The 114,466-nt window shown below is 44.3% G+C and overlaps 2 protein-coding genes across 5 annotated transcripts; one reads left to right on the forward strand and one right to left on the reverse strand.

Annotated features, from left to right (window-relative positions):
- Window positions 1-460: 460 nt before the first annotated feature.
- Window positions 461-4,985, reverse strand: RPL35 (ribosomal protein L35). The gene is made up of 4 exons (XM_074973918.1): window positions 4,829-4,985; window positions 4,095-4,231; window positions 3,387-3,468; window positions 461-2,561 (listed from the first exon to the last, which is right to left on the reverse strand). Exons 1-4 carry the CDS (start codon window positions 4,829-4,831, stop codon window positions 2,412-2,414), a joined length of 372 nt encoding a protein of 123 aa, XP_074830019.1. The 5' UTR covers window positions 4,832-4,985; the 3' UTR covers window positions 461-2,411.
- Window positions 4,986-9,986: 5,001 nt separating this feature from the next.
- Window positions 9,987-113,830, forward strand: SCAI (suppressor of cancer cell invasion). Of its 4 annotated transcripts, none has more exons than XM_074974024.1 (18): window positions 9,987-10,127; window positions 11,136-11,186; window positions 55,996-56,127; window positions 76,461-76,556; window positions 77,232-77,318; window positions 78,611-78,709; window positions 80,351-80,447; window positions 82,153-82,251; window positions 83,473-83,625; window positions 88,984-89,085; window positions 89,934-90,035; window positions 91,244-91,322; window positions 93,561-93,660; window positions 95,383-95,464; window positions 101,364-101,436; window positions 103,159-103,332; window positions 103,553-103,653; window positions 105,230-113,830. In XM_074974024.1, exons 1-18 carry the CDS (start codon window positions 10,081-10,083, stop codon window positions 105,377-105,379), a joined length of 1,824 nt encoding a protein of 607 aa, XP_074830125.1. In that variant the 5' UTR covers window positions 9,987-10,080; the 3' UTR covers window positions 105,380-113,830. The 4 variants fall into 4 exon arrangements, with proteins under 4 accessions (XP_074830125.1, XP_074830126.1, XP_074830127.1 ...); XM_074974025.1 differs by having other exon boundaries at window positions 91,244-91,304; XM_074974026.1 differs by lacking the exons at window positions 9,987-10,127; window positions 11,136-11,186 and adding an exon at window positions 34,738-34,852.
- The last annotated feature ends 636 nt before the right edge of the window (window positions 113,831-114,466 follow it).

Here is a 114,466-nt window from a genome sequence, read left to right on the forward strand (position 1 = left end):
CTTATCCACCTTTCAATTTTCATATTGATTCCCCCAACTTTTCCAATTTAACTAATTCCCCATGTGGCACTGTATCAAATGCCTTACTGAAATCTAGGTAACTTAGATCCACTGCGTTTCCTTTGTCTAAAAAATCCGTTACTGTCTCAAAGAAGGAGTTTGGCATGATCTACCTTTTTTAAAACCATGTTGTATTTCGTCCCATTTACCACTGACCTCAATGTCCTTAACTACTTTCTCCTTCAAATTCTTTTCCAAGACCTTGCATACTACAGATGTAACTACAGCCCTGTTAGTTTGACCCGGATCACCTTTTTTCCTTTCTTAAAAATAGGAACTATGTTAACAATTCTCCAGTTATACAACCCCTGAGTTTACAGATTCATTAAAAATTCTTGCTAATGGGCTTGCAATTGTGTGTGCCAAGTCCTTTAATATTCTTGGATGAAGATTATCCAGGCCCCCTGATTTAGTTTCATTAAGCTGTCTGAGTTTTGCTTCTACCTCCGATATGGTAATATCTACCTCCATAGCCTCATTCCCATCCGTCATGCTACCATTATCCCTAAGATCCTCATTAAAGTCTGAGGCAAAGTATTTGTTTAGATATTGGGCCATGCCTAGATTATCCTTAACCTCCACTCCATCCTCAGTGTTTAGCGGTCCCACTTCTTTTTTTGTTTTCTTCTTATTTATATGGCTATAGAACCTTTTACTATTGGTTTTAATTCCCTTTGCAAGGTCCAACTCTACTTGACTTTTAGCCTGTCTCACTTTATCCCTACATGTTCTGACCTCAATAAGGTAGCTTTCCTTGCTGATCCCTCCCATCTTCCACTCCCTGTATGCTTTCTGCTTTTTCTTAATCACCTCTCTGAGATGCTTGCTCATCCAGCTTGGTCTACAACTCTTGCCTATGAATTTTTTCCCCTTTCTTGGGATGCAGGCTTCCAATAGCTTCTGCAGCTTTGATTTAAAGTAATCCCAGGCTTCCTCTGCCTTTAGATCCATAAATTTTTCAGTCCAATCCACTTCCCTAACTAATTTCCTTAATTTTTGAAAGTCAGCCCTTTTGAAATCAAAAACCCTAGTCGCAGATTTATTTTTGTTTATCCTTCCGTTCAGTTTGAACTGAATTAGCTCATGATCACTTGAACCAAGGTTGTCCCCTACAACCATTTCTTCTATGAGGTCCTCACTACTCACCAAAACCAAATCTAAAATGGCATTCCCGCTTGTTGGTTCAGCAACTACTTGATTCAGCTATCGCATCTAGGAAAATCTGAGCCCTATTGTTATTATTAGCACTTGTCCTCCAGCCTATATCTGGGAAGTTAAAGTCTCCCATGATCACACAGTTTCCATTAGTATTTACTTCATTAAAAACATTAAAGAGGCCTCTATCCATATCCAAATTAGAGCCCGGAGGTCTATAGCACACCCCAAGCACTATCACAGGAAAGGCTCTAGTAGTTTTCTTCCCCAACGTGATTTCTGCCCAGACAGACTCTGTCTTATCCATTCCATCGCTTATTTCTTTACATTCTACCTCATCATTGATATACAATACTACTCCCCAACCTTTACAGTTGTCTTTCCTAAACAGCACATACCCTTCAATACCTGTAGTTCAGTCATGACTACTATTCAGAAGGAGGCCAATCCTCTGAAATCAAGATTAAGATTGCAATGAGCTTTCAAGCCACACTTGAACACCTGTTGAAAGTGAGGTGAATCTCCACATAATAGCCTAAGCATTACTATCAATGCTAGTAATTTTTAAGCATGAATTGTATGCCAGATGGTTTAGAATGACATAACCCCATCAATGGCTGTATAGACATTTTTACTGGATATACTAGGGTTCATCTGACCAACAGCAGTAAGGAGTTCCAGCTGTAGAGTCACTGCTCAAAAAGAGGCAGAGAGAGGGAACCTCACTATGCTAATTTACCTGTACAGTGATCAGATCCTGCAGTGACTGACACTAGAGAAAAGCTTAAAATAGAAAAAGCCTCTCGAACTAGTAGACACACACTAATTCACTTTAAGAAGTCAGAAGTTAAATGCTTCTGCCCCCAAACTTAAAAGCTTAGTGGATTCAGATATTTGCAAAGACTCATGTTTGCCTAAAACATTAGCATGTTCTTTATACAGGACACTACAGAAAACTATACAGTTTTATAATGCAAATGGTGACAGAAATTAACTTTAGCATCTTCCAAGCTAAACTAGGATAAGGCTCCCATGATCTCTAACAGAATCATTTCTCTCCATAAAGTGTTATCATGAGTTCTGAACCAAATCCATACTATGAAACATGTATCTAGGCCTGTCAGTTTCCAAACAACTTGATGTTTAATGAGAAAAGCTAGCCATTATAATTGACAGATCCACAGTATGCAAAGGGTTTATGCCTTAACAGCAAACTTCCGGACAGGGTACAGGCGCTCTTTCCGCTGCTGTTTTTTGGTCTTCAAACTTTCTTCGTACTTATTTAATCTGCGGCGCATGGCGCGAGTCTTCTTCGGCCGTAGGTCAAGAGGCTTGTACTTTTTGCCCTGTTTGCAGAAAAATAATAAATGAACTTCAAAAGCAGTTTTTTTTTTTTTTTAAGCAGACTTTACTGAGCAGTGTGGATGCAGTGGCAAGGGTAATCTGCAAAGTACATAAAGCTGTCCTGCCTGTTGGTACTGCTCGGAGAGCAGGAGCTAAAATTTCCCTATGCTGTTCATGTGTAGGACATATACTTTGTCCACTAGGAAATGGCTTTACGCTACTCAACACCTGTGAGGGTACCAACCATCATTCACTACCAGCCATTTTACCAGACAGGACTGCAGCCTAAAGTTGGGTGATGCCTGATTTTATTAATCCCAGGAGTCTGCCGGACCTCTGGAAGTATTCACTTGGTCACCTGCTCTAGATAATCCTGGTGTACAGCAAAGAATGTGGCCCATGAGAAATAACACCCTGCCTGAGGGGAAAAAGCGTTCCAATGTTCTCAGTGACTTGATCCTTCAAGACTGCCAATCTTTACGAATGTATTTTCCAACAAAGCACTTACGCCTGTGCCTACTGGAAAGCACACAAAGCCAGATAACAGAGTTACATGCTGTCCAGTAGAAGAATCCTTTAGCAAGAACAGATTCACACTGCATCTACTCAATTCAGAGCAGTGCTGGGTGTTAGTCTTGCAACAAACAGTATTTTGAAAAGGGACCATTATAATATGAGATTAATGTTACACTTTTCCCAGGATCTCATTTGAAGAATTATTCTTGCAGCTAGTTGGGTCTCTTGCCTCACAACTCTATCCACATATCTGAAAATGGCCAGAAAGGAATGTAGGGTAGGGCCTAACGAAGTACAAAGTTCGGACTTACTTTGTAAAATTTCCTCAGGTTCTCTTTCTGGGTCTGGTTGATGACAGTCAGCACTCTGGCAATGGATTTGCGGACAACCCGGCTGCAGAGAGTAAAGAAACAAGTCTCAAAACACAGGCTTAAAACTAGCAAGTACTTTGCAAAATATGTAAGAGGAACTATAGAATCTGGATAATGGAGGCACTACTTGAGAATTATTTCTTACTATATTCTAGGCACAGTAATCATTTTACTCTTTAACAATTAGACTCTTACCACTCTGGAGCTTCCCCTCTACCCAAACACTTAACTCCCCTTCTCCTGTCTAGTCCACATTTGTTTCCTCCTCTTCAATGCTACCTACTCTCAGGACAAGGATGGTATTGCTACATCATATATCTCGAATGTGCCACATCACCGAGAAGCAGCCTGTTAGGTGAAGAAACTGCTACAGCAATATCAGTTGAAAGAAGTAATGCTCCCTTCGCCCTGCAACAGGCTAGCGTGTGCCCACACAGGATAGCCTACGGCTGAGGTTGGATGAGGGCTGAAGCACCTGTAGCCTAATGTAACCCTGGGCCAGGGGCCCTGGAGATTCCCCACCTTGAGGCACAGCACTGCGAGATCCGATAGGCCCAATGCAGTTACAGCACTGCAGCTTCACAGCCCCCACTGCCCCCCAGAGGCTCACGGCCAGGCCCCTAAGCAGGAGGCAGAGCTCGGACTTACATCTTGGACAGCTTGGAGGCGGCTCCGCCCGTCACCTTGGCCACCCGCAGCTGGGACAGCTCCACCTTCAGGTCATCCAGTTGCTTCAGCAGCTCCTCCTTCTTCTTCCCTCGCAGGTCACGGGCCTTGATCTTAGCCTGCCAAGGAGAGCGAGAGCGCCCCGCTCAGACCCCAGCCGGACCGCCTCCCAGAGCCTCACCCGGGCCCAGCCGGCTGCCCCCTCAAAGCCGGGCCCGGGCCCGTCCCCCGCACCTTTCCCCGGGCCCAGCCGGCTGCCCCCTCAAAGCCGGGCCCGGGCCCGTCCCCCGCACCTTTCCCCGGGCCCAGCCGGCTGCCCCCTCAAAGCCGGGCCCGGGCCCGTCCCCCGCACCTTTCCCCGGGCCCAGCCGGCTGCCCCCTCAAAGCCGGGCCCGGGCCCGTCCCCCGCACCTTTCCCCGGGCCCAGCCGGCTGTCCCGCCTCCCCCCAGGCCCAGTCCAGCCCGCCCCTCTCCCGCGCTTACCGCCCCTCAGAGCCCGGACCCAGCGGGGCCCCAGGCACCCGGCGCGGCCTAGCCCCGGCGTCGGCCTCGCGGAGTCTCGGCGCCCCCGTTCCCGGCCCGCGCGAGGGAACAGCGGTGCTTCGCAGGGAGCGGCCGGGCCTCCTGACCCACCCGCCCGCCCGCCGGGGCCGCCTCTCCCCGCGGATGGCTCCGGATTAGAGCTGCGAGGGGTCCCGGCCACAGAATCCACTCACCATGTCGCCAGCGGCTCAAGCGAAAGGACGGAAGCCGAAAGAGGCCAGAAGTTAGAACGCGAAAGAGCCTGGCTGGGCGGGATCAACCAATCCGGTCTCACAGTGCAGGGGTGATGGGAGGAGCCGGCTCACCGCAACTCGCCCCCCGCAGACTCGCAGCGCAATGGTACAGCCCGCCCACAGAGAGCCCCGCCTCCCCGACTGAGAGGGGCGGGGCCAGGTGTCCTGGGGCTGCTGGCCCTGGGGGTCCAGAATCGGTAGAATCTGTGCACTGGTGCTAATGTTTAGCAATCCTAGCAATTGCTGCCCTTCTGATAAAATCAACCGATACAATAATGACAGTAACTATTGCAAGTAATCAATGATGAGCTGCCAAAATCTTAACAACAGGTTCCCTCCTCACCCCATGAGGGGTCGCTGCCCACCCCCTGGGACTCCTGCCCCATCCAACCCCCCGAGTTCCTTGATGCCCCCCCCCAGGACCGCTGCCCCATCCACCCCCCTCCCCTGTCCCCTGACTGCCCCCAGAACCGGGCAGGAGGGTCTCGTGGGCCACCATAGTAGGTGCCCATCCCACCCCTAAGAGCCAGAGGGACATGCCGGGGGGCAAGGTGGGGAGTCCCGGCGGTGCTTATCTGGGGCAGCTCACAGAAAGCATCCAGCAGGTCTCTCTGGCTCCTAGGGGCGGGGGAGCATAGCTGGGGGGGAGCAGCCGCTCCCCCCACTGATCACATCAAAAGTGGCCCCTTAGGCACCGACTCCATGGGTGCTCTGGGGCTGGAGCACCCATGGGGAATATTTGGTGGGTGCAGAGCACCCACCGGCAGCTCCCCGCCCCGCGCCCGACTCCAGTTCATCTCACCTCTGTCTCCACCCCTGAACGCACTGGTCTGCTTCTCCGCCCCCCCCCCGCCCCGGCTTACCACGAATCAGCTGTTTGGCGGGAAGCCTGGGAGGGCTGAGAAGCAGGTGTCGGCTTCCCGCTCAGGCCCAGGGTGGCGGAGGTGAGCTGGGGCAGGGAGCGGTTCCCCTGCGAGCCCCCCGCAGGTTACCTGCTGCGGTGCAGGTGGCCCTCCTTGCGCCCCCCCGCCCCAGCTCACCTCCACCTCCCTGGGCCTGAGTGCAAAGCCACCGCCTGCTTCTCAGCCCGTCCAGGCTTCCCGCGTGAACAGCTGATTCGCGGGAAGCCTGGGGGGGTGGAGAAGCAGAGCGGGGTGGTGCGTTCAGGGGAGGAGGTGGAGGCAGAGCGGAGGTGAACTGGGGCCGGGGGTGGGTGGGGAGCTGCCGGTGGGTGCTCTGCACCTACCAAATTTTTCCCTTGGGTGCTCCAGGGCTGGAGCACCCATGGACTCGGCACCTAAGGTGCCACTTTTGGCCAGTTAAATTTAGAAGCCCTTTTAGAACCAGTTGTCCCTCGTGGAACAACCGGTTCTAAAAGGGCTTCTAAATTTAACAACCGGTTCTAGCGACCTGGTGCAAACTGGCTCCAGCTCACCACTGCAAGTAATTATATTGCATGAGGCCGGAATTCTGCCATGCCTCTGTATATGGGCATGCCCAGGGCTTCCATGAGGCTTTGCATGGATTCCTTGCATGATCAGGTCCTGTGTCTCTTAGCGCATGTCTACACTAGCTGCCGGAGCAATGGGCAGTGGTCGATCCAGCGAGGGTCAATTTATCGTGTTTAGTCTAGACGCGATAAATGGACCAGCGATCACTCTAGCGTGGACTCCACTTCAACGGGAAGCGCAAGGGGAATTGATGGGAGAGCGTCTCCCGTTGACACAGCGCAGTGAAGACACCGTGGTAAGTAGATCTAAGTACGTTGACTTAAGCTACATTATTCACATTGCTGAAGTTGCGTAACTTAGATTGATCTCCCCCCGTAGTGTAGACCAGCCCTTATACTGGGATTTATCTGTGAGTATCTAATGTAACAGGTAACAGTAGCTGTCAAGATACAGAATGATAACGTGTACCATAACTATTGCTCTGTAACATTCCATCTTATAACGGCTGGCTGATAATCAGACCTGATCACTGCGGCCTTAGAAATTAAGAGGTTAATGCTGTCTGAGGATACTGTGCAAGGCACTGACTTGACCCGCTGCAAAGACAATTAAAATGCTAAAATCCATGAATGTTATTGCTATGGTAATGCTGCTCCATCTTAACTGGGTAGTGTCAACTTGAAAATCATGCTTCTGTCTGAAAATGGTGTTCCTGCTAATATTAATGGGATACCTGAGGCCCTGAACCTGCAGTTGTTTCCAGATGGGTAGACCAAGGGTCTCCTCATGGGTACAGGATCTACTTGCAAGGATCCAATTGCGAGACTGGAGCTTTAGGTTGATGTAACAGAGATCAGAGAAAAATCTATTTTCTCAGGTTGTATTTGTGCATTTGACAATGTCACTGTTTTCCCTAAATAGGGCTCCAAACCACACAAGCAGGGACCACTCTGACTTTAACCCCTTTGATTTTAACAGGCCTTTGTAGGAATGCAGGGTCAGTGAACACAGATCCCAATGTAGGCTTGGGGCCTTAGTTGGTCCTTTCTCCAGCTCTGCGATACGCGGTTCAGCATCCATATGGGGGAGCAGACGAGTGCTTGGAGGAGATGACAGAGCAGTGGGTTACTCCAGGGCTCTGTGCTTTCTCCAACTGTGTTCAACCTTTACATCAGTGACTTGCCAACAACAGAGTCACGAAAGTTCATTTATGCAGACGACATCTGCTGCGGTACCCAGGCCCAGTCATTCCACAAGCTTGATGCCATCTTAAACCAGGACATGATAAAGTTAGCTGACTACTGTAAGACTTGGCGCCTCCAGCCAAGCATCACAAAAACAGTCTCCAGTTTGTTCCATCTTCATCACGCCAGAGCAACCTGAGAACTGAATGTTTAAAATTATCTGAATGGTCAGAAGGTGAAGCATGAAGTAGAACCGGTCTATCTAGGTGTGACCTTAGACCGCACACTGACTTACCAGGCCCACCTGAAGAAGACAGCAGCTAAAGTTAAGACGCAAAACAATCTTCTTAGCAAATTGGCAGGTTAGTCATGGGGTGCTCGTGCTCCAACTTTGCGGACGTCAGCTCTTGGAACCTTGTATTCGGTGGTGGAGTACTGCGCACCAGTTTGGAGTAGATAATCACACACCAAACTGGTGGATACGCAGTTACATGCTGCCATGCATATCATCTCTGGCACCCTGCATCCGACTCCACTCCCATGACTTCCAGTTCTGAGCAATATTGCTCCTCCTCGTATTAGACGAGAGGTTGCCTCTGGCAAGTTACTAGAGAAAATATGCACCAACCCAAGCCTGCCGTTGCTCAATGACCTTTTAAAACCACCAGCTGCATGTTTGCTGTCATGTCGCCCATTATGGTCTCATCCACAACGCCAGCATGTTAGGGTAGAAACACTCTGGCAAGAGGAATGAACATCTGTTATAATTAAGCGCCTCCCAGAGCCTCCCCTGAGCCCAGCCCTTAGACCCTAGCTGGCTGCCCCCTCAACCCCAGGCCTGGTCCCCACCAAGCCTTTCCCAGGCCCACTCCGGCCCACCCCTCTCCCGAGCTTACCACCCCTCAGAGCCCAACCAGTCCCTCGTTGCCAATCCCACAATCTGCCCGCCTGGTTTTGACATGCCCCGTTGCCAATGGTCTCTGTTGAACAGGTTCTGGATTGGACAAGGTCGTTGTGCAGCCAGCCAGTATTGCTGGGGCCTTCATGACAGCCCTTTGTGCAGCTGCGGTGCAACACAGATGATGACACACATTGTCGATGAATGCCTGCTGACTAGGTTCAGCGTTGGCCTAGAACAGGGGTGGCCAACCTGAGCCTGAGAAGGAGCCAGAATTTACCAATGTACATTGCCAAAGAGCCACAGTAATACATCATGAGCTCCCCATCATCTCCCCTCCCCCGCCCTGTGCCTCCCCCCCACCGGCAGCCCCGCTGATCAGCGCCTCCCCCTCCCTCCCCGCACCTCCTGATCAGCTGTTTAATGGTGTGCAGGAGGCTGGGGGGGATGGGGGAGGAGCGAGGGCATGGCAGGCTCAGGGGAAGGGGTAGGAAGGGGTGGAGTGGGGAGCAGGGCCTGTGGCAGAGCCAGGAGTTGAGCAGTGAGCACCCCCTGGCATTTGGGAAAGTTGGCGCCTGTAGCTCCAGCCCCAGAGTCAGTGCCTATACAAGGAGCCGCATGTTGCTCCAGAGCCACAGGTTGGCCACCCCTGGCCCAGAAGAACTGCATCACGCCACTGGAGATGCCATCACTTGGCTAGATGACTATACACATGCTAAATAAAATTCTCCAGCTGTTTGTGTGAGTCTTTCTTGTGCAGCAGGGATCAAGCAGTCCCCTGGTGCAGGCAGCCCCTTGGTGCAGAAGGGATCAGGCAGCCGTTGGTGCAGGCAGACTCCAGGTGCAGTGGGGATCAAGCAGCCCACTGGTGCAGTAGGGATCAGGCAGCTCCTTTGTGCAGTAGGAATCAGGCAATCTGCTGGTGCAGGCAGTCCCTTGGTGCAGGCAGACTCCAGGTGCAGTGGGGATCAGGCAGTCCCCTGGTGCAGGCAGACTCCAGGTGCAGGGGGGATCAGGCAGTCCCCTGGTGCAGTGGGGATCAGGCAGTCCCCTGGTGCCTGCAGCCCCTTGGTGCAGTGGGGATCAGGCAGCCCCTTGGTGCAGGCAGACTCCAGGTGCAGTGGGGATCAGGCAGTCCCCTGGTGCAGTGGGGATCAGGCAGTCCCCTGGTGCAGGCAGACTCCAGGTGCAGGGGGGATCAGGCAGTCCCCTGGTGCAGTGGGGATCAGGCAGTCCCCTGGTGCAGGCAGACTCCAGGTGCAGTGGGGATCAGGCAGTCCCCTGGTGCCCGCAGCCCCTTGGTGCAGTGGGGATCAGGCAGTCCCCTGGTGCAGGCAGACTCCAGGTGCAGTTCTGCCTCTCCCCGCACGGTGGCGCCCCTGCCTCCTGCACAGCAGCTCCTGTCCGTAGCTAAGCAGCAAGAGCCATACTCGCTGTTTCAACCTACCCTGCTAGGGAAATGGTAAGAGAGTGACGGGAGCTGCAGCCAGTCAGAGAGCGGAGTCTCCTCCTCGCCGAGCGATGAGCCAATTAGAACCTGGAAAGGGCGGGGCAAGTCCGCCCAGACTAGTGTGAGGCGGCATCCGCCCGCCCCCGGCACCGAGCGGCAGCGCTAGCGGCAAGAGCAGCTTCGCCGCGGAGCTGGCGGAGGCGGCGCGGATGGTGAGAGGAGCCGCCCGGCAGCGCCTGCCCCGCACTGGCCCGGCCTCCAGGTGAGGGGCCGCGAGTGCGCGCGCACGGGGGGGCTGGGCAGGAGCTCGGGGGCTCCGGCCCGGCCGCAGGAAAAGCGCGTAAAGCCCCCCCCGGCCTGGCCCCCTTCTCGTGCCCCCCTCCCCCCGTAACGGCCGGGACCCCGCCTGTCCCCCCTCCCCCCCGACTCGCCTTACTCCCCCCTTCCCTGTAACCCCCGCCCCTCCTTCTTCCCTCGCCCCGTAACGGCCGCGACCCCCGCCCGCCCCCTCCCCCCGTAACCGCCGCGACCCCGCCTGCCCCCCTCCCCCGCCCCCCTGACTCGCTTTACTCCCCCCTTCCCTGTAACCCCCGCCCCTCCTTCTTCCCTCGCCCCGTAACGGCCGCGACCCCCGCCCGCCCCCTCCCCCCGTAACCGCCGCGACCCCGCCTGCCCCCCTCCCCCGCCCCCCTGACTCGCTTTACTCCCCCCTTCCCTGTAATCCCCGCCCCTCCTTCTTCCCTCCCCCCTCCCCCCGTAACGGCCGGGACCCCGCCTGCCCCCCGCCCCCCCCGACTCGCCTTACTCCCCCCTTCCCTGTAACCCCCGCCCCTCCTTCCCTCCCCCCCTCCCCCCGTAACGGCCGGGACCCCGCCTGCCCCCCCTCCCACTCCCCTGCTGTGCTGCCCTCTTACCCCCTCCCTGCTGGAGCACCCCCGCCCTTCTTACCCCCTGCTCTGCCTTGAGCCCCCCACTGCTGCTCTGTTCCCCTGTGCAATGGCCCCTGTTGTGCCCTGTGCCTTGCCATGTCCCCCTCCCCCTGACCTGCCCCACTGGATCCCCTCACCTGTAAGTTCCTGGGGACAGGGCCCCATGCTCAGAGCTGAGCATGCTGTTGGTGCCTAACCAGGGCTGAATGATGCCAGTGAGGTCAGGGTGGCAGGGAGGAACCTGGGGTGTGTTGGCTGGAGCCTGTTACCCCTCTGCCCTTCCTGGTGCTCGTACACCTGGCCCTCCAGGTCACTTCCTTCTCTTTCTTTCCCACCTCCAGAACAACAGGCCTGGTGGAGAAGCCTTCTCGCAAACGGAAATCCAGGTAAGATGGTGATTTCCCATTCCCCCCCCCCCCCCCCTTTATTTTGGTGATGGCTGACTCTGTGGATAGGCAAAATAGACCTCCTTCCACCCTCATGCCTTGTTGCCCTCACAGGCACTTTTACAGAGCCTCCAGCTACAAGATCAGGCTCAGCCTTGGTGTAAGCAGGAGTGAAGCACATTCAAATCAAAGGGAGTTGTGTCCACAGTGTGTGCAGTCAAAAAATGAACTGCTCTCTTAGCCCAGGAGACCCTGGCTTCCCCTAGCCAAGTGACATGTCTGTGAATGCTCTAGGAGAGGGTGGGGGGATTGTAAAATGGTGTTAAAGTTGCAGACCAAGGCAAATAGTGCATTGTAGTGTATGTACCTAATGCAGGTGATAGAAAAACACACACAGGAGAAAATCAGTTCTCTGCTTGGGAAGATCTTGAGTATCTAAGAATCATGGAAGTGATTCTAAAGGCAAGAGGGGATTTCTTTCCTACTCTGGAGGTGCCCATAGGGAGATGCTTTTGCTTGCATTTAGCATGCAGGTTTCTGTGTCTGTTCACCCAGAAGAGAAATGTCTGCAAATCCTTGCTGCTGCCTTGTTCTGTGTACCTAGCCTCCTTTTTGGAGGCTGGTTTTCCCTTGCTCTCAGTACTTAATTTCTGAGGCGAGGGAATGGGATTTTGTTGTTAGTCTCTGGAATATTCTCCAGATTCTGTCTTGTTCAGTGTGGATTTCATGGCTCCTTTCACTTGATGGTTTCTGCTTCGTTACAGCCTCTGACAGCAGGAGTCTAAAAGTGTTAGTGATTTGTAGTGCGGGAGGTTTGACAATGGGAAACATACACAACAGTACGAATACCGACATGCATGAGATCTTTGTGTGTAAATATTTTATTCCTGCAGTCTCCAGACTGGTCAGTATAGAGTGAGTGGAGCTGGCACTTTTCCGTTTCCATCTGCAAAATTGCATTAAAAGAGGCCACAAATAATTTCCTAACTTATTATATGCAAGCAGCTGCTGTGGATCTCACCCGAATGTTATGTGAAGGCAAGTATCAGAGAAGATAGTTTGTGCCACAGTGAATTGGATGGGTGGTTGTCTTAGAGACTCTTTCTCTACTAAGGTGTGGTCCACCCTAGTGATGAGCTGCCAAAATCTTAACCACCGGTTCCCTATAAAAAATTCTGATTCAAGGCATGTGCCCCAGTATGTAGTTTTTTGTACCAACAGGGTTACCACACGTTCGTATTTTCCCAGGAGGAATTTTTAAAATTTTAAAAATTAAAGAATTTTTAAAATTTTAAAAATTCCTCCCGGATGGCGATTTAAGAACCCAAAAGTCTGACCTGTCCGGGAAAATACGGATGTATGTTAACCCTGTCTAAAGTTCTTTTTTAAAAAGATGGGCCTGAACTAGAAATGAGGTCTGTTTCACATGTGTGGGTCCCTGGGGGTGTGCTAGGGTGACCAGATGTCCCGATTTTGGGGTCTTTTTCCTATATAGGCTCCTATTACCCCCCACCCCCTGTCCTGATTTTTCACACTTGCTGTCTGGTCACCCTAGGGTGTGCACATGTGTGGGTCCCAGCTGCTCCCTGCCCCCCTCGTTGAAGCAGGTGTGCAGGGTTACTGCCCTGGGAACTGCAGGGCACCAGTGGACGTGGGGCCAGCTGCAGACAGGGGCGTGGCGTAGGGCTAGCTGGAGGCAGGGGGCGCAGGGCTGGCTGTGGGCAGGGCAAGGGGGTGCGGGGCTGGCTGGAGGCAAGGGGGTGTGGGGCTGGCTGTGGGCAGGGCAGGGGGTGCGTGCGGCAGGGGCTGGCTGGGGGCAGGGCAGGGGGTGTGGGGGTGGCTGGAGACGGGCTGGCGGCAGGGCAGGGGGTGCGGCAGGGGCTGGCTGCCGGCAGGGTGGTGGGTACTCACGGGGAGAGCAGCAGGACGCAGCCCTGGCCCAGCAGAGCAGCCGGGGACCCACCAGGCAGCATCGGGAGCCCCAGGGCCAGGGGAGCAGCAGCAGCAACAGGGCTTGTGCCCAGGGCCAGGCGGCAGCCCACATGGCTCCCACAGTGCAGTGCCCCCAGCGGCCGGAGGAGGAATTAGATCACTTCCTGGCTGGAGCCCATCAAAGCCTCAGCGCCCCCTCAGGGAAGTGGGTTAACAACCGGTACTAAAACTGCTTCAAAATTTAACAACCAGTTCACGCGAAGCCGGTGCGAACCGGCTCCAGTTCACCACTGGTCCACCCTATGGAAAAAGTTTAGGGTCCCCTTACTTTCTTCCTCCTGTGTCTGCTGTTCATGCTTTGAACTCCTTCAGTAGTTCTGTGCCTTAAGGGCTATTAAAACAAATTCCATTTTCATCAGTTGATAGGATGCTCAATGGGTTTTGGGGCTAGGCAGTACAGACTGACAAAGTCTGTTCAGTGAGAGAGATTTGGGTGGGGAAGGGAGATAGAAAAGCTGCATGTGTGTGTTGAGAATTTTATTCACAAACAAACTGAAATATTTATAAATAAGCTTGTTAATAGTTTTGTGTTGTGAATTGTTGTTGCTTCTCTCTCTCTCTCTCTCTCTCTCCCCCCCTGTTACTTACGGTAAGAATTGTGGTGACGCACGGCTTGATCTGAACCCTTGACTCGGTCCAAACTCCACTGATCCAAGGGTCTGACTCTGATCTCCTGACATTGAGAATAGGATGTTACTCCACTAAAGTCTGTTGAGTTGCAGTTGTAAAAAGCTTTGTGGGCTAGTTCTTTCTTGAGTCTTGTAGTTAGGACTTGTCTCCACTAAGGAATTGTAGTAAAAATTTTCTAATGTAGTTAATGTAATTTCAGTTCAACTGGTGGGAGCCCTCATATAGATGGGGGGCAGACAGCTGCTGGCATTCTCAATGCCTCGCCATGTAGGCCTGCTCTGTCCTGGGTTAAACAATATAGCAATTAAAACCTCAGTGTACCCAGGAACCCTGTCTGTGCTATTTCTCCCACCAGTGCTACCAGCAACAAAGCTGAAATGGTAATGGCAGTTGTGGGGAATTTTAGCAAAAATATCCTAGTGTAGAGACAGCCACAGTGGTTTACAGAAACAGCTACTCTTGAGTGCATTTACTGAACTTACGTGAACACAGTTGCATAAGAGTTGTAACTTTCATTGCTCAGTCCATTGAATGCGTAAGCGATTAGGAACCTTAGCATCACACCTGACTGTAGATTAGACTTGTGGAAAAAGACATTTAATTTTTATCTGAGATTAATTGCCTGCCCGTTCCTGGCCTGCTCCCACTCTTTAAATGGTTTGGGGAATCTTTGTAAGCCAAGCAGTATTTTATTTTAATTGAAACAAACATTGAGTCACTTAGTGACAAGCAAGAGCATCATTCTCCATCAGTCAGGGCTGCCAGAATAATGCAGATAGGATACACAACTACAGCAGCCAGCTACTACGCTACAGAAAATGAGGATCTCTTTACAGAAACCATTTGTGAGGAAAGGAGAGTCTGAAAGTCTTGTCACTCAAATTGTGTTACAGAGAAAACCAGCTATTGTAATGTTAGTCTTTGCAGCTGAAGAAATAAACGGTAAACTGCTGGAATTCTACTGAAAACCAATTTCCCAACTAAATATGGGAAGCATTCCTCCCTTCCCTCACCTAGACAACTAACTTGGTTAAGCTGTAACTGTAGAGGCATGTGAAGACAATTGGCACCATGTTAATGTTCCCAACACCTCACGTGAAAGGTCAGATCTATATTGTAACAATGATATAAGCCTATAACAGTTGGAGGGAGAAATGGGTACCTTATTTGAATTATGTTCTGTTTCTATATTGCTATTATTTATAAAGCATCCAAAGTTTGCCAAGTGCTTTACAGACAAATAGGGAGACAGAGTCCCTGTGCTGAGGAGCTTGAAACCTGTCCCAGTTCTAAAAACACTTGGTCTGAAAAACAGCACTGGAAAAATAACTCTTTGCCAGAGGGCTGTGCTATATAAATGTACTTAAGTTAGACACTTAAGAATGATGATCTCCATGCATACCAAACTGCAAATTTTTGTCTTGCTAAGGTTTTGACTGCATTTGAAGAGTTGCTGCTTGAAAAATATCATGGTCATAGAAGTAAGCAAATAAACATAGGGCACAGCAGGTGTAACTTGACTAGTACATAGTGGAGAAGCAGGCCTGGTAATCGGTGTCTACAGGAAGAACACTGTGCCCAGATGCTCGCAGGGTGGGAGAGTAAATCCCTCCCATATTTCCCTGCAGGATGCAGCTCTTGTTCTACTGAGTAACAGGACAGACATTGGTGTTCTGTTCTTTTTACCATGTTCAGGATACTTGTGTGTCATTTAGATGCCACAAAAATATCTGCCTTATTCTGTTATGCATTTGTACAGTGTCTAGCACAGTGGGGCTCTGGTCTGTGATTGGGGGCCACTGCTGCACAACTTCTGCTCTTGCTGTACATCATTTTTACACTGATTTAGCTTCACTGATTTCAATGGAGTTCTGACTTTCAGTAGAGTGAAAGAGGAGAATCGTACTCTGTGTGTAGATATGAATTTGATAATCTGGATTTGTCATTTTGCTGGCTCATCTGTTATGCCTGGGGACATGAGGCAGTGGGAGAGGAATTCCAATATGAAAGAGTCTGAAATCTCCTGAGATGAGGCTAGTTTGCAAATGTTTAAAATTAACCACTGTCTAATGTTGTATTTTAAAATGAAAAGTGAAGTAAAATCAAAAGCCTGTATTATGGACGTGTGTGGATGTGGTGTGGCACTCTTCACAGTGCCCCAGAGAACACTGATTGAAGGAAATCAGAGCTGTGCAGGCAAAACTCTCCCTATTAATTTCTCTGGAAATCATGACCGTTGCAGACTCAGGTCTTGGGTCTGTAACATAGGTTACTTGTATCAGAGTGGTAGCCATGTTAGTCTGTATCCACAGAAACAAGGAGGAGTCCTGTGGCACCTTAAAGACTAACCGATTTATTTGGGCATAAGTTTTCATGGGTAAAAAACCCATGCCCAAATAAATCTGTTAGTCTTTAAGGTGCCACCAGACTCCTCACGGGTTCCTTGCCACAAGTATGCAAACTCCACTCTCGGGGTGTGACTTCAAGCAACCTGCTCTACTCCTCTGTTCTTAGCCTACTTGTTCTGGCAGGAGGGGGCAGCATAAAGGAATGGTCTGAGTGTGTGGGAGCAGCACAGAGGGTCAAGCAGAGGTCTGCTTCCATAAAGTATGCTAATTAGCTGCTACATAAACATTACCTTGCTATTTACATGTGGCAAGGGAGCCCAGTAGGGTCCTGTAATTGGACTCATTCTGGTTCCCTCAGGATTTTGGGCAGAAAGGGAAGAATGTGATCCCCAAAAGCCTCGGTGGGGAGACTTACTCTTTTGAAGTCTTGTTAATTATTATTGTTGTAATAGAACAAAGACCAGACACTGAATTTCGTGATATAGTTAAACCTTTCTTATGATTGCAGAAACTGGAGCACAGTGATTTCCCTGCTTGGTCGTAAAGAATTGGTCTAGAAATGATTTCTGATCTGGAGAGTGAATCTCCAGGACACTGATATACTCTGCACATGATTCTCATACATTACTTTCTCCCCTCTCAGACCTGGAGGGAGGGCAGCAAACCAGTCTGACAGCTCTCCTTGAGCGTGTACTATCTTCTCCCATCTTAATGGAGCACAGTTCCAGTTGGAAGGCAGCCACCAATGCCCTTGCTGAGAATACTAACAAGATGTAGGATGATATGATTACTGCCCTCTAGTTCAGGAGCTGGCCTGACGTGCCACTTGGGCTATCTAGGCAATAATCCAACTTGCTGTGGGTACATCTCTTCATGATCTACACAGCATTCGCACCATATTATGTGGTATTATAGCAGCGTCTCTGGATTGAACTAGTCTGTATATCAAAGGGTTAAACCATCAGTAGCTTTCTGAGGAAGCAAAAAAACCTATCCTGTAACTCAGATGCTTTCCAGGAACTTGGCTCATGTGAGAGGCATGTGTTTTTCCACACTGCTTTAGGTGATGGCTTAGTTCAAGGGGCCCAGAATTGGCTCATCCAACAGTTGTTGGCAACTTGCCACCTAATGTGCATAAAATAGAACTGACTGTGACCCCTCCCCCTCAACTCTAATGCAGAGGGGGAGCTCTGAGATCGAATTTGCCTTGCTCTAGCTCTGCTATGTGGGTTGAACTGGGCATGCTGCTTAGGCTGTAGAGATCGTGAGAGAGCCCCATGGACTGTATTGAGCTCTAGGGCTGCATTTTGGTGGTTTGTCGTTTTAACGTACTCAACTCTTGTTGTACTTCAGCCACCTATCTGTCTGCCTTCTAGCCTGTTTCCCCCTTCACCCCCTGGTTTCATGGAGTGCTCCCAACCTGTGCAGAGTAGTGGTTTATTTAACACTGCTACTGTGATCTTGTGGCTTGTGTTTTCTTGAGCATGTGGCAAGATACACTACTGACACTTCGCTGCAAAGAAACCACAGAATAGTTCAGTTTGTGAAATGTAAATACCTTGGCACATCAACCTTCAGCAGAGGATGGTGTTTGTTTTTCACAGACTAGATTGCTCAGACATTCTTTTCTGTCTTTCACTTAGCAGCATCCTAAGTTAGCATTTATGATTATTGGTATTACAGTAGAGCCTAAGAGCACCAGTCATGGGTTGGTACCTTGTTGCATTAGATCAGGGGTGGGCAAATTGTTTGGCCTGAGGGCCGCATCAGGTTTCAGAAGTTGTATGGAAGGCCTCCCCAAACAGCCAGGCGTGGCGTGGCCCCCACCCCCCCCTTGCTTCTCATCCCCTGACAGCCCCCCTGGGACTCCTGCCCCATCCACCTGCCCCCTGCTCTCTGTCCCCTGACCACCCCTGGACCCCCTGCCCCTGACTGCCCCCCCCCGGGACCCCTGTCCCATCCAACCACTCCTTCTCCCTGTTTCCCACCCTCTGACTGCCTCGACCTCTGTCCAACCCCGCGTGCTGCCTGGGGCGCTGGTGGCTGGCGGCACGGCTGCACCAGGACAGGCAGCCACGCCGCCCGGCTGGAGCCAACCGTGTACCATGCAGCACAGAGCACCGGGTCAGGCTGGGCTCTGCAGCTGCGCTGCCCCAGGAGCTCACAGCCCCGCTGCCCAGAGCTTTGCACCGCCGGTGTGGTGAGCTGAGGCTGCAGGGGAAGTGGAACAGTGGGAGAAGGGGGCGGGGGCTAGCCTCCTGGGCCAGGAGCTCAGGGGCCAGGCAGAACGGTCCCGCAGGCCGTAGTTTGCGCACCTCTGCATTAGATGCTGCATGAACACATGAGATGGTTCCTGTCCTAAAGACATGAGGATGTAACTTAAATTTCTAATGTAGTGCAGCTTTGGATGTGGTGTGACACTTAAAATGCTTTTTTGTGTTCAAATTGCTGGTGACAGGGCAGAGCACTCCTTTCCAACCATTTTCAGTAAGAACATCCTAAATCAATGTGTTTTAAAACCCCAGATCTCCTTTGAACCATCCACTGGGGCGTCCTAGGCCTCTGATCCAGAAGCTGGCTGCTTCAGTGACTGATTTATTTTTAAACATGCTGGTTAAGTTGGTATGAGGGAAGAGCAGGGGACCTGCTGTGGGGACTTTGGCTCTTTTTATTCACGATATAAAAGGGATCATGAGTTCCAGTGAATGGGAGAGCATGGAGTGCACAGACTGGACTAATGTGGAACAAATTGCCAGAGGCAGCAATGTAAGGAAGAGAAAGTGTATGGGAGGGAGCTGGCTAAATCCTTGCATGGGAAGTGAGAGGATGTAGCCACGTATAGGGGATGTGGTGGTGTGTAGGCAATTTCATTTCATTCTAGGGGAAAACCAATCCAGAAAGGGCCTTTTTTCCAGCAGGCCAGGGTGGGGAGACTTGGTTGAGGCTGAAATTCCAGAGCTGACTCCCCGTTCTTGAAATTAAATTAATTAAAATATGAAAACACATAAGAGGCAAGTTAGGCCCAGCCACAACTTGTCTTGGGACAAATAAGGTAAGGTGAGCTGTGGGGATGCTGGATCTTGGCTAGAATCAGCTCTGAGGTGGGAATGTGATGCAAAGCGTAGCGTTGGAGGGGGCGCTGCAAGTCCTTTGACAGCCCTCTTCAGGGGGTGAGAAAGGGAAGAAATTTAGAAAGGAGCCATTCTTTTGCAGTTTTTGGCAGGTTTTGAGTTATAGCTAAATAAACAAACCAGCATGTGCTGCACAGGTGAGAGTCTCCACCTGCTAAGGGTGAGTCTCACATTCTGCAAGACACTGTCTCTTGGGTGTTTGTCTGGAAACTTGAGCTCATGTTGACTTGTGAAGCAGGAGAGCTCTGATGCTTATGTGTTGATTTAAATGGAACACTTGAGGTGAAATAGCCCTGGCAGGCGGCAGTTGTTCAGAATGACCTGGCCAATAAGAGTTTTTCTCTTTCTGAAATAGAGAAGCCAAGTTCTCATTTGGAGCTTCTTGCAGAATGCCTTTTTAGAAATAGGTAAATGTGAATGTACTATTAATAATCTAAAATACAGCATAATGGGCTCAGAATGATTAAAGCTGCTTGGACAGCTTCATGCTTGTACTAGCTTCTCAGTGACTGTTTCAGATTTATCCATGTGTGCTGTTCTCTGCAGTCTAGGTACAGTTCTATAACTAGCACTCTGATCTATTAAACAGTTAACTTGGCATTTCTGATTATAGTAACAAAGGGAATCAGCATATCAAGCATCTTGTTAGCCATGGCTGATATAAGTTGTTTGATGTTGCGTTCCTTGGATGCAACATTACAGAAGTGCACTGAGCCTTACATACACTGATGTATTAGCCTTGCTACCTTTTTGTGAGGTAGGCCATTACTATCACTGTCTTATGGACAGGGAAAATGAAATGGAGAAATGACCCCTGGTCACGCAGTTAGTTGGGGCAGAGGTGGGGATATTGAACTTTTCTAAAATCTAGAAGGACATGGTGACCAGGAAGAATCAGTTCAATTCACTACAGATAATACTTCCCTTTTGTTTATTATATCAGGTAATTTTAAATACAAAGCTTGTTTTGATAAACCTTTTCTAGGTTTATTTAAATAATTAAAAGTTTTTGTGTATTTTCATTGAGTTCTAATTACCATCCAAAGAGAGCTTGACATACATCACAAGTAAAAATTAATTTAGAAAATAAATCCATCATTTACTATTTTCTAACATCATAAAAATGTGAAAACTAAGAACTTACATTTATTCAGATTAAGCTACATAATTGCTTAAATAATATATACCTTATCTGTAGTACAAACTTAGTTTAAAGGCTGTATTTAGTTGTAAATCAACATGTTTTTAATGAGAATGCCCTTTGTTTGGGAAAACAACAGTACAAATGTAAAACATGATTAAAATTGATTTAAATCAAGGTTTCCTGCTTGCTGATTTAAATCTGTGACTTACATTGCTTTGAGTTAAATCAGTCCTCACTGTACTGAACCGTGTTAGCTGTATCTTCTAATCATTAGACATACACTCCCTTTTTGCCAGTGTCTCTAGTCTACCACCAAATATATTTCCTGGGTTGGAAGGGAGGCAAAGTCTTTACACCAGGTCTCTCGTGGAGGATTCCATGTTCAATAGAAGAGTGTTCCTCTCAGAAGAGGGTGCACCTGAGGGAGGGCAGGGGAATGGACTTCGGTGGAGTGAAAAGTTCCTGGAAGCAACAATAATTGAGACACCTTTCCTATAATGTGTTGGCAGGTGTCTGTGCATCTCATCCTCGTCTCTTCAAACCAGAGGAGGAAGGAGCAGGCCTGTAGAGAGAAATTTGAGGCTCCAGTACATCATGTTCACTGGGGCCTCACCCCTCCCATTTCACTTCACTTACACAGTTGTTACAGATGTTTGAGGGAACCCTGGAGCTTGGGGTCCTAGTTTAATTGTGTTCTCCCCTCCCCTCCCGCCTGGAAAGTGACTTTAAAACCAACCAGGACAAAAAGCAGAGTTCCTCTTTCTGCTCCCTTCATGGCAGATCTTACCATTTTGCATTGCACATGGAAATTGTAGCTAATTTGAAATGTATCCTCTTGTAAGATCACACATACAATTTTCCATGTGGGTGAATAAAGCAAAATAATGATTACAATGCTAGATAGCAGTAATTATAACAACAACCTCTCCAGTAACCACTTCGGTGGCAGTCTTGTCCCCAAAAAAGGTAAGAGGAAAGAAAATCGTACAGTGTCTGCAATGGGTAAAACCAGCCCTATGAGGTTCTGAGCTTTTCTCAGTTATGTCACGTGGGAGAGATGTATTGCTGGGGAAATGGATTTCCCCTAAGTCTAGCAGCTTAAAATATGAGACACTAAGACTTTGGTAGCCCAGGTTTAAGTGTATCTTCCTGTTGCAGGGAGTCGGGACTGGAGTCTGACTTGAATATAGCATTCTTGGGGCCCCAAAAAATTTCAGTGCCACTTAAACTTCCAGCTTAAAAATAATATTCTTCCTGCCAAGATGGGGTATGAACGGAAAGCTTTGGGGGTGACTTCAGAAAGATTCAGCTGCCCACAAATAGATTTATTCACAATGAACTTTAATACCAAAGTATGCAAAAGATTTCTCAAATGCAATGACCCAACACCATTGGGAAATGGCTGTCTCCTACTCTGGTTAGGATTCTCTTGTTTACCTTCCCACAAGTCCTATTTCTAAACAGTACAAATTAAAATAGTCCATGAGGTTGCCAGTGCTTCAGAGAGTCTGTAAAGACCTTATTTTCTGATTTTGTAGCAATGACTTTCCTGCAACCTTTCTTTCCGCTAGTGTCACCCAGACATTCTTCGCAGAGGGACCTCTTTCATACCAGGATCTCTACATCTAGCATGGCTCTTTGAATGAACCATCTTGTAGAATGAGGGCTATTACAACCAGGTTATCCATACCTTACTTTCCTCCAGGAGGCGCTCCACTTCCCCATCCCATGGAAGGGCCTTTTTACAATTTAAGCATTGGTGTTTTGACAAGGGGTGTGATCCCTGGAAAGGAGGAACTAGCGACATCCTTGCATTTGTGCACAGTTGTTGTTCGATAGGCCTTGCCATAAGTCCACTACAGCAGTGGTGCTACAGTAGTGGTTCTCCACCAGCGGTACGTAGAGGTCTTCCAGGGGGGTACATCAACTCATCTAGATATTTACCTAGTTTTCAATAGGCTACATAAAAAGCACTAGCAAAGTCAGTACAAACTAAAATTTCATACTGACAATGATTTCTTTATACTACTCTATACAATACCTATTGTCTTGCCTGTGGACTACATCACCCACCTAAAGGAACTTTTCATAAATTATTTTGTTATTCATTTGCCATTTTGCTCTGTTTTCTGATGGTTTTTTTCCTTTTGCAGACTTTTGTGCATATCTTTCTCTGCTGTATTCTTCCCAATCAGATTTGATCTGCTTACTTTTACTTGTTCTTTACTTTGTGTCAACTACTGTAAATGATCCACTCCACAGATTCCTGCTCAGTGCCTTAGTCCATTAGGTTTAAACAGGACAGAGTGATAGAGCAGTCTACGAGTCTATTCTTGTCCATTTGGCTCAGAGGCAGTATCACCTGAGCTCGCAAAATACTCCGTGCTCTACTACCCTAGTACCAATACTGAAATTAGTCGTAAATAACAAAGCACTTGAGTTAAGTGGAGGTTGTCGAAAGTCAATTTCTTTAGTGAAAAGACTAGGAGAAATTCTTGGTCTAATCATGTAAAGATTAAAAAACAAAAAGTGATCCAGTGCCCGTGCAACTATCATTCTGAATGGTAGAGAACAATACACAGGAAGTGAGAACATATGTATCCAGAAGAAATAGACCAAGTGCGTCCCATCAAGCTGATTTCCTGATACTGTCTTTGTTTTAAAAGTCAAATCATAAACTTAGGGACTGTAAATCTCACTTGCTTGATCTTTCCCCCATGTTGTGTAAATATCATTGGTTTTATGAACTGTGATAAGAAACCTTATGGGATTAGTAGAAACACAGATTTGTAATCTATTATGTCTTAGTCTCTAATTCTCTAGTTTTGTACGTGGGTCGAAATGTTACCAACCACTAAAGTAATTCATGAGTTGAAAATTATTTGAAAGCAGATTATATAATGTATATAAATGAATGGTGTCTGTAATTTTATCTTTTTTGGCCAATTGTCTGATAGGAGTGAAAAGCTGATGCTGTCAAATAAAATAAATATTCTTGTCTTCCTATTCGTCTCTTACATTGGATAAATGTAGTGAAACTGAGGCTCTCAAATCTCCAGATAACCAACTTTTTTTGTTACGATTTCGTTCAGGTGACGAGAACTAAAATACATTTGAAAGAGCATGGATGTAGGTTTCTGTTCCAGGGGAGAGCAGGTGGGAGGGGGCAGGATGTAGTCCAGGAGTGGCCAATCTGTGGCTCCTTGTATAAGCACCGACTCTGGGGCTGGAGCTACAGATGCCAGCTTTCCAATGGGCCAGGGGTGCTCACCGCTTAACCTCTGGCTCTGCCACAGCCCCTGTCCACACTCAACCCCTTCTCGCCCCCTCCCAGTAGCCTGCCATGTCCTCTTTCCTTCCCTTCCCCCCAAGAGTCTTCTGCATGCCACAAAATAGCTGATCAGGAAGTGTGGGGAAGGAGGGGGAGGCGCTGATCGGCGGGGCTGCTGATGTATTACTGTGGCTCTTTGGCAATGTACATATTTAAATTCTGGCTCCTTCTCAAGCTTAGGTTGGCTACCCCGATGTAGTCAAATGTTTAAGATCCAAAGGCAGAAATTTTATTTATGTACTTTTTTTTTTTTTAAAGAATGGCTTGGATATCTGTTAGGTAGTGAGAGGCCATTACTGTATTGTTAAAAGAAAAGGAGTACTTGGGGCACCTTAGAGACTAACAAATTTATTTGAGCATAAGCTTTCGTGAGCTACACTTATGCTCAAATAAATTTGTTAGTCTCTAAGGTGTCACAAGTACTCCTTTTCTTTTTGCGAATACAGACTAACACGGCTGCTACTCTGAATACTGTATTGTTAGTATATGAATAGGGATTTAGATGTCCAATGTCTCATTTGTTTTCCCAAAAACTATAAATCAGTGTGATGTCACTATTTGTGATGGAGTCAAGCTGCGGCTAAGGAGAGATGAATGCCTGCTGCATGGCAGTGCTTTTTTAAATCTCTTGGAATGGCTTAAAGCTACATATCAAAACTTTGGCATAATCAGACCACCGATCATGCGTGTTTTTAGTGACTGGAAAATGAGGGTTGGTAGGGATGTAGTAAAGAGAGAGAACCGGAAGAGGTGGAGTTTTTGTGGCTATTTTTAAACATATACTTCCTTGCCTTTTAAAATTCCAGTGTGCTGAGCTTCTAAACAACCTCGTGGTTAGTATAGAGTTCTGAAAGAATACTGTAATATTTTGAAGCATCTGACTATGTGGGGAATCAAATTAGCTACTGTAAAAAGGAATATGAGTGTCCGATTATGCTTCCTTCCCTCTTGCTCAAATTCTGAGGGCAATGCTGAATTACAGAGGTGTCTGACTCATAGTTAAGACTGTACCTTGAGGTGTGTTAACTTGTTTTAGACCTTTCTTACCTTTATTTTTTTACTTGGAATTAAGTCATTCCTGTAAACTAATTTGTGATCCCTGTAGGATGGGCTATTCCTCCTCCCCAAGTCTTTCTAGAGTCTATAATGGTGTGAATTGAGGAATTACAAAGTGCCTCTTATTAAGAATGGCCAGTGAGCATATAAATATTCCAGTAACCTTAGAGCACATACATTCAATTAACAGCAATATTTATATGTAAAAGTGTTCTTTATGTATTTCACAACCATACTTTGGACCTACAACACACATACTTATGTAGCATAGAACTCATCTGTGTGTGTAAAGTGGAGGCTGCCATTATATTGGCTTCTTTTCTACCAGAAGTCTTGAGCTGTTCCTGCTCGGAGATCAAAGGGAGTGCAGAGATGGCAATTGGTGTAAATTTTTTTCGACTTAAAACAATACGAATTTACTGTTAAGTCTTCAAGTTATTCTGGTATAGGACAGAAGGAAATAAGCAGTTGTATCTAGTTATTAAAACTTTGTTTTGTCTGTAGTACTTGCTTTTGGTTTAATTGCTCTTTCACATGCTGGAACTTCATAGATCTGGAAGGTCTTAACTTCATGCCCTCAAGCTAAGATTATTCTTCCTTTATCTTATAGCCCTTTACTGTCTCCCACCCCCTCTCCCTTTAAACACCTACTAGATCTTTTTACTTTGGCCAAAGGTACCTGTTACTGCCCGTTACTCTTTAGAGTAAATCATTTGGCTATAAATTACCTCTTTAATTGCTTCCTTGGCAAGCTGGCGGTATTTTTTAAGCCAAATTGGAATGTATCCACAGATAACTCTGGTACAACCACGATCCTGTTCTCTTTCCACTCCACCCCTGAACCCCTCTTTTAATACCTGTTTGAAAGCTCAAAAAGCAAGTCATAGAGGAAATGACAAGCAGAACGAATGTGCTTTCAACATCATAAAGCAAATAGAGCGGACGAGCTGTTAATTCTTTCTTCTAAAAATCATACTCCAAGTTATTTGTACACTGCATAAACAAAGAAATACCTCTGAAGCCTGGGTCTGGCTAGGTTATTTCATTTTTATGTTCAAAGGCGAGCAGTGGTTTTGGGATAAGATATGCTTATTAATGCTTGGTGCTGACTGCTATTAAACACCCTGAAATAATAAATAAAGAAAGTTCATGAATCTCTTTGTAACTGTCCCCATACTTGATGTGCTTTATTTGTTGGCTTGTCTCTTAATGTCTGGAATAAAATTATTCCATGCTGATTTTTTTTTTTAAGTATTGGCACAAACCATCTGCAAAGCGTGTTTTTTTGGGAGGTGGGGGGATTTTTTTTTTTGAGGTTTCCGTATGTTTCTTGAGCCTGATCTACACTGTGCCTTAAGAATTTCCGAGTAGTGGCTCTTAATGAAGCGGTATGAGCTCTCATGCAGAAGGGTGAATTTGGGATTTACCTTTATTTGTATTGCAGTAGCACCGATGGCATTACTTGGGATCAGCGCCACGTTGTGCTAGGTACTATTAAAAATTCAAAGGTAGACACAGTCCCTGTCTCCCCCCCCCCCCCCCAAAGTAATAAGATTCCTAAATTCCAAGCTTCAGTTACTCTGAAGCCTAAAATGTCTGAGTTAGTGTGAAGTGATGGAAGCAGCTACAAGCCTGGGTGAGAGCTTTTTGTTTGGAATCAGTGGCGGATGTAGCCTTCCAATTCAATGGGTGCATGCTGATGCCACCTCCTTGCCCCGACGTAGGGGCATAGACAACCTGCAGCAGCATGCTCCACTTTGTCACCGCAGATCTAATACTGACCTGGAGCAGGTGTGAGGCCTGGGGCAGGGTGGGGGCTGGAGAATGAGCCTGCCCCACATTCATCCTGTAGTAGTGGCTCTGGCCCGCTGGGGCTGGCTCCCCAATGTGGGTATTGCAACCTGGTGCACTTGATTGGAAGGGTGGCTGGGTGAAACTTGAGTAGTGCTGTGACCCCATGCACAAGGTCACAGCACCCATTGTGAGGAAGCTGGGTCCAGCCCTGTGAGATAGGAGCCACCACTGAGGGTTGAGTGTGGGGGAGGACTTGATCTCCAGCTGCCTACCCTCTGCACTGGGCCAGAATTAGAGTTGTAGTGTGTGGGTGGAGGGTGCCGCTGTGGGTGGTGGTGCCTCCAAGTTGAAGCACCGAGAGTGGGGAGCTGGGTGTGGCCCCATGGGAGTTTCTGTAGGTGCAGTTGTACCTGTGAACCCCCACTAAAGCTGCCCCTGTACAAAACATCACCAAGTTGCATCATCACTGGATTACATGGTCTGTTACCATCCAGCTTTTAAGTTCTCCGCCATTTTGAGTTCCTGAATTACACAAGTGTGGCATACAGCTATAGTAAAGCATGTATCTGTGCAGGAGTCTTAGCATGCTGTGATATCAGAGGTAACTCTGCTAATCACCACCCTTACTCTACAGCTAATTAGAATGCAACACTTAATTGGTTGTATGAGACTGCATATATGGTGAATTACTTTGTCCAACTGCCACATCTCTGCGCCCAACTGCCATCCACACAAATCTCTCCATGCGTCCCCTCCAGACACAAATAACCATAACTAGTGTACACAATAAACCCAGCACATACAGCTTCTCAGTGCAGCACGCACCCATAGTTTGCCACTCACAAATTAATACAAGTCTCCCAGCATAACACACACACTTGCCTACCCCCGTTCAAGCTTACCATAAAACTCTTGTCCTAGATCATCACCAGTTTCAGTTGTCACGGGGATTCATGGTCTGTTAGCATCCAGTTTTTAAATTCTCAGCCATTTTCAGCTCTTTTACACAGATGAATTAATGAATTACACCCATGTAGCAGTATGGGCTTTCAGCTACTAGTTTGCAATATAGTTTGTCACACTAGCTTGTATGTTTCTAAAAACTATAGAAGGAGAGTGGGAGTTCAAGAGTATTGTTACACATGTAGCAGATGCACAGTTTCATGGAGCCAAACAATCAGAACTTAATAAATAAACAACTATCTCTGATGCTTCATGCAGCTCTTATGGGTTAACTGATTTATTGTAGGTGACATGATGGAAGTGGGTCTAGAGAGGAAGAGGATAGCGGCCCTATGGGCTGGTACAGAAAGGGCATTCCCTACTTAATGAGCACAGTGAAAGAAAGCACTGATGTTTGTGGGGGAAGCAAATGGACATTCATGTCGTCTATTGATGCAGTGGAGTGACTTGGGGTAGTGCCATGACACAACTGAAAATGTAAGGAGGGGGCAGAGTGGTGGAGAATCTTGAGGGAGCACAGGGTAATCTTAAATTTGATTGAAGGGAGAGGCAGTGAAGGGATTTATAGGGAGGAAAACAGAACAATGGGGAAGGAAGATTGTTTTAGCAGCTGTGTTTGTAATTGGCTCTTGGAGAGTTGATGTGGGTTGAAAGTCAGAAAGTGGGAGGTTGCAGTGATTGAGGTGGGAGTTGTTGAGAACCTGTATTAGTTTTAGCTGTGAATTTTAGAAATTTTCTGGAGGCAGCACTTGGACCTGGCCTAGATGCGAAGGGCAGTGAGTAAAGATGATCCCCAGATTATTGGGGGCCTGAGGGGTGAGGAGGATGGATTATGGTGTGTTCAGCTGGGACAGGGATGGGTAATCAGGAGCTGACTTTTTTTTTTTCTGTACGTTTTTAAGTTGCTAATGAGATTTCAAAGGTGGGGTCAGACTCTCCAATGGTATCTGAGATCTCTCTTTTTCCTGCCAGTGCTGGCTGTGAAAGACAGATGTTTTGGAATGAAAGTAGTGAGAAGAAGAAAACCACAGTGGTACTATAAGCTGTTTCTGGTTCATGTGTGTGACTCAAGGTTAAGACTCTGAGAGAGGTTCCCAAAAAACCTAGCAATGATGTTTGTATCCTTCCTGTTTATATCCTTCTCCTTCCATGGAGAGCAATTTAACTTTGTTTTTTCCCCCCTTCTTGTGAGTCCAAGCAAGGAAACTTGTACCAGCAGGATGGTCTCAAATATTTTGGTTGCTGGGAAGCAGAGCAGTTTTTCTCCTCCCTTCTCTCCCCCCACCCCCCGACCTCCCTGTTTCTTAAAAATAAATAAAGGTGTCATCTTTCTGATCTGGGCTTGTGCATGCATATAGGGATAAGAACTGAATGAGATGTTAGAGAGTAACTGTTAAACTTCTGTGCAATGGTCTGCTGGGGCACAGATGGGCATGACTCAGGCAAGGTGGTACAGCAAATTTATGGCAGAGCTGTTCCTAGAACTGGGAGTCAAGACTCCAGTCTTGCACTCTGAACACTGGATCACATTTCTTCCGACAGGGTTATTTTTCCAGCTCAATATGTAGAATTTTAATATTAATCAGATAAGAGTTTCTCTTAGGTTTGTTGCAACTATGAACTTTAAAATTCCTGAGAGCCAGGACATCTGATAAATAAGGTGATGACTGCTGTATGTTGAATCCTGTGTCACAGCAAAGCAAACACTGCTATCCTTATGTTAAAGACTAATCAATACAGCCAAACTTGTGTGGTTCACTGCTTGGTTTTGCTTATTTTATGCCAGTTTGCTAACCTTTTGGGGTGAAGTGCAACAGGAAAAGCCCTCTTTCCATGTGGAGCACACACACAGGAGACTAGATTTGCATCCACAGTTGGCTCTAAAGGTTGCCTACAGGTTATCAAGGGACAATACCAAAAGTTCAGTAATCGAAACTGCTGGAGCCTGAAATAAAATACAGATACTTTTTCTAATTTTAGCCAGAGAAGCTTCCAGAGGTCACATTGATCAGTTCCCTTTGTCATAGTAAGTTTCATGTTCATGACTAGGCTGATATTCAGTATTTCATCTTCTAATTAAAGTGGCCTTTAAAATGTGCGAAGTTGAATAAGTGGCATATGAAGTACCACCCCAAGTCAGGCAGCTGCAAAAGATGAACCATTCTGACATCATAAACCCAAGGCTAGGGGAAAAAGCACTGAGGCTGTACTACCCACAAAATAGCAAGCACTGCAGAAGAGTGTCTTACCTTGTGACTTCCCCTTTAGTTTTTTTGAGGCTTGCAAAGTGTTTTCTCTGTTGGGGAAAAACTTGAACAATTCATACACTGTAGAGGACTCTCATAACCAGTCTGAGGAGAAGATCCTGGGCATTGTTGTGGATGGCTTAATGAAAACTAAAGTTCATTGTGCAGCTGTGGCCAAAAAAAAGCAAATGATGCCCAGTTCCATATGGAATGGGATGGAGAACAATATGGAGAATATCAAATGCCCCTCCAGTACTGGTCACCCCCTCTCAAAAAGGATGCTGCAGAATTGGAGGAGGTTCAGAGAAGGGCAATAAGAGTGATCCAGGGGCTGGAAAAAATCTTGAGGATTTTTACTTTATAAAGAAGATTAAAATGGGATCTAATAAGTATACAAAAATGAGTGGCCTAGAGAAGGGAGATCAGAAACTTTTTGTGTTCTAAGACAGGACAGAGAGCAAGGGAAAACTCAATGAAATTGAAAGGCAGCACCTTCAGAACTTGATCAAATGAAATACACTTTCACACAGTGCACAATTAGGCATTAATTGCTACTGTGTACTGAGGGCAAGAATATAGTAAAATTCAAAGAAAGATTGGACATTTGTATGGATAACAATATCCTGAGCTAGAGTAACTATAAAGAGTTATGTTAGTGTGGTAAAACCTCCTGCTTCAGGTTTTAAACCAATCTCTGTCTAGTAGGGATTTGGACAAGGTTTCTGGAGATGGATTATCCTACTTCTGCCTACTACAGGGTATCCTCTTCCTGTGAAGCATCTGGTACAGGCCACTGCTGGAGACAGGATACTGGACAAGATGGACCTTGGGACTGAACTGGGCTGGCAATTCCAATGTTACTATGAGGTCATCTTTAGTTGGTTCTGAGTGGTGTTTATCCAGGTGTTAAATGTTTGTGAATTACTGAACACTGTTTTATTGATACAGAAGTTGCTAAGCCAAAGATTAAAACAAGAAATGCTGATGAAATGCAGAGTACCATTTTTATTCAGTATCTTATTTTTTCAAATCTTTAGACTGCTTCTTACAGAAATCGACTTTACTCTTATTTGGGAAGATACGCCAGCCTAGAGGATGACCCAGTTAAGAGGGATCTGCTGTAATATCTTATACCTGTCACCTGAGGATCTCAAAGCACTTGATATGATACAAGTCTTCCAAAATAGTTTGTTCTATAGATAGGAAAGGGAAAATGCCCAGGAATATTCCTTGGCAAGGTCTCTAAGGGGTTTATTCCTGAGTGTTTCCATTTTGCAGCATTTTGGGTCTTTCACTGGTGTTGCTGTAGTCTACTGTATACTTCTGCTCCTACATAAACTTCCCATTTTTTTTAGCCTTTTGGCTCTACCCCATGCTGTAGTTTTTTACCAATTGCCTGTTGTAAATAAGAAAGTTATTGAAATTAATCTGTTTTAAACTCACAGTGATCTCTTCCCTTCAGAGCATCTTTTGACAAACCCTGTTATCAGTGGAACATTGTTGGACAGAAACTTGCTTGACTTTGAAGGTTAAATTGCATTTTCAAAGCATACTGCAAGTACATGTGAGAGAGGAGAAAATAGCAACATGATTTAGCAACATTCACCAGAAGGATTGCATTTGACGTGGACAATATTCTAGCTATCTAGTAATCTGCTCTTAATCATTAGTAGAGCCAGGCCTGCTGCCCATTATCCTCTGCATACAGAGTCTTCACCAACCTATGTCTACAGCTCTCATGACAACTGGACTTCATCCTAACCTGCTAGGTATGTGTGTCCACACCTAAGTGTGGTACATGAACTACATGGACAGCCTCATCTCCCAAACACTTCGGAGGCAAATGAATCCCTCTGATTTCTCTGTTCCATGAGAGGAAGTAAAATACTGAATGAATGAGAGATGGGTAGAGTTCTCTCTGTACCTATTTATTGTGAAGACTGAGAATTGCTGCTCTTTATTTCTTCTGTTCCCTTCTGCCCTTCCCCACTCCGATACCTGCCAGAGTGCTGTCCTCCCCTGAGTACCTGCTGCTGCTCCTTGTCTCCCTGGTGATCCTGCCATATGCCGTGAAGTGGAGAATTGTGTTGCTGCTTATGAGGATTTACAGCTTTACTAGCAGCCTGTAGATGGTACAGTGTGAGATGGGCTTGGTTTTCAGAGAATACACTTACGACCCTACCCCAATTAGCAAACTAGATCCTTTTGACAGCACTATGCGTTTCATGCTGACAGTCTAGCATATTCTGTTCAAGTACTGAGGAGAGGAGGAATTCATTGTGGAATACTTGTGACTATGGTGAGACATGATTGTTTTCCCTTCTGTTAGTCCACAAAGTTTGGGTCTCGAATAGCACTTATGCCACTTTACAATCTTTAGCTAAATTAATCCTCAACCCAGCTGTCAGGTTGATAAAGTACACAGCTTTATAATCGGTGGTATACCCTACCAGGTAGCTGGCTAGACAGAATTTGCAGATATTGTGGTTGTCACTCGAGACCCAGTGTCTTTGTGCTAATCTTGGTTACCCCCCAACCTTTGTGGAGACATAGCTCCCCTGGGAGCTGTGGTCCTGTAAATTTCCTATCCCTCTGATATAAAATTAATTATAATAGAAACTGCATTCATGTAGTTGGAATGTTTGTGGGTTTTACACTATATGTTTTCAAGATATGCTCTTAAGAGGCTGTTGAAGACAAGTGGTTACTTGAGGCTGCATTTCATGAAAAATGCATTTTAAAAAAATCTGAGTTTAAGGCTGTTGAGCATTATGTATCTTATTTTGATGGAAGTTTGTAACTTTTAGAATAAATACATTAAATGAAAGGCATGTGCCTCAAATGACAGGGCATGAGCAATAATTTCTGGAAGACTTTCTAGTGGTTTTTTTTTTTTTTAAATGAATGCAAGCATTAAGGATTTCTGAAGAGAATGTTTTCAGACCTGGAAGCTTCGATGCTTAGTGTATGTATTGTGTACTTTGTAGAAGGAAGAAAGTGTGTATATACCTGGCATATGATGTGGCCACACTTTGTGCTGCTCAAAATCTGCATTTACACATCTAAATCACTCTTGCCTTGGGTCTTTTCATTAGAACGTGAGCTGGAACAAATATGCAATTAAATTGTTAGAGGCAGGGAATTCCAGTTACTGACAATAAAAGGCCAAAGTATCAAACCTGACTGCTGATGATATGCTAAGAACAGCACATTCTCAGTTGGCCATTTGGAGACCCAGAAAAAGCACTGCTAAAAGAGAAAATTCTTACGTTCATACTTAAAGTATTGAAACTGCCCAAGCAATGAGGGTCTGGGAAGGCAGGAGACTGCTGACTTTCTGTGCAGCACACTTCAGAAAAAACAACTCTGTTCTGTGTTAAGTCATCACTTCTCTGCAGCTTCAGAATCTGCATGTCACTGACATCCCTGCAATTATTTCCAGTCCCTCACCTTATATAGCCCTGGGAAAGTGTCTTCTTCTCTCTGCCCTTCTCAGTCACTAGAGACTTTTCCCAGCTTCCCTCTGTGAAATACACTGTTCAGCTCTAGAACAGCATTAACTCCGTATGGAGTGAGGCTTATTCCTCACATAAGTATTAAATGTCAGATAATGACCACTTGATTCCAGGACGCTACTGGGTAACTGGATGCCATATTTTTGGCTGGATAACACATCTGTGGCTAAAAAAAAAAAAATGTATTTAGCCCATTTGTGCATGTGTGTTCTGTCTTTCTGTTAGCCAGCCTGATTCTCTGTGGTCAGAGCAGTCCCTGCTACCATGTGCAAAGCAGCCTTTGCATTGCAAGCTTGAGTATCAGCCCCCAGGCAAACAGAGAGCAGTGTTTGTTTAATCAATCTCTCCCCCTTTCAACTTAACCTGCAAAACATCAGCCAAATACAGCAAACCACTAGAAGTGGAATTGTGTGTGGTATAAATGCCATAGAGCCTTTGAAAATATCAGCCGGCATCATGAAGCTATCCCTCATCAAGCTGAACTGCTTTGATGAAATTGATCACCTTCAGGATGCTTGTAAAATCCTTCTGCCCTGGGAATTGCAATGAGATGGAATCCTGCAACCCACCAAGCAAATGGAGTGAACTAGAGAAATCTAAAGTACTGTATGTTTGAGACTATCTTGGAAAGGACCTGGCATGTCCTTGACAAGCCTGATTCTTCTGTCTCATGTAGCCTGAGGAGTTAGTGAAGTCTTTGAGAGAAAGTAATAAAACTGTGTTGAAAGTATCCATTTGCTGGCTTTTTTGGTCAGTGTTTTAAGCTAATGTTTCAATAAGTGTGTCTGGGGGGCTGCAGGGAGACCAGAGCCAGCAGTGTAGAAACCATTCCTCTAAGGAACGACTCGTGCTGTGTTTTAGAAAATAATCTTTGCTGGCTCCTGACTCCTATCTTTCATTCTTGTACTTCATGAATTTGTTTTTGTTTTTTCCTTCATACAAATTAACCAGAGGTTCTTTTATATCTCAAATCTTTCTAAAGTGGCTGGTCTCTTAAAACCAGCACGCTGGGCTATAGGCACCTGCACGGCACAGATCTCTGGGGTTGCAGATGGAGTCAAGAAATGAGAGGTTTATACTATGGCTATCTTTTTTATTTTTCGTTTAATTTTGTAGCTCTAAATATTCCTGAGGGAATTGTAGTGTCCTAGCAAAGGGAGAAGGAGGCAGAATTTGGGAATGGGTGACTGGATGAATCATTTGATTACTTGTTCTGTTCGTTCCCTCTGAAGCACCTGGCACTAGCCACTGTCGTAAGACAGGATACTGGGGTAGATGAACGTTTGGTCTGACCCAGTATGGCCGTTCTTAGGAAGTGAGTATAGCTACACTTCTCATATTTCTCATGAGAATTCTTCCTCCTGTCTGGCAATGGCATTACAACATGCTGTGCCTTTAGTAGGGAGAATAATTCCTTCCTCTCCTCTGAGCAATTTATGATAGTAGTTCTGTCTCTGCACAGTACCAAAATGCTGTGTTGCCTTTTGCTGTGAATGAGAAGCCAATGCAGAATGAGGTAGGTGGAGCTGGCTTTTGTATTCTGATTAACTCTGTCATTATTTTCCTCCCTCTTTCTCATTTAACTGCTTTCATTCTTTTCTTGCCCCCCTTTTTTTAGTCCCCCCCGCCCCCCCCCCCCGCTCCACCCCTCCTTTGCTTTGTATTCAGGTTTATGTCATGGCTGAGTGAAACCAGGGCTGACAGCAGCAGCACACCCATTTTATGTCTGTATTAACTCAACCATAGTCTTGAATTTGGAATCCATGAAATAATTCGCTTCTGGCAGCTCTGTTCAGAAATATTTTGCAGATGGAACTTGTCATGCTTGTTACAACCCAGCTTTGCCTCTTTGTCTCCTCATTTGTTGCTTTTTTTGGTTTTAAATCCTCATTTGTTTTCCTGATTGTATCTTTTTTTGCTCAGTTTTGGAAGCAAGATTCTGATTCCCTGTGTATTTGTTGCTCTACCTGATCATTATACAGATGCCACAGCATTAAATTATTTTATATTTTTATCATATAAATAGGCTTGGCTCTCAGCTGGGAAGAAAGCAGGCCAAACCATGCAGAATTCATGGTAACATTTTAAAACATATTTTTGCTCATGTTTGGTAGGGTTTTATACTGCTCCCTGTAGGCCAATACCTATATTGCTCAATTCAGAGGTAAGTAATGTGGTAAATAGGGCCTTACCAAATTCACGGTCATAAGATTCTAAAAATAATAAATTTCATGATTTCAGCTATTTTAAAACTGAAATTTCATGGTGTGTTAATTTGTGAGGGTCCTGACTCAAAAAGTTGTGGGGGAGTTGCAAGGTTATTATAGGGGGGGTTTGCAGTACTGCTACCCTTACTTCTTCCCTCCTGCTGTTGGCAGAGCTGCTGCCAGCAGCAGCACAGAAGTAAGGATGGCATGGTACGGTGTTGCTGCCTGCAGAGCTGGGCCCTCAGTCAGCAGCTGCTGTTCTTCGGCCACCCAGCTCTGAAGGCAGCGTAGAAGTAAGGGTGGGAATACTACAACCCCCCTAAAATCTTGACCCCCTGCAACTCCCTTTTGGGTCCGGACCCCGATTTGAGAAATGCTGGTCTCCCCTGTGAAATCTCTATAGTATAGAGTAAAAGCGCACACAACACCAGATTTCATGGAGGGGAGGCCAGATTTCATGGTCCATGACATGTTTTTCATGGCCGAGAATTTGATAGGGCCCTAGCGATAAATGATGAGGCAAAAACTTGCTACTAATCATCATAGGTACTAGCATGTAAGTAGACATTTTCCAATGCCACCAATCCCTGCTGCTGGAGGAACTGGTTTTGGTGACTTGGTGTGTGCTGTTCAATCTTGTCTTCCTGTCCCAAGCTGTTGTATGGTTAGAAAGCTGCCCTGTTCCACTCCAGGGGTGGCTGTGGTTCAGCAGTGAGTGACGGGATCCACATAAATTGTAAAGTGCTTTAGGGTTCTTGGATTATGGAAGGCACCATGTTCAATAAATGTAAGATTTTAAATTCGGATCATTCTGGCAAAGAAAAAATTAAGCTCCTTTTAAAGTTACTGAGAAGTCAGTGATACGATTGCTCTAAGTTTGTAATATGCTTTAAATATACAAAACATTTAAGAGTTGTATGCTTGTTTCAGTGAAATTACTACCTTTTGGCAAATTGGTTAATGCAGTGTTACGGTTGCTTGGTGGTGTGCCCTCCTCTTGCAGAACACTGTGTTGAACAAAACATGAACTTCGGAAAACCAGGAAATGCACAATTGAGGGTATAAATGCAACCTTCACGCTGTCCTCTTTCAGCAATGCTACAATACACACATACCTTTGCTCTGCCAACCTTACAGTTGCTGAAATGTACAAGCTCTTCATCTCCTTTTACAGCCTATTCTCACCCACATGATTCCATCTAACACTAATAAAGGACAAAAAAGTAGGGAAAAAAGTAGCCTACACCATCTTTCCTCTGATCTCCTGGAGCTGGCAGTAGTGAATAGGGACTATTTGCATGCACTCCAGGTGCAGTCAATGTGTTAGGTGCTAGGTGTACCTGTGCTGAATGGTGGAGGCAGTCGCCTGCTTGGCAGAGGTGTGTTTTGTGATGTGAGGGCATGGGTAGATTACTTTGAGGGGGTCTGACAGAGCTGTGATTATCCTATGAGGGGGCCTATGTTTTGTGCCCTTCGATGTGTGTGAGTAAAGGGAAGAGCTTCAGATGTACCTTCGGGATCCGGTAGGCATAATTTCAATCCAGAATTGTGCAGGTTATGTCAGTAGCACGGTATAGGGCTTTTATTACAAAGAATAATAATCAGCAGCAGTGAGGTGGAATTTGAGAGGATTATAATGCTTTAATCATGGTTAAATGAAAGTAGATGGAGGTGTCCTGTGAGTAAGTGTAAGGCAGTTGTAAAAGGATGTGAAGTGGTTCTTAAATTGTACATGTGGTATTCTTTCTGGGGACTTGGGTAAGTATGTGAGTTTATGCTAGGATCTGGAACCTCCTGAATCTTAATCTCACTGACCCTTGATACTCTCTGTCTGTTGAGGAATTTCTTGAAGAGGGTAGAGGGAAGATGGCATGATAAAAAGGAGGCAAGGGTTATCCTTTAATAGTCTTTAGATGGAATACCATGGATGAGAGTAAATGCGTTTTAAAAGGAGGTGAAGAGCATGTACATTTAGAAACTTTGGGGTTGGCAGAGTAAAGGTAGATGAGTTAATGAGACATATTACAGCATTCCAGAAAACGGGCAATGTTAAGGTTGCATAGGCAATACAAGGCTTGCCTATCCACAGAAAATAACATGTTATAATGTAACAGGGACAAGCAATTGTAGCAAGCAATGTGAGTTATTAAATCTTTATTGCTCAGGTGTACTAAGGTCCAGACTAGAAACATCAGTGGCAGAGTATTCACTGGGGTAATGGCATCAGCAGATTCCCTGGAACTATCTAGGCAAGCATAAAGTGGCAGCATAGAAACCCTCTTGCATCTTTTCTTTATTGTTGCAATTGAGTTCCCCAAAGACTTAGTGAGTAAGTAAAGACTAACATGGGTAAAAACTGACTGACAGACCAATTTGACCTGTGTCACAGCAATAGTTTAATCTCTATCTCTGCACAAAAAAACCCCACAAAAACCCATACCTAAAACCTTTTTGAAAAACGGTTATTGTTGAGGGCTTATCTACTGCAACCCCTAGCTCAAGTGACCCCAAATTTGGATCACTTACCTTATCCTGCACCCTCTTGAGGCACACCAAATTTCGAAGAAATCTGACCAAGCATGTCAATGTTAGAGGACTTTAAAAGGTTGACCTTTAAACAGAAATCTGATGCAACCTTAACTATAGTGGCACTGCTGTGCCACTGTAATATATAGTGTTCGCTTGCCCACATCTCTGACACAGACATGGTGTATACAATACAAGCAAAAGATGCATATAGTGGACAACACTTTGCAAATGTGTGGGTAAGAGACTTGTTGAGAGAGCTTGGTTTTAACCATGCCTAGAAAGGCTGTTTGTTTGGAAGGTACACTGGCAGTCAGATCAGATTTTAAAAAACAAAAAAAACAACCCTGGTTTACACAAATGTGGGACGTTTCTCCCATTATGGGCCATACAACAGGATAATATGACAATGATTTGGCATTTATTACAGCTCTGGGTCTCTCTCATTTTTTGGACTTATGCCTCTCTCTATAAAACAATAACACTGCTGTGGGTGCAAATCCCCTTTGTGTGCGTGGCTTAATTGGGAGGTAGATACATAAGAACCTCATTCTGAAGAAGCTGAGCACCTCCTGGGTGGTGCTTATGGGATTATCAGTGTGTTCAGAAATCAGGCCCAAGCAGAGAACATAGTGCGGAACAAGGATTACTACAGGAAACAGAGCAGGGTGAATGCAGAGTTCGAACTTAGATGACTTGACTGTGCTGCAGTCTGTTACATCAACTCTCCACAGGAAAGGGAATTAGTAACCAGCAGCAATACTTAAGTCAGGCTCCTTGCAAAGAGAATTTAGTGGTATTGCAGTGTCACAGTCCTTAACGGGATAGTGTCCATTTTCATGGACACATGTTGACCACTTTTTATTTTATTTTCATTTAGTTTGCACAATTTGTAACTGGTATACTAGAGGTGGTACCTGGCCAAAGAACAGGTATATTGAGAACACTTGGACTATCATGATGTCATACATGTTAGTAAAATCCAAGATCTTTCTGAAGATCGATGGAAAATCACTCCAAGAATGGCATAGCACATTTCATTTCTAAAATTCTTAGGACTTTTAAATTGACAAATTTATTTCAAGTAGGCAACAGGAGAATTCTAGGAGAGGGATGACTTTTGGTCACTATGGTCCATATCCATGACCTAGAAATGAGAGAGGCTCTGAATCCAATTCCTTAACATCTAGGACAGGTCTGTGATCTCTGAGATGTACTGAGGAAGAAGTAGGGCAGCTAGGGACTTGGGGAGGAATTATTTTTAATCATGGTACTATATACCCTTTTGATCTTCAGAACCTTAACAGAAATTGAGTGGTTTCACAGCATACAACAATGATCCAATAATAATCAGTTGAATGCAAGACTGACAGGTAGGTCAGTAAATGCAAGATGAAGTGAGTTCAGCTATGGGTCCTACAATTGTTCAGAAGGGTGCAGGTGATCTATACAGAGTTATAGTAATAGATAACAGCCTGACCTTATTGTTAAGTAAGTAGAAAATCTGTCTTGTATCTGAAGTGATAGCTTTTCTCATTTCCTAAATCCTGGCAGAAGCTGTCAAGTTATTTCTGTTTGCACTTTCCTTGTAAATCTGTTCATCCTCTTCCATCGAATCCATTGCTTCGTCTTCATCTACATTGTCAATTGGACACTTCCAGTAGGTCGCTGATATATTAATACTATACTGGAAAGGTGGTCCTTTACATAATTAGCTGATGCCTCATTAAAATGCTTCATAAAAAAACAGCTTTGTTTAAACTAGGGCTGTCAAGCGATTAAAATGATTATCACATGATTAAAATAAATTGTGTTTAATCACTGTTAATAATAGAATACCACTTATTTAAATATTTTGGATGTTTTCTACATTTTGAAATATACTGATTTTAGTTACAACACAGAATACAAAGTGTACAGTGCTTACTTATTTTTGATTACAAGTATTTGCCCTGTAAAAAACAGTATTTTTCAGTTCACCTAATACAAGTACTGTAGTGCAATCTCTTTATCATGACAGTTGAACTTACAAATGTAGAATTATGTACAAAAACTGCATTAAAAAATAAAACTATAAAATTTTAGAGCTTGAAAGTCCACTGAGTCCTACTTTTTGTTCAGCCACTCGCTCAGACAAACAAGTTTGGTTACGCTTGCAGGAGATAATGCTGCCCGCTTCTTGTTTACAATGTCACCTGAATATGAGAACAGGTGTTCTCATGGCACTGTTGTATCCGGAGGTGCAAGATACTTATGTGCCAGATGCGCTAAAGATTCATATGTCCCTCCATGCTTCAACCACCATTCCAGAGGACATGAGTCCATGCTGATGACGGGTTCTGCTCAATAACAATCCAAAGCAGTGCAGACCGAAATATGTTAATTTTTATTATCTGAGTCAGATGCCACCAGCAGAAGGTTGATTTTTCTTTTTTGGTAGTTCGGGTTCTGTAGTTTCTGCATCGTAGAGTTACTCTTTTAAGATTTCTGAAAGCATGCTCCATATATCGTCCCTCTCAGATTTAGGAAGGCACTTCAGATTCTTAAACCTTGGGTCCAGTGCTGCAGCTATCTTTAGAAATCTCACATTGGTACCTTTGTGTTTTGTCACATCTGCTGTGAAAATGTTGTTGTTAAAATGAACAACATGTGCTGGGTCATCCTCCGAGACTGCTGTAACATGAAATATATGGCAGAATGTGGGTAAAACAGAGCAGGGGACTTACAATTCTCCCTCAAGGAGTTCAGTCACAAATTAATTAATGCATTATTTTTTTAATGAGCGTAGTCAGCATGGAAGCATGTCCTCTGGAATGGTGGGCAAAGCATGAAGGGGCACATGGATGTTTAGCATATCTGGCGCATAAATACCTTGCAATGCAAGCTACAGAAGTGCCATGCAAATGCCTGTTCTCACTTTCTGGTGATGTAAACAAGAAGCAGGCAGCATTATCTCCTGTAAATGTAAACAGATTTGTTTGTGTTGGCGATTGGCTGAACAAGAAGTAGGACTGAGTGGACTCGTAAGCTCTGAAGTTTTATATTGATTTGGTTTTAAGTGCAGTTATATATTTGTGCGAGGTGACTTGAAAAATACTATATCATTTTTACAGTGCAAATGTTTGTAATAAATATACACTTGGATTTCAGTTACAACACAGAATACAATATATATGAAAATGTAGAAAAACATTCAAAATATTTAATTTCAATGGGTATTCTATTTAACAGTGTGATTAAAACTGCAATTAATTGGGATTAATTTTTTTAATCGTGATTAATTTTTTTGAGTTAATTGCATGAGTTAACTGTGATTAATCGATAGCCCTAGTTTAAACACTGGCATGCCACTAATCTTATTTTCTTACATACAGACGCTCCCCAGGTTATGCAAGACCCAATTTATGCAAATTTGCATTTATGGAAAGAGTTCCATAAGCTAGAAATAGGATTTTCAAGATGCAGAAATTTTTGTGTAACATATGGGTATACGTTTCCGACTTACGCAAAACGTGAGTTACACAATTGTTCCATTCTGGAAAGCCTTGCGTAAGTCAGGGGGCGTCTGTATTTACTTATTGCTAGGGAAGCTTATTTTTTTGCATGAAACCAGGTCTTTTCTTTAGCTCTCTGCTCTGATACTTACTTTCCCTCATCCTGATGTCTGAATAGTTCAGCCGGCAGCTAAATGTGTTGTCTGAGATAGCATTAGACCCCCTGGGATGCTCTGCATTGTGTTAATGTACAGGGTGTGTGCTGCTTTGCTCTTCTGTGTTGATTTACAACTGAACTGGAGGAATGTTTTGTGGTAGTTGGGGATTGGCCTGGCAGATGAGTTAAAGGGGAGCAGGCTGCACCATCCCATTAGGGAGACTGTGTTGACTGGATGCTCTATAAGGTATCCTCTCAAGTAAAGCTATCAACTGAACTACAAATGCCATTGACAAGTAAGAAGTATCAAAAATGGGGTTGTGGCTGTACTTAAATGAATGCATAGAAAATTGCCTCAGAAACTGACACAGAAAAGTTAGTCTTGCTTTATTTACCCAGACCTTCAATTGCATTATTGTTAAATGAGGAAGGGAATAAAATGATGAAATCCTCCAAACAAAAGACCCTGTTTTCATGAAAGTATTCCTAGTAATTAAAATAGGTGCTGAGAAAAATAGTCTTTCTCAACAGAATATTTGTTTCCCATAAAGCATTGGAGGCTCTTTCAAGCATTTTGGAAAGGTCCTTTGATGTCCTGAAACTGGGGAGACTGTTGAAGATGTTTTTATTTGTTTGGGATCCGGATACTTTTCTCCCAGTGGACTCGTTATGAATGATTTGGTTTTATTTTTGGACACATTCCCAGGTCTGGGTGGTGGTGAAAATAATGAACCTGGGCCCTCACAATTCTTCATTTAATTGACCTGTCGTGTTTTTAATTGCTTCTGATTTTGACAGATTTATGACTCCTAGTGGAAAATATCATCTTTATGGAGAAAATAACCATGAATATTTCTTACAGGATTCTTTAAGCATTTGCTTCCTCATTTGAAAAATGAGGTTTACAGATTGTGCAGACTAGAGATTGAGAAATTAACCCGAACACAGGGATGGTATTATGCATATTTTTATGGTTTCATTTAATCTGTATAGACTCCAGTTTAACTGTTTATAACCAAATAAATTAGCCTGAGGTGGGGATTTTAGGAAATTCACTTCCTGTATATTAATAGAATACTTGTGTCACAAAAAGTGCTTTACAAACATTTTAAAAAGTTGGCAAATTGCACCTTTACAGATCAGGAAACAGGCTGAAAGTACGCCTGAAGTCTGTGGTGTAGCCAGATGTTGAACCGGGATCTTCTGACGCCTGTGTCTTTTGTAAAAGAAAAGGAGTACTAGTGGCACCTTAGAGACTAACCAATTTATTTGAGCATAAGCTTTCGTGAGCTACAGCTCACTTCGTCGCATGCATTCAATGGAAAGTACTCCTTTTCTTTTTGCAAATACAGACTAACACGACTGCTACTCTGAAATGTCTTTTTGTAGAGGACTTCCTCTGAAAACTTTGTATAGCTTTACCATTAAGTATCTAATTCAATATACACTGAATGGAAAAGATATTCCCTAGGGTTTTGTAAAATATGTTCAATGAGAGTCTTTCCTTTTTTTAACGTGTGTGCGCATGTGATAAAACAGTATGAGATAAATAGGAGCCAAGTGGAAGATATTTTGAATGCTTGGGGGATATTTTCTTGGCAGGAAATGTAGTAATGAGACCGTTTTGTTTAACAAAAAAGTAAAAACTGTTTAAAAAAAAAATCATTCACAACCTAAAAGTTAATATACAGCTGAAAGGCTGCACCATGAAAGGTTTTAAACAGTCTGGCAACCATTTGTGTGTTGTGTTTTGGTTTTGAGGGAGGGGTGTGTGTGTGTAAATAGAAAATAACTCCTCCTACCCCCAACCACTGGACACAGAGGCGCTTTATGGTCATGCTACTTAAATGATCTAAGCACCTGAATGTCTGCCTTTGGCTCATTTTCTTTCTCATATTCCTCTCTATTGTTTTGATACTTTTTCTTGTTTGTCCTGTTCAGTAGTAAATTTCAAGTGCTGTACCTACTAAGTGTTTTTTCTTTCCTTTCTGTCCTAATTTGTCTTCACCCTCATGTTATCCTTGCTAGCCAGTACATAGTTACAGCCTTCAATGAGATACTGAGAATGGAGTCCTAAGTTCCCACTAAAAGAAAAGGAGTACTAGTGGCACCTTAGAGACTAACCAATTTATTTGAGCATAAGCTTTCGTGAGCTACAGCTCACTTCATCGGATGCATTCAGTGGAAAATACAGTGGGGAGATTTATATACACACAGAACATGAAAAAATGGGTGTTATACACACTGTAAGGAGAGTGATCACTTAAGATGAGCTATTACCAGCGGGAGAGCGGTGGGGGGAGAAAACCCTTTTGTAGTGATGATCAAGGTTCTCACTGTTTGCTATTCTGGTCATTTAACTTCTCTTGGGTGGGGGTGGGGTTGGGGGGGGAGCATGAAAAATAAGAGAGAAGATTGTAGCTATGGAAACATTCAGTTCTGCTCTGAAATTTGCAACACAATAGTAACTAGCTTATATTTTGTTTTTACTGATTTCATGTAATTTATAATAGCTGACTCTCTTGGGCATTCCACTGTTGCAGAGGGCATGGCTTCTGTGCTGCTAGTCATAACTGTTTGAATGTTTAGAAGCTAACTTTCTGTAAAAATACTTGCTTTATCCATCTGTGCATTTTTTCTCCTCTTTTCTGAGTGCCATATTTTCCTACTCTGTCGTGATGCATCTCTGTAGCACTCTTCATGTGCCCCCATTTTACCACACTTGTCTTTCAGAGTGAATGAGCACACTGAGACTTTTTTCTCACGTTTCTGCAAGTCCTTATTCTGACTCTGCTTCTTTCTATCCATATCTGTTTTTTCCTACTAGTGGCTGGGTTTTTGTTGGATTGTTAACACGTTAATTCTTGCAGTTGATTCTTCTTTTCTTAACTCTCCTCCTTCCATCCCAGTCTTTCCACCAACCTCACCTATGTCAGTGTTTCCCTCCTCTTTACTTTCTAATGTACTCCCTCATCTCCCCCATACTGGGATGAGGATAGGTTTCCTGCTAGTGGATTTCTACTGAAGTTCCGAAGAAACACTTACAAACAATATAATTCAGTAAACCATTCCCACTGTGCTCAAACTTGCTGTAGCTAAACCCATTAGAGATGATTGAAACCAACAATCCATCATAATAAAACAAAAAAACACAAAACTATTGATTTGGCATTACCAAAACCCAGGTTGTCTTTGATTGCTCTCTGGGTAAGCAGAGGGAACTGCTAGCTGGTGTTCTCACTCAAAATTTGTAGGTTCAGATGTTTATAAATAGTGTTTGGAAGTGGTACATGTGTAAATTAATGTAACAATAGTAATAGTGTGAAGTTGGGAATACCAACTTCAAGGTTACAACGGGGAAGTTCATCTACTGCTAAAACACAAAGACTTCAATATTGTCTCTGTACTTTTTCTAGAATACAAACATTCTGTTTCCATTTATTCAATTGCTGGATACTTTAGGTCAGGGGTAGTCAAACCTCCTGAGCCACATACAATAATTTTTCAGACATTCAAGAGCTTCAAGACATGCACAACCTGCCCTGCGGGACGGTGGCTGCCAGGCCGTGGGGTTTCTGTCCTGCAGGGCGGTGTCTGCTGGGACACAGGACTTCTGCCCTGATGTCCCTCTCCCCCTACCCCTGCATGGCTAAATCCCTTAGTCCCACCACTGTGCTGCAGGGCAGATGCCCTGAACTCCTTCCCCCTCCCCTCCCAGTCTGGTAGGTGGAAAAAGGAGGGGAGTTTGTGGGGGCTCTATGAGCTGCACTTTAACTGTAAAAGAGCTGTGTCTGAGTCATGAGCCGGGCTTTGGCCACGCCTGCTTTAGCTGTTTCTAATATTCTTTCTCATCTAAATTACCACTTAATGAAAATTGTAAATTGCATCTTGGGTCTGCCAGATAACTTGGTGTCAATGGGAAGTGAAGACCCCGTCATTAAAATAAATAGTCATTAAAAGGTGGAAGAATTAAGTTCGAGAAAATGGAAAATAGGTGCCCCCTTTCTGAAGGCTGTGGGCTCATGGGCATTTTAGCGCTTTGATTTATTTACCTGTACCTGATGAGATCCCTGTTACTTGTCTTTTATCACAATACTCTATAAATCTAAGTATAAATCTAAGTACAAATCATGTAGTCTGAAGGAATCCATCAAGATATGTTAGTATGTATCTGGTGGGACAGAATACTTTTTATGTTAAGAGTGAAGAGTTAAGTGTTAAAAGCAGTTGAAAATACTTTTTTTTCCAATTAATTACTACTATAGACAGTTTAAAGGCAACAGTTCAGAGGGACCCTTTGCTGGTAACTGTTAGTGGTAGGTCAATTTCCTGCTGTAAACAGGCTTGAAAAGAGCAGTGGTGAATGATCTAATCTCTTGGGAAATTTGCACTACCATTAGTATTTGCACTTACAAATGTGAGTAGTGAGAGAGTGTGTTTTTATAGCTCTCAAGACTGCCAGGTAGTCAGGCAGTCCAGCCTCTAGGACAAAAGGAGAGACATTCCTCTCACGTGTGTGAAATTCAATTTTTTTTTTTAAACTGGTGGTGCCTCACTAATCTCCCTCAGGAGATTTCCCCCCCCCCCCCCACTTGCTGAATGACCATTTTACTGTTAGGACCTGATCTGACAAATATCGATGAAGTATTGTAACTTGTTGTTTGAGACTTAAAGTCTACATAAGCCTCTATAGTCCTGATCTACTCTGTTATGGAGTAGTGCTCAAGATGTCTGAGCTAAGAAAATTCTCTGGTTACTTTTCTAAAATGCCTTTTGGCAGAATGAACAAACATAATTTTATTTAGCTTTGGAGAAGGGCTGTAGGAATACAGTACATATTTAGCTGGCAATTTAGAGGGGGCATGTGAACTTTTTCCTATATGGTGCCAGTTGCAAATACCATCCTGGAGCCTAGAAAAGTGGTAATACAGTAATTTCTATAGAAGTGCTCACTTTTTGAATCTCACTTTTAATCCAGCTGGATGAAGTCTGAAGTGTAAGCTCTTTCCTACTGGTTACACAGCAGCATTTCTCAGTTCTGTCATAGTGTAGAGATCTGCATACCCTGCAAAGGTCCTGTGTTTATAGCACTCTGAAAGGGAGACTAGGGCATAAACCTCGCTAGCAATGAATATGAGCTGTTCTTAAATGCTGGGAGAAACTAGCCAATGATATTAGAAGTGAAGCAATTTCTACCAGTACATTCCAAGTTAAAGAAATAGGGTAGTTGAACAGAACCCATCTATTCATGGCAGCTACTGCTCTGGCCTACAGGCTCCAGATTGCTCTACCCATAGCACCTTTTAAATGAGGCTGTTTTAAAGGTCGGGGTGTGTGTGTGAATGAACACTAACTAAATTTTTGTTCTTAGGTAGTTCTTTGAGGATGGAGGAAGAGAGAGATTTGTTTTTTAACAAGGCATACCTGTCCCCATTGCTTTGGTGTCATAATCACAGCTGCAGTAGTTTCTGAACATTAGCCACATGGTTTTAACTCATTAAACAGAAATGAAAGGGGGCAAGAAGTAACTCTAAATGTTGTGCCCTTCCTTGAGGCTTGAGCTTTGCCCATCTTACCAAAATCTCCCAGGCAGCATCTTAAGAAACTAACACAAGAAGCCACAAATATGGAAGGTATTTTTAAAGTGACATTTCAGTAATAAGTATGCATGTGGGGCTGTGCCCAACATTGCAGACACTCAGCACTGGGGCCTTGTGTTGCGGGAAGGGATTTTAGGGTCTTCCTTCTCTACTTCACATTCAGCCCTCGCTCTCCTTCCTCTAGTGTCTCCAGGAGGGAGTTGCCATCACAGCTGGGAACAGGTGGTGTGTATGCACGAGGTACCCCAGCAGCAGCAGTGCACAGACTCTCCCTTTACCTATGCCACTTCTCCCTGCTGGGCTGGGCTGCACAGGACTCTTCTCAGTACTACCAGCAGCAGGGACCAGTCTCTCCACAGCCAGCTCCATCCTCCCCAGGATGGGTGGAGACCATGAACAGCCTCCTCACTAACAAGGAGAACAGTCTGGCTTGAGATGGATTGAAGCATGGGGGGAGAGTGACACACTGGGAATTTTTGTAGTATTTTTTTATGAATTCTGTGTGTGCCTGAGTTTCCCCCTGTATTTTGCATTGCTACCTAGTGGAGGAAAAGCAGATTAAGTTAGCTCTTAGGGTAACCTAAGAGACATTGGCGGGGAGTTGCTTCCCTGTCTGGGTGAAATGAAGTTGTTCAGAAACTGGTTGAAACGGACCCAGATCAACAAGGGATCCAGAGAGAGGATGTAAGCTCCAGTGACTCATGGATCAACACTGTTATCATGGAAGCTGAGCATAGACCCCAACTTGAGCACAAAGGACTGGAAGTTGAGGTGAAGGGGATAAGTGTGGGATCTGAAAGAATCTTGAAGGCTCTCTTACCTGGGAACTGATTTGAAGGAGGGAAGTCAGACAGCCTGAAAATGAAGTTCACTACAGTTTGGCTGGTGAATTGCTCTGGTAGGACCAGAATGGATTATGCTCGAACATTCATGTCTCTGTGCTAACATAAGGATTTCCTATGCTATGATCCTATTGACTAATAAACCTGACTGTTTTTGAAAATGCTCCTTGAGTGTCACTGTAACTACTGGCCATGGTTTATTAATCCCTGAGCAGCGTACAAGACTCCAGCGAGCCCAACGGAGATACGCCCCGATAAACAGAGCTCACGGTGGGAAGCAGGAGTGCTGAAGGCCCAGAGGCAGAGCCAGCCTTAGGGATGGGCAGGCTGGGCTGCTGCCCAGGGGACAGTACTCCAGGGGGCGCCATGTTATTTCTTCCTGACCTGCTGACAGCCAGCGAGGATTAGAGGCTGCCAGGCAGGTGGGGCAGCGCCTGGAGAGGGCAGATGGACCAAGCTCCAGGGGTGCAGCTGGACCAGCAAGCTAACTGCTCTAAAGCAGGAGTGCCCCATCTCCCCTGCTGCCCTGATCCACTGCTGTTTGCAGCCACTCCTGCTTCTGCCTCCCCTTTCCCCCCTGGAGCTGCCCCTGGCCATGTTCGGGACCTGGAGCCTGTCTCCTGTCTGCTGTGTGGGAGAGGGGTGTGTGCTGATGTTGGGATGTACCCTTCCCCCCCCCACTTATGTACCCAGTCTCCACTGAGCGGGGTCGGGGGGAGTGCGTCTGTGCTGGTGCCTCTGGTCCGGAGTGGGAGCTGCCGGCACAGCTGTTCAGGCTCCTGAATTCCCTTCTTACAGAGACAGCGCACTGACACTCTCACTCAGGCACGCACACACTCCCCATCTGTCTCCCCCAACACACACACACTCCCCCCCCCCCCCCCAAAACTCGGAGCTGGGTGCCCCGCCAGCACTGGCCGCCCAGCCAGTGCTTTGCTCTTGCTGGGGCTGAGCTCCAGCACTTCTTTCAATAAAAACTAAGCAATGGGGGCGGGGGAGTCATCAGGGCTTGGAGGTGAATGGGGAGAGCTGTGGGAGTCAGGGGTGGTTGGGGGATGGGGCGCCTGTGGGGGCCAGAGGCGCCAAAATACAAGTTCACCCAGGCCACTGTTTCCCCTAAAGCTGGCTCGGCCCAGAGGTTCCATCTCAGGAGGCAGTAAGGCCACATGGCCTTCCCTGAAGGAAGAGTGAGACCCTGGGGGTCTGGCATGTTGAAGGGGTTCATCTAAGAGACTGATCCTGAGGATCTGTGACTGGGAGTAAATTCCTCCACTACCCCACTCATCATTCTTCCCTGCTGGCTCCTGTTAGATGAATTGTGATGCTGTAGTGAAGGGGATGTATTTGGCCCCTTGGAGAGGAAAATGCATCCCTATGGGAAATCCCTCATTCGATATGGTTAGTGGAAGAGCTCAAACGGCGGGCCCCACTTAGAGATGAACAATTTTACTAGTTCAAGCCACTTGATCAGTGTACAGTAGCTGAATACTCTCTTCCCCCCCCCTGCCCCTGTTCACAGGATAGTTTGTAAATGTTCACTACTTAATTAAAAAAATAATAATCCAAGCTTTCCAGGGGCACCCACCACATTTCTTTACAGTTAAAATATCAACAATATTTGGAGGGTCAGGAGGCTGAGACTGAGATCAGAAGAGAGCAAACTAGCCAGTGAAACTTCATTGAGGTTGAGGGGGTGGCTGTGGAGGAGAATGATTTTAGGAAAGTGTACTCATTCTCCTGCCTGAGCTGAGACCATGTGTCTGGTGCAGTCTTGACATGGTGTCTGAAGCTCAAATAATCTCTTACCAGTGTCTGTTTTTATGCAGTTATTGGGTTTTGTAAAGGTCAGGGAGCTGGGATGAACAGGTGGAATGTGGATTTGTTTGAGGTGAGGGTAGAATACCAAGCTCCAAAGTCAATGAAGAATGGAACAACAGGCTGCAGAGTGGGTGGGTGTAAGTTAAATTATATTCATGGACTTCACTTCCCAGGAAGCAAGATTACAAATGGAAATCTTCCTCTGTCTATTCTGCTGAAGTGTTGCGCAATATTACAGCTTTAAAAAGAGAGTGGCTCAGAAGGGAACAGTAACATCTATTTGGCCACAGAATAATGTCTCTCTTCGCCTGTCCCCATAGCACTAAAGCACTTAGAGGAGAGGAAAGTGATCAGGAACAGTCAGCATGGATTCACCAAGGGCAAGTCATGCCTGACTAATCTAATTGCCTTCTATGATGAGATTACTGGTTCTGTGGATGAAGGGAAAGCAGTGGATGTATTGTTTCTTGACTTTAGCAAAGCTTTTGACACGGTCTCCCACAGTATTCTTGTCAGCAACTTAAAGACGTATGGGCTGGATGAATGCACTATAAGGTGGGTAGAAAGTTGGCTAGATTGTCGGGCTCAACGGGTAGTGATCAATGGCTCCATGTCTAGTTGGCAGCCGGTGTCAAGTGGAGTGCCCCAGGGGTCGGTCCTGGGGCCGGTTTTGTTCAATATCTTCATAAATGATCTGGAGGATGGTGTGGATTGCACTCTCAGCAAATTTGCGGATGATACTAAACTGGGAGGAGTGGTAGATACGCTGGAGGGCAGGGATAGGATACAGAGGGACCTAGACAAATTGGAGGATTGGGTCAAAAGAAATCTGATGAGGTTCAATAAGGATAAGTGCAGGGTCCTGCACTTAGGACGGAAGAACCCAATGCACAGCTACAGACTAGGGACCGAGTGGCTAGGCAGCAGTTCTGCAGAAAAGGACCTAGGGGTTACAGTGGACGAGAAGCTGGATATGAGTCAACAGTGTGCCCTTGTTGCCAAGAAGGCCAATGGCATTTTGGGATGTGTACGTAGGGGCATTGCCAGCAGATCGAGGGACGTGATCGTTCCCCTCTATTCGACATTGGTGAGGCCTCATCTGGAGTACTGTGTCCAGTTTTGGGCCCCACACTACAAGAAGGATGTGGAAAAATTGGAAAGAGTCCAGTGGAGGGCAACAAAAATGATTAGGGGACTGGAACACATGACTCATGAGGAGAGGCTGAGGGACCTGGGATTGTTTAGTCTGCGGAAGAGAAGAATGAGGGGGGATTTGATAGCTGCTTTCAACTACCTGAAAGGTGGTTCCAAAGAGGATGGCTCTAGACTGTTCTCAGTGGTAGCTGATGACAGAACAAGGAGTAATGGTTTCAAGTTGCAGTGGGGGAGGTTTAGATTGGATATTAAGAAAAACTTTTTCACTAGGAGGGTGGTGAAACACTGGAATGCGTTACCTAGGGAGGTGGTGGAATCTCCTTCCTTAGATATTTTTAAGGTCAGGCTTGACAAAGCCTTGGCTGGGATGATTTAATTGGGGATTGGCCCTGCTTTGAGCAGGGGGTTGGATTAGATGACCTCCTGAGGTCCCTTCCAACCCTGATATTCTGATTCCTTCCCCCCCCCCCTCGCCTTTTAAATATTTTGAATAGTGTTGCAAGTATGGTTCCTGCTGCATGAGTGATTGTTTATTGGATATAATTATTATTGCCCAACTCCAGGTCATTATCCAAATATTGGTCTTGGTTTAATAGAACAAACCTGCCCAAAGGCAGACCTTTCTGCGTTTGATCTTGCACTCCATGTCTGTTCAATGGACTGCGGGGGCTGGCATGGGCTAAGCCTTTTTCAATCCCTTTAACTCTATGTAAACTGTGTCCTCTTACACTGTATTTTAGCCCACGTATTAATTTTGCAAATATGGATTGTTGACAGAGCTACAGAATGCTTTTCAGAGCTACCCAGTTTGTTCCTTCCCAAGTCTGAGATCAAGGAAGGGTTGTTGCATAAAATGCAGTATCTGTTCACTGCAACTGACTTTTTAACATCACTCATTTGTTTTAAGTTTGTTTTTTAAAGTACATTTTGTCCTGAGTTAACAGCATTGGAGGCTGAAAGCAACTCTTCAGAGCAGGTACAGTCTCAACCCCTTTTGTGGAAAGACTCTCTATGGATGAGAGGGCTGGTTATTTGCATATCCGTTAGGTGCTTGGCCTCTCTGCTGAGACTGCTGATGAGTAGTTAGGGTAGCTAACTGTAGTAACGTGTATTTGTGCTGTGTCCAGGATTTTCTGTGAAGTGCATTGAGATTAGAAAATCATTTGGTAGTGGCCACCAAATGGGTATGGCTGATTTGGTTATTAATCTGTATTTAAAGTGGGCCTATCCACAGGTCTGGGTGTCCATACAAACTGCATTGCTGAGAGTTATACAGCAACCCTGACTGGAACAGTGTCTGGCCAGGCAGCATTACCTGCATTGGAAGAGGGCGCTTATTAGGGCTGATAAGGGAACTCTGCCTTTCTGAATATCTTTATCAAATACTTGAGGAATCACCCCCAAACTTACAATTCTATGGATGCATCCAATGAAGTGAGCTGTAGCTCGTGAAAGCTTATGCTCAAATAAATTTGTTAGTCTCTAAGGTGCCGCAAGTACTCCAATTCTACTGAGAGCATTTAGGACAGTCTGCAGAATTTTATAAGGGTGGGTGGCAGCATGCAGGGCATGCGAGATCTGGCAGCTCTGGAGTAGACCTGTGGAGTTTCATATGTAAATTTTACAGAGCTGAGAAGACTGTTGTCCTAAGGCTTCACTGCAGCTATCTAAATGTGACCTTTAATGACTAAACAATGACTGTGGATGTCAGTTGAGTATACATTGCACATGAATTGTACAAAACAGCACAAAATATCAGTATTGAGGGATTGGGCTTTCTAAGACCTTTTAATGATGTAAAAGACCCCCATCCCATTAATTTAAACTTGGCTGTTTTCCTGTGACTTGTTTGTCCTGAAAAACAGTGCCCTGAAACCAGCCAAAGTTTATAATAACCCCTCCTCCTAGACTAAAAGTTTAGGCTGTTGGTTGGGCTTGATAGCATCTGTGTCAGGCTTGGCTGCAGCATACATAAGTTCTTGAAGCTGCAGGTAGGTAATAAATTGAATGTCACAGTGCAGTGGCCCAATGGTAATAACTCTTCAGGTCCCTGCACAGCACCAGAATGTGCTCCTCTTTCTTACACTTATGCAGCAACAGAATCTGTAATCAAGGCAGATAGATCCTGCTGGCTTTCACAGTTTCTTTCTGTGACTGTAAAATATAAAAGTCTTCCTCCATTGAGCACAAAAATATATGATTTTAAACATCATTAAAACATGAGTTCCTGCTATCTAAGCCCTCTCCTCCTAGCATGTGTGCACACATATACACAGTCTCTCCCCAGATATGGTATGGCATCAGTAGAATAGACAGAGCAAATGGGCAGTGAAATAGATTCCACAAGGGGAGGAGATCCAGACATCATTACAAAGATTCAGGAGCAGGATAGAGCATAGCTGTCCCAAATGTATCTTCATGATTTACGGGTCTTGCCTGGTCTGACTCTCTGATAAATTCTCTCCCTCAGCCCTAACAAGCTGTTATGATTCAGGGATTATTATATTCTATCATACAGGAAGGATTTTGGTCTTTTGGGGCCTTTCTGTGCTGACAGTTTTGTAGTTTATCATTTTTCAAACTCTTGTCTTAAAGAGTGTAAGTGAAAAACACGCTGTTGCTCAGAGGGCATCTAATTGCAAGTGTTAAATACAGGGATAGCTGTCATGCTTGCCTAATCGAGGGCTTCTGATGGAGCTGAACCAATGTTAGTAGCCATTTGGATATCTTGTAGTATCTATATAGATGTTAAAAATTAAGAATTTTTTGAGGCAGCATAAATAAACTGAATACATCACTGAGTTAAACATACTGTACTGACTGTATTACTCTGATTTATATGTAATTCAAACTTGCATTTAAAAAAAAATTATCTGAAGCTGTTGTAGAGTATCCTGTCTGCCACAGTGGAGCACTGCAGAATCCAGGGGCCTTGCCACAGGATTTAGGTCAAGCTTGCTGCGGAGCACAGAGGACCTGGGGTACAGTCCATCTTCCTGAAATACTTGACTTACCTCTCAGCTGCTTTGCACATCTGTTTCTAGCTCTCTTCTCACCATGTGTGTGGGAGGCGTTTTTTGTTTTTGTTTTTTTTGGGGGGGGGGGTGAATTTCATATGCCGGTGCTTGGAATAGTTATTGTCTCATGTTTCATTGTGCGTAAAATGTTAGATATTTGATGCTGCAGGCTTCAAATGCCAACTGGTTCTTCATTGCACCCAGGTCCTGCTTTCTTAGTTCATACTGGCAACCACTGATATGTGATTGATATGTTTTGAGCTCTTGCATATTGTCTGGCATCACACAGGAGTAATTAATTGAAAATCAGCTGGACAGATGTTTCTTAACTTTCCCCTCTGAATCTCTTCAGCAATCGGTCTGTGCAATGCAAACCACATTCTAGTGATAAAGCCAGGTGTGTCATTATGTCAGCATGTGAGAGAGGAAAGTGAATACATGCTATGCTGCCCCTTGCCAAACACAGGCAGACACAAAGTTCTTTGTTTGGTGGGACATGTTCACTAACGGACCCTTAAAAGATGAAGGAGGGAGTTGCTATTTTGCTTAGTACTTCGCAGTGCATGAAATGGTGTCACAGGAAAGTATAACCAAAGTCTGGTTGAGTTGAGGGTTTGGCATGGTCTTTGATGGGAAAATAATTGCAGTTACTTTCCAGTGTCTGCATGTAAGTTTCCCTTTCGCCATACTTACAGGGCGGGCCTTCTACCTCTTGGCCTGAATTGGGGGTTGCAGATGGCTGCTCGTATACAGTCATTGCACAATGCTCCCGTGCAAATGGAATTTATCTTAAATCTCTGCCCTTCCCGCAAAATAAACCCCCATTAGTTTGCCAGATTCCATAGAGATGCCAAAAAGACTTGGTCCTCTCTCTGTTTTCCGAATAATGGCATGTGTTTACCCAACACAACACAAAGTTTCTAAAGAGCGTAGATGGGCCCCAAAGTCGTTAGCCATTTAAAGTGCGGCACATCTTATTGCAGGTGTTAGAACCTGTAGCTCCCTGTTCACTCTTGGATGATCATAGCAACAAGCTTGCTGTGGATTAATTTCAAACGGGTTTCCCAAAAAGATCACTGTATCCTTATAACTCTTTTACACCTTTACTCAGTTTTAAGTCTAGCCACGCTATAGATCCTTGCTATGGTATAACTGTGTGTACGAACCCAGTTCTTGCACAATATGAAGTTGTGCACAGATGAATAATAAAAAACAAGGTGTTTGTGTAGGTCTTCTTGTGGGGTTGCAGCCCACAGAGTTGATAGAGAGAAGAAATGCAGTGGAACAGACATCATTTTGGGGAGGTCTTCCTGACAACACAGCTAATGTCCTCATGCTGTCCTACAGTGATGAACAGTGAACTACAGGTTCCAACAACTGTGAAAGGAAATGTGTGCCAACACATGTAGTAAACAGATTTAGGGCCTGGGTCTCTTCTCTCTCTAAACATTGCTGTGGGGCAACCACATCACTTCGCTAATAGACAAACCTAGAGAGAGGAGTTGTCAACATCAAGTTTTGTTTACGCACAATCCTTTTTATTTGTGGTTCGTTGTTAATAGTCCTGTCAACAAGTTATTTTATTTCATGATTATGCCATTTTCATTTGCTCTGTTAACTAGTGAGCCATGCTGTAAATATCCCCATGCTTTGTTAGGGTTTTCTGATCCTGAGTTGATATTCCTATTGTGACTTTCAGTGAGCCTCAAAGAAAGTAACCTGTGGGAGAGTTACATGTTTGATATGTTTCGTTGTCCCTGTGAAACCATCATGCTTAAACTTGTCTGCTGAGTTCCTAGTTGCATTCAATCTTTATCTCATATAGATCTTGCCTTTATTCTAGGACTGAATTTGCCCTAAAAGAAATCATGTCATCTGGAGGAGCTGAAGATGATATCCCTCAGGGAGAGAGGAAAACGGTCACAGACTTTTGTTACCTACTGGATAAATCTAAACAGCTCTTCAATGGCTTAAGGTTAGTGGATTTATAGTGCTACACAAGTGAACAGCAAATTTTACCCTCTTTCTCCTGAGGGACAACATTGTAACCCAGATGTTGGTGCATGAACAATGCTGAAGTTTGTACAGTATACAGTGTGTACAGCAAACCAGGAGTAAATGGTAATTTCTTGTTTTTAAAATGTGTATGTTGGGGTAGGGAAAGGATTGTGCATACACATGTATTATGGTTCTGCATACATTTTTGTTCCGAGTTGCAGGAGCTGAGACCAGTTCCTATATAAGGCCACTTTATCACTTTTATTGTTGTAAGAATTCTTTTCCAGATTCCTACAACAGTGCGCACTCTGGAGTGCTGCACAGCCATTTCCTGGGCTTCTGAGAAGGAGTTAGATCTGTGGAAGGCTACTGCACGTAGTTGGGTCCATTATTTTAGATCTCCGTTTACACTGGACATCTGATGGTTGAAGACTAAAGGCCGTAGTTTTTCTTGTATTACAGTAGGGCTTGGGACCTGCAACAAAGAATAGGGGCCCAACTGCACAAGGCACTGTGTAGACAGATTGCAAAGAAGACAGTCCCTGTATTCACTTGTGAGCTGATGCAGTTTGTACACGGTTGTGAGCTGCTGCTAGTCTATCATAGCATAATTATACAGAACAAATTAGTGTGGTTGCATTGATGTGATGTAAAAGTTACTGATGTAGGACTACAGAACTAAAGTGGGAATGTGTTAACCTTCCCCTCCAATGGCCTATTGTTAAGTAAGACAGCCTATAAACTTTCATCCACAAATTCCTTTGCAGAAATCTGTGTGGCTACTTGGGTTTCTTGTGTGTTGCCAGGAATGGAAATGACTGACAGTCTGTGGAATGAGATGGGATTCTGTTCTTTCCTGCTATATAACAAGTGTCTTTGTGAGTGGGCTTCCTGAATTGACAGTTATAAAACTGAACTAAGAAATACTGACACTTGTGGGCTCCTCTCTCCAGTTCTGGTTCTTTATATTCAGGGACATTATTTTTTTCCATTCCCTTTGCTTTTATAAGGAGATTAAATGTAAAGATTGCGCGGGGGCGGAGGGGTTGAGTAACTGCGTTCCTTACCTTTGAATTTATTATTGGTGTTGGGGGTGTGTTGGGTTTTTTTTTTTTTTGGTATTTGCTTAGATTGTAAGCTCCTTGAGGGCAGGGCTTTCATCTCCTCTCCGTTCTCTACCTTGCCAAATGTGTTGTTGGAGCTCAACAAATTAAGACTAACTTGGCTAGTTCAAAAATGCACACTGCCTAAGAAGCTACTAAGCTGCAGATCCAATTTCCATGTGCAGCACTTATGGTTTTCTATAGTGCCCATCTGGGTAAGTATGCCTAAAACTTGCTGGTGTGGAAATTCCACATGCCTGATTGTTGACTGACCCCAGGGTTCAGAACACTTTTAAAGGTGCAGGCAAATTCTAGGAGTCTAGCCTGACTAAAGAGACTCATAACAATTGTGCACTTTCACAGAGTTTCTCTAAATAGATATTTTTTTGCATTAAACTATGTGTTGCAAATGTTAGCCACCCAGAGAGTCATAGAGTTAAAGGTCAGAAGACACTATGAGATCATCTAGTCTGACCTCTTCTACATCACAGGCCACTAACACTCTCCAACAACTGAAATTAGACCCAAGTATTACAGCCCACAGGAGCCTAACTACTGTGTACCACAGGTAGAGAATAGACACCGAGGAGCACCAATGGCTGAGGCCCCTGCAATGGGTTATACCCAAATAATCCCAGCAAGTGATCCACACCCATACGCTTGCAGAGGGAGGTTAAAACACCCAAAGGTCACTGCCGATCTGGCCTCCAGGGGAAAATTCTTTCCCTATCTGGCGTATGGCAATCGGAGAGGCAGCGTGGTCTAATGGCTTGAACATAGGAGTAGAATCTTATCTAGCTCTGCCATAGGATTCTAGTATGACCTTGGACAAGTCAGATCACCTCTCTGTGCCTCAAGGTTCTCCAGCTATAAAAGGAAAGCAATAATATTTCTTTGCCTACCTCCCAGGGGAGTTGTGGTGGTGTATTAGGTAGTGTTTTTGTAAAGTGCTCTTAGGAAATGAAGCACTGAATGAGTGCTAAGTGTTATAGCTGCAGTATAAAGCTTAAACGGAATCCATGAAAAGCTAGTTACTGATAAGTTCTGTTCTTTAAGTCAGCTCAGGTAGAAGATGTGTACTGGAGAGTCCATTGTGTGCTAGCAGTGTATCTTATTGAATATGCTCAGTTTTCTCCCGATTGCCAAGGTGACTTTCAAAGCCTGCTTTACATACATAGTCTTCTCCCTGCATGTTGTTGGCAGCATCAGTGGCACTAACTGTCTTTCTTCCTAAAGCCGTAACTGAAAAGATTTCTAGCTATGCTGTTGAGTAAAAGAGCCTGTCAGGGTTAATGGCTCTGAATTCTGACTTGCCTTTTTATGTCTATTTGCAGTGTTTATTCAGTATATTACATGTTTTAAAAACAAACCTTCAGCCATTTTCCTTACAAGCGCAAACTACCCCTCCCTCTGCCCCCTCTCCAACAGTAGACCTGGGGCAGTTAAGCAGCTGTCTTTTACAAGATCACCTGCATGCTGCCCTGGCACCATTCTAATTTAATAATGTAGCTGACAACCCTGTGGTAATGAGGTGGCATGTGCACTATACTGAAAATGACTCTAATATCTTGCAAAGCGGCTCCACTCACCTTGCTCCCAAGAAACTCTGGTACACACCAGTTCTGAAACATTAGCTAAAAACACTCTGAAGTTGAGCAGGTTGTCTCGCTAATGTGAGATTTGCACATCCTGTACTTCTCGGAAAGAGCTTAGGGCTTGTCTATTTGGAAAGTTAGCATGGAATTAGGTAGGGTGTGAATTTAAATTTGTTACATAGCATACATTGCAAAAAGGCACTTATTGTGGAATGGGTGTCTACATGGGGAGTTAGTGCACAATAGTTATTCTGCTTTAAATTCACACCCTACCATATTTCACACTAACTTTCCCATGTAGGCAAGCCCTTACGTAGCAATCCTCCAAATATCGGGAGCATAGATTAATATCTCAGGGGTGTGAGAGCCACACAGAGCAGCCTTCTTCTAAGATGGGTCAGCATCTCTTCTACTGATCTGGCCAGCTGAAGCTCCATTTTGACAGATCTGATTAGAGCTGGTGACTGCTACGTGACTTTTGCCAGGTGGAATCTATAACCTCCTGTTGGAGCAGTCTCCTGGCTAGTTCCATCTTCTCTAGTGGCTACTGTTTGCCTGGCACATCAGCAATAAAACACTGTTAGCTCCAACTTACAAGCCAGAAACAAATGTGTTAATGCTTTGTCCTTCTCTGAGTCAGCATATATAAGTATCAGAGTGCTTAACAAATGTCAGTGAATTAATCATCACAACACCTGTGGAAGCTAAATATTGCCCTTGTTGAAGAGGGAAAGTGGGGCACAGGGAGGGTTAAGGGTCTTGCTGAAGGCCACCCATTGTGTCTGGGGCAGAACCAGAAATAGAACCTAGAGTCCTTGACACCTTGTTCTGTGCAGTAACCACTAACCCAGCACTTCTCAGTCAGTAGGATGCAATGTGGGAAGTGGGTACCAAAGGAGTAAAGTTGCATGAGCAATGAAATCCTGCAGGCACTCCCTCTCCCATCTTGCTGCCGCCTTTGCCACCACCACCTTGGCTCTGTGCTTTCACTGATTGCTACCCAATCATATAACGATCCGTCTTTGCTCTCGTCTTCCCTCACACCACCCATTGCTCTGCACTAGGGCTCAGAAATGCATTTGCAAGGAACTGTAGAGCCAATTCTGCAACCACTGAAAGTAGTATTCTCCTGCACCTGAACAGGAAACAAGCACCCCATTCCACTCCAGCAGACTGATACTCCACCCCCAAACCAACAGCTCCCAATACTCTATTGACATTTTCCACAACGCTCAAGCTTCAGCACCCAAAAACAGCCTGTTGCTTCTTTCTAAGACCAAGATCCCACAATCAGACTCCAAAGGCTTGCAAGATGACCTCAGCCTTTTTTAGGTTGTGGACCCAGACAGACTGAGAAGTACTACATGAGACTGTACTGCCGCTCTCCTTCTAAAGCAAGTTCCTTTGCTTTTTAAAATATTTTTCTTAGGCTACTCTATTAGTGTTGACCTTCTTAAACCATTTTGATTAGTATATAAAGCAGTCTTCTCATTGTGTATGCTTAAAAGTGAGCTGGGTGCAGCTTTAAGAGTCAAGGCTGCAGAGTTTTGTTGTTAAAGGCAATAATTGTAGACTGTGATTTAGGTAACATGAATTCAGGAATAATGTCTGTCTCTGCTAGCTGACAACATGCCTTTTGAGCCTGACTGTATTTCAAGAGTGAAAGCATGTTGCTAATTGACACCCTTGTCTGCTGGTTTAAGTGAAAGTTAGGCTGATTGCATAGTCTGAAGAATGTGTGGCTTCCGCTTCTCTAGTGTGCGGTAAAGCAGCTGACATATAGCAGGTCAGGGATGTATTTGAAGGTCCAGTTTTTTTTTTTATTGATTGCATTTACATAGACATTGAAGTCAAGCATGTTCGTCTATACTGGCATTAGAAAAGGTTCAGAAAAGGGCAACTAAAATGATTAGGGGTTTGGAACGGGTCCCATATGAGGAGAGATTAAAGAGGCTAGGACTTTTCAGCTTGGAAAAGAGGAGACTAAGGGGGGATATGATAGAGGTCTATAAAATCATGAGTGGTATAGAGAAAGTGAATAAGGAAAAGTGATTTACTTGGTCCTATAATAAGAACTAGGGGCCACCAAATGAAATTAATGGGCAGCAGGTTTAAAACAAATAAAAGGAAGTTGTTCATTCAGCGCACAGTCAACCTGTGGAACTCCTTGCCTGAGGAGGTTGTGAAGACTAGGACTATAACAGGGTTTAAAAGAGAACTGAATAAATTCATGGAGGTTAAGTCCATTAATGGCTATTAGCCAGGATGGGTAAGGAATGGTGTCCCTAGCCTCTGTTTATCAGAGGGTGGAGATGGATGGCAGGAGAGAGATCACTTGATCATTACCTGTTAGGTTCACTCCCTCTGGGGCACCTGGCATTGGCCACTGTTGGCAGACTGGGCTGGATGGACCTTTGGTCTTGTTACACCAATAAAATAAAAACCAGCAGGATCTTATTAAAGGGAATAAGGCAAAATGCCACATTTATTGTGAATACAGAAAGAAAGAAAGAATACAGAGAGAATCATAGTAAGCAGTTAGTTATAACATTTCATTCAATTGCATATTTATTCACATATTCATCCATTCATTCATTCACTCATTTACCACTTTTAAACAGGTAGATGTGGCATGTCTTGCACCTTAAGGAGTAGATTCTGCAAGGCAGCTTGTCACCTCCTGTCAGAAGGGGCAAGGTTGGACAGGACCAGCAGCAAGCCCGGGCTGGTCGGTCTCATGATACTAGTGATTATATGCATAGTTTCATTTAGCTGACGGTTGACTATCCTTTGTGAGATGAGATGAGCCACACAGGGAATGATGCTCTGCTACAGAATATCTGTCTGGCTGTGCGGGACCAGGATTTCAGTCACTTAGAAGAAATCCTGAATGCGATGATGAGAGAGATGGCCCACTGTTGTCAAAGATGGAAACTTTTAAACCAAGTACCAAAAAGACAGATTCCAGCTGTTTCCATATAAACCACACAAAGGCCAACGTTCAGCTTGACATTTTACTGAATGACATAGCTTGACCATGACCTAAAGTTGTGTATTTAGGTGTTACACTGAACCACACCTGGACATTCAAGAACACCTTACCAAGACCTCACTGAAAAAACAAAACAAAACACGCAACCTGATCAGCATACTAGCTGGTTCAATCTGGGGAGCCAATATGCAGACACTAAGAAGGTCTGATAAAACATTTGATACAAGTCTTACTGAGGCAGTCTTCATTGCCTTCAGGAAGAGATGTTACGTGAGCAGCATTGTTCAGGACAACTTGAGCAAATGTATGAGGGGTCTGAGAGCAGGCAGATTGCAAAGATGGGGGTCCCTTTCAGCAGTTGTTAGAACGAATTAGCAAAGCAGCATTTATGCCTCCTAAATTGGATTTAATGGGGTTATGCCTTGCATCTTTCTGGGCTTTTCCCCAACACATTAACAATACACCTTAAGATCCCCAAACATGAAGCTAGCCAGGTGGAGTGAAGGGCTGGGTGGTGGATTGGAACTGCACTTCTATGCAAATTATCTGGGTTCAGAAGCTAACCCCACTTGTTCATTTGTTTTTTTTTTTCTTGGGCCATCCAAACTGAGAATCAGTGCTCTCAGCCCAACCCTTGGGGAAAGCTGCTTGTGAAACTTAACAGGGACCCCTTTAGCCGAATAAATAGCTTCAGAGTGAATCTCCGCCAGTCCTTGCCTAGGTTGGTGGCTGTCGGTGGACTTCAGGTTCCTCACTTTATACCTTCACCCTAAATGGCTGTCTGCAGTAGCAGAGAATTGCACAACCCAGAGAGGCAATCTTGAATCCGGTGGTGATGGTGAATAGTTAAAACGTTGGTGAAACAGGAGTCATGAATCCCAAGTTCTATTCTCTGCTCTGTTAATGACTCCCATATGACCTTGGGACAAGCCACTTTCTTTTGTGCCTCAGATAACATGCAGGCCATGTTTGAGATTACTTTGTTTTTAAGGGGTACAGAGTTATTTCCTGCTGGCACAGATTCATGGTCATGCCCAGGACACAGCTTAAGGTCATTGCTCAAGCTAACCTTATCTGTAGAGCAAGCCCTGACAAGGGTCAAATCTAGAATTATCCAAAGCAGCTAGTAAAGTTGAAAGTCTTGCTATCTTGTCCAAGCCAGTGAAAGATGCTTCAGGAATTTTGAGGTGCTTGTGGGATAGTGGTTCAAGCACTCACAATGTGACATGGGCATGCTTGTTCCAGAATGTAGGGAATTCCCTCTAGGCTGATGTTTGTGTTAGAAGCTTTATTTCTTAACTTCTTTGTAGAATCTCTTGAGCAACACTTACCACAGCCACTATTTCCCTGGCAATTCAGTGTCTTACTGGTCTGAGTAATACTGTGTTGGGGGCTGCATGGACTGCTGATACGCAAACACAGATGGTTAGTAAAGATGTTCTCTTCCCTTTTCTCATAAACTATTGATAATCCTACAATTTGCTGTGTTAATTGGATTTCCAAACTCCAAACAAACAGCCTGTGCTGCAAAATGTGAGTGATAAAGCAAATGGGAAGTAGACCAGCAAAAGTCGTCACTGACCTTATGCAGCACCCTAAGGAAGCATACTCTGGTACACCAGGGCTGAAAGATCCTGAGTCCCAGGTTTCTCAGTTGGCTTCTGGCACCATATGTCCCATCCTGTCATGCTCAGGTCATAGCATGCTTGTGGCTGTGGCCCTTGGAGCCCGTAGGGAATAAATCAGAACTTCTTGTGTCTTGGTGGTTGAGGAAAGTTCAGGCTCAGAACCTGACGGACACTGGGATCTGCTACAGTACCATTAAGTGTCTTTTCTTTGAAAAAGCCTTTGGTACAGCTACATGCTGTGTTAAATTTCCAGCTGATTGAAAGAGGATCAGGATTTTGATACTGTAACTGGTATGCAGGGGGAAAGAATTATTTCTCACCCAGCTAGGAAGTAGAAAAATACCAATGGGTTTGAGCAATCAATGTAAGAGGATGGACTCCAGTCACCAGGCTCAGACTGTTTCTCAAGGTGACCATTGGTCGTATTTGAGTATGCCACTGCATGGGTTCATCTGAAGTAAAATACACAACTAATGCAGTCTCCCCTTGCACAGAAATCAATCACCATTTCACCCACAGTGCTCCTCACAGCTGCAGTTTCTGTTGGCTTAGGGTTTGTGGTGAAGCATTGCTGTAACATATCTCTGCATGGTACCTCCTGAGCAAGTTACCTGTCCCGTTCTGGCTTGCCTGGAAAAGGCCGAGTGTCCTCCTGATTCCTGATCTCAGCACTGGCTCCTCCCTGTAGGATAATGTATGCATTGGTAAATGCCTGACCTGCTGTTTGACTAAGGTAATGGTTTCTGCTGCTTTGTGGACAGGGGCTTAACTCACACAATGTTTCATGCGGGGGGTTTCCGTCCTGAAAATTCTTCTGGGCGTTCGAACTGCAGAAAGCCAAGCCTATGGCTGTGTGTTGGCAGCTGTTTCACTCTTTCTGCTGCCAGAATGGCAAGAGCCCAGCCTGCCACGTCTTTGTTTCTATAGTATTTCCTTCCTCTCTTCCTAATTCAGTTGCCAAATACAGCATTGAGAAAAACCTGTTATAAAGGTTGTTGCTCCCAAGTATATATTATGCTCTTACCAGTGGGTAAGGGTGATGCTTCCCTTTTGTGACTATAGCTGCTAGAATTATTTGTATTTGAGTGGGGCGGGGGAGATATGTCTGTAGCACTTACCTCCCTTAATAAACATCCTTAGCTATACATTTAAAAAGAGAATTAATTGCAGATGTCCCAGTCTGTTTCCCCTTTGCTTTCCCTTGTCTTGGAATAATGATGGAACGTGCTAGGAAGTGTCTAGCTGTGGGATTTCCAGCCTCTTCATTGCTTCTAGTAGTCTCACTTGTTAACTGTTGAGTTCAGTGCTTTGGAAAGTGAGAAGATGCTGTCCTGGAGGAGCTTGCAGTCTAGCAATGATGTTTTGCTCACTGTGTGGCCTGCAAGAACATGCTTTACTGGAAGAGATGGTAGCATTTTCCTGTTTCTCCCAGAATTCCAGTAAGATGCACACTGCTTTTCAGGGACTCGGATCAAACCCTCTTTGATTTTGTTCTATACTGGCTGCTGTGGCTCTTAATATTATATTTCCTCATATTTGCTGTGTAAACGTATTAGGAAGGCAGAGCCCCTCTCCCAAAGCTCAATCTAATGATGGACATGAGAATACACCAGAGCTACAACAGAGTGTGTGTGTGTGTGTGTGTGTGTGTGTGTTGGGGTGGGGAAGGGAATCCAGTGAGAGAGGTGGGCAAGGGTAATAGAACTAGACGTGACTAAATTGTGTGCAGAGCTGCTAAGTGTATACAACTCCCACTTCATCAAAATCCCTTCCAGTTCCCGCTTCCTTCCAAAATCAAACTTCCCTCCCTCACTATCCAACCCCCATCCCCAACTGTCTCTGTTTCCCATTCTGAGCCTAAGCTGCATGCTGTGCAACACTCCTCCATCTACTTTGTCCTCACTCCACTTGGCAACCCTTGGCTTCTCTGACTAGGGGCCCGAAAAGGGAGCCAGCCAGTCACGCAGCGGCACAGGAGCCAGCAAACAGAGCTGTAAACAGGGGAGTTTGAGGGGGAGTTTGAAAGGGGAGTTTGTCTTGTGGTGCTTGTTAGGGGTTTGTTTTTGCTGTGGGTGGTGGTGTTTTGGTGTGGTTTGTGTTTCCCAGATTAACAGGGTTTAGGTGGGAAGGCTATGACAGATATAGAGGCAGCAGTGGGAGGGACCCATGTAGTGGAAGACACAATGAAGATGACTGGATGTAGAAGCTGCGGTATGTACACAATCCTGGAGGGGATACCTGGTAAGCATTTTGTCTGCATGAAATGCTGTCTGGTAGAGCTGATGGAGGAAAAGATCCGAGGTTTGGAGATGCAGGTGGAAAGTCTGGTTGAGTTTAGAAAGGGGTTCGAGCAGATTATGGAGCAAACACATGAGGTATCTGAAGGGAAGAGCTCAGATTTGCAGATGGAAGCAGGACTGAGGAATTCTGAGGGGAGACTGGGTGAGGAAAGTGGTCAGTGGAAGCATGTGACTAAAAGAACCAGGCGGAGGAAAAGATGGGCTAGTGAAGGAGAAATAGAGCTCAAGAACAGGTTTGCAGAGTTGGAAAATGAAGAAGGGGCTCAGCAGGTAGTCACTGAAGGTGGAAGGGCAAGGACGAAGAGAAAAGCGGCTAGTCCTATACGAAAAGGGGAAGAGTCAATGGAGACTAAACCAAATGTGAGCCCCAGGAGGATACAGGATGGGTTGAAGAGGATTACAAGGGAGAATAGGAATGGAAGGAACTTGCAGCCAGAGGGAACAGGGGATAGACTGGAGAATAGCACCGTCACCAGGAAAAGGCAGGTCTATGTGATCGGGGACTCTTTACTGAGAAGAATAGACAGGCCTGTAACCAGAGCTGATCCAGAGAATAGAAGGGTATGCAGTCTTCCAGGTGCTAAGATACGGGATGTAGACCTGAGGTTGAAAAGGATCCTAAAGGGAGCAGGAAAGAATCCCCTAATTATCCTTCATGTGGGAACAAATGATACGGCTAGATTCTCGCTGGAAAGTATTAAGGGAGACTATGCTAGGCTGGGGAAGACGCTTAAGGAAATCGAGGCTCAGGTGATCTTTTATGGAATTCTGCCTGTTCCTAGAGAAGGGCAACAAAGGTGTGACAAGATTATGACTATCAACAGATGGCTTAGGCAGTGGTGATATAAGGATGGCTTTAGGATGTATGGCCACTGGGAGGCATTCATGGACTACATCTGAGTAGGGAAGGAAATAGACTTCTAGGATGGAGGCTGGCACAACTGATTAAGAGAGCTTTAAACTAGGAATTTGCGGGAGATGGTTGGGAGATGTCCAGGTAATCTCCACACCGGATTTTAGCATTGAGAGGGAAGAAAACAAAGTAAGAAAGGATACAGCCGTGGGTAGGAGAATGTGTATAAGGAGGAAGGGCAGCGTGGATACCAGTCTAATAGGTTATACTGGCTGTAGAATGACCGTTCCTAATAGGGTACAGAATGTGAGCGAGGCCAAACAGCAAAAATTAAGATGTTTGTACACCAATGCGAGGAGCCTAGGTAACAAAATGGAGGAACTAGAGCTACTGGTGCAGGAAGTGAAACCAGATATTATAGGGATAACAGAAACATGGTGGAATAGTAGTCATGACTGGACTACAGGTATTGAAGGGTATGTGCTGTTTAGGAAAGACCGAAATAAAGGTAAAGGTGGTGGAGTAGTATTGTATATCAATGATGAGGTAGAATGTAAAGAAATAAGCGATGGAATGGATAAGACAGTCTGTCTGGGCAAAAATTACATTGGGGAAGAAAACTATTAGAGCCTCCCCTGGGATAGTGCTTGGGGTGTGCTATAGACCTCCGGGATCTGATATGGATATGGATAGAGACCTTTTTAATGTTTTTAATGAAGTAAATACTAATGGAAACTGCATGATCATGGGAGACTTTAACATCCCAGATATAGACTGGAGGATGAGTGCTAGTAGTAATAATAGGGCTCAGATTTTCCTCGATGCGGTAGCTGATTCCTTCGTCAAGTAGTTGCTGAACCGACTAGAGGGGGTGCCATTTTAGATTTGGTTTTGGTGAGTAGTGCGGACCTCATAGAAGAAATGGTTGTAGGGGATAATCTTGGTTCAAGTGATCATGAGCTAATTCAGTTCAAACTGAACGGAAGGATAAACAAAAATAAATCTGCGACTAGGGTTTTTGATTTCAAAAGGGCTGACTTTCAAAAATTAAGGAAATTAGTTAGGGAAGTGGATTGGACTGAAAAATTTATGGATCTAAAGGCAGAGGAAGCCTGGGATTACTTTAAATCAAAGCTGCAGAAGCTATCAGAAGCCTGCATCCCAAGAAAGGGGAAAAATTCATAGGCAGGAGTTGCAGACCAAGCTGGATGAGCAAGCATCTCAGAGAGGTGATTAAGAAAAAGCAGAAAGCATACAGGGAGTGGAAGATGGGAGGGATCAGCAAGGAAAGCTACCTTATTGAGGTCAGAACATGTAGGGATAAAGTGAGACAGGCTAAAAGTCAAGTAGAGTTGGACCTTGCAAAGGGAATTAAAACCATAGTAAAAGGTTCTATAGCCATATAAATAAGAAGAAAACAAAGAAGTGGGACCGCTAAACACTGAGGATGGAGTGGAGGTTAAGGATAATCTAGGCACGACCCAATATCTAAACGAATACTTTGTCTCAGTCTTGAATAAGGTTAAAGAGGATCTTAGGGATAATGGTAGCATGACGGATGGGAATGAGGCTATGGAGGTAGATATTACCATATCTGAGGTAGAAGCAAAACTCAGACAGCTTAATGGGACTAAATCGGGGGGCCCAGATAATCTTCATCCAAGAATATTAAAGGAATTGGCACACAAAATCAGCAAGAATTTTTAATGAATATGTAAACTTAAGGGTTGTACCGTATGATTGGAGGATTGCTAACACAATTCCTATTTTTAAGAAAGGAAAAAAAAGTGATCCAGGTAACTACAGGCCTGTTAGTTTGACATCTGTAGTATGCAAGGTCTTGGAAAAATATTTGAAGGAGAAAGTAGTTAAGGACATTGAGGTCAATGGTAAATGGGACAAAATACAACATGGTTTTAAAAAAGGTAGATCGTGCCAAACCAACCTGATCTCCTTCTTTGAGACAGTAACAGATTTTTTAGACAAAGGAAACGCAGTGGATCTAATTTACCTAGATTTCAGTAAGGCATTTGAAACCGTGCCACATGGGGAATTATTAGTTAAATTGGAAAAGATGGGGATCAATATGAAAATTGAAAGGTGGATAAGGAATTGGTTAACAGGGAGACTACAGCGAGTCCTACTGAAAGGTGACCTGTCAGGCTGGAGGGAGGTTACCAGTGGAGTTCCTCAGGGATCAGTTTTGGGACCAGTCTTATTTAAACTTTTTATTTCTGACCTCGGTACAAAAAGTGGGAGTGTGCTAATAAAGTTTGAGGATGACACAAAGCTGGGAGGTATTGCCAATTCAGAGTAGGACTGGGATATCATACAGGAGGATCTGGATGACCTTGTAAACTGGAGTAATAGTAATAGGATGAAATTTAATAGTGAGAAGTGTAAGGTCATGCATTTAGGGATTAATAACAGGAATTTTATTTATAAGCTGGGGATGCATCAATTAGAAGTAACGGAGGAGGAGAAAGACCTTGGAGTATTGGTTGACCACAGGATGACTATGAGCCACCAATGTGATATGGCTGTGAAAAAAGCTAATGTGGCCTTGGGATGCATCAGGTGAGGTATTTCCAGTAGAGATAAGGAGGAGTTAGTACCGTTCTACAAGGCACTGGTGAGCCCTCATCTGGAATACTGTGTGCAGTTCTCGTCTCCCATGTTTAAGAAGGATGAATTCAAACTGGAACAGGTACAGAGAAGGGCTACTAGGATGATCCGAGGAATGGAAAACATGTCTTATGAAAGGGGACTCAAGGAGTTTGGCTTGTTTAGCCTAACCAAAAGAAGGTTAAGGGGAGATACGATTGCTCTCTATAAATATATCAGAGGGATAAATACCAGAGAAGGAGAGGAATTATGTAAGCTCAGTACCAATGTGGACACAAGAACAAATGGATATAAACTGACCATCAGGAAGTTTAGACTTGAAATTAGACGAAGGTTTCTAACCATCAGAGGAGTGAAGTTCTGGAACAGCCTTCCAAGGGAAGCAGTGGGGGCAAAAGACCTATCTGGCTTCAGGATTAAACTCGATAAGTTTATGGAGGAGATGGTATGATGGGATAACATGATTTTGGCAATTAATTGATCTTTTAACTATTCATGGTAAATAGGACCAATGTTAGATGGGGTGGGATCTGAGTTACTACAGAGAATTCTTTCCTGGGTATCTGGCTGGTGAATCTTGCCCATATGCTCAAGGTTTAGCTGATCGCCATATTTGAGGTCGGGAAGGAATTTTCCTCCAGGGCAGATTGGAAGAGGCCCTGGAGGTTTTTCGCCTTCCTCTGTAGCATGGGTCACGGGTCACTTGCTGGAGGATTCTCTGTACCTTGAAGTCTTTAAACCACGGTTTGAGGACTTCAATAGCTCAGACATAGGTGAGAGGTTTATTCCAGGAGTGGGTGGGTGAGATTCTGTGGCCTGCGTTGTGCAGGAGGTCTGACTAGATGATCATAATGGTCCCTTCTGACCTTAGTATCTATGAATCTTGCAAACACTCCACCCCTCACTTTCATACAGGTCCATCTCCTCCCTAAGTTGCTCCTGATGTGGGCCCATCAAAGGCTGTGCTCCCGTCTTCCCCTTCCAGATCATCCTCCTTAAGCCAGCTGGCAGTGTGTCTCAGGAGGAGGGCCCTTTGCTTGTGTGGTGCAGGAGGGTCAGGCTGTAGTACTTCTACTGTCTGAACCTTCCTCCCCGTGAGATTATGGAATCAGGGTCTTACCAGCCTCTCATCTGGGGTTCTCCCCCCGACCCACTGAAGCAGTGCTGTTGATGTTGCTGGTGCTGTTTCTAGCTCACAGTGGCTTGTTGGTGAGGAGGTTGTGCCCCTTGGCGAGTTACTGCACAGTCCTGGTATCTGGGTATGGGAGGCAAGAGGTGGTCCTGGCTGAGTGACTGTATGATTGTGAACAGACAAGCACAAGCACATAAACCTTCACACACCCCCCCCCCCCCCAAAAAAAAAAAAAAAAGTGTTACACATCATTCTGGAAAGCTTCTCTGTTAAATTCAAGTGTAGCATTTGCTCCTCGCATTGCTGTTGCAGGCCTGCTGAGAATCTCCCTGGATTTTGTAGGTCTTTTATTCAGTCTGAGACATGTCCCTCTGTGACAGCTTCCATGTGGGGTTACCCAAAAGGAATATTCCTTAACTCGTTTTCAACCAGTGCAACTCTGGCCTCTGTCAGCAGTGTGGTTGGAATCGCTGATGGAAAATGAATTATTGAACACACAAGATGAAGTGATATACCTCGTAAAGCAGGTCATAGCAAGAACTGGGGAAAACTTCCACATGGGGCCGAAAGTTCACTGCAACTTTATCCATCATCTGTCCCAGTGCAGTACACGGACCAACAGACTACACCCATAGTGTGTGCCATGCCCCAGGAGCAATTGTGGGATTTCACTCATTCCTATTTAACGTTAGAGAGATTTAAAATCTGAATTTTTAAAGGCATTTGTTTACCATTAAAATTGGAGGGCTTAGTAGCAAACTCTAGATAATGACTGAATGTCTTTTCACTGTTCTCTTAGTCAATCCCTTCAGCATATTTTGCCTATCCTTCAGTGGCTGGGATACTCCTTTCTTTGCACTATCCATCCCATATGGTAAATCTGTCTCACTTCTGCATCCTGCACTGTGATTTGGATGGCGTGCATTTCAGGGTTAGGTGCCTGGAGAGAGGTGAGGAGGAGAAGAGGGAGATGGCTATGGGGAAGGAAAGTAACAGGTTGTCGTTGATTCCCATTATGCCTTCCCTTTGCTAAGGGCCATTATCCTGTTATAGTACCTGAAATAGCACAGCACCTTTCCATAATGTATCCAGTTTTCTTTCATATTGTGCATCTCTCTTTTAGCTGGGTCACATAATCCCTGTCTGCTTGAGTGGGTAGGGGAGAAGGAGGAACTACCAAACAGCCCGTCCACAGAATATTAAGATTGATTAAACATCAGAATATCTAACCCTTTCTCAGCAAATAAGGCAAATCTGCACGTCCTGAGATTTCAGTTATGTTCAAAAGAGATTACCATAATAGTTGTGTGTAATTAAATAGTACTTATCCTCCTCTTTCCCCTCTTGCACACCCAAACAAAAAGTTCCTGATGAAACTGATGAGGGCAGTTCCTGAGGAAGGCAGCATGAATGATGTGCAGATCACAAGGCAACAAATGGGTGAGAGGGTGGTGATGGCAAAGAGCTGCTCTTCCCTGCAGAACAGTGTTTGGCGGTGCTGTGGTGATGTACTGTCACAAATGAAATTTTATTATGCTGTTAGGGTGTTATCAAAAGTGCTGGTGTCAGTTTCCATGGAGACCCTCCTTGTTCCCAGGGGAACCCAGGAATGGCATGGTACCTGGCTGTGCCAGCTGTGATTAGGCTTGCCTGCGGCTAGTAATGTAAATGTGCAGATACACAGGAGTTTCTGTAAGTAATAGTGGCCCAACATGTACATGCTGCAAGGCAGAAGTATTGTAATAGGCCATTAATCAGAGGGAATCCAAAGCACGGAAGTAGCCAGGAAACTTTGGATTTTATAGGAATGCTTAGACTTGCACAGAGATGCAACATGTACAGAAAAGTGAGGGGTGACCCACACATTCAGGGTGTTACAAATAAAGAATGTAGTATGTGAATGCCTGATTTTTCCCTTGTTTAAAGCTACATTTTCTGCTCACTTTGTGGTGGATGTGGAATGGCCAAAATAATGTGAAGACTACTTGGGGGAGGGGAGGAGGAGGGGGGCTTCTTCTAGGATGTCCCCACTTTAGCCTCCTGCTTAAACTAACCTGTCATCCTGGCCTGGTAGGGCAGAATTGCTGCTGGGTCAGCTGGAGCCGGGGGTGGTCACTGCAATAGATGTGAGGAACGTTCTCAACCCTGGGGAGGATGGGGCTGGGGATAAAGCAGCATGAGGATTGCAGCAAGGGGCTTGCTTTGATGCTCCACAACTATTCTTTGACAGCCTGGGGAGTCCGTGGCCAGAGAGAATGCTTTAAAGTTTGGAAGGATTATGATGCTTCAGAAAACAAGTGTTAAGATTCATTAAGACTTCCTGAAGCAAACTTGTCCTGTTTATTGCATGAGGTGTCCCGAAGCTCATGACGCTTCTCACAGAAGGCCCTGTGACCATATGGAATCCCATTCAGACCTGACTCCATCCACTTGCTTCAGACCCTAGGAGCAGCTAACTGGAGTCTGGCAGGACCTGCTTTCTGGCCAATTCCTGTCTAACTTCTCAGGCATCAGCAGCATCACGATAGCAACAGCTGTTGAAATGGTTTTCCAGGCTGGTAGGGATAACGCCAATAACTGATTCACTTTGCATAAAATGAGTCAGCCAGTTTCCCTCATGCTGTGTGGGAAATAGAGCTGGCAGATAAGCACAGCAATATTAATTTCCTAACCCACTTGGAGTGCTGTTAAAGAGATTAGACAACAATGTTACTCCTTTCTGCTGTGGAAATCCCAGTCTGCTGCCTTATTCCTTTTTATTCCTCTAAAGAGCCTGGCATGATCAGCAAGAGGCTGCATTCCTGTAGCCATCCCTTCCCCTGGTGCCTTCGGGCACAGCTCTGCTCCTGTGAGGGGAGGGGGACTTCCTGTAAAAATTAGTCATCGGCCATGTAGTGGCAAGGGAGAGGTGAGGGGGTTTCCTTCTCATGTTGCAACAGCCTATCTCATGGGGATTGCTGGACTCTGTTAAAGATCTTTGGTCCTGGGAGGTTGCAATTGTCCTTCTTTTTGAAGTTGTTATTGGGGGTGGGGCTTCAGAATGTCTCTGTTTGTAGAAGATATGATCGGCTATTCAGTATGTAGAGTAAGTAGGTGAGCCAATTTACTGATCTGGGATAGGGTTCTCCTGAAGAAAATTCTTGACCTGATTCAAAAACAACTAAATGTAATGCCTTCTTGAAATGTGGGTAGCTTTTCATGTGGGCTGTATGCCTGTCTTGAAATTCCACCCTAGGTTTGTGTTGAATGTGTTGACTTCAAGGAGCTAGGATATTTTTGTCTTCTCCATGGAGTTCATGCCAAGCTGCTTGTGATACCCTCACAAAAGGCTCTTTGTTAGTGTGAAATTAAGGTTGGGAGCATGTCTAGGGAATTTAAAGATTAAAATCCTTATGTAGCTACAAACAAATATATTCAAAAACATGGAAATTCACAGTAAAGGTAGCAAAACCACCTTAACTCTGCCTCCACAGAATGTCCCATGGAATGTGAGTTCTGCCATTTTGTTTCTTGCATAGGTGTCTCCAATAGTAAGTGTGATGCTTTGTCACCCCACTCACCTTTGTTCTGTTCATATAAGTGCTGTAGTGTTATAATGTGAGCTGATGAGGGTTGGGTATGGGCACATGCCAGCTGACTCCAGTGACTCTTGGATAACTGGTTTGCGTATGGAATCATAGGGCCTAAGACTGAGAGGTATTCAACTGCCTCAGTCACCTTGCAGGATTGAGCCCTTGATGAAGAATGGAGAGAGCCATTTGTCTAATCCAAGATTTGAATTGGATTATTCTTGATTTGCCCTAACTGCTTATTTTTGAAGACATTGTCATGGCATCCCAAAATATTGTTGTCACGTTAAATCTCAGTGAAATGCGATTTGTGGCCCCCTCATTCTATCTGACATTCCATGTCCTTTTGTGTACACTAAGCATTGTGCTCCCAGCCAGTTAGTGTATGTCTGCAACTAGAAGGGTGAATCTCCTTTAGTGCTATGGGGAAGTGGGAACGGAGGCTCCAGGTGAACTGGCTTTGATAGCCTGTTACAGCATTTTATAGCAGAAGTTCCCCGGAGGAAATATAGGGCAATTTCTCTGTGTAACCTCTTAAATCCCTTTTGTGTATTAAAAAATGCAGTCTGATGTCCACAGGAGCTTTGAATTAAATCAATATTCTCTCTGCCTTGGAATAGAACAGGCTTTAGGAAAATGGGCCTGCTTTTTGTAGTTTAGGGAGGGGTCTATAAACAATTGTTTCATACCAAAGTTGCCCTTACACAGCACAAGCTCCAAGGAGATTTGGCTTATGGGGCAATCACTGGGGACCATTTAATTTTATTTCACGGACCATTAACTTCCCATTTCTGCCAACAGTAATAGAGGCTGCGTAACATAGTGTCTAAGAGTAACCAAACGATGTGTTGTACCAAAATCTCCTCTTTTTTTGGGCAGAACTGAAGTCTCCGCAGTATGTTCCTGACTGTGGATGATATTTAGTATCTCATTTAGTATTTGGTGCATATAACTGCTTTTGTTGCAGTTTCCAGTTGTCTACTTGTGAGCATAGGAGCTGCAAGAACTCTGCCGTTTCCTTTGGGAGTTGTTTTCAGGGTTACCGTAAATATGTAGAGAGTATCTTGTGTTTTGCTGATGTCAAGAGACCTGACACTTTGTGGTAAAAAGGCACAGTTCTGGAGCTTGGAAAACATGAATTCCTTTCCACTCCAAATCATGCATCTATACACATGCACATGTGTGTCTGCATCTGCACAGCCCACCAGCCTACTTCATGTAAACACATTCTGTGAATTCACACATGGCACTAGCTCCCTCCAGCTGTTGCTGTACTTGCATACTGTGGCAGCCATCCCCTAATTCCAGGCATAGCAGGATGAGGCAAGTACATCACAATAATATGTTGTATGTATTATAAATGCACAGTCTATAGTGATGTACTGGTAGCTAAAAGCCTTTGCTGTTGCACAGGTGTAATTCATAAAGTTGAGTTTAAAAACAACAAAAAACCAAAAATGACTGAGAACTTAAAATTGGGTGGTAACAGACTGAATCCTAGTGAAGACTGAATCTGGTGATATTCTGAGCAAAAAAAGCTCTCCGCTGTACTGGTAGCTGTTTTCCATCACTTCATGGTGACCCAATAAACATTCTAGGCTTCAGAGTGATTTTGGGGGTTATTGTGTATACTGGTGGTTTGATTTGTGTGTGGGATGTGTTGTGCTGGGAGAGTTGTGTACGTTTGTGCAGGTGAAAATGAGTTTATACTGCAGTGCAGGGCAGTGTGTTTGGAGTGGTGGTGTGTGGGTGATTTTGAAGAAAGGTAGCAGCTCTTTGCTACTAGTCTTTGCTCTCAGAGGCAAAAATATCTTCTTAGCCCCCAAAAGGCTATGTCCCAAAGACTGGTGAATGCTAGCTGATGCCAGCCTATCCTCCTCCTGCCTCTGATTCTAGTGTTGCCTTGTAGATTATATGACATTGCATGGGGTGTGTGGTAATGATGCCAGGCAGTTAAAGGCACCAGATCTCTACATTACTCTGCCCTTCTCTCCCATTCTCAATCGGTGACAAACTGACCGTTAGCAAATATTCATGTTGTTGTCCAAGTTTGTCTGGGAATTGTTAGTGTTTAATGAAATGCCCAGTCTTGTCTATGCAGGGGCCAAATAATTCTGCCTGAGCATAAGGGGTGTGGGAATACGTGTCTGTCTGACTCACTCAGCAGAAGCTGCTTCATGAGTTGACCCAGTTTAGTGTGGTGTATCTAGCAAAGTGCACCTGCCCTAACTCTGCAGTGCCAGTAGGAAGTATGAACCCAAGTACTGGCCTGCAGCCTGAACCCAGGACCTCTTCTGCCTGTGGTGTAGTTGGTCTACCCACAGAGGCAGTACATGAACTTGCAGGTGTAGACTGGTCATAGAAAATCACAAGCCTTTTTTTAAGAATACAAATGTTAACTTTAAAACAAACAAACAAAAAAAACACCCCACCCAAACAAAAATCTGAGTTTGCATCTCATATTCTGGACTGATTGATGTATTCTGCAATTATTCTGCATTTGTCTGTTGCAGAGATTTGCCTCAGTATGGGCAGAAGCAGTGGCAGTCCTATTTTGGGCGAACCTTTGATGTTTACACTAAACTCTGGAAATTTCAACAGCAGCATAGGTAAGAAAATGCTCCTGAGAACCATCTTCAAATAATTCTGCAGTGTTCTTTTTGTATTATGGTAGTGCCCAGAGGCCTGGACTGAGTTTCATCCTGTGCTGGGACAGCACAATAGGGACAGTTCCTGCCCTGAAGAGTTTAAATTTAAAATTTAAGCCAAAAAATGTTGCATATAATCTTTTCTTATTGTAACCTTTTTTTAAAAAACAAAAACAAAACCTCCCAGGCTGCTTACATGCACACTGCCTTAACCTGCTGAGGGTCTCTGCAGTGCACCTGTGTGCCCATGTAGAATGGGTGCAATGTCTTGCTGCTACACAAGCTGACCTTTTACACCTCACTGTACCCGGCTCTCTTGAGTGTTCTCAGGAAGCTGTGACCCTCTTTCACATTATTTGTGAAACATGATCCCTCCAGCTGTCACACATTTTTGGGGCTGTGAAATCCCTTGTTTTGCGATGTGCCCCTTCTAATGTGTGCACAACTCTGCCAGAGCTGGCTTGTAAATACCATGTTAGATTATAAAACTTTCTCTAAGGGCTGTTACGAATACCCACGTAAATAAGGCAAGCAGGATTTGGTCTTAGAATGTTGTGTTGACTTGGATTTGGATGGGTTGCTGTTCTGGGAAATGCATGGGATATATTACTCTTCTTTTTCTCTTGCTTGAAATAGACAAGTACTGGACAATCGATATGGATTGAAGAGGTGGCAGATTGGGGAAATTGCCTCCAAGATTGGGCAGCTCTACTACCATTATTAGTAAGTGAATCTATTTCTGTGTCTGCTGGAGACAAGTGGTGTTGCTCATGGCCCCATGCAGCATACATGGTGATAGTTCCAGAACAATTTCCTTCCTGAGCCAGTGGCGAAGGATGGGGTTGGGAGGAACCATGTGTACTCTCAGGTGACTGAGCCTTTGTCTGCACTATAGAGTTGGGTTGATATAAGGCAGCTTACGTCAACCTAATTAGTCAGGGTACACACTACAGCCTTCCTCCCTCTGATGTAAGTGCCCTCTTACACCAACATAATAACTCTGCCTCCCCGAGAGGTGGAGGATGTATGTCGTGTAGTTAGGGTGTCGCAGTGTCCATGTGGACACTGCATTACTTACATCTGCTGTTGGCTCTCATTCTTGTCAATTTTGCAGCTCCATACTGGAACCATGAAATTGACAAGAAAGCCCAGTTGTCACTGGGGTCGGTGGGGTTTCCAGCTAGAGCCCAGCTGTTCTCCGGGTTCCCTGCTCCCAGTCGGGCTGTGTCCTCCCAGCTCGGAGCGCAGGTGCCCTCTGTATCCCCGCTTCTGGTTCCCAGACCAACAGCTGGCCTGGCTCCTTGCTGGCCAGGCTCTCAGCCCCCATCACTGCCCCTCTCTAGTCTGTGGAAACCCTCCTAGTGAGGATGTGCACCACCAACAGAAAGAGGGTATTGTGGATGTGAACCACCATAGTAATTACTGCAGTAGTTGTAAGTCGACCTTACTTAGGTCGACTTATGTTTCGAGTGTAGGCATGCCCTCAGGAGTGGTACAAGAAGGCCTCAGGAGGGGCCACTCACAGCATTTGTTGCCCAAGAAGATTCATTGCAGAATCAAAAAGTGGATCCCAAAGATGACCCTCATGCCCAAATATTATTCTGCTAGTTTTATTGACAGTGCTAAAGGTCTGCTTCTTCGACCTCAAGGGTCACTTTAAAGTCTTCCATATATGTTGCATTGACTTTGCATAGTGATTTAGTTACTAGTTTGGGATTTTAAACTGTTGTTCCCTTTAAATCTTCCATGTTAATATATCGCCTGTACATATGGGCATGAGGTACTGACATCTGATCTTTGTTGCTGGCTACTTCCTTAGACTGTCTGAAATAAAATTGAAGCTCTGGAATCTCCTTCAATCATGTGCTGGGATTGGGAAACTTGCTTTTTTAATGTGGCATTCACTTGAGAGAGAGCATGTTTTATCCACTCAATCATCTTGTGTGTCAGTGGCGGGAGGTACGGGTGGCAGGAACCTATACATGGAGCCGTGAGGTAATATGTTTCTCCCATAGCCTGCGGACGTCTGAAACCAGCTACCTGAATGAGGCCTTCTCCTTCTATTCAGCTATTAGACAGAGATCATATTACTCGCAAGTCAATAAAGAGGACAGGTATGACTGCACTAGCATCTTGCCTTTTTTTTTTTTTTTTTCCCAGGATTAGAGCGATGAGCAGAAGCAACCTTGAATTTTAAAGTGTGATTAAGGGAAAATAACTGGTGTAAGAACAGCTCCTCAGAGGAAGTCGTTGTTAATCCTAACAACCCTGATTAAACACTTTTGTAGAACCACCAGCCATGTCTGGAGACTAGCGGGATTAGCAATTGGTTTCAGCAGCAAGAAAGACCTTCAGCTGCTCATCTGTGTCCTTCCCAGTCCTTGTTATCAGTGCTGTCACTGGGAATACCCCCGTAATGTTCTAGAGCTGGGAGATTAACTTGCTCATCCAGAAGCAAAGTAGAGGAAATAACAGGTCTTTTTATTTTTACTTCTCTGAAGTGCAGTGATGTTGGCAGTTTGGCAGCCTTACCACACTTGACTAGGGTAATGTGGTCCTCCCTATCCATTAACTATTCCAGAAAGCCTGAGAGATGCGTTCTTGTGGGGAGCCATCCGGAGCAGGGCTCATTCAGAAGGATGCTGTGAGGTGTTGTCTAACACGTCAGGCTCCCAAGAGACTAGGAGGATTCAGTATTAGCAGGTTTCAGAGTATCAGCTGTGTTAGTCTGTATCTGCAAAAAGAAAAGGAGGAGTTGTGGCACCTTAGAAACTAACCAATTTATTTGAGCATAAGTTTTCGTGAGCTACAGCTCACTTAATCGGATGCATTCAGTGGGTATTTTCCACTGAGTGCATCCGATGAAGTGAGCTGTAGCTCACGAAAGCTTATGCTCAAATAAATTGGTTAGTCTCTAAGGTGCCACAAGTCCTGCTTTTTCTTTTTTCAGTATTAACAGACACTGAACTCGGGAGGTTCTGGCTGTCGGTCCTGTGCTCTGGCTGGGAGGTGAGGTCAGTGGCTAGTTAGAATTGGAGAAGAAGTGATCTGGATTGATTTTTGTGAGTTTTATACTGATGATCACTGCAATATAGAATTGCCTGCCAAGTTTGTTACAGGCACTCAAGCATTTTGGACTTGGTTAGCAGAGCCTAGAGACTTACTGATTTTCTGAGCATACCCTCTGAAAGTCTGCAGATAGACTAAACGACCATTTTAGTGTCTTTTATTGTTGGCCTCAGATCTTAGCTTATTTTTCTTTGGAGAATCTCCTTACTCCGGTCGGGGTGTCCGAGCTCCTTCAGACTAGATGTGCTTGGCAGAGATGTCCCCTTTAAATACTGTGGCAGATTTATTTTACAAAGGTGAAAATGTGATCAGACATTATGTCCCATAATTGAACTTACAGATGTTTAATCTTTTGTTCTCTTTGATGGTTTGACTCAGTGGTCCAGATTCTCATTTGTCATCCATCAGCAGATAACTCAAAGGAGACAGGTTCTGACCATAAACTGGCAGAAAGCCAGTAGAGCCAACTCCTGCACCACCCATCCACATCCCACATTTGAGTAGGGGATGTGTGCGAGGCAGCCCAGAGCTCTGCTGGTCCTTAGCTGATGTGTGAGGCCCTTTAGGGATTATGCCCAGCAGGTCTAAATTAGAGCAGCTCCTACATTGCTTGAATTCATGCTCGGGTTAGCACAGATCGTCTCTTTCCATGACCACTGCATTGGTGTTTTATTTTTATTTTTCAGGCCTGAACTGGTGGTTAAGAAGCTGCGTTACTATGCAAGGTTTATAGTGGTTTGTCTTTTGCTCAACAAAATGGATGTTGTGAAGGACCTCGTAAAGGTAAATTAATGATATGAGGACAATGGAAAGTGTACATGCCCATGCAATACAGGCCACTAGTCATGGAGAGCTATTCTTCCTGCATGTAGTAGGGTATTATGGCATGCAGGATATGTCTCTTTCAGTTGAAATCTCACACATAAGATCTCAGCTGCTGCTGTTCCTGTTAATCATACAGCTTTAACTAAATCTGGCCTTGGGAGCTGCAGTGGGAGGAACAACATCCTAATGCGTTTTGGTGTTCTGTGCATCATGTAGACGTAAATGACCCGAGCCCTTGACCAAAGAGTGGTTTTTGCTATTGGTGGAAGGCAGATCTCATTAAGTGGGGTTTGGATAAACCCCAGACAGTGTGGATGTGAATATCACACTTGTTTCAGCTGTCTGAACGCTTTGGGGGTCTTCTCTCTAGCCTTGTGCACCTCCCTCCTCCCCTGCCAGTAGCTCCCACCTCTCTCTGGCCTCAAAAGTCTCCATGAAATCCCTCCCATTTTGATTCTAGCCCTTCTGCTCAGCACAGTGCTGTGTTCCTTTCCAGTCTGGTACCTGGAGTCTGTGAGGTGTTTTTCGTGCAAATGAGAAGAATCTATTGTGCACTTCCAGAAACCAGATTGGGAAAGACTTGAGACTTTAAGGGACAGGAAAGTTATAGAGTCTGTGTGTGCGCATGGTGGGGGTGAGGGAAAGACTTACCTTTCAGAACTGCTTCAGACTTCGTGGGACAATAGATACATAGGGATTAGGATACAGACCAGGGTATGTCATCAAGCAGTAATCCATCTTCAGTATGTTTGGAGTTGAGGGAATATCCAGGACCAAATTAGATACTTTATTGTGTTTAGGGAAAATGTTACGCTCCAGTGCCCTGCTGATTTCCACTTGAAGAGACTTCATATTAAGGGAAAACCATCCAAGTAGGCATGGGTGTCTGCAGTTGGATGGCTGTTTCTGACGACAGTCTTGCTTTCCAAAGAGTAACGACAGGAACGCCAAACTTCCCCAAGTTTCAGAGTAACAGCCGTGTTAGTCTGTATTCGCAAAAAGAAAAGGAGTACTTGTGGCACCTTAGAGACTAACCAATTTATTTGAGCATAAGCTTTCATGAGCTACAGCTCACTTCATCGGATGCATACTGTGGAAAGTACAGAAGATCTTTTTATACACACAAAGCATGAAAAAATGGGTGTTTACCACTACAAACCTTCCTACACTGCTGCAAGCCACATCCTGGTGTTGACTGTTTTTTATGTAGGCTGCATTGCTCTTTGCCTGTCTGGATCCAGTGGAACAGACACCAAAGGGCTCACAGCACAGACTAGCAGAGGAGGCCTTGGGAAAGGACAGGCCATTCGCTTCCTGAACTTGTTGAAAGTTATCTGTAACCTTAGATTTGAGTCAGCACTTGTGATAGTAAATGAGTGCTATCCCTTGCTCTTGGGTTTGTTGAAAGGTATTTGTGTTCTCAGAGGGCAAAGTAAGGGTACCTGGAGTCCTGGCTTCTGAAGTAGCACATGCTGGCCAACTTTTTGGCCATGTTCCAGATTGGATATGGTCATGTGGATAATGACCATCAAAACTTCCATAATTAGATTGCTTAGATGTCTCATCCCTGAAGTGCTGAGACCGCCTTATTTATGAGAGGTGACTGCCTTACCTTCCAAAAGAGTTATTCATTATTCCTCTTCCTTTGGACTTTCTACCTCAGGAATTATCAGATGAAATTGAAGATTACACTCACCGCTTTAACACTGAGGACCAGGTGGAGTGGAACCTGGTTCTTCAAGAGGTGGCGGCTTTTGTTGAGGTGAGAGTGAAGGAAACTTTGGTCTCTGCAGTTTGTTGGAAAGTGTCCAAAAAAAACCCCTCTTGTTTTAAAAGTAAAACATGGGAACTCTTCGCTGCAGATTGTTCTGAGGCCATGCCATGGGGAGCGAGCTAGTAAGGAACAGTCTTGTGCGCAGGTGTGTCACACACCTCTCCAGTCTGCTGATGAAATATTCTGCATTAGCTGAGCTGTTAAGGAGGCTCCTGTGACATCAGAGCCAGATCTGCTCAAGCAACATAAAGCTAGCAGCTAGTGGAAACGTGAGGTTGTGACCTGCTATCTCTCAGCAATCCACCACCTCTCTTCTTACACCTGGTGTTCAGGTGACACTGGGATCAGAACATAGCCATTGGCATAGTAACTGCTATAGAAGGTCTGCCAGCTACAGGCCCATCTTTGTGGGAGGCCTGCTTCTGACTGTATTGTTAGTAACTTCCAAATAAGTATATTTTGATGCTTGCAGTATTGGCATATTATTCTGGCAATGCATAAGCAATATGTAATGGAAAATACAGTATAATCTTGGCAGTTATACTGACAGTATGTCTTGGCATAGCTATAATATTGCCCTTTTTATGTCTTGCTACAAAGAAAAATGAGGATTTCTTCTCTAAAATAGGAGACAGTTTCCTGATCACCTCCATTTGTACAATGTGTATGCACATACATGTGTACGAAGACCTATGCTCCAGTATTTAATCATTATTAGATTGAAATGCTGGACTACTGTTGGCTTGTTTCCTTCATTATTTCTCTTTAGGAAAGAAGAGAAATGTAAATAATGCAAGTCTTTTCTGCCATGTAAAGTGTTACCAATTATCTGCATGGGCTGCGTGTGGATTGCCTGCTGCGCTTGTGTTAGTGAAGTTTGTTTCCCCTGATTCTGGGAAACTAAGTCAGATGGCTTATCCTGAATGGGTACGTTCTCCTCTCAACTGCACTTAAAGTGCTACCACACAAATATTTGTGTTTAAATATCCAAGGTATTTTCTTCTGGTCCCTAAGAGCAGCTCCTTTTCCAAGCTGGAATTGCTCTGCAGCCTTAGGATATAAAAGGCACATTATTAAGACACACAAAGTAGTCTTCACTTCAGCTATGGGATGTCTGTTATGAGTGACAGGATATAGTCCCTTTTGCTTGTGGTTGTTGACCCTGTAGGTTTCCTTGGAATTCATGCTCTGTGCTGGTTCTCTTTCCAGGCAGATCCTGTGATGGTTTTAAATGATGACAATACCATTGTAATCACCTCCAACCGACTGGCTGAAACAGGGGCCCCATTGCTGGAGCAGGGAATGATCGTGGGACAGCTCACTCTTGCAGATGCATTAATTATTGGGAATTGCAATAACCAGGTAAAGGAGACAAGGAATTGTTTGTATGTTCAATCTTCAATTGGAATTGAAAACAGGTTTTTTTTGATTCTACTAAAGGAAATTGCAGAGTCCAAAAGAGGCAAATATAAAATCCTTTAGCAATGATGTTAACAGTGATAGTAGATTAGCTGAGAGTATGGCAAAACCTGAGTGATAACCAACAAGAACTATCCTTTCTGTCCTGTTCTTTCGAGTGTATGTCCCTATGGGTACTCCATCATAGGATACGCTCGCATCCAAGTGCTCTTGACTGGAGAATGCAAAGCAGAGCAGCACCTTGTGACTCCAAATGAGGGCATATAAGGAGGCCTGGACTGACCGCCACTCGGTTCTTTCTCAACTGGCTGCAGCTCGATATGGAGATATGCACATCCACTCATTCTCAGCCTCCTGCCTTACTTAAATGTAGCAATTCTTAGTGTTTCCTTTATTTGTTTTATTTTATTTCTCCTCTTAGTTTTAACACAGTTGTGCTTAGAAGGGTGGTTACTCTTCTCTGAGCCGCTTCACGCCCCCTCCGCCTCCCCCCATATCTTTCAGTCCTCTGTTTTGGTCCATTAGCGCTCTGGGTGATGCTGAAGACCCTGGGATTTAAGTCCTGCCAGACCTGCCTCAAGTCTTTTTCACCATAGTGATGGGCATTTGAGCTGCTTCAGAGCCACCCATGTCCCATCAAGGTGTAGGGTCTGTGCAGTATTTCAAGGTAGTCCTTGCAAAGGCAGAGAGTAGGCTGAAGCACCTGCTAATGGCACACTCGGAAGCCCCAGTGGAGGCTGTTCACTCCCCCACTGCACGTCAGCCTCAACATCCCAGGGTGCTCCGGTGGCTGTTGCAGCTCCAGCAGCACCTCCAGAGGCTCGGACTTCCAAGAAGAAGCCTCATTAATCCCACTCTCAGGAGGCCTCACGTTCCTCAAGGGGTGCAGCTGGGCCTCTGTCTGATTTCGGTACCAAGCCGCCAGTACCGCACAAGAAGCAGCATGAGGAGAAGTCTTCTAATAAACAGTACAAGCATCCATCTCCCTGGGTACCGACTCGCATGTCTTGTGCACTGAGATGCATGCTGGCCTCCCACTCACGTTCCACTCTCAGAGCCTTCCCTGCACCAGAGCTCTGAAGTCAGAAGTTCCTCTACAAGCCTCTCTGGTACCATGCTTTCCTTTCCAGCCCAGACCCCTTCTCCAGGTTCCAGTACTGACCAGACTTCTGGATACCATAGCCCACGAGCACTCTCCAGATTTCTCCACAGAGGACCACTTCTATAACTGGAAGAACTGGAATCTTGCCTGTTATGGACCTATATAAATGCTCCATCCCTGGTACTGCGTGAACATCTCCAACCACAATCCTCCCAGGTTGAACCCCAGCTGGACTCCAGTACCGGCACTTATATCTTATGTTTCCCCTTTCAGCCTGAGGGATGATCCTGCTTTCGATTCTAAGGTCCTGGTACAGGGCTCTTTTTGGCACCATACCATCACACCCCGCTGCGTCCATCTACTGAGAGCAATCTTATGCTGATGACTTTTGGGCTTTCCAAGCCCCCCTGAAATGCCTGGCACCATCCCTCCAGATCCTATGAGAAGAGGTCCAGGAGATTCAACACTCCTTGGTGGACATTCTAAATATCACTTCTCGAGAAAATTGTTTTCCCAATCAATGAGGCTCTGTTATTGCCTATTTGCGCAGTCTAGCAAACACCTGCTACTATCCAAACCACCCGTAAATGAGCAAGGGAATGGAATGTTTGTCTTTCCTCCTCCTTCCCAATTCCCTGGAGGTGGATGCAGCTAATAGAGAAATCAACAAACCCACTCCAGACTCTCTCCTTATGACAAGGAGTCTTAGACCTGGGTAGAAAAAACTACTCCTCTGCATCTTTCCAATTTCAGGTGGCAAACTTCCAAGCCCTGTGGTGAAATGTGATTTTAATACATATTCCAAGTTCACACATTTTACTGACCATCTGCCACAGGATCAGCGGGAACAATTTCAGACCCTCATTTCAGAAGGTCAGTTTATAGCTAAAACCTCCCTCTGGGCTGCCACATACCTGCCTGTGGTTATGCAAAGAGCATCCTGGTTCCAGTCTTCTGGTCTCCAGAGAAAGGTGCAGAGTATGGTTGAAAATGACCTTCCCTTTAAAGGGTCCAAGCTCTTCAGTGCTGACAGACTCCTTCCTCCACACCCTGAAGGACTCAAGGGTCTCTGGGAACTTGGTTTCTGCAACAGAGACAGTTTAGTAGGTCCCAAATGTGAGCTCTTTAGACTGTTACAGTACAATCTGCAGCAGACTTTTCCCATACATTTGAGCTTTCAGAGGAGGAGATCTAGACCAGCTTTTCTCAAATGCCACCACCGTGGCCGCATGGGGCCACCAGGGACTTTTCTTGTGGCCACAGCCTCCTGGGCTGGCGGGGAGGGCAAAGTAGCAAAGCACCCCTCCTGGATGCCCTGCCTTGGGGCTGCCAGCAGGGGTTGGGCCCTGCCCCCTCTGAAGTCACCTGGGACACAACGCTGGAGGAGCAGGCAGCCAGTGAGTTCCCCACCTTCCTAGGGGCGGTGGGGCTCAGGCTTTGGGCTTCAGCCCTTGGGTGGCAGGCTCTGGCTGATCATTAATATTCTTGTATGTTGTGTGTACAAAGTTATAAATATAGGCTAGAATTATGTTCTTATGCATTGCTTGCCAAACACACTTTGGACGAAGGAATGCGTATTTGCCTGGCAAGCAGGTTGGTCAGACAAGCAGAGATAATGAAGGTATACTTACTTAAAAGATAAACAAAGCCATCAAACTAGCAAGGCGGGGGGAGATATCTCTTAACTGTTAATGATGAGGGTCTGAACCTCAGATAAGTAATTGACTCAACTGCATCCAAATTACTATGTTAGAAAATTGTATTTAGTAAGGTCTTTTATGAAAGCCTGTGACTTACTGGTGATTAATATCATAATACATATATTTTGGAAGTACTATGAGAAATTATGGATACTCACTGATATGCTTCAAAGTCTGTGACCAAACCCAAGGAGAAACAGATTTTCTCCTGAACTCGAGGGAAGGCAGCTATCGACCTGTCTCTGATGTAAATTGAGCAGTGTGGAATCAAAACAGGGGGAGACTTATTTACATATGAATCAGCAGGGGGATAGAGACTGCCCTGATAACACTGTGGCCCCATATCCAGCAATGTGCTTACCTGCTCTACCTCTGATCCTCAAGACCTTACTTAAACTGCAACAGGAAAGGGAGGGTTATCCTCATAACGCCATTCTGGCCAAGACAAGTATGGTACTTGAACCTCCTTCACCTCTTTTTGGCAATGCCTCCCAGACTTTCTCTCACGAAGGATCTCCTGTCCCAGAACTCTGGGACCCTGATCTGTCTGAACCCCCTCCCCCCGAATCGAGAGCATGGTTCCTAGATGGTTCTTGAGCATGGAGCTAATATGTTTGGATAAGGTCTAGTCAGTTCTCCTATCTAGCAGGAAACTTAGTACTTGCAAAACTTACCTTCAAAACTAGAAATACTTGCATTCCTGGTGTTCTCTGATGCTTGTATAGACTGAAGAGGTGTTCTGCTCTCTAAAATCCTAGACTAACTATTGGATTTGTAGACATGCTGTCTAGCAATGAGTACATTTGCCCATTATCACTGCCTTCCACGTTTTGATGGCTTCTCAGTTTTTTGCCCATCCCAGTACAGCCAGATTCCTCCAGGGCTTACATGACTTGTTTCCCTGGTCTGGCCTCTGGCCCCCCCCAATGCGAATTTTTAATTTGGTTCTCAGTGCCCTGAGGAAAACCCCCTTTGAACTGATGGCTACCTGTTCTCTCCTCCACTTCTCCTTCAGGACTTGGTTCTTTATAGAACATATGAGAGAGCTCAGTGCTCTGATGGCAGACACACCATTTACTACCTTCTATAGAAATATGGTTATGCTGTAGCACATCCTTGCTTCTTCCAAAGCTCTTTGGAATATCATGTTAATCAAGAGATCCACATACCAGGAACTCAAAGCCTCATGCTTCCAGAGTGGTGGCCAGCCTACATACACTAGACGTCCAAACGGCTCTTGCCTTCTACGTGGACAGGACTAAGACGTTCTGGGCCTCTCCCAGATTATTTGTAGACTGCACAGAGGAGGAAGGGACAATCGATTTACACTCACTCTTGAAATGGGTTTCAGGTTGCTGTTTAACCTGTTATGAATCTGCTGGGATGCAGCCCCTTCACGGAGTGACAGCACATTCCACTAGAGCGCAGTCCACATCTGTAGCTCTCCTGAAAGACGTTCCCATAACAAACTTGTAGGACTGCAATTTGGTCTTCTGTTCATTCCTTAGTCGAGCATTGTGCCATTTTACCTGCTTCCAGGGATGATGCTACCTTTGGTGGTGATCCTTTGAAATGTCTTGGACTGGTCTCCTTGTTGAGTTACTGCTGGGAGTCTCCTATGGTGGAGCACCTATAGGGACACATACCTGAAGAAGAGGTTAGTTATCTTGCAGTAACTTTGAGTTCTTCAAGATGTTTTGTTCCTATGGGTGCTCTGCTTCCCTTCCCCCTTTCTCTCAGCTGTGGAGCTCTGCTTCACAGTCAAGAAGGAACTGAGTGACGGCAGGTCCGTGCCTCTTGTTATATGCCCTCATTTGGGGGCACAAGGTGCTGTTAGGTGCAGTCCTGCACACAGTACTTTGCATTCTTTAGTCAAGAGTGCATGGGCACCTCCTACGAAAGAGCACCCGTAGCGACAAAACTGCTCAAACTCAAGTTACTGCAAGGTAAGTGACCTCTCCATGTCAGCCCATTGACACACACCTTTTTTTTACCACTTGTATCCATTATGCGAGTTAAGAATGATCTCTATCTGATACCTGAAGCCTGTTGTGCACATTTAAAACGTGCTAGTGCCATGTCTTTTGTGGGACAGTCTGTCTGGAAAAACCCGATCTGTTGCATTGCCTGTTACGTGACACTTGCACATATGAGGGTCACATCACAGGTGATTAAAGAGTCCTGTGGCACTTACAGACGTATTGGAGCACAGGTAATGCAACAGATGAACATCTTCTCAAACAGACTGGGGAAATTTTCTGTCTTTAGCTAACAGTGAGGTAAAGTGGTTTTCGTATCTTACCTCTATACTTCGTCCATGTCAGCAGTGGGGTTATGAGTAACCAAATGTTGGGCGCTTTTAGATATTGTATAGTCTTTCACTCTAATATTTTCAGTACACAGTTTGATGCTCTTACCTGGGTAATTCTTAGGAAGCAGAGTACCTATTTACCCTATGCCAGACAGGGTGCATTAGTGATGGCAGTGTTCCTCTTGCAGGTAAAGTTCAGCGAATTAACGGTTGACATGTTCCGAATGTTGCAAGCACTGGAAAGGGAACCAATGAACTTGGCTTCACAAATGAACAAACCTGGAATGCAGGTGAGTTTCATTTTCAGTTGCAAACTTGGCAACAGAATTCTGTTAACTTTAGGTGATCTTCTCTCTGCTCTGTACATAGAGCATGGCAGTTACGTTGTTATAACTCTTATTCTGATACTTACAGAAAGGGAGTTCAAACTCTAGAGTTGGACTTGGGTAAGGATGGCTTCTCAATTATATGTGGAAGCTTCAGTCGCAAGTATTGTTTGGTTATAACGGAAAGACTTTATTTAGTTTGCTGTCCTCCCAAAAGCCCCTCCGTTTTCTTTCTGCTTATTGGACTTGCAGTTTGTCCCTCTCATTTGGGTCATCCCTGTTAGTGTAGTCTAGATATTTAGGATGCATTTTGTGTTTCATCTGTAGACAAAGGGAAGAATTGCTAGTCCTTGTTTTTTGTCGGCACACTTCACAGCACTGTGTTGAGGTACAAATAAAATGGAAGAAAATGTTTTGTCTTGGGAGAATAAAGTAAAAAATGAGGCGCTAGACTGAAGCGGACGTGTGCTATATTCACAGTGTGTCCTTGACGATATGGTCAAGGAGCTTTATTAAGGGATTGGGAACTAACTGAATTGGAGACTGCATTTTCTCACCTTGTTCTCTCTAAATTATAATCCAGGATAAAAGACGGATTTGGGTGGCAAATTACATTGAGTTGTAAGCTTGAATACGGACTGTCAAACGGTTTCTGACATGAACTTTGTTACTGTGGTACTCAGTAGAGAATGCTACATGCGCAGACCAATATGTTAGGGAAGCACATTGAAGATGAATATTCAGATAAATGGAAGTTTAGAGATAAAGCTATATTAGGAATATACATGGTGTGCTTTTTTGTTTTTAAATAGGAGTCGACTGAGAAACCTGCTAGGCGGGAAAATCCCCATAAGTACTTGCTGTATAAACCTACCTTCAGCCAGCTGTATACATTCTTAGCAGCAGCGTTTAAGGTTTGTAAAATCAGGTGTATTTGTCAGTTGATTTAAAAAAAAAAAAAATCTCTAGAATGGTACACTTCGCTAAAGAAAAGTGACTTGAGTCAAGAAGATCCCCCTCATTCCCCCCCCCCCCCGAAAACTAAGCCTTTAGTAGCCTTTTTAAATTGTAATCTCCATCCTCTTCATAGGATGGAAGTTTTAATGACTTCTCTGTTTGTCTGTCTCAGTGGCAGATTATCTGATCTAAATATATAAGTATCTTTACTAAGAATTCTACAAAGGTACAGTGGCTAAATTCATTTCCAGTTAATATAGCTGTAGGGCCCAGTATATTTAATTGTTTGTACCAGCAGCAACCTGGGGATTAGGTTGCTAAAAACAACTTGTTTCTTTACAGAGGAAGCAGTCTCACAGCTGATGAGCCTAAAATGAAACTTCCTGGCTGTGTTTGGTGTTGTGCGTGCCTGCATGCTCAGTCTCTCCCCCAGAAAGCAGGGGTCTCTGATATGTCGGTGCTCCCATGCAGGGAGTGAATGGAAAGGTGGCACATGGATGCATATGCGTTTCTTGCACAGACCCATGCAGGATCCAGCACCCTGGGTTGTTTTTTGGCAAGTTGCCCAACTGAGTAGTTTTGGGATATTATTTTTGTTGTAGGCCCTTTTTTGCGGGGGAAGGAGGGGCTGGGAGCTAAGACCTCCTTCAGAATTCTGGGACAGCTGGAGAGTTTCTTAGATTCCACATTCCAGGAAGTCTGTGTCTCACTAGATATTAGGGAAGAGGGGATGTGCGGGAAATGGTGCTCTTACAGCCTCTGAACCCGGCGTATCAATCCGATATTTAAAAAGATACAACTGAGTACCTCTGCAGCATACATCACTGTGTGTACCCATATGGATCGCTTGATTGCCTGTTCTGTTCATTCCCTCTGAAGCACCTGGCATTGGCCACTGTCGGAAGACAGGATACTGGGCTTAGATGAACTGTTGGTCTGACCCAGTCTGGCCGCTCTTATCCCAAATGCCCATTGATTCAAGAAGTGTCTGTGTAAGCGATATAGATACATGCAAAGGAGCCACATAAGGCTGAGGGGCAACTGGGGCAGGGGAATTGCACCTGTAAATACCAATGATTTTATCAGGCTGATACAGAATGTATGTCGCATGTTACAATAAATGTCTGAATTTTCCTCCTGCCCCTTTCCTTTGCTTGAATTTCAGGAGCTGCCTGCGAACAGTGTGCTGCTAATCTACTTGTCAGCCACTGGCGTGTTTCCCTCAGGTCGTTCGGATAGTGAAGGTACAATAAAGGAATGCTCCCTGTCATGAGCAGGGCTTGAATTTGCTTTATATTTCAGGATAAGTGGCCCACAGAGATCTCGCAACACTCCTTTTAAAGGACAAGTCCAATTTCATATGCCCATCTACCTACCAAGACTTGCTTTCTTTTGGACACACAACAGCCAATTCTGTGTTTAGCACACAATAATCTACTGACTTGAAATCTTTTTAAAGGACGACTAAGTTTTTGAAAGATCTGAAATATTAAAAATGTCATGAGTTTTGAAGACCCATGGGTCAATTGGCCCATCAGTGAAGAGTTATCGTAATAAAATGGTTCAACATCATCTGGCATTTCTTCCCAATCTGAAATATCAAAATAGATGTTCAGGAAAATGGTGGTAAAGGGGCTGAAGGGGTCTCTGCAGAGATTGTTGTACTCCTTATACGTTTGTTTGATGTGACAATTCAAGCTCTTGTCATGATTTTAATAATTCCCCTCACCTCATCTTCCCCTGTTGTTCAACCCAGCAGAATATTGGGATGCAGATACAGTCTAAAAATCTAAAACTGGCCAACTGGTGCAAATGCAGTCAAAAGATTGTTACTTTTGTATAACACTTTAAAGGAAGAAATTATTTGAAACATCCTAAATATTGTATGCCCTTCATCTGTTTGAGACTTGCATTCCTTTATAAGATGCATGCTTGTTCCATCCTCCTTGCATGATTTGTGAATCTTTCAAAATGCTAAAAGAAAAAAACAATCCCTGCAAACTTTCTATTGTGGCAGTGATTTTTTTTAATTGCTTTTAACATTTTACAGTGTGGTGTAACCGGACAGTTTGGTTTTCACGATATTATGTCCCTTGCAACCTGCTTTGTATCTAACTTCACTGCATGCCTTGTTCTAACTTACTACTCTACTGTAGAGGCACCCAATCTTTGTCCTCTGGAGAGCTCCACAGGCAACTTTTCAGGTCTCAGGGGCTTGCATGATGAATCAGATTGCAGTCACGGGTGGGGGTGGTTTTTAAATAGGAAAGTGTGACCTGCAAAAACTAAAATTCCCAGCATGTAGTGCTCTGTATTAAAAAAGCGGGAGCTGCAGGTTGCATTGTTAAATTATACAGACCAGATTTGGCTGACAGGTCACACTTAAGCCACCTGTGACAGCACTAAATGAGTTTGCTCTGTTCCTGACCCCTTAAAGCTTCTCTTACAAGTGAAAAGTAATTGTTTATTGAGGGAAGGGGTTTTCAGGTGTAGACAGGAAAGGACTATCTGCAAATGAAATACCGGAGATGAAATCCAACTGTGCAGAATTAGGAAGTCCCAGTATATATGCAATTCTCCCATTAATGCTAGAGGAGTTCCATACTCCCACTAAACTGAGAAATATATACTTGTCTGTACCAGCACACTCTTGCAGGGGCCATTGATATTTCTGAGGAGACAGCAATTTTTAAAATTTCTACACTGTCCACTAGTCAGTTAAACAGCCAGCCCAGATGCTATGCCTAGTGGAATAATCACTAAGCCTGCATCAGGACCAGACAAAAAAGAGCAACATAGCTTTGAAAATTGTATAATATTTTATTAGAACTTCAGAAACAACAGAATTCCAAAGACTAGCTAGCCCTCACTTTGGCTCTGAAACCTGGCTGATAATGTTGGATTGTTACTAGGTTTAAAAACCAACTATTCTTCAACTTATGAGCTTTGTTTACAGTGCTCCTAATAGAGCTCTGGCTGCAAAGGCTGGCATTATGGCTGCCCTGGAAAAGTTCAAATTTTGAAATTGATTTATCTTAACTCCTTAGAAGGACAAATTCTGATTCTAGAATGTATTGATTCAAGTGGTATTTAAAATTAGTATTGATTGTCCTGTATGAAATATATGTGAAGTTCTTTTCCTGTCCCTGGAGATGCATCTATTGATGTGCATTCCTTTTACTACATAGCCTAATGGGTTACAGTATATGTCTTATGATTTCTACAGTGTTTTGAAGAATAAATGAATAGTGTAGAAGTTACAACATGCTCAGTAGTATCAAACCAGAAGGTTAGTCACTGAAACTATCAAAACACACACATTTTAAGTTGCATGGCTAGTTAATTGTAAACTCTCCATAATCACTTTTTCTCGAAACTGTAGTAGTTCAGATTCATTACTTTTTTTTTGTGCTACACCTTATAATCACTTTATCCAAGTTGTGGCATGACAGCTAATCTCATCTCTTTTTTGACATTTGTAGGTCCATATGATTTTGGTGGTGTCCTTACAAACAGTAACCGGGACATTATAAATGGTGATGCTATCCACAAACGGAACCAATCTTACAAGGAGATGCACTGGTGAGTTTCATGGGTTCAGCAAGGGGAAGTAAGTGGCAAGCAAGTTTTTTTTCTTCTTGGTAAAGATGCCCCAAACCCTGTTTAACTTTTCTGAAAAAATGTGTGCGCTTTTATTTTTTATTTTTTTTATCAAATGCATAGGTCACAAAACTTCAGAGATGGGTGAGTTTCCTGTCTGTTGAACTAGGAGTGCAAGGGCAAGAGAATGCACCCCGGAAGGAGTCAGTCTGACTGAGCTGCTTAACTTTTGTTGAGCTGTATTAACTGCCCATCATCTCCACCTGCATTTAGATGACACTTGCCTACACTAGAAAAGTTTTTTGGTGGTGTAGCTATTTTTTACCAGAGTAAACTGCAGCTATGCTAGTGCTCGTACTGACATAGCTATCTTGGTTTAAAAAAAAAAAGCCCCCATTCCTTCCCCAAATCCTGGATGTTCAGGAGGAACAGGATCAGGACTCTTATTGGAGCACTTTGCTGACTGAATGGATCCATCCTTCCCTCCCCCTGTCCTGTTTGGTCAAGGGGGAGGAGAGGACCTGCACCCCTTCAGGCCCAGCCAGGAGACCACTGACTGCTCTTCTGCCCCTTGAACTGAGGCCGTAGTGGAGCCCTGGGCAGCAGCAGAATGAGGACTCCAATTGAGTATTTTCAACCCAGGAAATAACTGGGTAAGGATCAGACTGCTTTTCCATGGGGTCGTAGCCCCAAATCATTAAGGGCTTGATGACATCAGGGGCTCTCACTTTGTTTCTGACATTTGGGGTTCAGGTAGACTCACTCCCCTAATAGAGGGTAAGATAACTATGAACTGGTGAAACACTGGCTGATACCTCTGCTGCATACTACCTATGAACATTCCCATTCTCTCCCCCCCCGGTTATTTTCCTGAAAGGCTAGAAAAGATTGTTGCCTCATACTTAGGACGCTACCAAATTCACGGTCCATTTTGGTCAATTTAATGGTCCTGGGGTTTTAAAAATAATAAATTTCATTATTTCAGGTACTTAAATCTGAAATTTCAGTGTTGTAATTATAGGGGTTCTGACCCAAAAAGGAGCTGTGGGGGGGCCACAAAGTTATTGTAGGGTGGTTGCAGTACTGCTACCCTTACTTCTGCACTGCTGCTGGCCGGGGGCTGCCTTCAGAGCTGGGCACCTGGCCAAAAGCCACCCAGCCCTGAAGGCAGCGCAGAAGTAAGGGTGGTAATACCACTACCCCCCTAAAATAATGTTGCAACCCCACTGCAACTCCCTTTTGGGTCAGGACCCCCAATTTAAGAAATGCTTGTCTCCCCTGTGAAATCTGTATAGTATAGGGTAAAAGTACACAAGACCAGATTTCACAGTCTGTGACATGTTTTTCATGGCCATGAATTTGGTCGGGCCCGACTTATACTAAATCATCCTGGATGTCCACTGTGTTTTCCAGCTATTTCTAATGTTTTATATCACCTCTTTAAATCCTCTCTAGTTTGGGGCTAATACTCTGTGGGTGACTGCAAAAAAATTTCCGCTTAAATATTCTGTTTGTTGTTCCTGTAAAGTGAGCTACAACTTGAGTACTGGGCCTTCTTGTTCCATCCTACTGTTATCCCTTTGATGTGGGCAGCTATGTGCCTAAGGAGAAACCTCCTCGCTCAGAGCAGGACAGCATGACCTCTGTAACAGCTTCACAGAAAGTTCTAGTGCTGTGTGAATTGTCTCATCTTTCTCTTTTTAGCCTTCACCCTGGTGATCTCTACCCTTTCACAAGAAAGCCCCTATTTATCATTGTGGACTCCTCAAACAGTGTTGCGTATAAGGTAAGGTTTTTGGAAACAGACGTGTGATAAAGTACAGTGCCTACAGGTAGTTTACAGTTTAAACAAACCAACTATAAACGGGTTGTATTTAGTCTTTTCTGTCAAGGTTGTGCATGCTGGGCAGGATCTGATCTTTTGAATAGGAACAAGAACAGAAGCACATGAATGGCTGCTCATTGGAAAGTAACAAATCCTCCTGGAGTAAAAAAACAGTTTAAAATTGGGACTGGTGGGAGGTTTATTTTTGTTATATATCAAAGATAGTTTCTTTTTTGGTGTGGATTACTTCATCTGCTTTTCTACTCCAGATATCTAACCCTCCTACTCTGAGCTGCTTTAAATGGCAGAAAAGTGTCAATGAATAGAGTTTTGCCTTGTAAATAGGTGTGTTCATTTATCTGAAAAAAAAAATCTGAATGAGAAAAAAACAAATGAGGAATTAAAAGACAAATGTGCTACAAAAATCAGATATACATTTAGCATCTCCTCTTGTATAATATGTGCTAGAAAAATGACAAACTCCTGTCACTGAATGCTGTAGAGACATAATAGAATTATTCAATGCCAAATCCTCATTAGCAATCTACAATTCAGGTAATGTGGAAGCAAGTGTGATTAATTCCAGAGGCACCAATCACCTCTGGATGACATTATTTCATTAGTGAATGTAATGTTCAGAAACATGCTGGGTATGCAAAACTGTCATTTCCTGATGCCTTCCTCTTACAACTTGACTTATTTACAATTAGACAAATGGACATTTGCAGCTGTATTTCTAAGGAGCATTAGGGATGTCTAGTGGCCAAATATGCTTGTTCTCTCTCCAGTGTCCATTGTCTGTTTCACCTGTTTAGAGAGGGCTGTTAGAGAACAAAACTCAGCATATCAATAATCATATAATTCAAAATGAGTCTATCATCAATTTGGGAACACTTTGACCTAAATGTTGTAATACTGCGCTGCTTTTCTCTAGTGCCTTTTTGTCAAAGCATCTTGAAGGATTTTGCAATCACTAATGCAATTGGTTTCACCATGATGCTTTGCTTGTAGATATTATCCCAATTTACAGAAAGGAGGATAAATGATTTGATCACAGCCACAAGGAAATCGGTGACAGAGATGGAAATAAACCCACATCTCTTTATTTTCATTCCACCTTAGCCACAAGACCGTTCTTCCTCCCTTCCTATTACAGCTTCTGAAAAAACATGTAGGCCTGGTATGGGAGAGGGCAGAATTAGGGAACCTCGGTACACCTGCAACTCTGGACATACATGTTCTCTGCCCAGGGGATCTGCAGGGGGAGGTCATGGATTCCCTCATTTGGGCTTGCATCTCTCAAGAGTCATAAACAATATTTTTGGAAGAAAGTTGCTTTGTAAACTCAGGAATAACTCGGTCCTATCCAAGTGGAGACTGTAGAATTTCTGTGCGTAAATAAGACAAACACCTGTCTCAGCCTGAGTTCTGCTCCTCATTTTACTTTGTGTTTGGTCAGTGATCCAAACCTCTAACTTCTTATCCAGTACATTAGTTGTTATGCCAAAGCTCACGAACCAGCCAGCAGAAGAAAAGAGCAGAGAGAAACCTCTACCCCCAGCTTGTGTGCAAGGGGAAAAGTGGATACTCTGGTGTTCCTTGGAATTGTGTTAACTGCTAGGAACTTGTAGGACATTGGTGATTAGATGGACTCCATTGTTTGTGACTTTCTGGAGAGAACTCAGGAAAGTTAGTGTGAATATTTGAAATAGTTTTGTAAACAGTGTTAAAGACCTCATGTCTGAACTTCAGGAAATCTATCACCATTCATAAATATGTATATAGTTTTCAATGAGAGGCAAATAGTGGAGTGCCCAGCTGTGGTAGTGTTTCCCAGCCCTCGGTAAATGCAAGTCCCATGTTATTGCTCTGCAAGTGTGCTTGGTGACTTGCAGTAAGAATATGTAACTAGTGCTGTTTGCAAATGTCACTGGGTGAGTTGTGAGTGGAGATGAAATGCTTTGTAGTCAGAGCATGTCAGCGCAGACAAAGGTTCTCTGCAACTGTGTGAAAAGTCAGAGCCAGTGTAGTGACTTCTTTCCATGCTACTGCTCTGATCCTTTCAGAGAGGACAGTAGCTAGTTTGACATTTAAATGGCACTACTTAGCCGTATTGACAGTAACATGAATTGCTCATAGTACTTCTCCCAAAAGCTGCTTTCTGCTCATGTGCACTCTGTCATTCCTTCTCCTCCTGAAGAATTTAAATGGTGATGACAGGGAGGGAGTCCTGCCGTGAAGTGATGTCATGCTCTTAGAGAGACTCAGCACCTCTGTGAAATACTCTACTCGACTTTGGACTGGCCCTCTGAGGGATGTAGGCACTGTCCCTTATTCCTTAGCCAGCAGAGGTTATCTCTAGGAAAGGTGTCTGGTCTTAAAACATTTTTGCATCCACGGTCTTAGGAAAAAGGAGACCTGCTAATAGGTCTTAAAAAGAAAAGGTTCATTTTCTTGTATCTCTTCTCCATCAACGCAGCATGCATAGTCACACTGAACAACATGCTGTGGAAATATCACCTGGTTCCTCCTCAAGCAGGGCACTTAAGCAAGAGAGCTGACCATTGTGCTCTTATGGGGGTAGAGTGGGAGGCAAAAAGGATAGAGGAACGCCTCTGATATTTATATCTGGGTTGTACCCATCCAAAGCTGGGGATTGCTTTATTTAGGAACATTTTAGTAGGTGCCCATCACCATGACAAGTGTGCACTTTGCATGGCTTAGATTGAGTAATTAACATTATAAGAGCTCCTCTGCAGCACACAGTTTTTCCACAGGGACAGAGGAGGAATCTGGCTAGTCAGTTGTGAGAGCAGGTTTTCATAGTTAGTCCACTGGAGAAACCTGGACCAAGTGTCATCTTGTAGCTCTTTCTAAGTAGAGACAGGTTTGTGCTTCACTGTTTCTATTGGGGGCAAGTTCCAGAGGAGCAGGCTGACTACCAAAAGTGCTTTATCCTCATCTCCTATGAGCTCTCTTGTGTGCCAATGAATGTAGCCTGTAGGGTGGGTTGGAAGTGCAGTGATCTGGGCCTCTGCCAATTAGAGAATGCGGAATTTGGAATCGAGGAACTGGGGTATTGTCATATCTTATGTCTGGAGAAGGCAGAAAAGCCTATCTAGAACAAATGCATGTGAGTTGATTTTATACCACATAATGGGAAGCAATTAAGTAATTACACAGAGGGCTGAGAGGGATGGTAGAAGGCTGAGCCAGCTGGTATAATTTGGCTGAGACCCCAATCTCCAGACTACTGTCTTCTGGTACCGCAGGACTCTCCATTATTTTCTGTGGGTGCTCCTCCATTGCCTGGGACTTCTAGTTGGTCTCCTCTATTTCTGTTCAGGGTTCTCCAACATATCCCTTCAGGAACCCATTCTTAGACAGTCATAGGTAAAGATCAGGCTCCTAATCAAGGGTAGCAGAACCAACCCTGTATTCCACCCCCCTTCCGTATTGCGCCCCCACCCCTCACCTCGTCCCATGGCTATATTCTGGAGTGCCTACTGATGAGTTTGCCAGACCATCGGTACTCTCCTCCATAGGGAGGCCAGAGTTGCACAGCCCTCTCCTCCCCAACCGGCCCGCCACTAGGAGGAGACTTTTGAAGAGCAGGAGGCCAGGGCAGATAACGAAGCCACCGTCAAACACCTGTTTCATCCTCTTCTCCAGATGAGGCAGTTATGCGTCTGCCACCATCCAGGGCCGATGATCTTTGGAAATTTCCAGACCTCACAAAGAGGTAGCTGGCGCTCTTCTGATTCCACTCCTCGAGGTCAGGGATTTGCAGCACAAGCTGCTGGATATCCTGCAGTCAGCAATACCCTCCAGGGTGGTGTTACTGATCAGTCAGGCACTCCTGGACTTGGAACACCGAGTCTGCAGGCCTGGGTCACAAAGCCCCAAGCTTAGTGGGCTGTGTAGACATACCCCTGGAGTTCTAAATGGTTCCTATATAGCAGGGGTAGCTAAATATACTGACTCTATGCATACGACAATCTTCAGAAGTTTGAGAGCTGGGGCATGCCTGCTGGGGCTCAGGGCTTCAGCCCCACTGCTAATGAAGCCCTGAGTCGTCCCCCCTCCCTGCTGGGCAGAAGCTATTGGCGATGTGTATGTGGGGGGGGGGGGGGGGTTCGTCATGTGCCCGTGCTCCTCCCCTTCATGTTTTTGCCAGGGTTTGCTAGCCCCGCTCGTTGGAGCTGGCAAGCTGTGGCCATGGGGAAAGGCAGCAGCAAACAGCAGGGAGAGTTGCTGCTTTTGCTGCTGCGTCTTCCCAGGGAGCTAAGGAGCGGCCGCTCCCTGCCACTCCCAGGGGTTTGCTGCTGCCTTGCCACATGGAGCCAACAGCTGGGAGCTGCAGGGAGGGGCCTCTGAGGATAAGGGGGATTTGCCTGAGGGGGCATGACTCGAGCTGTGTGTGTGTGCATGGGGGGGGGTTAAATTGTGTGGGCCCCCCCCCCCCCCCAGCACCAGTCATCTCTAGCAGAAGCTCCTGAACCCACCACCCGGCCACAGGGCAGAAGCCCAGAGCTTTCCCTCCTCCCCCCGTCCCCAGTCTGGGAGGTGAAGAACAGGGGTGGGGTGTCTGCAAGCTGCACTGTAACTGTAAAAGAGCCATGTATGGCTTGTGAGCCTCAGTTCAGCCACCCCTGCTATATAGTTCAATCGTATCAGTTTCTTTTTGGCTTGCAGTCATCTGCACAGTAATAGTTTCTGATGATTCTTCATTAGACACCAAAATGTTAATATCTAGTCCATAAATCTCACTTGGGCTCTTCTTGGAACAGAGCTTTTAGTCTAGTCACTATTTTTCTAGGCATGGGAAATGTATATTACTTTGATTAGACCTGGCCACTGTTAGTATTTTGACATGTTTAAAAGGAGTTAGTTTAATTAAAGTACTTTTGCAAGGAGTTTAAATATCAGCTTGTTAGGCAGAAATCAGAAAGAATCCAGAATTGGGACCTCCCTTCTTTTTTGAGCCGAGGGACTGATGGTTCTACAGTAGGTAAATGATCCTTTGGGGCTTGAACCCAAGATTGATAATGTGCATTTTAGGTTTATAATATGTAATCTGAAGGGAACTATGAATTGCACTGAACCGGCCGCTGTTTCATTAGTGTGAATATGTGCGCTGGTGTCATACTGACATCCTGATCTCTCTCTTATAAGGCATTGCAACTCTTCAGTTTTAGAAAGATGGCTAGCAGGAAAAGAACAACTCAGATTAGTAACTAAACTGGACGAATGTTTCATGACCTCTTTTTTTCTATAAGAAGTAGATTCTAGAATGCATCTTCTGCTCCTTGTGTGTGTCAGTGTAGAACAATGCAGTGCTCTGAATTGCAGATGAATTCTTGTCAAATATGGTGTGTTTTTACTAATATTGAAGGAAAATTGATTAAGCAATTAACTTGAAACAGTGTTTTCGCATAGCAGCTGCTTAATGGTTCACATTTGTTTTTAAATGGAGCCAATTTTAATACTCATCCTACCTGTGGCTGTCCTATTCCAGTGGGAACAGTCCTACTGCTAGGAAAAAGCAATATTTTTACCTTCATTGGACAGCCAAACTAATGGCAAGGAAAGTAATTGAAAGGGCTAATCCAGGTTGGTCTTTGGCCCGAAAACAAACAGATATGTTTGGAGTACAGAATATGTTATTAAAGTAAGTCCATTACGGTGATGGGTTACTCCCTAAAAGCAATTAGTTTCTATGAAACTAGTGCCTACTTTCAGTTATTGTGTGTGTCCCTTCCTTCCCCACTCATCCCCTCCTTAGTTGTATGTATTAAACATATATTGAGGTTCCAGCCAACAAGACAAAATAACTGATGTTTTAACTGTTCTGTTACAGAATTTCACAAACTTATTTGGACAGCCACTGGTGTGCTTGCTTTCTCCAACAGCGTATCCAAAAGCATTACAAGGTACAAAGGGGTTGCCTTTCCTCACAGCTTCACTTGTATTTTAAAAAACTAACATTTATCAGCTTCCAAAATGATCACCTTCTGATGCTTTCTCTTCACTTGATGATGACCCCAGCCGGGGGTGAGCAGCGCTTGAAGTGGTGTAGCATGCCCAGAGTTTACTGACAGTTCATGACGAATGACTTTAACATGGCATGATTCAGCTGGAGTCTGTCCAAGCAGCTTCACCAAGTGCCAGAGAGGAAACTCAGTTTGCAGGAGCAGAGACCCAGAAAGTTGCCGTGACAGTGCTGGGGTCATAATTCACTTTTTCTATTAGCATTTGAGAGAATCTTTACTACAAATGGAATGTCACTAAGATAATGTTGCCCACTCTATTCCAGGAGCAGTTCTAAAGGCCAGCTGTAGAATCTGCATCAATATCTAGTCTGCAGAATTTCTCTGGCACCAGTGTAGATTTTGGAGGGTTTCTTAAGGAAAACAATTAGTGCATCTCATGGGAAAATGGGTTTTCAGAATGGGCAAGTCAGAGACCAGAATACTTCTGCCAGTTTCTAGGTTAAAGATGACCATGGTCAGATTCCCATCTGCCTTTTTCCATTAGAACAGAGTTTACAGTGTGGCCTGCACTATGGTCAGGAGGTCTACTTGTCAGAGTTTAACGGAAACAACTGCAGCCATTACTTTAGGTAGCAAAATAAATATTTGCTAAATAAGAATATATACGTATTAACTTTCCAATACCTATAACTGTGAATGGTTCTGGTGTGTATCTGTGAGGGCTGCCAATTTTACCGCTACTTCCCAGCATGAAGTCCAGTCTGCTGACATAGTTTGAGACACAGGAAGTGGTGCTCAGCAAATGAATGCATGAGAGAAGCTGGAGACTTCACAATTGCTTTAAGGTAAGTTCTATTATTTGCTAGAAACTTTTGAGTAGAAAATATTAAAAGTTTTTTGTTCAAGTGAAAACTGTTAACAAAGAGGAATTCGGATTAAATAATAGAACTTACCTATTAAAACAATGTCTCCAGTGGGGTTCCTGTTTAGTGTTAGTAATGCACCCGTAAATATCTGTTGTAACTCTGTTAAGACACTGACCAGAGACCAAAAGGGGGTTCCCACAGTAAAAGACTTCTCTAGCTTCTCTTCTTTCTGTTGTAAGCTGTTAAATAGAGTCAGCAGCACTCCCAAGGAAAGGAGTAGGTTTCTGGAGAGTAACTGGAAAAAACAAAGGGGCATTATGTCTGTTTTGGGTGGGGGACCATATATATCCAAGTGTTGTGTTGCTTGCCTACTTCTTACCAGACCAAAGACGTTTCTATGGGTTTTTGGTAATGCTGATAAACTGTAAAAGAAAGAAATGTTATATGGTGGGTTCAGTTATGATCTTCTTATACAACATCTTACATTGTAAGATTGACACTAATTGTATTAAAACCATGCACAGAGCTGGAAAGATCTAAACCACTCAGAAGTATGTGGGGTCTCCTGTGCTCCCATCATGCCCATATCTCTCATGAACCTTGACTGGAATTAGTGAGTGCATCACCAGGAGAACTGGCCCCCATCATAAAGGCTGGGAAGATCTTTCCATAAACACGGCAGGTTACTGCCGCAGTTGGAGAGGAATGGAGGGGTCCAGGGGTCTACTCTGGCAGGGACAGCGCTCCTGTTTTACACACCGAATGCATCATGTTGTTGTTTATTATTGGCTTTTAGATCAGTCTCAGCGGGGTAGCCTCTTCACCCTCTTTCTGAACAATCCTTTAATGGCATTCCTATTTGTCTCTGGATTATCAAGCATGCGCAGAGGATTGTGGGAGAAGTGTCAAGATTACCTTAGAAAAATCAACCGGGATATCGCCCAGCTGCTGACCCATTCTCGCTCCATAGGTATGTCCTTAAAGACCTACACGCACTCAACAGAAAACTTACTGGCACAACTTGAGCAGGGTTTCTTATCTGTTTCTCAATGCTCAGCTGTGCCAAAGAATAATACAGTTTGTGGGTGAAATACACAGCTATTCCATGTGGTGTTTTCCCAAAGGTCTTTTGCCTCAAAAATGCCTTTCTGAATTCAGTTTTCTTTAAGTGTCACCTTCTTCCTCTGCAGATCAGGCATTTCTTCAGTTTTTTGGGGATGAATTTCTTCGTTTACTTCTAACAAGATTCGTCTTCTGCTCAGCCACCATGAGGATGCACAAAATTTTCCGGGTATGCAGGGAACTTTGCCTCTGAGAAAGAGTCACCAGACAAATTCTATTTTCATGCAAAATTGCCTTGGCTGGGGGTTAAAGGGATTTTCTATCTAACTTCTGTGGCTCTTCTGCTCGTGGGCTTCATGAATACTGCTCATAAGGACTCCTCGCATGCTTAAATGAGTATTCATTAATGTATGTGTGAAGCATGTAGCGGGTAATGTTAGCTATTCTTACAGGTGGAAAGGCCTTTGTATACAAATGATCAAAACAAGTTTTAACAATATAGTGCATCTGTCTTCTGTTTCCATGTAGAGCATGAAACAATTTATCTGAGTTTGGACACATCCCTCCATTTCTGAAATACACATTCTAGTATTGAGCCTATTCACATACATATTCATTTATATAGCACTGTAATTGTACACAGCTGTGTATACTAAGAGTGCTATGTCAAAAAATATAGTCAGAGGACCTCTTGGCACACAGCCTGGAAAGTTTATAAACAAGAGTGGTGGGTGGGCTTTCAAATTGGAATGCATCACAGAATTCATGATTTCCAAAGTGGGGTGGGTGGGTGGGAGTTTTTGAGGAGTATGAGGGCGCCACACTTCAGGAAAGATATGGACAAACTGGAGAGGGTCCAGAGGAGAGCAACAAAAATGATAAGTCTTGGAAAACCTGACCCCTGAGGACAGGTTTAAAAAAAACTGGGCACGTATAGCCTTGAGAAAAGATGCAGGGAGGAAGCTGATAAGTCTTCAGATATGTTAAGGGCTGTTATAAAGAGGAATGTGATTAGTTGTTCTCCATGTGCACTGAAGGAGGACAAGAAGTAATGGGAGATTTAGGTTAAATATTAGGAAAAACTTCCTAACTCTAAGGGTAGCTCAGTTCTGGAGTAGGCTTCTAGGGGAGTCTGTGGAATCTCCAGTGCCGGAGGCTTTTAAGAAAAGGCTGGACAGACACCCGCCAGGGATGATCTAGGTTTACTGGGTCCTGTCTCACTGCAGGAAGCTGGACTCGGCCTCTTGCAGTCCCTTTCAGCCCTACACTTCTGTGCTTCTCTGATCTTGAAGCCTGCAGATCATTACAGTGGGCAGAAAGCTGATTCCTCTGTTGCCGGGAATGAAGTGTTGCCTCTAGGATTATGCGATTATACATGTCCACTGTGAAGTATACTGTGGATGTTGGCGCACAGATCTAACTTACCTGCTTGCTGCTTGAGCATTGCATAAAAATATTATTAGCAGTGTATTCAGCACATGTGTAAAATCTCCTTCTTCTTTGGCCTGTTCTATTTTAATCATGTGTTCACTTAAACACACCTGGCCATCTTGGGTTAATGAGGCTTTGCTGCTGCCACAGTCACCTGTAGGCACCAAGCTGCCATAATTTGAAAACGAGGCCACTCCCTGTGGGTCAAGGCAGATGGCTGTGAAGATCAACTTCATCATTTCTGCCAAGATCTGGCCACTTTTGTGGCCTGTCAAACAGATCAGTGTGTGTTTTTTAATGAATTGTCTTTTTATACTTTTTGTTCTGTACTGTTAGATTATAAAAATAATTGTAGTCTTTTTCTCTTCATCTAGCAGGAAACTCGAAATTACCCTGAATCTTATCCCCAGCTGCCACGAGATGAAACCGTGGAGAACCCTCACCTCCAAAAACACATTCTGGAGCTGGCTTCCATCCTGGATGTTAGAAATGTGTTCCTGGAAAACACCATTGATGACTATTAAAAGAAACACTTCCTTACTGCAACAGGATTTCCCTAGCCACAGACTTTGAATGGTGCAGTTTTCTAATGTGAAAATCCACAAAAGGAGTTACTTGATTTTATTTTAAAATTTGGGATCTTTTTTTCTTTTTTTTTAAATTAGCCCAGCTGCCCCATTCTGTATGGGGTCAATTTTATAAACCAATCTTTTCACATCTTTTAAATGTTAAACTAAGGAATCCCTGGAGTTTTATTTTTGTTTTTGTGGTTGAAAGCAACCATATCTAGATCCTAAGCATAAAAATATTATTGGTCAATTTTAGCCCACTTTATGGAAATCCTTTATTTTTATACAGTTTTAAAAAATTGGAAGCAAAAACCCAATAGAAAACCAATATTTTATCCCCAAAGAGTTTGGATTTGAAATGGTAAAGCTGGAAACACATAATGCAAACCAGCAAGAGCAATAAAAGAAACAGCCCTTCATAACAAATATATTTTTTTCAATCTTAGGTGAGTAATTAGACAAACTTGTGCTAGAACAAATGGCAGTTGGAGCAGTGGGTTTGGAGTGATGCTGCAGAGGGATCTCCTGACATCTAGTGTTCCATGTAAATTAGTAATTTAAGTCTTCTACTGAGCAGCACTGCTGGCCAAGAACACAAGTCCCCTCTTGCCTGCTTGGGTGTAGATAGCAGGCTGGTGGCATATATTACAAAATTAACAAACTTGGCCCCATTTCCTCAGTATAGCAAGGTCTGTCACACCTCCATGTCTTGTCAGAGCGAGCCCCCCCCCCCCCCTTTGGCTGAGGATGCTGGTCCATAACTCCTCTTGAGTCAGTCAGTAGAGCTTCTTAATCACCGGGGGTGGAGGGTGTCTCCCTTCTTACCTCGTCGAGTGAATGAAGTGAGTGGCTTCTGCAGTATTCTCAGCCCTTGGTGAGTCTCTGCCTGGAAATCAAACCAGTCTCCCATAGTAGTACTGAGTTCCAGCCCTTCCCAACAGAGAAACACCTGGCAGGAAGTCTCTTGGGGCTGGTGTGCTGTTGCCTGCTTTAACAATGGGATGATCTTTCATGGGATCCTTGTGACCCTAGAAGGGCTTTTTTCTTATGTTATAATGGTTAATAAGTGCTGCCACAGAGCACTGTAGCCCTTCAGGAGCATGGTGAGGGCCTGTCACTCCACCCCACTCCCTACATGTCTGCTCCGAGTCCTGCTCTGACAGCATTTTTCAAATGAGCCACTGGGAAGCTGAGCAGAGGGAAGGTGTGCGAGGCACCTAGTCACCAACAAACCCCAAAACACAGCTAGTGGGGATTGGTTTATAGGTATCACCGCTTCTGCTGTGCCCCTTTAATTGCGCAGTTATTCCACCCAGACCTAGACAACATCCAGCAGGGATCTATAAAGTCTGCATCAAGGAACATAATGATTTGTACGAAATTCAAAGCTAAGGTAGAGAAGGTGTTTGCTGGAGAAGTAGGAGGGTAAAGCTACCAATGCAATGCCCTCCTAGCTTCAGAACAAGCTCCAGGAGCTCTCGCACCCCTTGACAGAAAGGAGGCATGGAGGAGGGAAGCACTGGAACAGTAGAAGGATTTTGGCTTCTATGAAGCCAATGTTCTAAACACCCAATCTAATAGCCTGTAGACACTCAGCTTTGAGACTGGCTCCACTTCAGTTGCTGGCAGTGTAAAAGCCAGCTTGTCCCTAAGCCAAGACTGAAGCATAACTGATTTTTGTAGGCTCCAGTGTTTGGTTTTTAAAGATCTGTAAAATGAATAGTGGGCTTTTAACTGAAAATACTCATTCTACCAAGAAGGTGTTTACTTTAAATCCAGTGAAAGACAAGTCTATGGAGATACGGATTGTAATTTTTGTATCTGAAATTGTACAACAGATTGTCAAATGGCCTGAAATGACAGGTCTAGAAATAATGATAGCAAAGCAAACTGTGGTCATCTTGTTTCTGTGTGAATATAAGGTGTATGGTGCTGGAAAGGCTGCCTTTTGGCTTTTTGTTCTGCATGGCTGTATTGCTGTGTGAAGTGAAGTCCCGTGGAGTGCTCCCTGTACTGTAATGCCGAAACCTGTAATAGAGCAAGGACACCATGCTGGACTCTGTTGTGTCCTTACAGAATTTAGCATATGGTATCACTGTGGGAATGTTTTAAGCTGTTACATGAAAGCTGTTTTGTTCTGCGTTCATTGTTCCAATGCTGGAAAATGGGGAGGAGTCTGAGTAGCCCTTTAATTTTGAGGTCTAGTCCAATGTTTCAATTTTTAAAATGAGTTTTTGGTAGCTTCCTTACCTTGGTGCCTACTTCAGTGGGCCTCTTCACAGAATCACACAGTGATGTGACCATCTTCTTGTTTGGAATAGCCAGGGGCTGAGGGTGTTACAGGTCAGGATTGGTGCCCATCAGCACTGCTGTAGGGGAGTCCAGTCAGAACAGCAGTGAGTGTTACAGAGTAGGTGGCAGGCATGGAGCTTCCATAGCACTTGCTGGCACTGGGCTGGGCTATAGCCAAGTCCTTCACTCCCATGGGCACTAGAAATCAATGGAACGTTATGAGGAGAATTTCTTTGAGCAGACCTCTAGTTGATGATGCAGTTCTTTTCTGTGGAGCTGTGGTTCTTCCGTCACCCTTCTTTAGCTGAGATTGAGTTTATTTTAAAATAAATATGTATATACTCAGTGTTTGTGTGTTTATGTACAGTACACACCCACCTACCTGTTGGGTGTGCTTGTAAATATGTATAGATATTTGTATATAGGAAGGTCTTGAGATAATAAATGTATATATAAATATTATATATACACACGTACGCACGCCAATTGGATTGCATTCCATGAGGGTGTTTTAGAAGCATTATTCAAGATGCTGTAGTTAAGTTTGTGATTGCATTACATTGTAATCCTCTATTTTCAGGGGCTTATGTTTGGTAAATAAAATAATTTGGGGCTAAAACTAGGTGCAGCAGGCCTCATCCAGTGAGCAGGGGGCTTTCTTTTACAAATGTAAATATTCCAATTCACACTGAAATTATAGTAATTTTGTGACGTGAACCAACAGAATCCAGGAAATGTGAAGCTTGAGGCTGATTTGTCCTTTCCCATGGGCATGAGGTCCCAATCACACAATGGAGTGTTTGCATTAATGTTTAGTTTTTCTTTTGTCATAACTTTCATGGAGCATCCTTTGTATGCAGACACGTAGGGGAAGCCATGTAGGAATATGGAAATCTTTGTAGTCGCAGCATAAAGGGAGAGAACACAGCATCCGTGTTACCTTCCCCCTCCTGCACTTCAACATTAAATAAGCTAGAAGCTCAGTCCCAAGTCACTGCACTGTGATTGTAATGAAATCCCATGTTTAGCTTTGACTGTTGCGGTTCCATTTCACTTCCCTGCAGCTGGGAATAGCATGTGTACGTGAGCTTGGAAGAAAGGATTCCATTAGCATGCCCTCTTTGTGTCCTGGTGAACCCTTGTGGAATGTGGTTTGTGAGCTGATGGGGAAGCCCTGATGCTTTTCTTCTGCTCAGCTTGGATGAAGAAGAAGAGTCTCTCTGCTTCTGGTGCATCTGTGTGACTTCTATGTCTACAGGACCAAGTGATCTATTTGCTCCTGCCTCCCCATTAGCTGGAGTTTGCAGTAGGTCCAGTCAGACAGGCACATGCAGAGAGGACTGGTAGGAGAGGCTGGTTTAGAATCTGAAAACAATGAGAACTTTAAGTCAAAATCGAAACATGTCATCCACTCTGCCTGAATCTAAAAAGTCAGAGATGCACTTTTTAAAGGAGTCTCTTATTCTCTTCTTGGCTATTCTATCATATCTGGTTGTTCTTGTTCAGAATACTTGCTATTAATCAAACTTGACAACAGGGATTTTCAAAGAGTGAACTTCATTTATCTTGTTCCAACAGTTTGTCCCATTCAAACTTGCTTTAACTCATCCATTGTAAATGGTGGATTCTCTGTTACTTGGACTTCAGTAACTCAGCCAGGGACTAAGCGGTCTATTACAGGAGTAGGTGGGTGGGTGAAGTTCTGTGGTATGTAATGTGCAGGAGATCAAACTACATGGATATGATGGTACCTTCTGACCTTAAAGTCTGAGTTGTCCTCAACATGTGTATACCTACTGTATGCATAGGCATGTGAATATGGTTGTGGATACCTCTGTGTACATACAGCGTGCTTGTACATAACAGAAAAATGTTCTCCTGTTCATTTCATGTTCAGAAATCCTCACTGCTAGGAAGTGAATAGTAGTGAAAGAAAGATTGATCTGGGAGGATCACAGTTATGAGAGAGGCAGGGGAGAAGTAATGGACCCGCTCTTGTCAGACCTTTTTTAAAAAAACAAACACGGGTGTTTCACTTGCTTACAGCAGTGGAGAGAACTTGCCTTCCAAGTGCAGGAAAGGTCCTATGAAGACAGCAAGCTGAGCCTATAATGTTTAGAGGAAAATATGCAAACTTGACTAAGTGCCTGCTTTGCAGATTTCTTCTGCCACAGCTCCTACGTTCTGCCTATGATAACATAGTGGGTATGGTGTAATTTACCTCTATTGGTGGCAACCCTCTTGCCTTGTACTCCTCTGCTATCTGGGCTTTAAAACATCTGGCCAAGGTTACTATTGTTGCCTTTTTTTTCCTAGGTGTCTCAGATTAACAGCAACAAACAGGGCTGTGAAGCTTCTTATGAATTCAGTCATTTCTAACCCCTCTCCAAGTATAAAAAGGTGCCACCACTTTGCTGCTTGTGGATTAGACTCTGACAGAAATGAAGGTGCATGAACACCTGTGAAAAATTGAGTTGGACTCTGGAATGAATTCTGGAGAAGTCTCACAGTTTTTGTCCTGATGGATTTAAAATAATGTTTGGCAAATAGTGCTGAAGTAATGGCTACTAGGAAACCTTTTCAGGGAGAGAAAATGAGGATATTTCTCTCCTAAGAGTCAAATGGAGCATATAGGAATGGGAATTCAGGCTTCAGCAGGGGCCCTTGTTAATCTTTGGAGATCTTAAAATTTTAGCAGCTCTGTAAAAACTGACCCTGTGAGGATGGGAGGAGATGCTAATACCTGTGTGTGAATCTATGGCTGCTCTTTGTATTGTGAGGGCGCATACATAGAAGCCCAAATTCCATACAATGTTGCAGATATTGGAGAGTGGAAAAGGCTTCATGGAAAAGGCTTGATTCCTTTATCCTTTCATTAGCATCAGAACCATATCCAGACTTGTACATAAACCTTTGAACCAAACTCCTTCCTGGAAGTTAAAAACCTGTGACCTCTCTGAATAGCCCTTCTGTCTTAATACATTTCTTAAACAGGCTTTGTCTACCCTAGACTTTCTCACCATTATAACTCAGTAGTGGTAGCGGTGGTATACTAGAAGCCTTAATATAGAGTTGGCTGGCAGGACTAGGCAACATAGCAGTTAAAACATTACAATTGATCCATACCAGGGCTCTCTCCAATGCTACAACTGGTAGAGCTGCACCAATAAGAACCATGGTAATCCTATGGGAAAAGTCTAGTACAGACCATGCCATCAAACTTAGTGTAACTGGACTGTGGTACAGTCTGGGTCTGTGTTTGAGGATGCTGTGTGGAGGATTGGAGGATCGTCATAATGGGGCCCCTGTATTGCCATTGCTCTTCAGACCCTTCATCTTAAAAAGACCCTGCCTTGTTGTTTTGTAACTCGCCCCCCCAGTCCCCTCCACCCTGGATGAAGAGAGTTGAGGATTTCTGAATTATAGAGTGGTCTTTCAGAAGATTGAAGGAATGAATTTCCATTCCTTCTCAGTCTTTCTGCCAATCAATTGTCTTCCTGTAGGTGCATTGCTCTTAGATCCCAACTTCACCTCCTGCTTTTGAGACTTGAGCCACAGACTTCAAATACTGCTTACTTGTTCAGTTCAGATACTGAAGCAGTTTTCAGATCTTATTCAGAGGTCATTCCTCTGCACGTATTCCTGCAGGGCTAACAAAGCCTGCCATACAAGCTGAAGCTGCAGAAACTCTGTTTTGCATTTTCTCTTCAGACTGTGTTCCCTGATATTTGCTTACAAGAAGGAACCCCCGGGACTCTGTTACTACCACTTCTCAGTAGCAGCGCTCAGCTGATTTGCTGGAGCATGGCATTGCCTAGCAGTACTTCTAAAAAAGCACAAGGTGCCACTACCTTCTCCTGCCCCTCCCCTAGGATCAGCAAATAGTACAAGGAAAATGGGGATGGAAATTCAGAAAGATGAACTCCACCTCAGGCAGCCCATCCATGCACAAAATGGGAGCTTTCTGCCTTGTCTGGGAATCAGAATATTTATTGTTAAAAGTAATTTTATATTGAATTGGTTCAAAATTATTTTACAGCCAGGTGCCTGTATATCCTATTTTGGTAAACAAAAAACAAAAACCTATTTTACTTAAAAATATATAAAGAGAGAAATTTTTTGGAGCAAATGGACTTTTCTTGCAAGGTATCTGTAACTCACCAAAGCAATGTAATTCCAGAAAATATTCTATTGTCTTTGGGAGGAAAGGAATATATTATGACATATATATATTAGATATTATGACATATATATGACCACTGGACATTTCAGGAAGAAGTTAGAGCTTCTAAGATTAAAGTGAGAATTGAAGTTACTTCATTTAAAAAAAATTCAGTTTCCACCTTAATTCTTATTAGTAATTAGAATTAAATAACACCAAGGCCTGCTTATTGCTTCCATTATCAGTTCTAAGCCTCTTTCAGTGCCATTTTGCAAGCAGATTTCTTGCATGCTTTTGCTTCTGCCAGCTGGCCTTTGATGAACCAGTGGCTCTCCAGATTTTTCTCTTGGTTTAGCTATACACAAACCTTAGTCTCTCATATTTGTGGTGACTAGACAACTTTAAGAGAACAGAGTCATAAGGAGATGTTTGGATAATCCAGGTGGAAGGCATATTTAAATTTCCATAAATGGAAACTGCATGCAACTAAAATGCCTAAACCACCCAACTTAAATGGGATGATCCACTGTAGTTTACAAGATACAAGCCGAGCTTTTAATCAGACAGCAGCAGCAGCGTTTTACGTCAAGAAGGGATATGAATATGTAGATCATGATATATTTGGACTCAATAATGCCATCTTAGCCAGATGGAATCCCTACTGTAATTCAAGTGAGTATACATTTACTCTGTATATTACAATCCTAATGAACGCTGAAATCAGCCATGTGTGGAACAAGCATGTCTGCACTTAGTATCTGACATTTTTTTTCCCATGGAGACAAATGATTTATGTAACTTTTTTATAGCCTTGTATTGTTGTTAGAAAGTAACATGCTTGTTTTTTAACATGTATTGTTTGGAGGTCATAACTTGCCGCCTTAGTGGTATGAAAGGAATTTTAATAAACTGTGGCCAATGCTTGTATGTAACTAAAATGTTGTTGAACTGTGATGCCATTTGTAGGGAATATACCGTTGTATTTCTAATAGGCGCTCTCTTCTGAAGAGATGGAAGCACAAGAGTTTTACATGTACGTATCCTGTTCCAAGTGCAGCTAGTCTGTAGTGCATGTGATGATGCTGTTGGGTGACAAACCTCTGTAATGGTTCACAAAGCCTCTGTTTCCCTTTGTTACATAACCATGTGTCTTGTTGCCAGTTTATCAGTCTGTTATGACTTGAGGTTTAAAAAAAGAAAATACTAAAGAGAAAATAGTCCTGGTCTGACTGGTGCAGTGAGAGACCTTCCTGGTGCTGAGGGAATCTGAGGTCATTTTAGTTTCACAATGTTAGAAAGGACATTTTTCTGCAAAGTGCTACCAAGATAATATTACACATAAACAACGGTTCACATGGTTGATGTTGAAACCTGATGTCTGTTTTGTGCAATACTTATAAGCTGTTGTCTGTGTTTAATGCATCTGAATTGCTTACACCATAATATTTCAACCATGGAAGTTTTCTCATTTGTTTCATCCCATCTGATAAATCTCTTCCCAGCTTTAGTCTGTTGATATTGATGATATTTCATGCTGTAGTTTGTGCAAAACTGTGAGAGAGATTATGTGGGTTTCAATGGCAAATACCCCAGCAAGATGGCAATAGTGGGTTTAGGACTGCCTAATAGCCAGTGGCGACTTGTTCCTCAAAAGCGTAGTATGTGTATGTGCCATCCTTTTGCTTGCTGCTGCTGGGAAGACTTATTCCACTAAACCGACTTTCCAATTTAACACTGTGATTCTGCACAGAGCTGATACAGCACCAAGGGAACGAAATACTGTAACAATGTTTGTTGCATTGAATGACAATATGAAAAGTGTGGGTTTTTTTGCTGTTAGTGTGTTGATATTTTCACATTGGTAAATGTTCTCTCAGAATGTGACTACATTCATCAGTTGTGAATTATTGTACATGAATTTTTGTATCTGAAATCCACTCAAATTGTGTATGACCAATATAAAATAAACATATTTGCTTAAACATTTCTGGTTTTCCTTGTGTACATCTGTATCAGCTCCTGGTGAGCTTATGCTCATTAAGTTTGTGGCGTCAAGTGAAACCCTTTATGGTCATTTAAAGGTTCCATGGCATTTTTGGCAAGAGAAGGGAAAAATGTTTTACCCCTATTAAAAAAAACAAACAAACAAAAACCCTCTGGCTTGAGGAAAAATTTCTGCACCTTTATTCTTGGGAGCGGGAACTTGAAAGTTAGTGGCTGCTCCTGGGGTTATAGAGGAAGCAAACTGGGGCTGAGCTGAGTCTCTCAAAATTGCTGGGACCAGAGGCACGCTCGGAGTTTGCTAGTTTGGCTGCTACGTTCTCCCCGGATTCCGCTTGCACTGAGCATGCTCCCCTCCAAGCCTCGAGGGCTGAACGGCACTGTCCCTGCTCTCGCCCTCCTGGCCCCGAGCGTCTCGGCGGGGCGGCCGCGCCCCGGCCCTGCACAGAGTCGTTCCCGGGCTGGCAGCCTGGCGAAGCGGGCGGCCAGGCCGAGAGAGGTGGGGGGAGAAGGGACCGCGCTCGGGACGGGCGGAAGAGGCCAGGCTGGAGGCAGGCGAGCAGCGGGGTCTAATCCTCCAGCCGCGG

Source organism: Natator depressus, chromosome 16 (assembly GCF_965152275.1).
Source record: "Natator depressus isolate rNatDep1 chromosome 16, rNatDep2.hap1, whole genome shotgun sequence".
NCBI lineage: Eukaryota > Metazoa > Chordata > Testudines > Cheloniidae > Natator > Natator depressus.

What these genes read in the sequence shown, in the direction of transcription:
- RPL35 (XM_074973918.1), bottom strand. An exon ending in GCCTCCAAGCTGTCCAAGAT is followed by an intron (nt 3,469 to 4,094) that starts GTAAGTCCGAGC and finishes TACTCTCTGCAG; the next exon opens with CCGGGTTGTCCGCAAATCCA. An exon ending in ACCTGAGGAAATTTTACAAA is followed by an intron (nt 2,562 to 3,386) that starts GTAAGTCCGAAC and finishes TTCTGCAAACAG; the next exon opens with GGCAAAAAGTACAAGCCTCT.
- SCAI (XM_074974024.1), top strand. Translation starts at nt 10,081, where the DNA reads ATGGTGAGAGGAGCCGCCCGGCAGCGCCTGCCCCGCACTGGCCCGGC. An exon ending in CAGCTCTTCAATGGCTTAAG is followed by an intron (nt 56,128 to 76,460) that starts GTTAGTGGATTT and finishes TGTCTGTTGCAG; the next exon opens with AGATTTGCCTCAGTATGGGC. An exon ending in GTATCCAAAAGCATTACAAG is followed by an intron (nt 101,437 to 103,158) that starts GTACAAAGGGGT and finishes ATTGGCTTTTAG; the next exon opens with ATCAGTCTCAGCGGGGTAGC.